Here is a 144,179-nt window from a genome sequence, read left to right as displayed (position 1 = left end):
TCCTGGGATTTTCAGAGCTCTTCAATCCTCAGGTTTGCAGACACGTCTGGCGAGGGGGGTCATACACTGCAAGATGTCTGGGCCGAGAACTCCACACCAATTACCTACATATACACTTTATACCCCCCCCCCCCCCCCCCCCAGTACTGTACAGGCTCCTGGACTGAAATGTCTTCCTCTGATTTTCCTGCACACTGAGATTCTCACAATGTGCATTAAGAGATAAAGCCCGTCTCCTTTCCTAGCTGGAGGATGCCCAGCATCTTCTAGCCCATGGGTGCTCAACCGGTGGCACTTCAGCTATTACAAGTGAAGCTGTTATAGCAGAACTACAAGTCCCATCATCTTTTGGGAATCATGTATGTAACTGCCAGTTACAAGCAAGTCCCATGAGGCAGCCTTGCAATGCCTCTTGGGACTTGTAGTTCCACAACAGCTGGAGGGCCACAGATTGAGCACCCATGATTACAAGCTCTTTCCTCCCCAGCCTAACTGTCCCTGGCCCCCACCCTTTTCATTCTTTGAATTTCAGGTCAGAATATCATGGAGGCTCAGCATCACATGCGGGTGTTACCCATGCAAATGCAGCCCACCTAGGAACACCCAAAGATAACAGCGCGCCTCACACCGGTCACAGCGCGCCTCACACCGGTCACAGCGCGCCTCACACCGGTCACAGCACACCTCTCACCGGTCACAGCGCACCTCACATAAATCACCTCTCAACGATCACAGCACACCTCACATAAATCACTTCTCACCGATCACAGCACACCTCTCACTGGTCACCAATCACAGCACGAAAAATATAGGCTGTGTGGGACTTTAAGTGAGACACCAGCAAGTAATGCCCAGCGTCTCCATCCTTGTATCAGAAAAACTGAAAGTTAAAAAGATTAAAAGAGGTGCATGGAAGCCAGCCAGCCCCCAGTTTGATGTACTTACCCTCCTGTCTGCCACCAACCAAGTAGACCTGTCTCTGATATAAATAAAGAACAGGGGTTTAGTTGACACGCATTTGCAAACGCATGTGTAAGCTGCAGGGCCACTACACGGCACCCTGTGTTACCTGCAGTCCTAACCAATCACAGCACAGCTCACATAAATCACATCACACCTCACATAAATCACCTCTCACTGATCACAGCACACCTCACATAAATCACCTCTCACCGATCACAGCACACCAATCACAGCACACCTCTCACCAATCACAGCACACCTCTCACTGGTTACCAGTCACCGCATACTGGTCACAGCACACCCATACCTGCCAACTGTCCTGTTTTTGCCGGGACAATCCCGGCAAATAGAAGCCTGTCCCCGGAAATTTATCTTGTCCCGGCCTGTTAATCGGGCTACCCGTTACCGTTTTTTTCCCCTTAACTCTAAACACCTCCCTCTGCTGGTCAATGGCAGAATTACGGCATTACACCAGTCTCTTCCTCCAGCCTCTAGAGGCCTCCACTCTGGAGACAGCACACAGGGATGAGTGGGAAATTGGAGGTTAGCGCAACCTCCAGCCTTCGCTCTAGCTGCGGGATGCCGGTGTTCAGTTGATGACGAGGGAGGAGGTGGAAGACAGCTGTATGGAGATATCAGATGGGAATAAGAGTAACAGGGCCTGAGGTGAGTGACACTGGGGTGGTGGGGATCATGGTGGCCTGCGTTATCTGAGGGGAGATGTTGGGTGTTGTTTTGTGCTGGGGAGGGGTATTAAAGAGCCACCCCAACACCCGCCCGAGATGTATTCCAGTCCTGTCTGCTCTCCATAGGATCGGCCAGTGTATGGTTCCATATTGTGATACACAATGTTGGTGCTTTCATCTAGAATAGGAGTGTACAGGTCATCACCAAGCAGTGCTATTTGTAATCCTCACCTCAGGAGCCTCCACAATGGTGCTGCTGCCTGATCTGTATTTCATGGTGTCACAGGAAGAGCTCCTACCTGACTCCATCACACATCCTGCCTGATCTGTATACATCCATATTCTTTATATTGTCACATTTGGAGTTTTTCTTTTTGTTTCTACAGACTCTGTCAGCAAGAGGACCAAAACAAACAAACGTGTACCCAAAAAACATAATTATATAGTATAATAAGGTTTTATCGTACTTATTTACACCTTGCACTTTATTTATATTTACAGTGGGTACGGAAAGTATTCAGACCCCCTTAAATTTTTCACTCTTTGTTATATTGCAGACATTTGCTAAAATCATTTAAGTTCATTCTTCTTCCTCATGAATGTACACATAGCACCCCATACTGACAGAAAAACACAGAATTGTTGACATTGTTGCAGATTTATTAAAAAAGAAAAACTGAAATATCACATGGTCCTAAGTATTCAGACCCTTTGCTCAGTATTTAGTAGAAGCCCCCTTTTGATCTAATACAGCCAGGAGTCTTTTTGGGAAAGATGCAACAAGTCTTTCACACCTGGATTTGGGGATCCTCTGCCATTCCTCCTTGCAGATCCTCTCCAGTTCTGTCAGGTTGGATGGTAAACGTTGGTGGACAGCCATTTTTAGGTCTCTCCAGAGATGCTCAATTGGGTTTAAGTCAGGGCTCTGGCTGGGCCATTCAAGAACAGTCACGGAGTTGTTGTGAAGCCACTCCTTTGTTATTTTAGCTGTGTGCTTAGGGTCATTGTCTTGTTGGAAGGTAAACCTTCGGCCCAGTCTGAGGTCCAGAGCACTCTGGAGAAGGTTTTTGTCCAGGATATCCCTGTACTTGGCCGCATTCATCTTTCCCATGATTGCAACCAGTCGTCCTGTCCCTGCAGCTGAAAAACACCCCTACAGCATGATGCTGCCACCACCATGCTTCACTGTTGGGACTGTATTGGACAGGTGATGAGCAGTGCCTGGTTTTCTCCACACATACCGCTTAGAATTAAGGCCAAAAAGTTCTATTTTGGTCTCATCAGACCAGAGAATCTTATTTCTCACCATCTTGGAGTCCTTCAGGTGTTTTTTTAGCAAACTCCATGTGGGCTTTCATGTGTCTTACACGGAGGAGAGGCTTCCGTCGGGCCACTCTGCCATAAAGCCCCGACTGGTGGAGGGCTGCAATGATGGTTGACTTTCTACAACTTTCTCCCATCTCCTGACTGCATCTCTGGAGCTCAGCCACAGTGATCTTTGGGTTCTTCTTTACCTCTCTCACCAAGGCTCTTCTCCCCCGATAGCTCAGTTTGGCCAGACGGCCAGCTCTAGGAAGGGTTCTGGTCGTCCCAAACGTCTTCCATTTGAGGATTATGGAGGCCAATTAGGAACCTTAAGTGCAGTAGAAATCTTTTTGTAACCTTGGCCAGATCTGTGCCTTGCCACAATTCTGTCTCTGAGCTCTTCAGGCAGTTCCTTTGACCTCATGATTCTCATTTGCTCTGACATGCATTGTGATCTGGAAGGTCTCATATAGACAGGTGTGTGGCTTTCCTAATCAAGTCCAATCAGTATAATCAAACACAGCTGGACTCAAATGAAGGTGTAGAACCATCACAAGGATGATCAGAAGAAATGGAAAGCACCTGAGTTAAATATATGAGTGTCACAGCAAAGGGTCTGAATACTTAGGACCATGTGATATTTCAGTTTTTCTTTTTTAATAAATCTGCAACAATGTCAACAATTCTGTGTTTTTCTGTCAGTATGGGGTGCTATGTGTACATTCATGGGGAAGAAGAATGAACTTAAATGATTTTAGCAAATGGCTGCAATATAACAAAGGGTGAAAAACTTAAGGGGGTCTGAATACTTTCCGTACCCACTGTACATATTCCATTTTTTCAATGGTCACACCTGAGCACATTTCACACTTAAGAATTGCAGGGAATTGTGATGAGAATTTTAAACTTTAGGCAGAAGTAGTGCAGCTGAATGGGAGAATTATTCCAACTCTGCTACTTTGGCCTTAGGTTTGAAATTCCCTTTTCATTTTCCTGTAATTCTCTCTTTATTGGGTAAACCCTATAATCTGATAAGTAGGCGGAGATTAATTATGTGGAGTGGGCAGAGCTTCACGGAAGTGGGTGTGGTAAGTAATTGATAGCTATGTTGAAAATGTTGGCAACTATGCAAACCTCACATAAATCACCTCTCAATGATCACAGCACACCTCACATAAATCATCTCTTGCCAATCACAGCACACCTCACACACAGTATCTCACAAGAGTGAGTACACCCCTCACATTTTTGTAAATATTCTATTATAGCTTTTCATGTGACAACACTGAAGAAATGACACTTTGCTATAATGTAAAGTAGTGAGTGTACAGCTTGTATAACAGTGTAAATTTGCTGTCCCTCAATATAGTTCAACACACAGCCATTAACCACTTAAGCCCCGGAAGATTTTACCCCCATTCCGACCAGGGGGTATTTTACGACTCGGCACTGCGTGACTTTAACTGACAATTGTGCGGTCATGCAATGTGGTACCCAAACGAAATTTACGTCCTTTTTTTCCCACAAACAGAGCTTTCTTTTGGTGGTATTTGATCACCTCTGCGCTTTTTATTTTTTGCGATATTAATAAAAAAAGAGCGAAAATTTTGCAAAAAAATGACATTTTCAACTTTGTCTTTTAAAAAATATCCAATATACTCAATTTATGTATTTTTTTTTGGCCAAAATATATTTAGCTACATGGACAATAAGGAGTGATATATATATGAAAATTAAAATCCTATAAATACACTCACCCTGCGCTAAAATAAATAAGAAGGCACAAGAATAAAATCAATAATACTGACTTGACGTCAAAGCAGCTGCTATAAAAGAAATGATCAACTGCAAAAAGGTGTCCGATAATATTAAGAGACAAAATAATATATTCAAACACTAGCAGCGCTAAATAAAAAAAGTGGTCCAGTGTCCAATGCTGGAATCTAGTGGTGGAATTCCTTGAAGGATCGTGATTCACCATCCTCTGGTGAGTTTTAAGAATAGGGGGGGAGCACAAAGTGGTGGTGGAAATCAGGTGCTACGGCCAGGACCCCGCACACCCTCCCTGGGATAAAGGATTGTGTCTAACTAACCTACCACATGACCTGGAAATACCCATTTAAGGACTTTGGATTTTATTCTTCAGTTTGTTTATTTAGCGCTGCTAGTGTTTGAATATATTATTTTGTCTCTTAATATTATCGGACACCTTTTTGCAATATTTAGCTACATGTCTTTGACAAAAAAAAATTCAATGAGCGTATTTTTATTGGTTTGCGCAAAAGTTATAGCGTCTACAAACTATGGTGTAAATACAGAAATTTACGCAGCTTTAATTTTTGACTGCCTATCTCATTTCATGAAGTGCTAAAATGGCAGGGCAGTACAAAACCCCCCCAAACTACCACTTTTTGGAAAGTAGACATCCTAAGGAATGTTCTGAGAGGCATGTTGAGCTCATTGAATATTTCATTTTTTTGTCACAGGTGTTTGAAAAATGACTAAAAATTTTTTTTTTTTTTTTTTTACACAAAGTTGTCATTGAAATGATATATTGCTCACACATGCCATGGGTATATGTGTAATTACACCCCAAAATATATTCTGCTGCTTCTCCTGAGTACAGGGATACCACATATGTGGGACTTTTTGGGAGCCTAGCTGTGTACGGGACCACAAAAACAAATCCCCACCATCAGAATTTCAAAGGGCGTACATTTTTCATTGCATTTTCTCACTACCTCTAACGGTTTAGGAGGCCCTGAAATGTCAAGATACCACAAAACCCCCCAAATGACCCCATTTTGGAAAGTAGACACCCCAAGCTGTTTGCTAAGAGGCATGGTGAGTCCATGGAATATTTTATATTTTACCACAAGTTTTGGGAATATTACTATTTTTTTTTTTTATTTTTTTTTTTTACACAACGTTGTCACTAAAAGATAAAATTCTCACACATGACATGGGTATATGTGGAATTACACCCCAAAATACATTCTGCCACTTCTCCTGAGTATGGGGATGCCCCATGTGTGAGACTTTTTGGGAGCCTAGCTGTGTACAGGACCGCGAAAACCAATCAACACTCCCAGGTTTTCTAATGGCGTAAATTGTGCATGTCACCTCTGCACTACCTGTCACAGTTTCGGAGGCCCTAAAATTCCAAGATAGCACAAACCCCCCCCAAATGACCCCATTTTGGAAAGTAGACACCCCAAGCTATTTGCTGAGAGGCATGGTGAGTCCATGGAATATTTTATATTCTGCCACAAGTTCCGGGAAATACATATATATATATATTTTTTTTTTTTTTTTTCACAAAGTTGTCAGTAAATGAAATATTGCTCACACATGCCATGGGTATATGTGAAATGACACCCCAAAATACATTCTGCTGCTTCTCCTGAGTACAGGGATACCCCATGTGTGAGACTTTTTTGCAGTCTAGCCGAGTACAGGTCCCCGAAAACCAGTCCCCGCTTTCAGGCTTTCCAAGGGCGTAAATTGTTGATTTCACTCCTGACTACCTATCACAGTTTCGGAGGCCCTAAAATTCCAAGATAGCACAAAACCCCCCCAAATGACCCCATTTTGGAAAGTAGACACCCCAAGCTATTTGCTGAGAGGCATGGTGAGTCCATGGAATATTTTATATTTTGCCACAAGTTCCGGGAAATATATATATATATATATATATTTTTTTTTTTTTCACAAAGTTGTCAGTAAATGAAATATTGCTCACACATGCCATGGGTATATGTGAAATGACACCCCAAAATACATTCTGCTGCTTCTCCTGAGTACAGGGATACCCCATGTGTGAGACTTTTTTGCAGTCTAGCCGAGTACAGGTCCCCGAAAACCAGTCCCCACTTTCAGGCTTTCCAAGGGCGTAAATTGTTGATTTCACTCCTGACTACCTATCACAGTTTCGGAGGCCCTAAAATTCCAAGATAGCACAAAACCCCCCCAAATGACCCCATTTTGGAAAGTAGACACCCCAAGCTATTTGCTGAGAGGCATGGTGAGTCCATGGAATATTTTATATTTTGCCACAAGTTCCGGGAAATATATATATATATATATTTTTTTTTTTTTTTTACACAAAGTTGTCAGTAAATGATATATTGCTCACACATGCCATGGGTATATGTGAACTGACACCCCAAAATACATTCTGCTGCTTCTCCTGAGTATAGGGATACCCCATGTGTGAGACTTTTTTGCAGTCTAGCCGAGTACAGGACCCCGAAAACCAATCATCGCCTTCAGGCTTTCCAAGGGCGTAAATTGTTGATTTCACTCCTGACTACCTATCACAGTTTTGGAGGCCATGAAATGCCAAGACAGCACAACCCCCCCCCAAATGACCCCTTTTCGGAAAGTAGACACCCTGAGCTATTTGCAGAGAGGCATGTTGAGTGTTTTGCAGATCTCACTTTTTGTCACAAAGTTTTGGAAATTGAAAAAAGAGGAAAAAAAATGCATTTTCCTGTTTTTTCTTCATTTTCCAAAAAAAATTAGAGCTGCAAAATACTCACCATGCCTCTCAGCAAATAGATTGGAGTGTCTACTTTGCAAAATGGGGTCATTTGGGGGGGGTTTGTGCAATCTTGGCTTTTTATGGACTTCAAAACTGTGATAGGTAGTAAGGAGTGAGATCAACAATTTACGCCCTTAGAAAGCCTAAAGGTGCGCATTGGTTTTCCGGGTCCTGTACGCGGCTAGACTGGCAAAAAGTCTCACACATGGGGTATCATTGTACTCAGGAGAAGCAGCAGAATGTATTTTGGGGTGTCATTTCACATATACCCATGGCCTGTGTGAGCAATATATCATTTACTGACAACTTTGTGTAAAAAAATAAAAAAAAATAAAAAAAATTTTTTTCCTCGAAACTTGTGGCAAAATATAAACTATTCCATGGACTCACCATACTTCTCAGCCAGTAGCTTGGAGTGTCTACTTTGCAAAATGGGGTCATTTGGGGGGGTTTTGTGCCATCTTGAAATTTCAGGGCCTCTGAAACTGTGACAGGTAGTCAGGGGTAAAATCAGCAATTTACGCCATTAGAAAACCTGAAGATGTGGATTGGTTTTCGGGGGCGCGTACACAGCTAGGCTCCCAAAAAGTCTCACACATGTGGTATCCCTGTACTCAGGAGAAGCAAAAGAATGTATTTTGGGGTGTCATTTCACATATTCCCATGGCATGCATGAGCAATATATCATTTAGTGACAACTTTCTGTAAAAAAACAACAAAAAAAAAAAAAATAATAATTTTCCCGAAACTTGTGGCAAAATATAAAATACTCCATGGACTCACCATGCCTCTCAGAAAAAAGCTTTGGGTGTCTACTTTTCAAAAAGGGGTCATTAGGGGGGTGTTTGAACAGTTCCGGCATTTTATACTCAATCTTATCCACACATCACCCACTCTTCTAACCACTTGAAAACCAAGCCTTTTCTGTGCCTTTTTGTTTACATGAAAAAATATTTTTTTTTTACTAGAAAATTACTTTGAACCCCCAAACATTATATATTTTTTTAAAGCAGAGGCCCTATAGAATAAAATGGTGGATGTTGCAAATTTTTTTGTCACACGGTATTTGCGCACAGATTTTCCAAACGCAATTTTTGCGAAAAAAATACATTTTTTTTTAATTTATTGCACAAATACACTATATAATTCCAATTTTTTTGGTAAAATTTAAAAGATGATCTTATGCCGAGTTCATAGACACCTAACATGACATGCTTTAAAAATTGCGCATGCCTGCGCAGCGACAAAAACGTATGTACATTTTTGAAAACCTTTAAAAGTCTCTACAGGTTACCACTTTAGACTTACAGAGGAGGTCTACTGCAAGAATTACTGCACTCGATCTGGCGATCGCGGCGATACCTCACATGCATGCTGCAATTGTGGTTTACATATGACACTAGACCACCGCTTGCGTGCGCCATTGCGCGCAAGCACCGGGGGTAAGGGGGGGGGCTCAATTTTTTTTTTTTTTTTTTCTTTTGCTTTTTTATGTTATTTTGACACCTTTCCTTTAATTTTTTTTTTTTTTTAAATCATTTTTATTGTTATCATAGTGAATTTAAATATCCCCTATGATAGCAATCTGTAGTGACAGGTACTCTTTTTAAAAAAAATTGGGGTCTTTTAGACTCTAGATCTCTCCTCTGACCTTAACGCATCTGACCACACCAAAATTGGTGTGATAAAATACTTTCCCAATTTCCCAATGGCCCTGTTTATTTCTGGCGAAACAGAAGTCATAAAATGCTCGTAGCCTCCGGCATCTTAGGCCATAGAGATGATTGGAGCCATTCTCATCTCCAATTAGCTCTATGGTTAGATAATTGAACCACCGGCTGCACTCTCGGGTTAACCGGTGGGACAGGAGAGCCAGAGAAAAACCATGGAAGGCTGCGGAAGGCGGCGGTGGGGGGGGGGGGAGGCCCCTCCCACTGCATGTAAAAGCAGTCTAGCGGCCAATTACCTGCTAGAATTGCTTTTACATGTAAGCCGACCGCTGGCTGTAAAAAACGATACCAAGATGATGCCTAAATCTGCAGGCATCATCCTGGTATAACCACTCAAAGTCCAGCAACGTACCAGTACATTGCTGGTCCTTGTTTGGCATATAGGTTTTTTTTTTTTTCATGCAGCCTGTGGGCTGAACGGAAAAAAAGAGAACCTATCAGAAATCAGCACAGGAATAATGCGTAGTATTACTCATCATTAACCGCCCAAACAACCACCCACTGAATTTAATGATGGGTATACACGACACTATCCACGTATACCAAAATAGGATTTTAACTGCAGTGCTGAAATCAGAAAATCACCACAGCTGCTATCAGCAAAGGTATCCATATATGCTGAGCGCAAACGCTGTTTGTGTCAGAATATATAAAATCAATGCGTGGTAGCCGACGAGGGACCTGCAAGAGAAACAGGTCACAAAAGAATGAAAAAACAAACAAAGGACATTGAAAAAAAGTATAGTAGGAAGGAGTAGAAGGACATATAAAATGACTGACAACAACAGTTTTTGGATTTTCATCATTAACCGCCCAAACAACCACCCACTGAATTTAATGATGGGTATACACGGCGCTATCCACGTATACCAAAATAGGATTTTAACTGCAGTGCTGAAATCAGAAAATCACCACAGCTGCTATCAGCAAAGGTATCCATATATGCTGAGCGCAAACGCTGTTTGTGTCAGAATATATAAAATCAATGCGTGGTAGCCGACGAGGGACCTGCAAGAGAAACAGGTCACAAAAGAATGAAAAAACAAACAAAGGACATTGAAAAAAAGTATAGTAGGAAGGAGTAGAAGGACATATAAAATGACTGACAACAACAGTTTTTGGATTTTCATCATTAACCGCCCAAACAACCACCCACTGAATTTAATGATGGGTATACACGGCGCTATCCACGTATACCAAAATAGGATTTTAACTGCAGTGCTGAAATCAGAAAATCACCACAGCTGCTATCAGCAAAGGTATCCATATATGCTGAGCGCAAACGCTGTTTGTGTCAGAATATATAAAATCAATGCGTGGTAGCCGACGAGGGACCTGCAAGAGAAACAGGTCACAAAAGAATGAAAAAACAAACAAAGGACATTGAAAAAAAGTATAGTAGGAAGGAGTAGAAGGACATATAAAATTACTGACACCACAACAGTTTTTGGATCCTTTTATTTTTCTTTCTAACTGTTCCTTTACTTCTTGATTTGGGAGGGACTGCGATCATCTGCGATCTTCTCTTCCAGCTTGGGTCTCTCAAAATGTCGATGGACATCCAACATCCTTCGAGACCCTGTGTTTATGTGCCCTACACTGTGTCGTGCTGTACCCTACGCTAATAATCCACTAGTGTATGGTAGCGCTCGAAACATTCCCCGATGCAGAGACCAGGTTGGTCAGGACATTTGGGACAATAATAACGGGTGTCACGCCTAAATCCGCGCTTGCTACAGACACGACATCTTCTTTGGGGCCATCTTTGGGTAGGGGTACTCGGGAGGACATGTGAAAAATGCCTCTCATGCAGCCGGCTCACTGCATCTGGAAGGGGAAGTTGGGCAGGCATGCCTCCTGGGTACAGGTAGGCAAGGATGATCTCTTCCTGGAATTCCCGGAAAGATCCAGTTCGTCCTGACGCCCTGTATAGGACAAAGGCGTTCAGCATAGCCAATTGGTATAGGTAAACAGACACTTTTTTGTACCAGCGTCTGGCTTTACGGGCAACTAAATACGGCGCCAAAAGCTGGTCGTTAAGGTCCACCCCTCCCATGTTAAGGTTATATTCGTGGACACAGAGGGGTTTCTCCACAACGCCAGTTGCCGTAGGAATTTGGATCGTCGTGTCTGGGTGAAGGGAGGACAGAACATAAACATCCCGTGTATCCTTCCACTTCACCGCAAGTAATTTGTCCGTTTTCAAGCAGGCTCTCGCCCCCCGACTAAGACGGGAATCTACAAGCCGTTGGGGGAAGCCCCGGCGATTAGGTCGCACGGTGCCACATGCGCCAATTTGTAAATCAAGAAGGTGACTAAATAGTGGCACGCTTGTATAAAAGTTGTCCACGTACAAATGGTACCCCTTTCCGGATAAGGGTGACACCAAGTCCCAAACGATCTTACCGCTGCTCCCTATGTAGTCTGGGCAGTTGGGGGGCTCCACACAGCTATCTTTTCCCTCATAGACCCGGAAACTAACTGTATAGCCTGTGGCCCTGTCACACAATTTATACAGTTTGACCCCGTACTTGGCACGCTTGCTGGGGAGGTACTGTTTCATAGCAAGGCGGCCAGTAAATTTAATCAGGGACTCGTCAACGCAGACAACTTGTTCGGGGGTAAACAAGGCTGCAAACCGCTGATTGAAGTGGTCTATGAGGGGCCGAATTTTGTGGAGCCGATCGTATGCAGGGTCTCCCCGAGGACGACAGAGTTCATTGTCGCTGAAATGCATAAATCGCAGAATTTGCTCGTATCTCGTCCTGGACATAGAGGCAGAGTACATGCGCATATGGTGAATTGGGCTAGTGGACCAATATAGCCGCAATTCACTCTGTTTAGTTATGCCCATGTGGAGGGAAAGGCCCAGAAAGATCTTAAATTCGGAAACCGTTATAGGTTTCCAGCCGAATTGTCTGGCAAGGTGTGAATTTGGGTTGGCGGCGATGAACTGTTGTGCATACAAATTTGATTGATCCACAATAGATCTGTAAAGATCTTCCGTGAAGAACAGCTCAAAAAAGTTCAGGGGCGTAAAACCAGCTGTCTCCACGTGGATTCCAGGTTGGGCGGTGAATGGGGGAAGTACTGGCGCTGTAGTATCGGTGGGTTGCCAATTAGGAAATGCCAGCGCATCAGGGAGGGCACTATGGGCTCTACGGGCCTGTCTTCGAATACGCGGTGGCTGCGGGCCACTACTTGTGCTAGCCACCGCACCAGCTTCAACTGCACTTAGGGGACTCGCCACGTCACCAGGTCTTACTGCAGTGCTGGTTGTACTAGGTCCAGGTTGTACTAGGCCGCTGGCGCTTGCCAGGTCGCCAGAAGGATGAGCGGCACTAGTACCCACACTCTGCTCCATACGAGCACCCTGCGATTCCTGCATCACAACAACTTCAGAATGGGGTCGGGTACGCCTGGGTCTAACAGGGACCCATCTGTCGTCGGAGCTATCTGTCAGGGAGCCGCTGCCGTCATCAGGTTCATATACTGACACTAATTCGGTCATTGTAGCTTCCCCTTCGCTATCAGATGACTCGGTCAGCATATAACTGAGAAGCTCTTCATCCCTGTACGAACGTTTGGTCATTTTGGCAACTAAATTTACTCGTACAGTGATGCGACTCACAGGTAATAAAAGCACCTGGTTGTCGAAGACTATTTCAAGCGCTACAAAAAAAACTGCTAATGCTAGCAGGGATCAGGCCTGACTCTGCTAACACAGCGGTTTTGTGTCTTGTGTTTTTTTGCAAGTGACAGTAATCTATTGATTACTACACTTGCCTGGGTGAAAGGGTTAAACGCAGGTGCTGGCCGGAATCAGTACTGATCGTGCAAACACCGCGTTTTGGGAACCCTAAACTATGGGGGCGCTAGTATAGTTCTGATCAGATCAGATATTGATCTGTTCAAACACTATACTAGAAATGGAAGTGTAGGTGCGTGCGTGCGTGCGTGCGTGTGTGGCAATCAAGGGGTTACTTCTAAACTATGCGCTGGGGATCTGGGGGGGGTGGCGGGGACCCTAAACCTCCTTTGGGAAAGAAACTAGCTAGCTAGCGCAACCTCAAGTCACAATGACACCAATACAAAATACAGTAAAAACAGTATATTATGTGTGTATTAGTGCTAATGTGACAGAGGGTGTAGGGGTTAACGGGATGTGATCAGGGGGGGATCAGGGGTTTAAATCTTTATTGGAAGGGACTGGCGGGTATCCTAAGGATAAAAGGAACGGTGGCAAGCGCTAAACCTGGTCACAAGTCACACTTATACGGGTATATAGAAAATGCTATATACTGTATACAGTGTGCGTTGTGGCAGGGGGTGTAGGGGTGATCAGGAGGGGATCAGGGGATTAAATCTTTATTGGGCGGGTGGGGGGGACCCTAAACCTGCTTGGGACACAAACTTAGTCGCCTGCGCTAATTCTGATCACAATGACACTAATACAAAAATACAAAAACACAGTATATTACGTTTGTATTAGTGCTGATGTGACAGAGGGTGTAGGGGTTAACTAGCGGTGATCAGGGGGGGATCAGGTGGGATCAGGGGCTTAAATCTTTATTAGGGGGGGGTGGCGGGTAATTCAAGTGGAAAAAGGGGGGTCGCAAGCGCTAGACCTGACCACAAATCACACTTATACGGGTATATAGCAAAATGCTATATACTGTATACGGTGTGTGTTATGGCAGGGGGTGTAGGGGTGATCAGGGGGGGGTCAGGGGCTTAAATCTTTATTGGGCGGGTGGCGGGGACCCTAAACCTTCTTGGGACAGAAACTTAGTCGCCTGCGCTAATTCTGATCACAATGACACTAATACAAAAATACAATAACACCGTATATTGCGTTTGTATTAGTGCTGATGTGACAGAGGGTGTAGGGGTTAACGGCGGTGATCAGGGGGGGTTCAGGGGGGATCAGTGGGTTAAATCTTTATTAGGGGGGGGTGGGGGGTAATTTGAGTGGAAAAGGGGGGGTCGCAAGGGCTACACCTGTTCACAAATCACACTTATACAGGTATATAGGTATATGCTATATGCTGTATATAGTGTGTGTTGTGTCAGGTGCTGTAGGGGTTAATTGGGGGGGCGATCGGGGGTGAAATGTGCCTATCTAACTGTGTGTGGGTGTGCTTGGTGCAGTACTCACAGTAAGATGTGCTCTCCTCTCACGCTGGATCCGAAAAGACCGTTGTGGGGGGAGGGCACATCTCCTCTAAGCCTGTGTTTACATTTCACAGGCTTAGAGGATGATCTGATTGGGCAGGACCGATCAACAGGTCCAGACCAAAAATGATTGGCCTGGACCTGATGACTGATCGGTTCTGAACCCAATCGAGTCATCATCGGCGGCGGGGACGCGCGGGAGCGCGCACAGGGCCGGCAAATTGTGCTGACGTAGGCCTACGTCAGTTTGCCTGGCCGGGGCTGAGTGCCGACGTAGATCGTCGTGCGCCGGTCGTAAAGTGGTTAATGTCTAAACCCCTGGCAACAAAAGTGAGTATACCCCTAAGTGACAATGTCCAAATTGGGCCCAAAGTGTCAATATTTTGTGTGGCCACCATTATTTTCCAGCACTGCCTTAACCCTCTTGGGCATGCAGTTCAGCAGAGCTTCACAGGTTGCCACTGGAGTCCTCGTCCACTCCTCCATGATGACATTTCCTTGCTGGTGGATGTTAGAGACCTTACACTCCTCCAACCTCCGTTTTAGGATGCCCCACAGATGCGCAATAGGGTTTAGGTCTGGAGACATGGTTGGCCAGTCCATCACCTCTACCCTCAGCTTCTTTAGCAACGCAGTGGTCGTCTTGGAGGTGTGTTTGGGGTCGTTATGTTGGAATACTGCCCTGCGGCCCAGTCTCCAAAGGGAAGGGATCATGCTCTGCTTCAGTATGTCACAGTACATGTTGGCATTCATGGTTCCCTCAATGAACTGTAGCTCCCCAGTGCTGGCAGCATTCATGCAGCCCCAGACCAAGACACTCCCACCACCATGCTTGACTGTAGGCAAGACACATTTGTCTTTGTACTCCTCACCTGGTTGCCGCAACACACGCTTGATACCATCTGAACCAAATAAGTTTATCTTGGTCTCATCAGACCACAGGACATGGTTCCAGTAATTCATGTCCTTAGTCTGCTTGTCTTCAGCAAACTGTTTGCAGGCTTTATTGTGCATCATCTTTAGAAGAGGCTTCCTTCTGGGACAACAGCCATGCATACCAATTTGATGCAGTGTGCGGCGTATGGTCTGAGCACTAACAGGCTGACTCTCCACCCCTTCAACCTCTGCACTTGCAGCAATGCTGGCAACACTCATAGATCTATTTCCCAAAGACAACCTCTGGATATGACGCTGAGCATGTGCACTCAACTTATTTGGCCGCAAGAAAAGGATTCCCCTAAGGGGTTAGGACTTTATAGGCACACATAGAATTCCAAAAGGATAAAAAAGTAGTACATTTTATTGATACATAAATTGCATACACGAAAATAACATGAGATAAATAAGCAAACAGTTTGCACATAAAAAACACAGCACAGATGGGAGGTTAGCAAAACAACAGCAAAAGAATACCCAATGCGTTTCGATGCGAATGTGTGCTTCTTCTTCAGGGGTAAAGAACTGTATGCTGCAGAGCTGATTCTGCAATAGGGTGATATAAAATCACATTAATGCCGATAATTTACAATATATATGATATAAACAGAATCTTGATAAGATTGAAAGACTCACATCATCCGTTATTGTGTTACATTCCCTGTTTGCTGAATATAAAAACAATGACCTTTTTCAAGAGAACTATCCGCAGGGCTCAAGAGGGAATGGCCAGTGTCAGTATTGCTATCTGCAATCGGGATGTGGCACCTTCCTTTGGGGCCTTGTTGAGGACTAACCCTTTGCTCCAGTAACCAGGTAGAAAATACAATTTCCCCGCTCAGTCCTCAACAATCCCCCTCTTGGAAAGTTTTTCTTTCCATTTTTCTAAAAATAACTTATATATGTATATAGCTTTACAAGCTTATATTTTTTTCATATCCATTCTTTTTGTCTTTTACAACTTTGAATTATAGCTGTAAGTGATATTCCGTACAATAACAACTGCATGTGCTAGGAATTACACACCGACCACTATGGCTGCATATATGGGAAAGGAATGGGACACTCTTGTGTCCAATTATTTAAAAGATTTTGGCAAAAAAGAGTTAATTGAGTCGAATCTGTCTGCCATGTTCTATATATTGTATAAGCTACTAGAAAATAAATCATCTTTTTTCTGGCATGTAAAATCCTTCCAGGATTATATTAAAGAAAACATCAACCCCTTCCACCACAGGATCCAGATTTGTCCTATGTTGGAGGATCTGGGCCACGATTTTAAAACCAAATGGAAACAAGCGCTAAACAAATGTTCCAAAACAATGATGCTACTATTAATTAAGGAATATAAAGTACGATCAGATAAAGTGGATACTGAAATCAATCAACTTTATGATAAAATTCAGGCATACAAATCCCACAGTTTATTCCTAGAAAAAGATATATAAGGTATATTGTAAATTATCTGTATTAATGTGATTTTATATCACCCTATTGCAGAATCAGCTCTGCAGCATACAGTTCTTTACCCCTGAAGAAGAAGCACATAATCGCTTCCAAACATGTTGGGTATACTTTTGCTGTTGTTTTGCTAACCTCGCATCTGTGCTGTGTTTTTTATGTGCAAACTTTTTGCTTATTTATCTCATGTTATTTTCGTGTATGCAATTTATGTATCAATAAAATTTACTACTTTTTTATCCTTTAGGAATTCTTTGGGGCCTATAAAGTCCCAACCCCTTAGGGGAATCCTTTTCTTGCTATCTGCAATCGGGATGTGGCACCTTCCTTTAGGGCCTTGTTGAGGACTAACCCTTTGCTCCAACTTCTTTGGTCGACCATGGCGTGGCCTGTTCTGAGTGTAACCTGTCCTGTTAAACCACTGTATGGTCTTTGCCACCGTGCTGCAGCTCAGTTTCAGGGTCTTGGCAATCTTCTTATAGCCTAGGCCATCTTTATGTAGAGCAGCAATTCTTTTTTTCAGATCCTTAGAGAGTTCTTTGCCATGAGGTGCCATGTTGAACTTCCAGTGACCAGTATGAGAGAGGGAGAGCGATAACACCAAATTTAATAAACCTGCTCCCCATTCACACCTGAGACCTTGTAGCACTAACGGGTCACATCAATCGTGGAGGGAAAACAGCTAATTGGGCATTTTCACTTAGGGGTGTACTCACTTTTGTTGCCACCGGTTTAGACATTAATGGCTGTGTGTTGAGTTATTTTGAGGGGACAGCAAATTTACACCGTTATTCAAGCTGTACACTCGCTACTTTACATTGTAGAAAGTGTAATCTCTTCAGTGTATGTGAGTACCTATTACTACCTGAGTGTCTGTGAGTAACTATTACTTCCTGAGTGTCTGTGAGTACCTATTACTACCTGAGTATCTGGGAGTACCTATTACTACCTGAGTGTTGTGAGTACCTATTACTACCTGAGTGTCTGGGAGTATCTTTTACTGAGTGTCTAGGAGTACCTATTACTACCTGAGTGTCTGGGAGTACCTATTACTACCCGAGTGTCTGGGAGTACCTATTACTACCCGAGTGTCTGGGAGTACCTATTACTACCTGAGTGTTGTGAGTACCTATTACTATCTGAGTATCTGTGAGTAACTATTACTACCTGAGTATCTGTGAGTAACTATTACTACCTGAGTGTCTGTGGGTACCTATTACTACCTGAGTGTCTGTGAGTACCTATTACTACCAGGGAGTACCTGTGAGTGCCTGCGGGTGTCTGTGAGTAACTGAGTGTCTGGGAGTACCTGTGAGTGTCTGGGAGTACCCGTGAGTGCCTGTGGGTGTCTGTGAGTGTATGGGAGTATCTGTGAGTACCTTAGTGTCTGGGAGTATCTGTGAGTACCTGAGTGTCTGGGAGTGTCATTGAGTGTAGCGGAGTACCAGAGGGTGAGAAAGTAGAGTTAGGAAGCTAGGAAACAGCCACACAGGACAGACTTAAATTACTGAATCCCCATTAGATTATTAGGTACAATGCTGGGCGGGTGTGGAGATGCGATTCGGTGTACATCTTGTGGTATGTATACGTTCCTCGATCATGCGATCGAGGGCGGATACAAATGCACAAAATGTAAGCACGTTGCTTCCCTGGAAGCTCAGGTTCTGAATCTAGGGAAGCAGCTGGCAACACTGAGACGAATGTCCATACCGAAGGAGAGCTGGGATCTTACCCGACAGGTGCAGGCCGTCGACAGGTGCAGGCCGTCGGCTACATCACATACAGGAATGCTACTGTAATGGAAATCACAACATGGGCTCAGGAATACTTCCAGAAAACATTGTCGGTGAACACAATCCACCGTGCCATTCGCTGTTGCCGGCTAAAACTCTATAGGCCAAAAAAGAAGCCATATCTAAACATGATCTAGAAGCACAGGCGTTTTCTCTGTGCCAAGGCTCATTTAAAATGGACTGTGGCAAAGTGGAAAACTGTTCTGTGGTCAGACGAATCAAAATTTGAAGTTCTTTTTGGAAAACTGGGATGCCATGTCATCCGGACTAAAGAGGACAAGGACAACCCAAGTTGTTATCAGCGCTCAGTTCAGAAGCCTGCATCTCTGATGGTATGGGGTTGCATGAGTGCGTATGGCATGGGCAGCTTACACATCTGGAAAGGCACCATCAATGCTGAAAGGTATATCCAAGTTCTAGAACAACATATGCTCCCATCCAGACGTCGTCTCTTGCAGGGAAGACCTTGCATTTTCCAACATGACAATGTCAGACCACGTACTGCATCAATTACAACATCATGGCTGCGTAGAAGAAGGATCTGGGTACTGAAATGGCCAGCCTGCAGTCCTGATCTTTCACCCATAGATAACATTTGGCGCATTATAAAGAGGAAGATGTGACAAAGAAGACCTAAGACAGTTGAGCAACTAGAAGTCTGTATTAGACAAGAATGGGACAACATTCATATTCCTAAACTTGAGCAACTTGTCTCCTCAGTCCCCAGACATTTGCAGACTGTTATAAAAAGAAGAGGGGAGACCACACAGTGGTAAACGTGGCCTTGACCCAACTTTTTTGAGATGTGTTGATGCCATGAAATTTAAAATCAACTTATTTTTCCCTTAAAAGTATACATTTTCTCAGTTTAAACATTTGCTATGTCATTCATGTTGTATTCTGAATAAAATATTGAAATTTGAAAATTCCACATCAGCGCATTCTGTTTTTATTCACAATTTGTACAGTGTCCCAACTTTTTTGGAATCAGGTTTGTATGTAACTATGTAGTGTTATCACATGAAAAGATGTAATAAAATATTTACAAAAATGTGAGGGGTGTACTCACTTTTGTAAAATACTGTGTGTGTATGTATGTATATATATATATATATATATATATATATATATATATATATACAGTGGGTACGGAAAGTATTCAGACCCCCTTAAATTTTTCACTCTTTGTTATATTGCAGCCATTTGCTAAAATCATTTAAGTTCATTCTTCTTCCTCATGAATGTACACACAGCTCCCCATACTGACAGAAAAACACAGAATTGTTGACATTGTTGCAGATTTATTAAAAAAGAAAAACTGAAATATCACATGGTCCTAAGTATTCAGACCCTTTGCTCAGTATTTAGTAGAAGCCCCCTTTTGATCTAATACAGCCAGGAGTCTTTTTGGGAAAGATGCAACAAGTCTTTCACACCAGGATTTGGGGATCCTCTGCCATTCCTCCTTGCAGATCCTCTCCAGTTCTGTCAGGTTGGATGGTAAACGTTGGTGGACAGCCATTTTTAGGTCTTTCCAGAGATGCTCAATTGGGTTTAAGTCAGGGCTCTGGCTGGGCCATTCAAGAACAGTCACAGAGTTGTTGTGAAGCCACTCCTTCGTTATTTTAGCTGTGTGCTTAGGGTCATTGTCTTGTTGGAAGGTAAACCTTCGGCCCAGTCTGAGGTCCAGAGCACTCTGGAGAAGGTTTTTGTCCAGGATATGCCTGTACTTGGCCGCATTCATCTTTCCCTCGATTTCAACCAGTCGTCCTGTCCCTGCAGCTGAAAAACACCCCCACAGCATGATGCTGCCACCACCATGCTTCACTGTTGGGAATGTATTTTACAGGTGATGAGCAGTGCCTGGTTTTCTCCACACATACCGCTTAGAATTAAGGCCAAAAAGTTCTATTTTGGTCTCATCAGACCAGAGAATCTTATTTCTCACCATCTTGGAGTGCTTCAGGTGTTTTTTAGCAAACTCCATGCGGGCTTTCATGTGTCTTACACTGAGGAGAGGCTTCCGTCGGGCCACTCTGCCATAAAGCCCCGACTGGTGGAGGGCTGCAGTGATGGTTGACTTTCTACAACTTTCTCCCATCTCCTGACTGCATCTCTGGAGCTCAGCCACAGTGATCTTTGGGTTCTTCTTTACCTCTCTCACCAAGGCTCTTCTCCCCCGATAACTCGGTTTGGCCGGACGGCCAGCTCTAGGAAGGGTTCTGGTTGTCCCAAACGTCTTCCATTTGAGGATTATGGAGGCCACTGTGCTCTTAGGAACCTAAAGTGCAGCAGAAATCTTTTTGTAACCTTGGCCAGATCTGTGCCTTGCCACAATTCTGTCTCTGAGCTCTTCAGGCAGTTCCTTTGACCTCATGATTCTCATTTGCTCTGACATGCATCGTGATCTGGACGGTCTTACATAGACAGGTGTGTGGCTTTCCTAATCAAGTCCAATCAGTATAATCAAACACAGCTGGACTCAAATGAAGGTGTAGAACCATCTCAAGGATGATCAGAAGAAATGGAAAGCACCTGAGTTAAATATATGAGTGTCACAGCAAAGGGTCTGAATACTTAGGACCATGTAATATTTCAGTTTTTCTTTTTTAATAAATCTGCAACAATGTCAACAATCCTGTGTTTTTCTGTCAGTATGGGGTGCTATGTGTACATTCATGAGGAAGAAGAATGAACCTAAATGATTTTAGAAAATGGCTGCAATATAACAAAGAGTGAAAAATTTAAGGGGGTCTGAATACTTTCCGTACCCACTGTATATATATATATACATATATATATATATATATATATATATATATATATATACATATACAGTCAGGTCCACAAATATTGGGACATCGACGCAATTCTAATCCTTTTGGCTCTATACACCACCACAATAGATTTGGAATGAAACAAACAAGATGTGCTTTAACTGTAGACTTTCAGCTTTAGTTTGAGGGTATTTACATCCAAATCAGGTGAACGGTGTAGGAATTACAACAGTTTGTATATTTGCCTCCCACTTTTTAAGGGACCAAAAGTACTGGGACAGATTAACAATCATAAATCAAACTTTCACTTTTTAATACTTGGTTGCAAATCCTTTGCAGTCAATTACAGCCTGAAGCCTGGAATGCATAGACATCACCAGACACTGGGTTTCATCCCTGGTGATGCTCTGCCAGGCCTCTACTGCAACTGTCTTCAGTTCCTGCTTGTTCTTGGGGCATTTTCCCTTCAGTTTTGTCTTCAGCAAGTGAAATGCATGCTCAATCGGATTCAGGTCAGGTGATTGACTTGGCCATTGCATAACATTCCACTTCTTTCCCTTAAAAAACTCTTTGGTTGCTTTCGCAGTATGCTTCGGGTCATTGTCCATCTGCACTGTGAAGCGCCGTCCAATGAGTTCTGAAGCATTTGGCTGAATATGAGCAGATAATATTCCACGAAACACTTCAGAATTCATCCTGCTGCTTTTGTCAGTAATCATCAATAATCAGTAATCATCAATAAATACAAGAGAACCAGTTCCATTGGCAGCCATACATGCCCACTTAATGACACTACCACCACCATGCTTCACTGATGAGGTGGTATGCTTTGGATCATGAGCAGTTCCTTTCCTTCTCCATACTCTTCTCTTCCCATCACTCTGGTACAAGTTGATCTTGGTCTCATCTGTCCATAGGATGTTGTTCCAGAACTGTGAAGGCTTTTTTAGATGTTGTTTGGCAAACTTTAATCTGGCTTTCCTGTTTTTGAGGCTCACCAATGGTTTACATCTTGTGGTGAACCCTCTGTATTCACTCTGGTGAAGTCTTCTCTTGATTGTTGACTTTGACACACATACACCTACCTCCTGGAGAGTGTTCTTGAACTGGCCAACTGTTGTGAAGGATGTTTTCTTCAACAGGGAAAGAATTCTTCGGTCATCTGCCAGTTGTTTTCCATGGTCTTCTGGGTCTTTTGGTGTTGCTGAGCTCACCGGTGCATTCTTTCTTTTTAAGGATGTTCCAAACAGTTGATTTGGCCACACCTAATGTTTTTGCTATCTCTCTGATGGGTTTGTTCTGTTTTTTCAGCCTAATGATGGCTTGCTTCACTGATAGTGACAGCTCTTTTGATCTCATATTAAGAGTTGACAGCAACAGATTCCAAATGCAAATAGCACACTTGAAATTAACTCTGTGACTTTTATCTGCTCCTTGTAAATGGGATAATGAGGGAATAACACACACCTGGCCATGGAACAGCTGAGCAGCCAATTGTCCCATTACTTTTAGTCCCTTAAAAAGTGGGAGGCACATATACAAACTGTTTTAATTCCTACACCTTTCATCTGATTTGGATGTAAATACCCTCAAATTAAAGCTGAAAGTCTGCAGTTAAAGCACTTGTTTGTTTCATTTTAAATCCATTGTGGGGGTGTATAGAGCCAAAAAGATTAGAATTGTGTTGATGTCCCAATATTTATGGACCTGACTGTATGTTTGGGGTCGTTGTTTTGCTGCATAAAAAATATTTGGGACCAGTCACACACCTCCCTGATGGTATGGCATAATGGATAAGTGTCTGACTTTATTTCTCAGCATTGAGGACCCTGTTGATCCTAACAAAATCCCAACTTCATTTGCAGAAATGCAGCCCCAAACTTGCAAGGAACCTCCACCACACTTCAGTTGCCCGCAGACACTCATTGTAGTGCTCTCCAGCCCTTCCCCCAACAAACTGCCTCCTGCTACAACCAAATATTTCACATTCTCACTCAACAGTCCAGAGAACCAACTGCCGTTTTTCTGCACCCCAGTTCCTATGTTTTACTGCATAGTTGAATCGCTTAGCTTTGTTTCCACGTCCTATGCAGGAAAACATAGAAACTGGGGTGCAGAAAAATGGCAGCAAATTTAGTTGGAGATTTGGTCAGGAAAAATGGTGTTCTCAATGCTGAGAAATACAGGGAGATACTTCTCCATCATGCCATGCCATATAGGGAGGGGTGTGATTGACCCCAAATTTATTTTGTAGCAGGACATTGACCCCAATTATACAGCCAATGTCATTAGGAACAATCTTCAATGTAAAGAAGAACAAGGAGTCTGCAAGTGATGGTTTGGCCCCCACAGAGCCCTGACCTCATCATCATGGAATTACATGAAGAGACAGAAGGATTTGAGGCAGCCGATATCTACAGAAGATCTTTGATTGGTTCTCCAAGATGTTTGGTTCAACCTACCTGCAGAGTCCCTTCAAAAACTGTGTGCAAGTATACCTAGAAGAATTTATGTTATTTTAAAGGCAAAGGGTGGTCACACCAAATATTGATTTGATTTGGATTTCTCTTCTGTTCATTGACTTTTAATTTTATTAACTGATAACAAATGAAGTATTAACACTTCTATTTCTTAGACCATTCTTCATTTACAGCATATTTTCACACCTGCCTAAAGCTTTTACATAGTATTGTATCTAGGAAGGGGACAGCCGTTTCATAACTTTTCGAGACAAGTAGCTGACACGCCTCCTCCCCCTTTGCATTCCTCTTGCCACCGCTTATCCCAGGAAAGTGCTTGGAGACGAAGAAACCGGCCATCTCCCTCCTGGCTATGTTGTTGGTTGGAGGGGGAGGCGCACAGTCCGACCTTATAGGTTTGGTTAGGAAGCACCTAGCCATGTGCTACAAAGTATCACATGTATTTTGTCCCGCGAGGGACCAAACAGGAAAAAAAAAAGTATATCTAAATTCAATCACTAAGATCCTATCTTTGCTTTAATATGTTAATATAATGTTGTTTTCTTTATTTTTGATTTAGCAACTTTCATTCAAATATCACCTGTTGATCCTGCCATGGAGGTCCTTTCTTTAGGCACTTCCTGTTAGGAGGTGACAACTCTCTCACAATTGTGCTCCTGCATTGTCACCCTATAACATGTGCCCTTGTTTGAGACTACGAGTGGCCATAAGAGAAAGGGGGGGGGGGAGGGGGAAAAAGAGAGAAAACCACACAAATAAGTGGGGTCTCTCACCCCCTCAAATATTTTGGGACTTTATAGGCAACTTGCAATTGCTGATCTCAGTGAGAAGAAATGTAACAGTCATTTAATAAAAAATATAATTTTAATTAGCACAGACATACAAAGATACAATAGTAGACATGTGTTCAGTAAGACATTACATACACATAAACCGTAGGACAAACTCCTACACAACTGGAACCCCAATGCCTCTGAAACCAAGGCGATTCATATAAATACATTGTAAGTCATGATGAATCATGATATATTAGTATAATAATAAAATGTAGGGTTCACTCGTGGTAGATATGGAATCGCGACGCTTTTCGCTTAGTCGCTTCCTCAGATGATTCCTAAAGAGCTAGAAAATACAGTGTATTAACTATACAATCTTTAATCCAAAATGTTTTGTTTCTACTATACAGTTTTTCATTTTCAATTAAATCAATCAGTTAAAACATTTCCTTAATGTGTACATTTCGATTTAATTATAACAATCATTGTATTTACTTTAAAATTTCATAAAAACATATATCAATATACATAGATGTGTAAATCATTATATTTCTCTTGTGGAGAAAAAAAAAAGGGGGGGGGGAGGGTTGTGGGGCTACTGAGAGTACCCCAACCTATTACCCAGGCCTTGAATAGGGCGGGAAAAGAAGTAAGCCGAGTACACCAACCCAGAAAAGTGAAATAATTCAAATATTCTGGGACCCAGGTGTACATATCTGAGATGCACATAATGGGAGATATAACATACAATAAAATACAATAAATCCATATCTAGTGAGACAGGGGTGTGTGTGTGTGTGCGCATATGTATGCACATACACACATACATAAACACATGAGAGGCAATAATCTAGGTATTCCACACATTGTCATCTTGTCCTAGGTATTAGGTAGGTGTCAGTACAGATGTTGTAGTTTATACATTGTATATTCGTCTATATTATAATAGATTATAAAAGATTATAATATATCTAAATCTATTTGAATTTTTCAAGATGTGTCCATATAAGAAAAACGATCAAAAATAGTCAAGCGATATTGAAGTTACTTACTTGTCTTAGAGACGATCAATTTAGGTTACCACATCAGTTAAAGTAAGGTGTCCAGTTTAAATGCACACGTGTCCTGCATGGCTCCACCAATCTGTCTTTTATTGAGCCCCCAGATAGATCAGTGATGATCCAAGAACTTAGTCATAGGACTCATCTACTTATTACAGAGGGGTTGGATTGTCCACGGCTCCCTTCACTGTATATAAGAGATATATATGTGATACAATCTATTCATGTATTATACAGAGGAATGTGTGGGGCGGACAGAGAGGGAGGATAGCGATTCATTATGCAGGCAATATAAGACAGAAGAAAAGGGGAGTACACCAAGGGAGCAACAGAGAAGACGCTCAGACCGAGAAGGAAAACCCACTCTGCAGTCCAAACAACTGACCTTTTAAACGAATGCCTAGAAATCATAGAGAGGAAGAAAAAGATCCCGGTCCTATGTGGAAAACCGTCAGCCTCTCATCGGGAAGCTCACCCCGTCTGACGGCTGTGGGGGATTTTAAACCTCCTTATATTAGAAGAAGATGGCCGAATACTACCATGCTCCGCCCCAACCACGCCAGGCTAATTGCATGGCGTGGGCGGATACGACCCTGCCGGCTTCATGGCCGCCAAAAACATGCCGCCAGAAGTCGCAGGGATGACGGGACGGGAGACTGGAGACGATCATGACGTCACTTCCGGATGGACCGGCTTCATAACAGGAAGTGCGCGGCGCCTAGTGATACATCAGCGCTGCAGATCGTCGAATAAGTCTCCCGTCCTGTCAGGATCCTCTAGGGAAGCTCCCCCTAGTGTATGTGATAAAACCTATACATGTGTGGTAATGTGTATAGGAATGAGCAGGGGAAATCAACAAGATCCCCCTAGTGTATATGATGAAAACTACACGTGTGTGGAAATGTGTATAGCCTGGCGTGGTTGGGGCGGAGCTTGGTAGTATTCGGCTATCTTCTAATATAAGGAGGTTTAAAATCCCCCACAGCCGTCAGACGGGGTGAGCTTCCCGATGAGAGGCTGACGGTTTTCCACATAGGACCGGGATCTTTTTCTTCCTCTCTATGATTTCTAGGCATTCGTTTAAAAGGTCAGTTGTTTGGACTGCAGAGTGGGTTTTCCTTCTCGGTCTGAGCGTCTTCTCTGTTGCTCCCTTGGTGTACTCCCCTTTTCTTCTGTCTTATATTGCCTGCATAATGAATCGCTATCCTCCCTCTCTGTCCGCCCCACACATTCCTCTGTATAATACATGAATAGATTGTATCACATATATATCTCTTATATACAGTGAAGGGAGCCGTGGACAATCCGACCCCTCTGTAATAAGTAGATGAGTCCTATGACTAAGTTCTTGGATCATCACTGATCTATCTGGGGGCTCAATAAAAGACAGATTGGTGGAGCCATGCAGGACACGTGTGCATTTAAACTGGACACCTTACTTTAACTGATGTGGTAACCTAAATTGATCGTCTCTAAGACAAGTAAGTAACTTCAATATCGCTTGACTATTTTTGATAGTTTTTCTTACATGGACACATCTTGAAAAAATTAAAATAGATTTAGATATATTATAATCAGGGAGTTTCCTTACTTGGGACATCTGAGGACTATAGACGAATATACAATGTATAAACTACAACATCTGTACTGACACCTACCTAATACCTAGGACAAGATGACAATGTGTGGAATACCTAGATTATTGCCTCTCATGTGTTTATGTATGTGTGTATGTGCATACATATGCGCACACACACACACCCCTGTCTCACTAGATATGGATTTATTGTATTTTATTGTATGTTATATCTCCCATTATGTGCATCTCAGATATGTACACCTGGGTCCCAGAATATTTGAATTATTTCACTTTTCTGGGTTGGTGTACTTGGCTTACTTCTTTTCCCGCCCTATTCAAGGCCTGGGTAATAGGTTGGGGTACTCTCAGTAGCCCCCAACAACCCTCCCCTCCCTCCCCCCCTTTTTTTTTTCTCCACAAGAGAAATATAATGATTTACACATCTATGTATATTGATATATGTCTTTATGAAATTTTAAAGTAAATACAATGATTGTTATAATTAAATCGTAATGTACACATTAAGGAAATGTTTTAACTAATTGAAAATGAAAAACTGTATAGTAGAAACAAAACATTTTGGATTAAAGATTGTATAGTTAATGCACTGTTTTTTCTAGCTCTTTAGGAATCGTCTGAGGAAGCGACTAAGCGAAACGCGTCGCGATTCCATATCTTCCACGAGTGAACCCTACATTTTATTATTATACCAATATATCATGATTCATCATGACTTATCATGTATTTATATGAATCGCCTTGGTTTCAGAGGCATTGGGGTTCCAGTGGTGTAGGAGTTTGTCCTACGGTTATGTGTATGTAATGTCTTACTGAACACATGTCTACTATTGTATCTTTGTATGTCTTTGCTAATTAAAATGATATTTTGTATTAATTGACTGTTACATTTCTTCTCACTGAGATCAGCAATTGCAAATTGCCTATAAAGTCCCAAAATATTTGAGGGGGTGAGAGACCCCACTTATTTGTGTGGTTTTCTCTCTTTTCCCCCCTCCTCCCTCCCCTTTCTCTCGTGCATAATAGGAATGCGGCAATAACATGCTATAGAGAGTGTGTGTCTCACTCACCTTTTAACTACGAGTGGCCATGCTGACACACATTATGTAAGCATGGTCAGCCTATGTCCCTATCAGTAAATCGGTCCAGAGTAGTAGCAGACACTGTTTCAGTTGCATGCAGAAAAAAAAATATATAAGGATGAAAAAAAGGAGAAAATAATATTTTATGGAAATTAAAAAAAAAAACATGGCAAATGTTTATGACACACAATGCTTTAGCAAATGAAATATTTTCTATTGAGGGTTTATATCTACTTTAAGCCACTTGGCATTTTAAAGGCGAGATAACTGTGCTTGTATTCCTGGTTGTGCATAGCTGATGAGCCCATTATAAGGAGGCCTGTTCTCCCTTTATGACTGGATTTATGTGATGAAGAATGATCATAGGAAATCACTATTAAGATAAATACGGTATAAATTTGACAAAAATGAGCGAATGCTTGTCACATTCATCAAACATATATTTATTTCATTATTAATAGACCCCTAGGTGTCCTTAGGTTGGCCTAATCTTCATTTCAGATATCTTGTAGGAATAATTATAGCCTTTTCCGGTGCTCCAGACGATACCGTCAGCGTAGGAGCTGGTAGGTCCCAGCAGGTAAAGCCCATTCAGGTTTGAATTGTGGCAGTTATTGTACCACCATCCTCCTTTATACAGGCTGACACATTTGGCTGCACTAACGTCATTGTCCTTTGTGGAGAACGGCATGTTTTCATGAGTACGCAGGGAGTCACCTAAAAAAAAAATAACATAAATTAAAGGTGTGGTACTATAAAAAAAATTACATACAGCTATAGTGGACACTGTGTACCATTTTCTTTGCAATCAGCTGTTGATTTTTACTGGCACAATTTTGGGTGCTAAGTCCCTGCTCCAGGAAACTGCTAATCTGTCTGCATTAGACTTAATTCACTAAGCTCTAATGATCATTATTTACAACACGGACTTTTATTCATTAATGGGAGTCAACGAACCATAGAAGTTACCCTAAAAATAGTAATTGCTATTTCTGTTTCAATATTTTTATTGAAGTATTTCACAAGAAAGAATACAAAAGTTTCGACAAAGAATGCATATCTCCCGCAATATAAATACAAAAATATCCAGTCATTTTTAAATGTAGCACCCTCCTAGTCAGGTGCTAGATAGAAGATATAGTTTTGGCATTTCCTGCTTAACAGGAAAGCAGCAGGAAAACCATTGTTGCTCTGTCTGCTTATCAGGGAGCAGGATTTCTAGTTTTGCCTATTACATGTGTCCATGTGTGATTCATTTGGTCTGAGGGAGTGTCCCCACTGCATCCAATAGGGGAGCCCATTGGACAGTGGAGGAAACCCAGCCAATGACACACAGGCTTTTGTGGCTGTCTCAGTGGGAGGGCACAACTGCAGTGCATCCAGGGATTGGTCATAAAAGCCAAGGGCACAAATGACAGGGCGTCTTTGGCGGGAAGCAGAGTTCCAGGAGGAGGGTGACGGCTGTCTTTCCTGTCAGCAAGGAAAGGTGGTCACAGGCAGTCTGCCTAGTGAATCAGTGGTGTGGCTGAACCCAGAGGTCCAGTGAAGCTGACTGAGGAGGTGAAAGCAGAGCAACTCTGGAAAAACAGTGTCTGTGAGTACAGGGAAGCTTGCCAAAGGGTCTGCCCAGGAAAGGGACCACTCCAGTGGCTAGAGTCAGTAGACAGGTGTTAGCACACAAAGGCAGTTAGAGTAAAGGGGGTACCAAGTATTTAAACCCTGAAGAGAATATTCAAATAGGAACAGTCAATTTATCTTCACTTCTGTGGCAAGGTGAACAGCGGCCTTGCCGCACACTACAGATAGATGTCCCTCACATTGTGCATAGTTCAAGTTGGAGTATCCCACTTATCCCTTCTCCCATCCCATCATAAAATAAAAACAACAAAAACCAAATCCCCTGGACTGTTTACTGACTGAGCCAAGAACCTAAAGTATTACAGATTTACAAGTCGTTGCTATGGGTAACCCAGGGGAACCCGCTTTAAGCAGCTCCCCAGGGAGTAGTGCTACATAAATATAAAAGAACATATAAAAGGGCGTTCCTAAATAAGAATCTTCACAGTCTGTATAGATTGTGCTGTCAGTATGGATTAACCCCAGAACTTGTTCAAAGCTCTAAGTAATGCTTTTAAAAGGCACATCTCTGGCTCATTGTACATTAACCTCCCTGGCGGTATGATTCTTTTGGATTTTAGGTACCATTATTTTGCATTTAATTCTTGTGAATGAGCAGCCCAAACCAACTGTTTACATTTATTTTATATATATATATAATGTATACAGTTGGTTTGGGCTGCTCATTCACAAGAATTACGTATATATATATATATATATATATATACATATATATATATATATATATATATACAGTGCCTTGCGAAAGTATTCGACCCCCTTGAACTTTTCGACCTTTTGCCAAATTTCAGGCTTCAAGCATAAAGATATAAAACTGTAATTTTTTGTGAAGAATCAACAACAAGTGGGACATAATCATGAAGTGGAACGAAATTTATTGGATATTTCAAACTTTTTTAACAAATAAAAAACTGAAAAATTGGCGTGCAAAATTGTTCAGCCCCCTTAAGTTAATACTTTGTAGCGCCCCCTTTTGCTGCGATTACAGCTGTAAGTCGCTTGGGGTATGTCTCTATCAGTTTTGCACATCGAGAGACTGAAATTTTTGCCCATTACTCCTTGCAAAACAGCTCGAGTTCAGTCAGGTTGGATGGAGAGCGTTTGTGAACAGCAGTTTTCAGTTCTTTCCACAGATTCTCGATTGGATTCAGGTCTGGACTTTGACTTGGCCATTCTAACACCTGGATATGTTTATTTGTGAACCATTCCATTGTAGATTTTGCTTTATGTTTTGGATCATTGTCTTGTTGGAAGACAAATCTCCATCCCAGTCTCAGGTCTTTTGCAGACTCCATCAGGTTTTCTTCCAGAATGGTTCTGTATTTGGCTCCATCCATCTTCCCATCAATTTTAACCATCTTCCCTGTCCCTGCTGAAGAAAAGCAGGCCCAAACCATGATGCTGCCACCACCATGTTTGACAGAGGGGATAGTGTGTTCAGGGTGATGAGCTGTGTTGTTTTTACGCCAAACATAACGTTTTGCATTGTTGCCATAAGCTGACCAGAGCACCTTCTTCCACATGTTTGGTGTCTCCCAGGTGGCTTGTGGCAAACTTTAAACGACACTTTTTATGGCTTTCTTCTTGCCACTCTTCCATAAAGGCCAGATTTGTGCAGTATACGACTGATTGTTGTCCTATGGACAGAGTCTCTCACCTCAGCTGTAGATCTCTGCAGTTCATCCAGAGTGATCATGGGCCTTTTGGCTGTAACTCTGATCAGTCTTCTCCTTGTATAAGCTGAAAGTTTAGAGGGACGGCCAGGTCTTCGTAGATTTGCAGTGCTCTGATACTCCTTCCATTGCAATATTATCGCTTGCACAGTGCTCCTTGGGATGTTTGGGAAATCTTTTTGTATCCAAATCCGGCTTTAAACTTCTCCACAATAGTATCTCGGACCTGCCTGGTGTGTTCCTTGTTCTTCATGATGCTCTCTGCGCTTTAAACGGACCTCTGAGACTATCACAGTGCAGGTGCATTTATACAGAGACTTGATTACACACAGGTGGATTCTATTTATCATCATTAGTCATTTAGGTCAACATTGGATCATTCAGAGATCCTCACTGAACTTCTGGAGAGACTTTGCTGCACTGAAAGTAAAGGGGCTGAATAATTTTGCATGCCCAATTTTTCCGTTTTTTATTTGTTAACAAAGTTTGAAATATCCAATAATTTTTTTCCACTTCATGATTGTATCCCACTTGTTGTTGATTCTTCACAAAAAAATTACAGTTTTATATCTTTATGTTTGAAGCCCGAAATGTGGCAAAAGGTCGCAAAGTTCAAGGGGGGCCGAATACTTTCGCAAGGCACTGTAGGTGCTAGTAAAAGTATAGTGGGTCTTGGCTGCCTAACAGCAGGGCCGTGATTTTCAGCAAGGCTGTCATATCTCCCAGGTGTGTCTGCTGAGAGGGGAGTCTCCCCACTGGCTCCATGAGAGGATTCTCATTGGACAGTGGAGGAAACCCAATCAGAGACACATTCAGGCCTTTAGCTACCCAGAAGGCAGATTCTGCCGCAGAGGATTCTGGGAGTGGGTATAAGTTTGAGGGGAACGCATGACGCAGCGTCTTTGGCTGGAAGCAGAGTCCCAGGAGGGAAAGTATGGCTGTCTCTCCTCCTGTCAGAAGAATCGGGTGTCTCGGGCGGCTGGTCTGAGAGCGCAGAGAGAGAGAGCTGAAATGAGTTGCAGAAGGGATCCAGTGTGCTGAGAACCAGCGGAGAAAGAGAGGTTCAGTTCCAGGAAAGCCTTCCAAGGTTGTGAGTACTGTGAATTGCCCCTGGGGGTCTGCCTAGCTGTGAGGGGACCACTCCGGTGAAGGTCCAAGGGATCCGGGAGCCAGCTAATAGTAGAGGGGGTGCCTAGTCAGAGGACCCTGAAGTATTAGAGGGGGGGGCCTAGTCAGAGGACCATGCAGTGTAAAGAGGGCGCCAGTGGTTGGGCCCTGAAGAGGTAAGTGTGCAGTGTACAGAGTAGAGAGTTGCAGCAGCACAAGCAGTTACAAAGAGCTACCTCAGTCAGTGGAGGGCTTTGAGCTAAACACAGTGTCAGGAGTCAGGCTGCTGAGAACGTTGAATGACGAAACGCATACGGCGTCGTCACGTCACTTCTGGTTCCGGACCCCATTGTAATGCATAGCGTTCCGGATACATGCTTTGCAGTGCTCTGATACTCCTTCCATTGCAATATTATCGCTTGCACAGTGCTCCTTGGGATGTTTGGGAAATCTTTTTGTATCCAAATCCGGCTTTAAACTTCTCCACAATAGTATCTCGGACCTGCCTGGTGTGTTCCTTGTTCTTCATGATGCTCTCTGCGCTTTAAACGGACCTCTGAGACTATCACAGTGCAGGTGCATTTATACAGAGACTTGATTACACACAGGTGGATTCTATTTATCATCATTAGTCATTTAGGTCAACATTGGATTATTCAGAGATCCTCACTGAACTTCTGGAGAGACTTTGCTGCACTGAAAGTAAAGGGGCTGAATAATTTTGCACGCCCAATTTTTCCGTTTTTTATTTGTTAACAAAGTTTGAAATATCCAATAATTTTTTTTTCCACTTCATGATTGTATCCCACTTGTTGTTGATTCTTCACAAAAAAATTACAGTTTTATATCTTTATGTTTGAAGCCCGAAATGTGGCAAAAGGTCGCAAAGTTCAAGGGGGCCGAATACTTTCGCAAGGCACTGTATATATACGTATATATATATATATATATATATATATATTTATATATATGTGTGTGTATATATATATATATATATATATATATATATATATATATATACATATATATATATATATATATATATATATATATATATATATATATATATATATATACACACATAAAAAGTACAGTAAAACTGCAGGAAAGGGTACTGGGGGGCAATGTAATGTGATTTTTTTTTTATTTTGAATAGTATCAGTGTGTTTGGTGTGTTTTACATTTGAATTTGACGTCGCCGGAGACGGAAGCCGGGGCTCGCAGACGATCGGGAGGAAGCTCCGCCGCCGCATACCGCCCACATTCTTCGCTGGATCCCGGAGAAAAGGTAAGTAAAACCTCTACCAGGATCCAGCGATCTTCTTAGCGCTACCCCGAGTGTGGCTCGGGGTTACCGCTTTTGGCTCTAAAATCTAACCCCGAGTCACGCTCGGGAATACCGCTAGGAAGGTTAAGGACAGAGCAGCTACATATTGCATTTCCAAGCTTAGGGTCAGCTAGTAAACCTTAAAGGAGTTGTAAAGGCAGAAGGTTCTTTATCCTAATGCATTCATTGCATTAAGATAAAAAGCCTTCTGTGTGCAGTAGCCCCCCCAGCACCCCTAATACTTACCTGAGCCCCATCTCTGTCCAGCGATGTCCCTCGGCTGTTTGGGACTCTCCCTCCAGATTGGCTGAGACACAGCAGTGGCGCCATTGGCTCCAGCTGCTGTCAATCAAAGTCAGTTAATCAATCAGAAGAGAAATGGCAGCTCTATGTCTGAATGGACACACAGAGCTGCAGCTCAGCTTAGGTGCCCCCATAGCAAGCTGCTTGCTATGGTGGCACTCGACAGGAGGGAGGGGCCAGGAACAGCGAAGAGGGACCCGAGATGAGGAAGATCCGGACTAGTCTGTGCAAAACCAAATGCACAGAGGAAGTAAGTATAACATGTTTGTTATTTAAAAAAAAAAAAAGACGAGACTTTACAATCACTTTAATGACTTGGAGATGTGCCTGGTAGCAAATGCATACATTCATGGAAGGGGACCTATAACCCCGCCAGGAAAAAGGAAACTGCACCCTTTGTCACCCAGAAATATGTCTTCATACATGCATTATAGCTTAAATCAAGAAATTTAATTGAGAATTTTTACAAATATAAATAATGAATATAATTAAACGCTACACGCAATGAAAGAGAACCTGTCCCCAACCTAAAATATTGCAGGTAAAAGCACAGAATATTAAATATTTCAAATACTTATGTGCAGTGTTTTCCCTTTCTAAAAATAATTTTTAATCACTTGCAATGTGCCTTTGAAAAAAATGACAATTCAGTTCCCTAGCATAGCCCAATCTCTCCTTGCATATCATAGCCCTCTCTTATTCTGGGAGTGTCAAATTACAGTCTGTGCTGGACCAGCTCCTTCACCACGCCCCCCTCCCTCCCTATATAACCTTTTAGTTGCTGTTGGGGAGAAGTGAATAGGGAATACTATAGAGTGTCACTTAAAAGTTTGCTGGGACTGTTGTTATCACAGTGGTACCAGTAGTCCGCTTTATATAGGCGGGTACGCTTGTCCACAATGAAGACTCTTGCTGTAATTTGTCAAGTTTCATTATTACTTATAGAAAATAGATAATTATATTTAAGAGGGGTTTTATACTTGCCACAGGAATTTTACTTCTGTTAATTAATCGCTGAGATTTACAAAACCTTGAAACACAGCACAGCCCTATCTAATGTTTTTTTTCTCTGTTGCAGTAAAGTAACACTAACAAGTCTTGTTTCTTCTCTTCCCCAGCAAGTAACCGGACAATGAAAGTAGAAGCACCAAACTGATTAGTTCATCTTTTTGTCCCTTTGCTCTGTCCTCCTATCAGCAAGCTTCTTGTTAGCGCATGAACACTAAAACACAACCGATTGGCTCCTTGTGCTGCTTCTTTCTCTGCCAGTCTGAGCTCTAATATGCAGTAAATTGCAAGTAAAATCCAGGCAATTGCACTGTTTGCATTAAATAATACTTTTTATTATGTACTGGTGACTACAGAGCCGCATTAATTTGTGTCTTTTATATCTGCAGAGAGATTGTGCTAGGCAGCCATTGCTGGACAAGGAATTCATGGACTGTTACCTTAGTCTGTCACTGGGTCCAGGCTTGTGCTAACATTTTAGAGGTCCAAATAGACTGCTCTTAGACATCCACTAGAAGACATATGTCAAACACTAGGCCCAGGGGCTGAATCCGGCCCCCCAGGCCATTTCATGTGCCCCTTGCACCCAGTTTTTCAGCTCTGTTTTGCTACATCCAACTCTCACCTACTGCTCCCCGCTCCCTCTTTTCACTTAAAGACACGGAAGCCTTCTTTATTTACAAGGGCAGCTTTTTCCTGAGTGGCTCACAGCTCTAATATATCCCTGCAGGTACTCACAGCAGGGCACAGCGGGGACAGATCATCAGAATCTGATCTAACTGACAGAATGATCTCCTTGTAAGGCGAAGCAGAGTTGCCTACACTGGTACTGGAGCCCCCTAAACAAGGAGGTACTAGAGCCGGTGTTCCGTGAAAAAACCATACCCGTGAGAAAACCATACCCTCGTCACTTCCGCTGCACCTACGGAGGGTATGGATTTCTCACGCTAGTTACACTTGCGGCGGTTACATTAAAACAGCTCCTCTGCAACATGGCTCATCTCCGCTCCTTCCCCTGTCACTTCCCTGCTCTCAGGTAATAAATATAAAAGCAGATCACGGAGCCGCGATCCCCGTCATTTACATCTCATACACCCGCCACCGCTTTTATATTTATTAGGCGAGATCAGGCAAGTCACAAGGATAGGAGAGGAGATTATTGATGTTGCAGCCAAACTGTTTTAATATTACCGCCACAAGTATAAAATTACACACAGTGCGGTGATAATTTCCTACCCTCCGAGCATGCACACTTTTCAAATTCTTTGCTGTTCAAATACGTATCCGGGGCTCTGGGCATGCGCACTGCTGCGCTGCTCAGCTGTTTGAGACAGGAAGTGACGAGGGTATGGAAATCTAACGAGGTATGGAATTCTAACGTTACACCGGCCCAGGTAGGAGAAGAAAGCAGAGTGCCAAGGAAACTTTAAGGGGGGGGATGCAGGGGATGAAGGCTGTGGAGGTGTGGAGGGAGATCCTGCACTCTGTATGTAGCACATTCCACAACCCTGCAGCGCACCCCTGAACTCTGCACTAGGTACACAGTAGGGCTGCTGAAAATAATCGCCGAATCGATGCATCGCAATGCAACCCTTCGCGATTCTGCATCGATTCGGGGTGGTTGAATAATCGATTACCTAATGACGTCACTTCCGGGGGCGGGGACAGAAGTGACATGGCGGCGCTGGCCGGGCTTGTGGGATACGGAGCTCCTCCTCGCGGCGCGGGAGAGGAGAGGAGGAGAGCGGAGGTATCAGTGCTCTCTCTGGCCCCGGGATACACACGGCACGCCCACTTAGCACGCTGCTGCCCGACCGCCCGCTCTGACAGCCCGGCCGCCCGAAGTCACGGCCTTCCCAGCTCGGTACACTTCTGGTAGCGGTGCAGTTCTCGGCAGACAGCCTGAGTTGACCGCAGGGGAGCGAGGAGGCCTTGCTTTCTGCCTGTACCGTGCACTGCACTAGTCCGAGCTCCAAATTCCCTACATGAGGCTCATCACCCAGGACCTGTCCGAGCCCTACTCCATACACCTACCTCTACTTCATCCACAACTGGCTGCAGCTCTGCTTCCTGGTAAGTCATGGTACTACAGGGCCCAGCATTCCTCCTTACCAGGGCCTGCTATAATACAACTAGGGGCACTACAGAGCCCAGCATTCCTCCTTACCAGGGCCTGTTATACTACAACTAGGGGGACTACTACAGACTCTGTAGTCCACGTAGTTGTTATATAACAGGCCCTGGTAAGGAGGAATGCTGGGCTCTGTAGTGCCCCTAGTTGTAGTACAGTAGGCCCTGGTAAGGAGGAATGCTGGGCTCTGTAGTCCCCCTAGTTGTAGTACAGTAGGCCCTGGTAACGAGGAATGCTGGGCTCTTTAGTCCCCCTAGTTGTAGTATAACAGGCCCTGGTAAGGAGGAATGCTGGGCTCTGTAGCTCTGTACAGAGCCAAGCATTCCTCCTTACCAGAGCCTGTTATACTACAACTAGGGGGACTACAGAGCCCAGCATTCCTCCTTACCAGAGCCTGCTATACTACAACTAGGGGGACTACAGAGCCCAGCATTCCTCCTTACCAGGGCCTACGTTACTACAACTAGCATCAGGTCACTCTTCTAACCTGTTGTGGCCTGCTCTAAAGGGGGATCTATGAGGGGACCTGCTCTACTAAAGGGGGATCTATGGGGGGACCTGCTCTACTAAAGGGGGATCTCTGGGGATGCTGGCCTGCTCTAAAGGGGGATCTATGGTGACCCTGCACTAAAGGGGATCTATTCCATAGATCTCCTTTAGAGCAGGGTCCCCATAGATCCCCCTTTAGAGCAGGGTCATCATAGATCCCCCTTTAGAAAAGGGTCCCCATAGTAATCGTGATGCATCGCGGAATCGAATCGTATCGAATCGCGACCCTAATAATCGTAATCGCATAGAATCGTGAGGTAAGTGAAGATGCGCAGCCCTAGTACACAGCCTAATCCTAAACTGTGCACTCGGTATGTAGCGTAATCCTGATCTCTGCACTCTGTACGTAGCTCACTTCTAAACTCTCCACTCGGTACGTAGCTCGTTCTTGAACTCTGCACTCTGTGCATAGTACACCCCTAAACTCTCCAATCTGTACATAGCGTAATACTTAACTCTGCACTCTGTACATAGCATAATACTGAACTCTGCACACTGTACATAGCATAATACTGAACTCTGCACTCTGTACATAGCGTAATACTGAACTCTGCACTCTGTACATAGCATAATACTGAACTCTGCACTCTGTACATAGCGTAATACTGAACTCTGCACTCTGTACATAGCATAATACTGAACTCTGCACTCTGTACATAGCGTAATACTGAACTCTGCACTCTGTACATAGCGTAATACTGAACTCTGCACTCTGTACATAGCATAATACTGAACTCTGCACTCTGTACATAGCATAATACTGAACTCTGCACTCTGTACATAGCGTAATACTGAACTCTGCACTCTGTACATAGCATAATACTGAACTCTGCACTCTGTACATAGCATAATACTGAACTCTGCACTCTGTACATAGCGTAATACTAAACTCTGCACTCTGTACATAGCGTAATACTGAACTCTGCACTCTGTACATAGCATAATACTGAACTCTGCACTCTGTACATAGCGTAATACTGAACTCTGCACTCTGTACATAATACTGAACTCTGCACTCTGTACATAGTGTAATCCTGAACTCTGCACTCTGTACATAGCGTAATACTAAACTCTGCACTCTGTACATAGCGTAATACTGAACTCTGCACTCTGTACATAGCGTAATACTGAACTCTGCACTCTGTACATAGCGTAATACTAAACTCTGCACTCTGTACATAGCGTAATACTGAACTCTGCACTCTGTACATAGCATAATACTGAACTCTGCACTCTGTACATAGCATAATACTGAACTCTGCACTCTGTACATAGTGTAATCCTGAACTCTGCACTCTGTACATAGTGTAATACTAAACTCTGAACACTGTATTTAGCGTAATCCTGAACTCTGTACATAGCGTAATCCTAAATTCTCCACTCGGTATGTAGTATAATCCTGAACTCTGCACTCTGTTCATAGGGTAATCATGAATTCTGCACTTTGTACATAGGGTAATCATGAACTCTGCACTTTGTACATAGCGTGATCATGAACTCTGCACTTTGTACATAGCGTGATCATGAACTCTGCACTTTGTACATAGTGGGATCATGAACTCTGCACTTTGTACATAGCGTAATCTTGAACTCTGCACTCTGTACATAGCGTAATCTTGAACTCTGCACTCTGTACATAGCATAATCCTGAACTCTGCACTCTGTACATAGCGTAATCCTGAACTCTTCATGCTGTAGGTAGTGCACTCCTAAACTCTCCACTCTGTACGTAGCGTAATCCTAAACTCTTCACTCTGTACATAGCGGACTCCAAAACTCTCCACTCGTTATGTAGCGTAATCCTGAACTCTTCACTCTGTACATAGCGCACTCCTGAACTCTCCACTCTGTATATAGCATAATTCTGAACTCTTAGAGCATCAACCGACCCCTTGGAGTGCAACCATACACCTGACTTGGCAGAATGAAATTGAGTATGACACCCCTGCACTAGAACAATAACAGCCAGTTATCAATCTCTTACCTGAATTGCCCTCAGTGAAAGCTCCAAGTAACAATTTATACTTCTCAGCCTCTCCCAGAACTTGGAAGGATGCATACTTGGCGAAATGCCTTGTGTTGTCAGGGGCATATAGATCAATACGCAATTCCCAGGTGCCTGTGAAAAGATCCGCCATTATGATGTATTCTGAAAAGCACTGACACCTTTCATCATATATATACTGAACAAAATTATAAATGCAACACTTGTTTTTGCCCCCATTTTTCATGAGTTTAACTCAAAAATCTAAGAAAACTGGGATTCATCCATGAAGAGAACACCTCTCCAAAGTGCCAGACGCCATCGAATGTGAGCATTTTCCCCACTCAAGACGGTTACGATGACTAACTGCAGTCAGCTCGAGACAGTTGTGCAGAAATTCTTGGATTATGCAAACTGAATGTTTTAGCAGCTGTCCGGTGGCAGGTCTCGGACGATCTTGGAGGTGAAGATGCTGTATGTGGAGGTCCTAGGCTGGTGTGGTTACACATGATCTGCAGGTGATGAGGCCGGTTGGATGTACTGCCAATTTCTGAACCACCTTTGGAGACGGCTTCTGGTAGAGAAATGAACATTCAATTCACGGGCAACAGCTCTGGTGGACATTCCTACAGTCAGCATGCCAATTGCACGCTCCCCCAAAACTTGCAACATCTGTGGCATTGTGCTGTGTGATAAAACTGCATATTTTAGAGTTGCCTTTTATTGTGGCCAGCCTAAGGCACACCTGTGCAATAATCATGCTGTCTAATCAGGATCTTGATATGCCACACCTGTGAGGTGGATGTATTATCTCGGCAAAGGAGAATTGCTCACTAACACAGATTTAGACAGATTTGTGAATATTTGAGAGAAATAGGCCTTTTGTGTACATAGAAAAAGTCTTAGATCTTTGAGTTCAGCTCATGAAAAATGAGGGCAAAAACAAAAGTGTTGTGTTTATAATTTTGATCAGTGTATGTTTCAGCTGATCAACAAGATGTAAAATCACAAAACTGGCCAACAAGGGGGTTATATTTTCAAATTAATGTTCATAGAGAAATCGTTCATCAGAACATTTTCTTTAACCAATTTTGTTTGAAAGCTCTTAAAATTTCCTTCAGACCTGCATTTGGAATGGAATCCTCAGGGTATTAAAAAGGTTAAATTTTCAGTGTATATGTATGATTTTTCTCGAATGGAAACCACATTCACAGTTAGAAATTCTTGACTAGGGGATTAAAGATGATTTGTCTCCATTCTGCTCTAACCATCACTCTCCTTCTTCATTATAAATAACCACATGACCACAGGTTGGAGTTAAATGGCCATAGCAGCCTTTTATTAACAAACTGTATACATAACAGGTAAATAACACTTTAAACCCAATTTTTTTATTGGAGCCTCAAGGTCCCGGTAGGCATCAAAGAAGAAGGTACCTGCGTCCGACTTAATTAGGCCTCCAGCCGCCACAGCACCGGCTCGGAGACAACCAGTCGCAGGTACCAACATACCAACTACTGGGAGCCGTACCTCAGATGGGTCCCTACCAAATATAAGTTTGCACCATCAGGGAGCTGTACCTCAGACGGGTCCCTACCAAGTATAAGTTTGCACCATCTGGGAGCCGTACCTCAGACGGGTCCCTACCAAGTATAAGTTTGCACTATACTAACCTACCAGGACCTTGTACCCCGCCACCACCACACAAACATGACACCATATGTTTGTACGGCCCCACAAACCTGCAGGGCTCTCTGAAAAACCAGCCTGCACGCCAACACCACTGCCTAATACCCACAATATCCCAGTAAAAACTCATCACCACATCAGTACCCCCACAATTCAACTTTCAACTCCCAATGTTGAACCACCCAGAAAACCTCCAGCCCGGACTACAAACCGGGACACCTCACATCGACCTAAACCTGAGCCACGGTAAGTCTCCCCATTGACCGCCCAAACCAGTGAGTAACAATGCCCATATCAGACCAAACAAATGTGAACCCTGGACAGCAAGTGCAAGGCGTAAGTCAAAATTTACTGTAAGAAACAAGCTTGAACCGAGATCTAAACCCCACACAACATCTCCCGGCATGTCCTGCCACACCAAGGGGCCCAATCCAATTGAGGATAACACTCGATCATGGCAACGACCCAACCCAACCAAAGCCAGGCGTCCCAATCAATAGCAGTGTATTCTCCCACTGGAATGCCCAGTCGCCTTCCGATATGTCGGGCGACTGAAACCCAGCACACCCTACTACACGTAGGAGTGCCCCGCTATAGATCCAGTAGGAAGCACCAGTAAGGAACCCCGACTTATCACCGCAAGGATGCATGAAAAGGAGAGACAAACAGTAAAACAAAACACACAAGCCAAACAAGGAAGAGACATAATCAAGTGAAACAAGAAACAAGTGAGGGCGAACAAACCCAGGAGAACCCCAAGACACCCTCAGCCGATGCCCTTAAACACACCCTAAGGTGCGCAAACCAAAAACAATAAACCATACAAGGTGTAATTGAGACAGCACCAAACGTCCTAATGAAGAAGAAGAGCGCCATATTCCACTACTAAGAGCAGGAAACAGCCCAAACCGTGCGGACAGAAGGAGCACTCACCCACCAACTACACTCAAAACCCCACCTCGTCAGTCTGTAAATGCAGAAACCAACACACTGACCAAGATGACACCGAACGTAACCACCCGGAAACTGTACGCCCTAAATCATGAAAACAAACCAGCTCACCAATCATACAAGCTCAAAGGAAGGCCAACACCAAGGCCCTCAGGAATACACCTCCCTAAGAAGATGAACAGACCAGGGAAAATGATCTTATTCAGGGAAATGAACAAATAAATAGAATGACACAGGCCTCGCCTAGAAGTCCCACAACCACCGGTAACCGGTCCCGCTTTGCCCAAAATTAAAATCCTTTTCCTGTCCCATCGACTCAACATCGGATTATCTTGGATAGGGTTGAGGGATTTGAGTGGGATAAACCAGAACTATCTCCAGGTAAAGGGCAGTAAACTGCTTTCTGGAAAGCTGAAGCAGAAGTCCTTGCAATAGCAAACTGTGGACTTGTAGTAGAAGCAGTGAAAAGCAAGCTTCATTCTTTGGAGCGCCAAAAGCAGAGTCCCTTCACAAAGAACTGGATAAAATAGGCTCTTCAGGACACTAGTCAATGTGCCCTTTGGTCAAACACACAGCTGACTATCTAGCACAAGAGGGGTGGCAGCAGACCAAAAGTCTCTAAGATCTCTCACAGCCTTCTGTACTCACAAAATGTTAAGGGACAGTTGGTTGCCTTCTTTCAACTTCCTTTCTCCTGTGATACCGGACTAGATCTTCAGCAGACAGCCCATCAGTCAGCTCTCTGTAGCTTCAGCATCCAGGCCCTTAGGTTGCCAACCTGAGGCCTCACGAACAGCAAGCACATGGCAATTTTGCCTTGGAGGGCAGCAAGCCCTGCATACTGGACTTTCCCTCTGCAGGCAAAGACCCAGAAGCTCTGTGTCTGTGAGTATTTATACAGAATCCCAGCAGCACCTATGTTCCAGAAAATTCTCCAGTTATCTGGAAAGCTGAGGAAACAGTCAAAACTAATAGAAGCTGAAACACTGAGCAGACCAAACTAATCACATGCAGCTGCACTGAATTACAGTGAGAACAATTACATTTACCTAACACAACAATTACAGCCATGTTGGTTACAGTGAGACAAGCTAAACTTACCCAGCAAAAAAAAATACAGCTCCACTGAACACAGTGAGCCAGGATTCTACATGTGTGTATATATATATATATATATATATATATATATATATATATACAGTGCCTTGCGAAAGTATTTGGCCCCCTTGAACTTTGTGACCTTTTGCCACATTTTGACACAACAAGTGGGACACAATCATGAAGTGGAACAAAATTTATTGGCTATTTCAAACTTTGTTAACAAATAAAAAACTGAAAAATTGGGCGTGCAAAATTATTCAGCCCCTTTACTTTCAGTGCAGCAAACTCTCTCCAGAAGTTCAGTGAGGATCTCTGAATGATCCAATGCTGACCTAAATGACTAATGATGATAAACAGAATCCACCTGTGTGTAATCAAGTCTCCGTATAAATGCACCTGCACTGTGATAGTCTCAGAGGTCAGTTTAAAGCGCAGAGAGCATCATGAAGAACAAGGAACACACCAGGCAGGTCCAAGATACTATTGTGGAGAAGTTTAAAGCCGGATTTGGATACAAAAAGATTTCCCAAGCTTTAAACATCCCAAGGAGCACTGTGCAAGCGATAATATTGAAATGGAAGGAGTATCAGACCACTGCAAATCTACAAAGACCTGGCCGTCCCTCTAAACTTTCAGCTCATACAAGGAGAAGACTGATCAGAGATGCAGCCAAGAGGCCCATGATCACTCTGGATGAACTGCAGATATCTACAGCTGAGGTGGGAGACTCTGTCCATAGGACAACAATCAGTCGTATACTGCACAAATCTGGCCTTTATGGAAGAGTGGCAAGAAGAAAGCCATTTCTGTAGTTTAAAGTTTGCCGCAAGCCACCTGGGAGACACACCAAACATGTGGAAGAAGGTGCTCTGGTCAGATGAAACCAAAAATCGAACTTTTTGGCAACAATGCAAAATGTTATGTTTGGCGTAAGAGCAACACAGCTCATCACCCTGAACACACCATCCTCACTGTCAAACATGGTGGTGGCAGCATCATAGTTTGGGCCTGCTTTTCTTCAGCAGGGACAGGGAAGATGGTTAAAATTGATGGGAACTGGCGGTGCCGGATCTGCGTTCTTATTATTTTGCTTCGCAGTTGGTTTTCCTACATTGGAGATATTTTCCGCAGGTGCCTAACGCAGCGGTTGAGGTGGAGGCGGCCCTGGCCTCCTCCTTTGAATCGCTGATTAATGTCCTATATCGGGGGGGGGCTCCTGGGCGGGACCTGGGGTCGGTGATGCGTTTGCCGGGGAAAATCTTTCGGCTTTGTGCCGCGCGGATCGGGGACGATTCTTTGGTGACTTCGCCGAATAGCCCTTTGTGGTTTAATCCGGCGCTGAAGGAGTTTGTCCGTATGCAAGATGGGGGTAGTTGGGCTAGATATGGTCTGAAGTACCTACATCAGCTCTTCTATCAGGGTAGGTTGGTGTCCTTCACACAGCTGAGGGAGACCTTTGGGATCCCCGGGACGTGGCGCTTCAGGTACTTACAACTTCAGCACGCGGTGCGGGTGCAGTTTGGGGGGGGGGTTGTGGTTTTGACTAACCCCTCGCTCGAAGCTCTGTTAATGGATCCGGAGCCGATGAAACGGATTTCCAGATACTACGGGGCGCTGTGTCCTGGGGGTTCTGGGGCAGTGGATAGGGCCAGGGCTAGGTGGGTGACCTTTATTCCTGACTTGACCGAGGAGCAGTGGGAGGAGGTATTGGAGAATTATTTGGGCACGGTTATTTCTTCGACCGACAAGATGATACAGCTGAGATATCTACACCAGACCTACTATACTCCGGTTCGTCTGTTCTCTATGCGTAAGAGGGATACTGATTTGTGCCACAAGTGTTCGGGAGATCGAGGCTCCTTTCTGCATATGGTCTGGGACTGCCCTAAGGTGCGACCACTGTGGTCTCAGGTTACGAAATTTATTGCGGATAGCTTTGGTCTCCCGAATATTTGTTCTCCCCTGGTGTGTTTACTGGGGGTCGTGGAGGTGGAGGGTCTAGATATGGCCACCAAGCTGTTTCTCCGCATTCTTTTTTTCTGCGTTAGGAAATTGATCGCCAGGAGTTGGATCTATACTGCGGAGTTGACTCTTGGGATGTGGATACGGGTGGTGAATGCCGACATTGTACTGTACAGGATGACTTATGAGGCTAGGGGGTCACCTAAGAAGTTTAGGAAGGTGTGGTACCGATGGGTGGACTCGGAGGCTACTTTAGTGGAACCGCAGGTTAATGGTTAGGATGGGTCTGGAGCGATATGGGGGGCGGATTGAGGCTTAGATCATTCCCCTGATGTGTGACTGTTGAGTGATTGGTGTGCTCTGCCACGGACCTGGTGGATTGGTATGGGGGGTTTCTCTGGGTTGTCACCTGTGGGGGGTTTGTTCAGATGGCCAGCTCGCCTGCTCCTCCTAAGGGAGTGTGGGTGGGGAGGCCTGGTTCTTGGTTCTGGGCTGAGGGGTGGGGGGTTCCGGGATGTTGTTTTTCTTTAAAAATGCAAAACTTGGGGTCCTACTGGGCGCATGGTTAGTGCGAGCTGATCGGCGGCTGTCTGAGGGGTTTTTGCCTTTTTTACTGTATACCATATGTGTTATGGAACATTTTTTGTTTCTGGATGTTTACCCCTTGGAGGCTGTTGTGCTATGCTGGTTATGTAATGTTTCTGTTGCACTGTGTGCCTAAGTTGGACTTCAATAAAAATCTTTTTCAAAAAAAAAAAAAAATTGATGGGAAGATGGATGGAGCCAAATACAGGACCATTCTGGAAGAAAACCTGATGGAGTCTGCAAAAGACCTGAGACTGGGACGGAGATTTGTCTTCCAACAAGACAATGATCCAAAACATAAAGCAAAATCTACAATGGAATGGTTCACAAATAAACATATCCAGGTGTTAGAATGGCCAAGTCAAAGTCCAGACCTAAATCCAATCGAGAATCTGTGGAAAGAACTGAAAACTGCTGTTCACAAACGCTCTCCATCCATCCTCACTGAGCTCGAGCTGTTTTGCAAGGAGGAATGGGCAAAAAGTTCAGTCTCTCGATGTACAAAACTGAAATACCCCAAGCGACTTACAGCTGTAATCGCAGCAAAAGGTGGCGCTACAAAGTATTAACTTAAGGGGGCTGAATAATTTTGCACGCCCAATTTTTCAGTTTTTTATTTGTTAACAAAGTTTGAAATATCCAATAAATTTTGTTCCACTTCATGATTGTGTCCCACTAGTTGTTGATTCTTCACAAAAAATTACAGTTTTATATCTTTATGTTTGAAGCCTGAAATGTGGCAAAAGGTCGAAAGGTTCAAGGGGGCCAAATACTTTCGCAATGCACTGTATACACATGTATGTGTAGCAGGATTTCCAGGCATTGGGCCTGATGTGGGTCTGCCATTGTTACTGGTGACACCTTCAGCCTATTTAAGCTGACTACCCAAGTGTGAGATTGGAGACAATGACCATTCTGGCATCTTTGGTTTGTTTGTTTTATTTGATATAGAGGATGGGAGAAGGGAATGAGTGGGATACTCCTCTGGCTCAACTAGGTACAAATGGGACACTTTGCAGAAAAATGCCGTTCAGCGCTGTCTTGACGCCGGCTGGATTCCGACCAATGCTTGCTGGCGCTTGAAAAACACTGTCTTGCTGAACTGTACTTGAACTTGACTTTTGACACTCTGGTTAGCTCAAAAAGTCCTGTATACAGCTCCCTCCAGTCCTTCCTGACTGAGGTAGCTCTCTGTAACTGCTTGTACTGCTGCACCTCTCAACACTGTACACTGCACGCTGTACACTTAACACTTCAGGGCTCAACCGCTGGCGCCCCCTTTGCTCTTCAGGGTCCTCTCACTAGGCACCCCCTCTACACTTAAGGGTCCTCTCACTAGGCACCCCCTCTACACCTTAGGCTCCTCTTACTAGGCACCCTCTTTACACTTCAGGGTCCTCTCACTAGGCACCCTCTTTGCACTTCAGGGTCAACACTGGCACCCCCTTGACCGCTAGCTAGCTCCTGGATCCCTTGGACCTTCACCGGAGTGGTCCTCTCTCTATAGGCAGACCCCCAGGGGCAGTTTGCAGTACTCACAAACTGGGAATGCTTTCCTGAAAGTGGACCCCCTCTGCTCCGCTGGTCCCAGGCACACCGGGTCCTCTCTGCAGCTCAGCTCTCTGTCCCCTCAGGCAAGCCGCCTGGGACACCCAATCCTGCTGACAGGAGGAGAGACAGCCATACTCTCCCTCCTGGGACTCTGCTTCCCGCCAAAGACGCTGCGTCATGCGCTCCCCTCAAACTTATACCCACTCCCAGAATCCTGTGCTGCAGAATCTGCCTTTCTGGGGTAGATATAGACCCATTGATTGGGTTTCCTCCACTGCCAAATGAGAGCCCTCTCAAGGAGCACAGTGGGGAGACTCCCCAGTCTCAATAGCCACACCTGGGAGACATGACAGCCCAGCTGAAATCATGGCCCTGCTGTTAGGCAGCTAAGGCCCACTATACTTTGCCTAACACCTACCTTGTAGGGTGCTACATATATATATATATATATATATATATATATATATATATACACAGTGTGTGTATAAATATATATATTGTAAGGGGTTAGTTTGGTACCGGGTGTGGGTGACCCCTTGGGGGGGGGAGGTTCGTTACACAGAGAGACAGCCGAGGAGTGGTTGAAAACAACAGTCTATGGTTTATTCTTCCAATTTGCTGCTAACAAGTGCAAGCATCCAAACAGCATAAATCAAGCAAACATAAAATAAACCCTGGCCACTTGGGGCGTCTGCCTTCACAAACACAGGAACCTACCTATGGTATCTGTCCCAACCTACTGCTGGGCAGACACTGCTGGTCATACAGCAGAAAAACCAATAGTCTATTTGTTTTCTTTTTCACACAGAAAAAGTCAAGACCACCTAACCTTCAGAAGTCTCTCAGCTCACTGCTCTCCTTAACGCACACAGCCTCAGGATGCAGCAATCAGTAGTCATCATCTGGATAACTTATAGAGGCCCTAATTGCCTCATTCTGAATAACTGAAGCTTTCCAACGTCCTTAAACCTTTCTGGCTACCTCTGCAGCCGACACCCGATAGTAATTGGTGAATTGTCTAAACAAGGCAGAAATGTATCTCCCATCTGTGACAACACCCACAGATTTACCTGACTTCCTGTCACAATGTATATATTTATATGTATATATATATATATATATATATATACCAAACCTGGCCGATGCCCCTGACAGCTGGAAATCTCCCCTTGTTCCAGGGACCCATGCTGAGTGAATTTACCTCACTTTGAAGATAATTTCTCTCACATCGTGTTGTAGCTAAGGGACAGGATGTGAAGAGAAATCTCCCCAATGGGACACAGATGGCAAAACAAAATCTGACCGGAGTTATAACGCTCCCAAAATGAAAAACATATTTACCCTTCAGTTCTTCTTTAAAACCAGCTTCAGCACAAATCTCATGTTTTTAAGCAGTGCCAGACATCCCTGGCTAAGAGCTCAGGAGAGAAATATAATGGCCATTTTTGTTAGAACTATGGCTTTTGAATGTCTCTAGCAGAAGTTCCTCCACCCCTCTTCATAGCATAAGTATGCAAATACTGACTTGCTGAACATTCAGCTTGAGGTACCAGCTCATATATACCAAAACTTAAGGGAAGTTTGTACTTGCTTATTGAGTCAACCTCTAGTGTCTATGGGTATCTAAATAAATGGGCTTTGATAGGATGGGATGGGATGGAGAGGAAATTAAGGTTCTCATATGGCAGTGTTTTTTTACCTGATGAGGTCAGCATGTGAAGATTGTCGTTTCCCAGCCAGAACTCGGTCAGGCGACTCCCGAAACCATTTTTGTAGAAATTCCAATCACGGAAAAAATCAATAGACCCATCATAACGTCTCTGGAAGACCTACACATAAAAAAAGTTATCACTGCAACCAGATGGTTGGGCTTATGTGTCTCACTTAAGGATACCATTGCCTATTCCATTGCACTGTATACTGATCTTTCTGTTTAACAGACTCTATAATTTTCTAGAAGGCCTCATTATTATGATGAGCATAACCTAAAGACAGACTATGCTCCTCCCTTTGACCTACAATAAAATATTGTAGGCCAAAGCTGCTTATTTAAAGAAAACCCTGGTGTGTGCTAATCACTGGATGTTCTTCAGTTTCCCTATGACCTTTGTTCCTGTGTTTCTGCTTATGCTGACTGATCTCCCATTACTGACCTGAATAGTTCCTGACCTTGCTCTGTGAAATTTGGATACCGACCTTAGCTTGCCTCTGACTACTGTCTGCCTGTTTCCCTGGTACTGACCTCAACCTGCTACTAGACCTCGCTCTCCCCGTTTCCCTTGTACTGACTTCAGCCTGTTACTGGACCTTGCTCTACCCGTTTCCCTTGTACTGACCTCAATGTGGACTAAATGTTGATCATTATCCAATAGTTTTAGGACCAATCTCACCTTTATGATTCTTTTGGCTTTCTGAACCATAGCCTTTATGAACAGAACATGTTTAATGTGCCTTTTATAAATTCAGTTGGGTCAGTTAAGTTAACCTAAAAACATGCTCAGTTGCTGAAGTCTGAGGAAAAGTTTGAGAACATCTGTCAGGGACTACCAAGAGGCTGAAAAATTAGCTCCTTTCCAGGCACACATTCAAAGTAACTTGCAAGTCTCCTGATGGAGAACTTTAACTTAGGTAGTTATGTTCTCTTCCCTGGAATAATCTTAACTACTTGAAAACCAAGAGTTTTCTGGCACTTTTTGTTTACATGTTTAAACCAGTATTTTTGCTAGAAAATTACTCATAACCCCCAAACATTATATTATTTTTTTTTAGCAGACACCCTAGGGAAACAAATGGCGAATTATGCTTGCGCAGTGGTTTTTCAAACGCAATTTAAAAAACAAATACATTTTAATGAATTAAAAAAAAAAAAAACACAATATATACTCCAATGTTATTGTAAAATATGAGAGATGATGTAGGCTAAGTAAATAGATAACATGTCACGCTTTAAAATTGTGCACGCTCATGGAATGGCAACAAACTATGGTACTTATTAGTAATGAGCCGAACACCCCCTGTTCGGTTCGCACCAGAACATCTCGAACAGGGGAAATGTCCTAGCGAAAATGCGAACTCCATTAAAGTCTATGCGACACAAACATGAAAAATCAAAAGTCCTCATTTTAAAGGCTTAAATGCAAGTTATTGGCGCAAAAAGTGTATGGGTACTGCCCTGGGGGACAGGAGCAGTGATTGTAATAATGCTTAAAGTGAAACAATAAAAAAATGAAAAATTCCTTTAAATATCTTGCCTGGGGGGCCCCCTTAATGTGCCTGTAAAGTGGCGCATTTGTGCGATATTTGTGGCCTGCTGCAGCAATACTGACATTTCTAAAGGAAAAAATGTAATTTAAACTTGTTCGCGACTGCAATGTATTGTCGGCTCCCGGCAAGACTGATACAAAAAAAAAAAAAAAAAAAAACGGTGTGGGGTTCCCCCCAAAATCCATACCAGACCCCTCAGGTCTGGTATAGGTTTTAAGGGGATCCCTGCGCCAAAATTTTTTAAACAAATGGTGTGGGGTTCCCCATAAAATCCATACCAGACATTTATCTGAGCACACAGCATGGCTGGCCAGGACGGGGGTGGGGGTGAGTGAGTGCCCCCCCTCCTGAACCATATGCCCTCAACATGGGGGGTGAGGGCTCTGCCCCCCCACCCCAAAGCACCTTGCCCTCATGTTGATGGGTACAGGGGTCTCTTCCCGACAACCGTGGGCTGTGGTTGTGGGGGTCTGCGGGGGGAGGCTTATCGGAATCTGGATGCCCCCTTTAACAAGGGGACCCACAGATCCCGGCCCCCACCCCTATGTGAATGGATATCGGGTACATCCTACCCCTACCCATTCACCAAAAAAGTGTACATAAAAAAATAAAGACAAAAGTCAGTTTTGGAAAAGTCCTTTATTAAAAAATAAAAAAATTGTGTCCCCCGATGATCAGTCGCCCGCCCACCTGAGCTGTTTTGATTTTGACAGCTCTTTTATGGGGACCTGACGTCACAAGCCGCCCCCCGATGATCAGTCGCCCGCCCACCCGAGCTGTTTTATATTTTGACAGCTCTTTTATAGGGACCTGACGTCACAAGCCGCCTCACAATGCACTGCTCAGGTGCAGTGAATAAATTACATGACGTCAGTTTTTAATAAAGGGCTTTTCCAAAACTGGCTTTGATGTACCCGATATCCATTCACATAGGTGTGGGGGCCGGGATCTGGGGGCCCCCTTGTTAAAGAGGGCTTCCAGATTCTGATAAGCCTCCCCCCGCCGACCCCCACAACCACAGCCCAAGATTGTTGGGAAGAGACCCCTGTCCCCATCAACATGGGGGTAAGGTGCTTTGGGGTTGGGGGCAGAGCCCCTCTGCCCCACACCACCCACCCCCCCATGTTAAGGGCATGTGGCCTGGTATGGTTCAGGATGTGTGCTCGGAACAGGGTCTGGTATGGACTTTAGGGGGAACCCCAAGCCATTTTTTTTTATTTTGGCGCAGGGTTCCCCTTAAAATCCATACTAGACCCGAGGGGCCTGGTATGGACTGGGGGGGACCCCATGTAAAGGAAACAAGGATGACATGTCCTCTTTATGGAGAGACCTACTTTACCTTTAAAAGCAATAAATTCCCCCAAAAATATTTTTTTTGATCTTTTGCTTTAAAAAAAAAAATAAATAAAAGTTTACTTTCAGCCAAGGCCATAGAGGTGATCAAGGATGATCTAGTCTTTTATCGCTTCTGTGACCAACTGGCTTTCAAAATCAGATAATTTCTCAGGTGAACCGGTGGAAATAGTAAGCCAGAGAAACACTGGCGAGCTGCGGGAGGGGGAGGGGGAGGGACCTTCCGCCGCTTTTGAAAGCGTTCCAGTGGCTCATGAGCCACTTGGACCACTTTCATGAGAAAGAGCCAGCGGCTGGCTGAAGAAAAAATACTGGGGTTATGGCTGATATCTTCAGCCATAATCGTGGTAAACCACTTGCAAACAGCAATGTAATATATACATATTGCGGTCGCCAAGGATTAAACAGGAACTAAAAGGGATTGTAAAGTCTCGTATTTTATATATATAAAAATAATAAACATGTTATACTTACCTGCTCCGTTGCAGTGGATTTGCACAGAGCAGCCCAGATTCTCCTCTTCTCGGGTCACTCTTCTGTGATTCTGGCCCCTCCCTACTGTTCGGTGCCCCCCAAAGCAAGCAGCTTGCTATGGGGGCACCCGAGCTGAGTCACAGCTCCCTGTGTCCATTACGACACGGAGTCCCAACCTGGCACCACCCCCTTTCTCCCCTGATTTGCTAGCTGACTTTGATTGACAGCAGTGGGAGCCAGTAGCGCTGCTGTGTCTCAGCCAATCAGGAAGGAGAATCTTGGTTGACTGAAACACTCATGGACATCGCTGGACAGAGAGGGACCTCAGATGTTAGGGGAGCTGAGGGGAGCTGCTGCACACAGAAGGCTTTTTATTTTAATGGATAGAATGCAACTCCTTTAATGCTGGAAACTATTCCAAACAAAAAGACAGACATGGACAAAAGACCAGTCACCAGTATTGCCTGCTGTCCCTCTGCAGCTGATCTTTCCCCTATTACTGGCATAGCATGCTTTGTTCTGCACTGTGTCTCTATATGGAAGTGGCCATCTTGGTAGAGGCAGGGCTTTGCTTCCTCATGTCAGAGCCTCCCGCAAAGAGAACAGTGAGCAGCACAGCAATGACATCACTAAATCTTACTCCAGGTCCTGTGAGACTAGGAATCAGAAGCAGCAGTTCCTTAGATCTCACACCATAAATATACTCAGGCATGCCTAGGCACACTCACATACCAGGAAGTGCACTGCTATTTTAAAAGAGGAATTGCAGACAATATGTACATTTCTAATTGTTCCCTATAACATAGTAAATGTTTACACTACTGACAGGACCACTTATGTATACCTCCCATCGGCTTGAAATTCAGCTCCAAGTGAAGGGCCTCCTAGGGAGCGCGTCCTGCTACATGTACCCACCAATATATAAAACCCAGACTGCATAAAAAAAATAAAAAAGTGAAGATTTGGTAACGATCTATTGAACTGAGACTGCACGCTGACAGCGATAACCGTGCTAATAATCAGATACAGGCTTCAGCTTAGTCCCCTTTTATCGACCACAAACCCTGACGTGTTTCACCCGGCTAGGGCTTAGGCAAAGAGTTGTACCACTAAGACCAAACCCTAGACAGGTGAAACACATCAGGGTTTTTGGTCGATAAACGGGGACTAAACTGAAGCCGGTATCTCATTCATTAGCGTAGTTTTCGCTGTCAGCGTGCAGTCTCAGTTCGATAGATCATTACCAAATCTTCACTTTTTTATTTTAGTTCAACTTTAACATTTGAAGGGTAATTCCATTTTCGTGGGTAAAAAAATAGTAAATAAAGAAAAAATAATATAGTGTATACAATTGCGACACAAATCATATTGTAATTGAATGTTATTAAAAAATTACCTTTTTCTTTTCAATCTGCAGCTCTGTATTTTTCTGAAAATTCAATGCAATATGGCTACCTGGAGTTATTCTGTACACAGAATGTGTGTACAGAACACCCCCCAGAAACATAATTTCCTGCTTGTGTGATTGCCTCACTGATTTCCCAGAAGTCTGCCTAAGATACAAGTCAGATTTCTGGCATCCCCTGCAACAAAAATGTCATTTTTGGTGAGATACTCCCAATAGAATGCAGGCCCAGCAGATTTCCTCATTTGTGCCCTGCAGGTGCACAGTTGATTGATAATTATGAAACCACTCCCATTAGACTCACTTTCCCACATGGGCACAGATGAACACAGAGGGATTTCTTCAGAATATCAAAAGGTAGGAATCTGCAACAAAGGTTGTTATACTGAAAATTTATATACAAAGTATATTCCACGCGCCAAGGACTATGTTTTAAAATTATTAAATATAAAATAGACTCAAATAGTTTTCAAATGAATAAAATAAATTACTATAGCAGCCGCTATATATAGGGAAGATGATTAAAAATGTATATGATCTCAAAAGGAGATCAAATATAGCGCTTGCTTAAAACTCTGATTTTTGAATAAATAATTCTAAAGCATCAGATAACCATGGAAATCCTCTCATTAGTGTTATAAATCAGTGCAAGGTGTGCAAAACAGTGCAGATAAATACGAGATATATAAATACAAGTTCATACAATGTGTAAAGGTATAAAAAAATATATATATATATGATGGAAGACCTCTCTAAAAAATATATATAAATATAGTAACAATGAATAATTCATTAATATTGTGTAATTAAACTATAATTTATGAAAATACAATTACAAATAAATTGTCCCAATTGTAAAGGTGACTTCTGTGCAAAACTCAAAACAAACTTTATATTAAATATATAATCATATAAAAGTCCATTCCGTATAAAGTGGCTACTGTGCTTCAAATTAATCCACAAATATTAAAGTGACTCCTGTGCTGGTGAATATTGTCCTTAGTAGCAGATGTATTCTCAATTTCAAGATATGAACGGTTTAACCATCAGGCAAAATTCCTATGTAAATGAGTGAATTAAATCACTTACCAGAAAGAATGGGTTCTGTATGCCGTATGGCACCAGAACCTTTCAGGCTTGTAAGAGCCCTCTGGGCTTGGTGAATGTTACCCCTCCGATTGATCCTCCGGGGTCCTGGAATGCCTGGGATACCTCTCTGCTGACTTCTGTTTGTTTATTTCCTTCTTGACCGATGTTCTTCTTTTTATTGTTTTATTGTGTTGGCTCAACATCGCGTTCAGAGTTAAACTTCTAGAACTTTCCTTTTCAATCTGCAGCTGTTGTAATTTTCTGAAAATGCATCAAGAAGGAAATAAACAAACAAAAATAATATCAGAAGTCAGCAGAGAGGTATCCCAGGCATTCCAGGACCCCGGAGGATCAATCGGAGGGGTAACATTCACCAAGCCCAGAGGGCTCTTACAAGCTTGAAAGATTCTGGTGCCATACGGCATACAGAACCCATTCTTTCTGGTAAGTGATTTAATTCACTCATTTATATAGGAATTTTGCCTGATGGTTAAACCGTTCATATCTTGAAATTGAGAATACATCTGCTACTAAGGACAATATTCACCAGCACAGAAGTCACTTTAATATTTGTGGATTAATTTGAAGCACAGTAGCCACTTTATACGGAATGGACTTTTATATGATTATATATTTAATATAAAGTTTGTTTTGAGTTTTGCACAGAAGTCACCTTTACAATTGGGACAATTTATTTGTTTATTTTTTCATAAATTATAGTTTAATTACACAATATTAATAAATTATTCATGGTTACTATATTTATATAATTTTTTAGAGAGGTCTTCCATCATATATATATATTTTTTTTTTATACCTTTACACATTGTATGAACTTGTATTTATATATCTCGTATTTATCTGCACTGTTTTGCACACCTTGCACTGATTTATAACACTAATGAGAGGATTTCCATGGTTATCTGATGCTTTAGAATTATTTATTCAAAAATCAGAGTTTTAAGCAAGCGCTATATTTGATCTCCTTTTGAGATCATATACATTTTTAAAGGTTGTTATAATCCTTGTAATGTATATTGCCCAGATCACCCAGAGGGGAATGTTTTTTTTCTCAACAAAAGTGGACTTATGCTTTAAGAATTACATCTTTTTTTTTTTGTTTGTTTCTTTATGTACATTGATGCTCCATCTTCTGATTACTTACAATCCAGCCTCCTCCATCAGTATCCATATCACACAACACTTTCATGGGCTTCTGGCCATCTGGATTTATGGTGTACCAGTCACTTAGTATTTCACCCTGCTGCAGGATTTCCTTGCAGTTTTTGGCATCTGAGAGGTTGGAAAAAATAATATTTATTCTGAGATGTACTGATCACCCATTCCATATAAGTGAATAAGATAATATCCTAAAAAAAAAGGCCTAAAGACTGCGATTACAGATCATTGGGCCTTGATATGGGAACACAAGCAGCATTCAAAGCTCCAATGAGGCCAAATAAAATGACCAAACCTACTTCTCTAAAAGTGTAGATATAGAATCCTATGTGCTACCACTTAATATAAGAAATAGGAAGCTGCTGCTCACAACCTAAAACAGAACTCCACCCAAATAGGGAAGCTCCGCTTGTATGCACCCTCCCCCCCCCCCCCCCAATGCCACATTTGACACTTTTTAGGGGGGAAGCGGGTACTTGGTGCTCCTGAACCATATCAGGCCACATGCCCTCAACATGGGGGGGCTCTGTTGATATTGATGGGGACAAGGGCCTCTTCCCGACATCCCTGGGCTGTGGTTGTGGGGGTCTGCGGGCACGGGGCTTATCAGAATCTGTAAGCCCCCTTTAACAAGCGTTTTTTTTTCTGTTTCTTTTTTCGGGTCTGTCGGTGTGGCAGGCGTCGTTATTGACAATGGATATACATCAGGGGACATTGTTTTTTTGTTTAATTTTTTTAACCACTTGCCTACAGTGCACTTTCACCCCCTTTCTGCCCAGCCTCAGCTTTCAGCGCTCTCACACTTTGAATGAAAATGCAACACCGTACCCATAAAAAAATTGTGTCCTTTTTTTAAACAAATAGAGCTTTCTTTTGATGGTATTTAATCACTTCTGGGTTTTTTATTTTTTGTGCTATAAATAAAAAAAGACTGAAAATATTGTGAAAAAACACATTTTTCTTTGTTTCTGTCATAAAATTTTGCAAATTAGTCTGTTACTGTTACTTATCTTTGGTAAAAATAACCAAAATAAGTGGGTCTTTGTTATTTGGTCTTCGTGAAAGATATAGAGTCCGCAAGCTATGGCGCTAATCATTGAAAATCATTGAAAATTGATCACACTTGATCACACCTGATGTACTGAAGGCCTATCTCATTTCTTGAGACACTAAAAAGTCAGGAAAGTACAAATACCCCCCAAATTACCCCTTTTTGGAAAGTAGACATTCCAAGGTATTTATTAAGGGGCATGATGAGTTTTTTGAAGTTGTAATTTTTTCCCCACAATTCTTTGCAAAATTATTATTTTTTTTTTTACAAATTGTCGTATTAACAGGTTATTTCTCTCACAAAGCATATGTATACTTGCAACTAAAACACATTCTACTACTCCTCCTGAGTATGTCGATACCACATGTGTGAGACTTTTTCACAGCCTAGCCACATACAGAGGCCATCGTTGCAATATTTTTTATCACACCATATTTGCGCAGCAGTCTTCCAAATGCAATTTTTTTTAAAAAAATTAACTTTTTTTGAATTAAAAACTAAGAAAACAGTAAATTTAGCCCAATTTTTTTCCATGTGAAAGATAATGTTACGCTAGTAATTACGTCATGTTAGTAATTAGATACCCAACATGTCATGCTTCAAAATTGCGCACACTCGCGGAATGGCGCCAAACATTGGTACTTAAAAATCCCTATAGGCAACATTTCAAAAATGTCTACAGGTTACCAGCTTAGAGTTACAGAGGAGGTATAGGGCTCAAATTATTGCTCTTGCTCTAACAATCGCGGCGATACCTCACATGTGTGGTTTGAAAACCGTTTACATATGTGGGCGGGACTTGCGTATGCCTTCGCTTCTGCGCGCGAGCTAACGGGGACGGGGCACTTTAATTTTTTTAAAGTTTTAAAAAAATGTAAACATCCCTTGTAATAGAAATAGGCATGACAGGTCCTCTTTATTGTGAGATCTGCGGTCAAAAAGACCTCACACCTCATAACTACACTGAAAAAGAAAAAAAACAAAAAATAGCCGAAAAAGAAAAAAAAAACAAAAAAAACGGCCCTTTCAACCGGTTGCTAGGCAATGACGTTTGACGTAGCTCCGGTCCTCCAAAACTATAGAGTCGAGTGAGGGCCATCTCGACTTCCTGTCTCTGAGGATCCGAGACCGGATAGTTTTCCCTGCTGCCGGCGGGTCCGGTAAGCTGGGAAAACGTCTGGGACGCGGCGGGAGGGGGGGGGGCACCTCTTCCCCTGAAACGTAAGGGTGATTCCACGGCGAATCCGCCACTGGGACCACACTTATCTGAAAGCTGGCCGCCCTCCGTTTAAAAAAATACCGGGGTTATGGCAGCTATCTGCTGCCATAACCCCAGTATTTAGCTTTAAATGGCCGATGTATATAGTCGTTAGGCGGTCAGTAAGTGGTTGCATGTATATAGCAAAAATTGCAACCCAAAATACATTCTGCTACTCCTTCTATGGCAATACCACACGTGTGAGTCTTTTACATAGCCTGACCACATACAGAGGCCCAACATTCAAGTACCACCATCAGGCATTCTGAGAACATAAAATACACATCTAATTTCCTGACAACCTATCATTTTGAAGGCCCCTCATATTTCTAACACATAGCATGTACATACCAAGAATTACACTACAAAATACATTCTATAAAGGAAAGTGTAAAAAAAGTATTACCTGTGGTTTTAGTAGTGCAGTTGTCCACAGAGGAGAGCATTAGTCCAGGCAGCAGGCAGGGACATGCTTAGCGACTACAATAGCAATTTTCCAGGCAGCAGGCAGGAATATAGTCTATAGTCAATACTGGGATATTGTCAGCAGAGCCACAGCATTTGTCCAAAGGAATTTTCCAGGCAGAGACATGGTCAGCACAGCCATAATATTGGTCCCGGTACACTGCAGACAATCATTGTACCGCTCTCCAGCCCTTCATTAACATACTGCCTCTTGCTACAGCTAAAATCATGCAGCAGGCAGAGGCATGATGGTAGTAAGTCAGCTGAGATCAGGTAAGACCTGGGGACAGGGGTAGAGGCTTCTCCCACCCAAATCTCTTTGAAGCCTTCAGACCCTAATCCGGAATTTATGAAACCCGGAGAGAACCAAAAAATTGTTTTTCTCCATCCGGAAAAACAACTCTGGAGCCCCTCACATATGTGAGACCCCTGTGTACTACAGTAGCAGGGTAGCAGATCAGTTCAAGCGGTAGGCAGTAGCATAGGCGGTAAAACAGGCCAGGGTCAGTTCACATGCAAGCAATCCAAGCGGCAGGCAGAAGCGTAATCGGTAAAACAGGCCAGGGTCAGTTCACGTGAAAGCAGTCCAAAAGGTAGGCAGAGGCATAGTGGAAAAACAGGCCAGGGTCAGTTTATGTGGAAGGCAGTGGCATGGTTATATGAGGAAAATGGTCAGCACAGATGAGAAATTATTAAAATATGGGCTAGTAATGTATGGATGTATGATAACATCTAAAGCACTCTCCAATGCACAGGCCAGGTTGAGAGGGACAGTCCGGACAATGGTAGCTGGTATCTTTATGAAATCCCCTTTTGTTGCATACACGGCATCTTTTTTGGCGTCTTCGGCCTGCTTCAGACGGTGGAATGTGGTCTGGGAAGTGGCGCTCATGAAGTTGGCTAACAGCGTCAGAGCGAAGGTTTTCTGGGGGGGTCCTTGTTGGTAGATGAGGGTCGGGACAGTTTCTTCAATGAATTTTAGGAAGGAGATTTATTCACCAAAGATTGTGGGAAGCCCTTCCTGTTCTTCCTGGTGGTTCTGCAGGCCAGGGTTTTTTCAAGGTAGAGATGTTTGAAAAGGGGCAGGCTGGTATAATAATTATCCAGGTATATGTGGTAACCTTTCCTCAGCAGTGGGTATGCCAGGTCACATACAACCTTTCCGTTTGTGCCCATGTAGGCCGGGCTATCAGGGGGATCGAGCTGGGAATCTCTTCCTTCGTATATGCGGAACGTATACAGATATCCCGTGGCTCTTTCGCACAGTTTATATAATTTGACCCCATATTTGGACCTTTTGCTAGGAATATATTGCTTTATTCCTAGCAGGCATGTGAAGTGTAGCAGGGACTCATTCACCCATACGTTTTAATAAGGGACGTAAAGTTCTGCAAAACTTTGGGAAAAAAAATTTATAAGGGGGCGAATTTTATATAACTTGTCAAAATTTGGATGATTTTGGGGGGGCACTGGCTGTTGTCATGTTGTCATTGAAATAAAGGAAGCGCATAATAATTTAATACCTGGACCTGGACATTAGGGAAGAATATATGGGCATACGGTGTATGGGGTGGGTGGACCAATAGGCATGTCCTTCATTTTTTTTGGAACCCCCATGTTTATCGTGAGGCCCCAAAACATTTTGAACTCCTCCAAGTCAAATCTCTCCACTCAAACTGATGGGAATAGGATGATTGGGGGTTGTTTACAATAAACTGCTGGGCATAGAGATTAGTTTGGTCCACGATGAATTGCAAAAAATTGTTGGGCAAAAATAAATGGAGAAAATCAATTAATGCTAAATTCTCGGTATTGGCCTGCACACCTGGCTGTGCGGTGAAAGGGGGAATACTTGCTGATCCCGAGTTGGAGGGCAGCCATCTTGGGTTGGCAAGAGCATCTGGGAGGTGGGTAGTGACCCTGGCTCTCGGGGGATGTGACACCCCAGTGCTGGTAGTAGGGGGATTTGAAATTGGGAGTGATACCGCAGTGCTGGTGCTGGACCTGGGCATTCGCTCCTGGGGTGTATCGCTGGTGGCAGTGCTGGTACTGGGCCTGGGCATAGGATCCTGGGGTCTACTGCTGGTGGCAGTGCTGGTACTGGGCCTGGGCATAGGATCCTGGGGTGTATCCCTTGTGGCTGCCTGGTTTCCAGAGCGCCGTGCCCTTTTAGGAGGGATCCATTCTTCCTCCGAGTCCATCTTCAATCCGCTACTATTAGCGATTTCAAATTCCGAAATGGATCCGGTGCTCTCATCAGTCATGGAGAGGACCTGAAGGGCCTCCTCGCTGCTGTACATCCTTTTTGACATGCTGGCTGTGATGGGTTGTGTGAAAGGAGACGGTTGACTGCAGGTGATCACTGATGGGTGGCAGGTGACTGATAGGTGGCAGGTGACGGTCACTGATGGGGTGACAGATGACGATGACTGATGGGTTGACAGATGACGATGACCGATGGGTTGACAGGTGACGATGACTGATGCGGTGACAGGTGATGATGACTGATGGGGTGACAGCTGACGATGACTGATGGGGTGACAGCTGACGATGACTGATGGGGTGACAGGTGACGATGATTGATGGGGTGAAAGATGACGATGATTGATGGGGTGACAGATGACGATCACTGATGGGGTGACAGGTGACGATGATTGATGGGGTGACAAGTGACGATGATTGATGGGGTGACAGATGACGATGACTGATGGGGTGACAGGTGATGGATGGGGTGACAGGTGACAGGCGATGGTCACCGATGGGTGACAGGTGCACCGCTGGCGACAGGTGCACTTTATGGGTGGCATTTTCTGGGCACTGATGAGGTGACTGTTGGGTGACAGGTGCAATTGGGGGGGGGGCTGATGACTGTATGAGGACAGGTCTTTTTTTGTGCTTTTACACTCACAAGACACAGATCAGTAACTCTGTAAACTCTGGAAACAGTGTGTGAGGGGAGAAGAGCTAATAACAGTGAGTTACTGCTCTGTATTTACATTTGTGAATGGCTGTGAATGGATTCACAGCCGATCACGTGGTAAACAGCCACTGTCATTAGCTGTTTACCACTGTCAGTGACTAGCTGTGTTCCTAGGGAACACAGGGCCACCAACATGACCGTGCAGCACGCTCCCGATCGCGCATGAGCGGTCTTCTTCTGGGCTGTACTATTGTGATCGGCTGTGTGATTAGATCACAGCCGATCACGTGGGAAACAGCCATGCCCATTGGCTGTTTCCCCCCCTGGCGGTGACGCGCTGTCTTAGGGACACGCCGCCACCGACAGTGCAGGGTGGCACGCACACAATCGCGCGCCTGCCCTGCCTGAATGGGCCGCCGTTATATGACGTCAGCCCAGAACAATGGCCGCACCGCTCCGCCGTCATTTGACGGTGGGCGGGCGGCAAGTGGTTAAAGGAATTGTCAAAAACTGGCTCATGTCTTTATTTATTTTTGACACTTTTTTTGGTGAATGGGTAGGGGTACAATGTACCCCATGCTCATTCACATGGGGGGCAGGATTTGGTCGCTCTTCTGAACCCCCTTTTTTGTCCTGCCAGGCTGCATGCTCAAATATGGGTCTGGTGTTGATTTTGGCGATGCACTTATAGACACAATCGTCAAAATAAGCTGGATAAGAGAAACCCATAACCACACCGGACGGATGTCCCGGGGTAAAATTAGTGGCTTCAGCCACCGTAACTGGGGCCACCCCATACAAATTCCAGCAAGTAGTCTGCAAAGCCCCTGCTTAAATTTTTGGCCTGCCTAACCGCGTGGTACTCTGACCTATGGACCGCTGGCCCCCCTGCTGTCCCAAGGGGACCCAGAAAGGCCCCCACCCCATAGCAGGCCCACTGAGGGTGACAAGGGGACAGCCCAACAACCCCCCCCATGAGAACAGGCAGGCAAGCCAGCTCAATGCCACCCTAGGGAGGGGGAAGGGGGGGAACCCACCTCAGGGGGTACCCCTGCCCCACCACGTATCCAGGAGAGGAGGGGGCCCTTACTTACCGATCCAGTGAAGCAAGCGGGTAACACTCCCAAGACAGAAACCTCCTCCCCACCGAAGTGTGGGTGCTGTCGGCCAAAAGAAACACTGCAACTCAGGCCGAGACCCGGAGACATGTAACTCGCGGCCAGCCCTTGTCCATTGGGGCTATGTTGCCGCAGACCTAGCGCGGAGCTACAGTCTGCACAGGCTCGCTGGCCAGGCTCAGGGGACCACTGGAACTTCAATAGTCCAGCCTGTCGCTCAGCCTGGCAGTTGCTAGAAGATCTTCGCAGGAAAAAAACGGGGTCCAAAAACAAAAAACACAAAAAAAACAGACAAAAATGCCAGGACCTAGGGCCCAACAGGGAGACTAGGTCCTACTCCAAAGAACTGAGTATCTCTAAGCAGACAGGAGGATTATGCTAGCTGAGGACAGCCCACAGGGCGTAGCCAAGCTTTTGTGTTGTCTGCCTAGTCCTAATCCTTTAGAGGGCAGCATAACCCTATGGTGAAGAATATGGAGCTGTGTCTGTCAATGAACGGAAAAGAAACACACTTGTGCCACATTTCATATTTATTACAGCAAGATCATTTATAAATGTAGCACCCTCCTAGGTAGGTTGCTAGGATGTGCATAGTTTAGTGTAATGTGGTCTCCTGCTTAATAGGAGACTGTTAGGTAAAACATAGCAGCTTTCCTGCCTAACAGGAAAATTGCATTATTTAGCAAGGGAATCCTGTGTGTTTCACAGTGCTGCTGCTTCTGTATTGGCTCCTCTGTATCCACACAACCTTGGAAGGGTCTGGATGAACAGGTGTGACCCGTGCAGATCAGCAGCATGAATATGGATGCCGCCCCAGCCAATAGCAGGCATTAGAGCCCCTATGAATGCTGGGAATGGTATTTATATAGTGAGCATTCAGTGAGTGTCTAAACCTGGAGTGGAGAATCCAGCTGCGGAGATGGTGCTGTGCACTCCTCAGCACCTCCTGCCATGTGGGTGGGAGGCCTGGGGCTGACATTCCGACCAGAGTGTTCTGAAGAGCTGACTGAAGGGGAAGCCTTCCCTTGGAGATCTATCTGGGATCACTGGAGGGTTCTAATGGAGAAATGGAAGGAGGCTGCAATTTGGTCCACAGGCCTTGTGAGCACAGACTTTAAAAGATCTTGGGGTCTGGTTCTTTGGCTTCCCCCCCCCCCCTATTGCTAGGAGATTCAGCTACTGGTTCAAGCATAAAGGGGATACTGGCTAGTATCCTGAAGAGCAACCATCCATTATTCCTCCAAAGGACTTGCTCAAGTGTGTACGGTGTATCATACAGTTATTCCACAGTTCACAGCGCCGGAGGATTTGGCTGCTTATTGACCGGGCCACTTTTTTCAACTTGGCACTGCGTGAATTTACTGACAATTGCGCGGTCATGCAATGCTGTACCCAAACAAAATGTATGTCCTTTTTCCCCCCACAAACAGAGCTTTCTTTTGGTGGTATTTGATCACCTCTGCGCTTTTTATTTTTTGCGATATTAATAAAAAAGCGAAAATTTGGTGAAAAATTTACATTTTCTACTTTGACAGTTAAAAAATATCCAATATATTCAATTTTTGTCATATATTTAGGCCAAAATGTATTAAGCTACTGTAAGATTCTGGTACCTTCGGTACCCTTCCAGCCCATTTCTTCCGCATATAGCTACCTGTCCCTTTAATTCTCATGACGTCATCACTAGGCGCCGCTCTGAGCGGCTATTTCAATCGCCGGCTTTCACTCACAAGGTGTTCGTGCAAACCGCTTGTTATACAGCCTTGTCTGACGCTGCCGAAGCCTCCAGCTATTTCCCCAGTATCTGGATAGACCGGAGTCTCGCTACTTGATCCTGTATCTCGCTACTGGTCCTGTATCTCGCTACCTGATCCATATCTTATTACCGGACCCCTCATCTCTCTAAACCAACTAGTGATAAGTACCCCACAGGGGATTCCTTCCTATCAACTTACACTATCTACTCTTGCATACTAAAGACTGTTGCTATCTATGCATTATTATTTCTATCATCTGCACTGTTACATAGATTGCTAGCTCTTGAGTCTACTACCATCTATATCCTTGCACTGAGTTAGCAATTCCTGTACACTTCATCTGCTGTCCCCTACCACCTGTTATTTGTACATGATTGCTAACCTATCTGCATACTATCTATCACCATCTGCTAACACTCCTGAACATTACTATTGAGTGCCTATCATTGCTATCACTACTCACGCCTGTCCTTTCAGCACATCACCTCTATACTATCGTATACAACCTATCACTCCAGGAACATCTTATCTGAGTGTCTGTATATTTGCATGCTGAGGCAGGCTGGGCCACAGTGATGAGTCTGGAGAGTTGGATATGGTGATTCAACACATCTCTACACGACTACTGAGTGGAAATTCTGCAGCTGCAAATCCAGTTCACTAAACAAACGCCGGAGCGTTACAGATTGCACGAACCAGAAAAAAAAATGGATTCAGCAGAATTAGCCACTCATGTGTTACAACTAACACAAAAAGTAGATGCATTAATCCTTTCCCTTGCCGAAGTGAAAAATGAAAATCAGACTTTGAGACAGCAGATAGCCCGTGTTTCACAGCTCACTGCTGCTCAACCTCGTGAGCCTAAAATAAACCCTCCTCTAGTGTTTACAGGTGATCGGAAAAAAAATAGTGAATTTAAAAATGCATGTCAATTGCTTTTTAATTTAAAACCTCGTACTTACACTACAGACCAAATTAAAGTCTGCACCACTATTTCATACTTGTCGGGTGATCCACGGGCTTGGGCAGACTCTCACTTTGAGAAAAATGACCCTCTTCTTAACTCCTATCCTTTATTCTTAGCAGAACTCGCTAGCTTATATGAAGACCCAAATAGGCAGAGTACTGCTGACAGCCAATTGAGGGCTTTAAAACAAGGAAGGAGACCTGTTGAAGACTTCGTAGCAGAGTTCAAAAGATGGACCCTTGATTCAGGGTGGAATGGTGCATCTTTGCGAACCCAGTTCAGACTCGGGTTATCAGAAGCCGTTAAAGACGAGCTCGCCCGAGCGGATTTACCTGGCACTTTGGATGCCTTAATACAACTCAGCATCAATATTGACAGGCGACTGCGAGAAAGAAAGGCTGAGAAAATGGGAGTACCATTATCCAATCCTTCTCGGGTTTCGCCCGTTGACCCTACTCCTATGGAGGTAGGAACCATACGCCCACCATTATCGTCTACTGAACGAGCCAGGAGAAGATCTGAAAATCTCTGCATGTACTGCGCCTCCCCGAATCATTTGATAAGCGTCTGTCCCCTTGTCCGCAAAAAAGAGGGTGAGTGTTCACATGTCTTGCTCGGGGGATTAACAACTTTTTTTTTTTCTAATCCCTATCTTTTTATTCATTTGACCTTACAGTGGGACCACAATAGGATCACCACCAAGGCTATGATCGACACAGGATCTTGTGGGAACTACATTGACACTAGTTTTGTTGCTTTAAATGAAATACCTATTATTTCAAAATCTAAACCTGTCTCTGTTAGTTTTATTAACGGTATTCCGTTATCTTCTGGTCCAATTACCAATCAGACACAAGCACTCCTTGCTACTGCTAACGAGTCTCATGCTGAGACCACCACTTTTGATGTATTACCTTCACCACATTTTCCCATTATTTTGGGACTTTCCTGGTTACACATACATCAACCAATCATTGATTGGAAAACACGGACTCTAACCTTCCCCTCTCACTACTGCGAGAACACGTGTAACCTCCAATCATATAAAAAAATCCTGTCCATGGTGTCAGATGAAATTTCACCACCACCATGTTATCAGGATCTATCAGAAGTCTTCCTTGAGAAAAATGCTCAAGTATTGCCTCCCCATAGGGACTACGATTGTTCTATTGATCTACTCTATAATAGTAAACTACCTTTCGGTCATGTTTATCCTCTGTCTCAGGATGAACTTTCTCATCTCAAGGAATACTTGGATGAGAATTTAGCGAAAGGGTTCATTAGACCCTCTACTTCTACCACAGCTGCAGGACTTTTCTTTGTCCGCAATAAGGATTTAAGTCTCAGGCCTATTATTGACTATAGGCAATTAAATACCATTACGATAAAGGATCGCTATCCTTTACCTCTCATTCCCGAACTCATTGAACAAGTGCGCGGAGCTACCTACTTTTCAAAATTGGACCTAAAAGGGGCATACAACCTCATCCGAATCTGTAATGGGGATGAGTGGAAGACGGCATTCAGAACCAGATACGGATTATTCGAATATCTAGTGATGCCTTTTGGGTTGTGTAATGCTCCCGCAGCATTTCAGCGATTCATAAATTACATCTTCAGAGACTTACTTGATGTTTGTGTTGTGGTATATCTGGATGATATACTCATTTATTCTCAGTCCTTGTCCGAACATGTAAGACATGTAAGACTTGTGCTATCCAGATTACTCGCACACAATTTATACGTAAAATTGAAAAAATGCCTATTTCATAAGGAAGAAGTACTATTCCTAGGATACATCATATGTAAGAACGGTATCAAGATGGATATGAGCAAGATATCGTGTATACTGGATTGGCCTGTACCAACAACTCGTAAGGCATTACAACGATTCCTTGGATTTTCAAACTTCTATAGGAAGTTCATCAAGAACTTCTCTTCTATTGTGAGACCGCCCACACAACTTACAAGTGTAAAGAAACCATTCAAATGGTCTGAAGAAGCAAATAAAGCTTTCCGCTTGTTAAAATCAAGCTTCACTTCTGCTCCCATACTACGCCATCCAGACCCATCCCTCCAATACATCCTGGAGGTAGATGCGTCAAATATGGCTGTAGGAGCAGTTCTTTCCCAACGACCAACGAATACTTCACCACTCCACCCAGTTGCTTTTTTCTCTAAATCACTAAGTAGCCCAGAGGTGAATTACCCAGTGGGTGAAAAAGAGTTGCTTGCCATAAAACTGGCACTAGAAAATTGGCGACATTTACTTGAAGGTACTCGATTTCCAATACTCATATATACAGATCATAAGAATCTCCAATACCTTCAGACCAACAAGACTCTTTCCCACCGGCAGGTACGTTGGTCATTATTCTTCCTAAGATTCAACTTCCTAGTGACCTACACGCCTGCAGACAAAAACAAAAAAGCGGATGCGCTATCACGGCTAACCGAAGATAACTGCGCCGAAATCCCTTCACTTTCTATAATACCCCATGACCGTATTATTGGTGTTTTTCGTTCCTTGAAGGAAGAGATTCTGCACAGTATAGGACTGGATTCACCACCACCACAACTAAGTGCTGATGCAGAAGGCTTCCTCTACTTTAACGACAAACTCTACATACCTCCTGGTATGCGTACCAAGATCTTGGAATTATTACATGACGTACCTATGGCAGGACATATGGGTATGACTAAGACATTCAATTTGCTCACCAGGCAATTTTGGTGGCCTGATATGAAGACGTCTGTACAAAAATTTGTTTCCTCATGTGACATCTGTGCAAGGTCCAAAATTGACACTACAAAACCTTCTGGTTTACTTTGCAGTCTACCAATACCCAAAGTTCCATGGGAAGTTGTGTCCTTAGACTTTATAGTAGAATTACCACCTTCCAAAGGATTTACTACCATTCTAGTGTCAGTGGACCATCTGACAAAGATGGCACATTTAATTTCTATTCGCAGACTACCTTCATCTAAGGAAACAGCGGAATTACTAGTGAAACATGTGTTCAAGCTACATAGAATTCCAAAGACTCATTTATCTGACCGAGGTTCACAGTTCATCTCCAAGTTTTGGCAAGCTCTATGTCATATACTACGAATTGAGCGAAAACTTACTTCTCCCTACCACCCTCAGACCAATGGACAAACTGAAAGAGTCAACCAGTGCATTGAACAATATTTGCGTTGCTACACCTCATACCTACAGGATGATTGGGTGGACCTCCTCCCTCTGGCAGAATTTGCTTACAATAACGCAACCCACAGTACTACTAAGCAAAGTCCATTCTACCTAAACTATGGGTTTCATCCCACACTTCTTCCACCACGCATCCTGCCATCAAGTAACCCAGTAGCCTCTGACTATCTTACCCAAATAAAAGACTCTCTGGGTTTACTTAACACCACCATCTCACATGCTCATAGCCAACAAAAAAGGTACTACGACCTCCATAGAAGACCTTCTCCTCAATATGCTATTGGGGATCTCGTTTGGCTATCTACGAAAAACTTAAGGTTAAAGATCCCCAGTAAAAAGCTTGGGCCTTTGTTTCTAGGACCTTTCCCAATTGAGAAGCTCATTGGGAGAGCTGCAGTTCAACTCACCTTACCGGCAGATCTTAAAATACACCCCATCTTTCACGTGTCGCTACTGAAACCACATGTTCCCAACCAAGGAATAAGACCTACCATCTCGCCTCCACCTCCAGTACAAGTTGAGGGCGGAGAAGAATTTGAGATTAAGGAGATTTTGGATTCTCGTATCCACAGAGGGAAACTCCAATATCTCATAAGATGGAAAAACTATGGACCCCAAGACGACACCTGGTTGGATATTTCTGACGTTCACGCTCCCAGGCTTATACGAAGGTTCCACTCCAAATACCCGGAGAGACCAGTGCTATAGGCCTTCCGGAGCCGGCCTTAAGGGGGGGGGGGGTACTGTAAGATTCTGGTACCTTCGGTACCCTTCCAGCCCATTTCTTCCGCATATAGCTACCTGTCCCTTTAATTCTCATGACGTCATCACTAGGCACCGCTCTGAGCGGCTATTTCAATCGCCGGCTTTCACTCACAAGGTGTTCGTGCAAACCGCTTGTTATACAGCCTTGTCTGACGCTGCCGAAGCCTCCAGCTATTTCCCCAGTATCTGGATAGACCGGAGTCTCGCTACTTGATCCTGTATCTCGCTACTGGTCCTGTATCTCGCTACCTGATCCATATCTTATTACCGGACCCCTCATCTCTCTAAACCAACTAGTGATAAGTACCCCACAGGGGATTCCTTCCTATCAACTTACACTATCTACTCTTGCATACTAAAGACGGTTGCTATCTATGCATTACTATTTCTATCATCTGCACTGTTACATAGATTGCTAGCTCTTGAGTCTACTGCCATCTATATCCTTGCACTGAGTTAGCAATTCCTGTACACTTCATCTGCTGTCCCCTACCACCTGTTATTTGTACATGATTGCTAACCTATCTGCATACTATCTATCACCATCTGCTAACACTCCTGAACATTACTATTGAGTGCCTATCATTGCTATCACTACTCACGCCTGTCCTTTCAGCACATCACCTCTATACTATCGTATACAACCTATCACTCCAGGAACATCTTATCTGAGTGTCTGTATATTTTTTATGCTGAGGCAGGCTGGGCCACAGCGATGAGTCTGGAGAGTTGGATATGGTGATTCAACACATCTCTACACGACTACTGAGTGGAAATTCTGCAGCTGCAAATCCAGTTCACTAAACAAACGCCGGAGCGTTACAGCTACATGTCTTTGACAAAAAAATTATCAATGAGCGTATTTTTAACCACTTTAAGACCGTAAGATTTTACCCCCCTTCCTGACCAGGCCATATTTTGCGATTCGGCACTGCGTTATTTTAACGGACAGTTGCGTGGTCGTGCGACGCTGTACCCAAATGAGATTCACGTCCTTTTTTTTCCCCCACAAATAGAGCTTTCTTTTGGTGGTATTTGATCACATGTGCAATATTTAATTTTTGAAAAAAAGAGCGACAATTTTGTAAAAAAACAATATTTTTTACATTCTGATATATAACATTCCCAAAATAAATTTACAAATCAAAATTTTTTAACATTTTAGGCCAATTTGTTTTCTGCTACATATTATTGGTAAAATAAAAATAGTAATAAGCGTATTTTGATTGGTTTGCGCAAAAGTTACTAACTACGGGAAAGATTTGTCATTTTTATTGTTTTTTTTCTGCTATTTTTTGCGGGACTGTGACATTGCGGCGCACAGATCGGACCCCTGAGTGACATTTTTGACACTTTTGGGGAGGCCAGTGATATTACTACAGTAATCAGTGCTAAAAATATGCACTGTTACTGTAATAATGACACTGGCAGGGAAGGGGTTAACACTGTTGGTGATCAAGGGGTTAAATGCGTACCTCATGCTTACTGACGTGTGTGGGGGGGAGGGGGTTCTGTGACAGAGACAGAGATCACAGGTTCAGCTATGCTGAATCCTATGATCTGTCCTCGTCTGTCACAGAGAAGATCCGCCTGCTTTGTTTGCATAAGCAGGCGGATTTTCTCACTCTTTCCCCGACGATCGGGGAAGAAAGATGGTGATCGCCGTCTCTACTCCTACAGCCCGACTCCCGCTGTGTCTAAACACATTCTAGACAGGCAGGAATACAGCGACATAGGTCTACGTCGCTGGACCCAGGGCTGCCACTGTGCTGCAGTAGCAGCAACGTGAGCAGTCTTAAAGCAGCTGTCCTCGTTGTATCTAGTTGAATCTCAGAGTATCCCAAGATGGTGATCGCCGTCTCTACTCCTCCAGCCCGACTCCCGCTGTGTCTAAACACATTCTAGACAGGCAGGAATACAGCGACATAGGTCTACGTCGCTGGACCCAGGGCTGCCACTGTGCTGCAGTAGCAGCAACGTGAGCAGTCTTAAAGCAGCTGTCCTCGTTGTATCTAGTTGAATCTCAGAGTATCCCACTACACCCCTTTCCTATCCAAGTTCTCCAATAAAACAACAAAAATCCCTAGACTGGGAGTGCAACACCTGGGACTGTTATGTTTGCTATATTCAGAAATTATGGCATGTGTCATTTCAAAGCACACAAAGTTCTTCCAGGGAGTTCTGGGATTTGTGTGCTATTGGAGAAAATCTCCATGTACTTTTGGTGAAGCTGGACTACATTACCCAAGTACTTTGATATAAGGAGGGGCCATTTAGAAGAAAAAGGTTGCGCATAGGAAGGGGAGAGAAGGGGAAGTGCTGGAGAGAACTGGACATGGGAGAGGAGGCTGACTTGGTGCTGCAGAGAGGGAAAAACAAACTGAGTGGCATAGAGCTGTGTCAGTGTGCTGGTCTGCTCTAGAGCCTTTCGTCATGCGTGCAGCAGAGGAGACAAGCACCAGGCGCCAGGTCGGAGCCTGCAGAGGACACTCAGAGCTATTGAACTGAAGGTTACTGCCAAACTGCTGATCAACAGAAGTGGGTGGGAACGCACCATATCTTTTGCTGAACTGTCTGCCTGTTCACCCGCACTATAGATAATTCAGAGTCCAGGGAAGTATCCCTTCTTATACAGACTTGTTCTTGATAGAGGCTATACTGTTGGACACAAAGGACATGTGGTGAATCTACAAACCCAATTCCAAAAAAGTTGGGACACTGTACAAATTGTGAGTAAAAAAGGAATGGACTGATTTACAAATCTCATAAACTTCTATTTTATTCACAATATAATATAGATAACATATCAAATGTTGAAAGTGAGACATTTTGAAATATCATGCCAAATATTGGCTCATTTTGAGAGCTACACATTCCAAAAAAGTTGGGACAGGTAGCAATAAGAGGCCGGAAAAGTTAAATGTACATATAAGGAACAGCTGGAGGACCAATTTGCAACTTATTAGGTCAATTGACAACATGATTGGGTATAAAAAGAGCCTCTCAGAGTGGCAGTGTCTCTCAGAAGTCAAGATGGGCAGAGGATAACCAATTCCCCCAATGCTGCGGCGGAAAACAGTGGAGAAATATCAGAAAGGAGTTTCTCAGAGAAAAATTGCAAAGAGTTTGAAGTTATCATTATCTACAGTGCATAATATCATCCAAAGATTTAGAGAATCTGGAACAATCTCTGTGCGTAAGGGTCAAGGCCTGAAAATGCACTGGATACCCATGATCTTCGGGCCCTTAGACGGCACTGCATCACGTACAGGAATGCTACTGTAATGGAAATCACAACATGGGCTCAGGAATACTTCCAGAAAACATTGTCAGGGAACACAATTCATTGTGCCATTCGCCATTGCCGGCTAAAACTCTATAGGCCAAAAAAGAAGCCATATGTAAACATGATCCAGAAGCGGAAGTGTTTACTCTGGTCCAAGGCTCATTTAAAATGGACTGTGGCAAAGTGGAAAACTGTTCTGTGGTCAGACGAATCAAAATTTTAAGTTTTTTTTTTTAAAACTGGGACGCCATGTCATCCAGACTAAAGAGGACAAGGACAAACCAAGTTGTTATCAACGCTCAGCATTCTGTTTTTATTCACAATTTGTACCGTTTCCCAACTTTTTTGGAATCGGGTTTGTAGAGAGAGAGGAACTCAGTGAAAACTCCCTCTATAAGCAAGACTATTACCATTTGGGATACAATAATTTAGAGACTCCAGTAGTGCTTGATGAATAGGAGCCAGATTATCGTCACCAGTGCTTGTCTTACTGCTAAAGAACTGTTGATTCCATGTTACCAGTTTCAGTTTAGATTACAAAATAGCTACTGTACTTAAAATGGAGTTCCACTCAAAAGTGGAACTTCCGCTTTAAGTGCTTCTGACCCCCTGACATGCATCATTTGGCAAGGCATTTTTTTTTGGGGGGGGGGGAGCGGGTACCTAGATTTGACAGGTACTCGCTCCCACTTTGGTTTAGGCCGCCTAGGTGCCTCGAGCGGAAGTTCTCCTCTTCCCCTCCCTCCCTGCAATCTTCTGGGACACGTCACAGGTCCCAAAGAATGCCTGTCCTCTAAGCTCTGAAAAGTTAAAATCAATTTTCTATTTGTGCCCAATAATTGGACGAAAAACGAACGAACGGACCAAATGACAGATTTTTGGCCAGTGTATGGCCAGCATTAGTTTCAATATTATATCTCTGCCTATGTTCTCAGCGCGGGCCTTTTCCATTTCCAGAGCTGGGGATGAGGTCCTGTCTTATACCACTCTCAGGTTTACTAGAATTACAATTTAAGTCAATTGCTTACACCATAGGTTACTGCTTAAAGCAGACCTTCAGTCAGACCTTCAGTCAATTTTCCATCATTCCATCTATTAAATCTTATACAGCCCACTTCCTCTTTCTTGTCTGGTAATTAGCCTAGGCAAATGACATCGTGCACAGCTCTCTCTCTCTCACTCTTGTGAGAGTTTGCCAGCCAGGGGAGTGGGGGGCAGGAGAGTGGAGGAGGGATGAGTCACAAGAGAGCCAAGGAGAACTGCAGAGCTGGATGAGGGTAGAGATAGGAGGAGACTGCAGAGATCCATGTGTATTCATCAAGAGAGGAGAAATGGGCAGGCAAGCAGTGGTGTAAGTGTGTCTGTCTGTGTATATGTGTCTGCATATACACTGCTTAAATAATTAAAGGAAAACTTTGAAAACACATCAGATCTCAATGGGGAAAAATCTCATGCTGGATATCTACATTGATATGGACTGGGGAAATTGAAATGAAAGGATGCCACATCGTTTGATGGAAATTAAAATTATCAACCTACAGAGGGCTGAATTCAAAGACACCCCAAAAATCAAAGAGAAAAAATGATGCAGCAGGCTAGTCCATTTTGTTGAAATTTCATTGCAGCAACTCAAGATGGTACTCAGTAGTTTGTATGGCCCCCACATGCTTGTATGCATGCCTGACAATGTCGGGGCTTGCTCCTAATGAGACGACGGATGGTGTCTTGGGGTATTTTCTTTCCAGATCTGGACCAGGGCATCACTGAGCTCCTGAACAGAATGAGGTGCAACCTGGTGTTGTCAGATGGATCGAAATTTAATGTCCTAGCAGAGATGTTCTATTGGATTTAGGTAAGGAGAGCATGGGGGCTATTCAATGGAATCAATTCCTTCATAGGAACTGGCTGCATACTCTCACCACACGAGGCAGGGTATTGTCGTGCACCAGGAGGAACCCAGGACCCACCCACTGCACCAGCGTAGGGTCTGACAATGGGTATAAGGATTTTATCTCGATACTTAATGGCAGTCAAGGTGTCATTGTCTAGCCTGTAGAAGTTTGTGTGTTCCTTCATGTATATGCCCCCCCCCCCCAGACCATCACTGACCCACCACCAAACCGGTCATGCTGAACAATGTTCCAGGGAGCGTTCTCCATGGCTTCTCCAGACCATTTCATGTCTGTCACATGTGCTCAGGGTGAACCTGCTCTCATCTGTGAAAAGCAAAGGGCGCCAGTGGCAGACCTGCCAATTCTGGTTTTCAATGGAAAATGCCAATCGAGCTCCAAATGCTTGGGCAGTGAGCACAGGGCACGCGAGAGGGCGTTGAGCCCTCAGGCCATCCTCATAAAGTCTGTTTCTGATTTGTTTAGTTTGGTCAGAGACATTCACACCAGTGGCCTGCTGGAGGTCATTTTGTAGGGCTCTGGCAGTGCTCATCCTTTTCCTCCTTGAACAAAGGAGCAGATACCGGTCCTGCTGAGTTAAGGCATTGTCTAGCTCTCCTATTGAGACTGTGCTGGGAGACACAGCAAATCTTCTGGTAATGGCACGTATTGAGGTGCCATCCTGGAGGAGCTGGACTGCCTGTGCAACCCCTATAAGGTCCAGGTATCACCTCATGCTACCAATAGTGACACTGACCCTATTCAAATGCAAAACTAGTGAAAAACAGTCATTAAAGATGAGTAGGGTAAAAAAAGTTTCAGTGGCCTCCACCTGCAAAAACCGTTCCTGCTTTGGTAGTTGTCTCATTGTTGCTCATCTAATGCACCTGTTGCTAATTCCATTAACTCCAAAGCAGCTGAAACTGATTAACAACCCCCTCTGCTACTTAACTGACCACATCAATATCCCAGGAGTTGAATTGACTTGTTGCTATACTCTGATTAAAAAGTGTTCCTTTATTTGTTTGAGCTGTGTATATGTGTGTGTCTATATATGTGTGTGTGTGCCTATGTGCCTGTGTGTGTGTGTGTGTGTGTGTTTAAACAGGCAGCAGCTTCAGCTGCCCACAGTTAAAATGGCTGCAGGGAGGGAGAAATTTCTGCAGCATAATTGGCAATTACAAAATCACAGTACTATATATATAAAATAATATGCAAAGTGGTTGGAGGGAAGCTTCAGAATGGCAAATTATGTGAGCAGACTGCAGTTCCTCTTTAAGTAAATTCTGTTCATGTTATGCTCATCACAATGTAATGTCAAATTGTATGAAACCTTTGCTTTCTTTATAAAAATGTTGCTTGTTTCACAAAATCACATTGTCTGCTCAGAGTCAGTAGCAGTGTGTGTGTGCTTGGTGGTGTCAGCGAACGAAGGGGAAAAACTCAGTTGGGGCCTCAAGAGTAGAAGTTGGAACTATGGAAGACCAGGTAAAAACCAGCAACTCCTGCAGGGGTAGTGCTACATAAAAGATCAGAGAAATATAAATACAACATAAAAAAGGGGGGAAAGACAGAAATAAATAAGATTTGTGATAAGTGTGAAAGAATCAAACCAAACTACTTAAATCCAATCCAGTGTAAAGAATATTTTTCCTTCACTCACCTAATTTAGCTTCTAAGTAAGGGAAAACAACTACTGCAGGGTCCCGGGTGCCGCAGAATAAGGGCCTAAGAGCAACAGGCTGGGCACCAGGGCTTATAATATTTTATTTAGGTTATGTCTTCTTTTTTTAATAAGGTGTGTTGCACAAATTCCTTCTTTTACCATTGCACTCTTGATTTCCTAGCAAATATTCAGTGATCCCGACATCTCCTGTAGCATACTACTGACCACGCAAGACAGATCCATGCCAGCGTGGTCAGTTTGATCCTTACTGCTTGTTGATCTGTGCAGTCGGGCGACGTGCCTGTAGTCCCATAGTCAGTTTTGCAGCACAGGAAACTACTGATATCACTCTACTTTCACCCTCGGGCAATACAGGCACGGCCCTTCACTCTGTAACAGTACCACTGGATTAAAAACAACAAAAAATGTAGAGAAACAATTTATTTCTAAAAAGGCTTTATATTTCCCATTAGGAGGCTTTTCGGATGTAAAACTTTTCTTTCTCTAACTTCACAGATAGGCTAAACGAATGGCAGAAGTATTACTTTCCCATTAAAAAGGTTGAACTTACCATACAAAGAAGGTAATCCATGGTCCCCTCTGTCTCCTGTGGTGAGAAATGCAGAATTTTGACTGTTAGTTGTAAAAAAGGAGAGCTGATCTGTGCTGGATTTACTGGAATATACTGGACATTCTGCATATTTATTACTTCCTTAGTCACCTGGAACATGTATGCAAATTTGGAAAGAAAGAGAAAGGACAGAAATTCTGATTTACAAACTAGTGTATGGTAGCGGTGACTACTACAGTGATTCCCAGCTTCTAGTGCAGGCATCACTAAATGGCGGACCACAGCCCGGATCCGGATCCATTCACTTTCTCATCTGGTCTGCAGTGGTCATGCCATTTGTTCTTCCCCCAGCTATCACCGCTGTCACCCTCACAGAGCCGACAGCAGAAGGCAGGACAATTTTGGAAGGAGGGTGGGATCTGGTTAACAAGCAGGTGATTGGTTGCTAGGATGCAGGGTGGTCCTAGCAACCAATCACCACCTTCTGTGCCTTCTGCTAAGGGCTGAGGACATACAGTAAGTTTGAAGGGGGTAATGTGGGGGGCAGGGGGCTGCATAATGTAATGAGGGGCGGGGGGGTTGAGGGCACTAACGTTGGGGGGTTGAGTATTGTAATGCGGGAGGTTGAGGAAAGTAATGTGGAGGGCTGAGAACAGTAGTGAAGGAGAATGGGCTGGCTGAGGGCACTAATGTTGGGGGGGTGAGTATTGTAATGTGGAGGGTTGAGAAAATTCATGTGGGGGGCTGAGAACAGTAGTGTGGGGGGACTGAGGACAGTAATGTGGGGGGTAGGGGCTGAGGACAGTAATGTAGGGAGGAGGCTGAGGACAGTAATATTGGGGGGGGGGGGTTAAGAAAAGTAATGTGGGGGTGAGAACAGTAATATGGGAGGGGGCTAAGGACAGTACTGTAAGAGGGGGTTGATGTCAAGGGGGTATGAGAACAAGGGGCTGGGACAATAATGCGGGGGGGGGGAGGTCTGGGGACTGTAATTTAGGAGGCTGAGCACCGTAATGTGCGGGGGGGGGCTAAGTACTGTAATGAGAGGGGGGCTGAGGATAATGTAGGGGCTGGGGTCTGTAATATGGGGGTTGAGGACTGTAATCTGCAGGGATTGAGGACAGTAATGTGGGGGGGGGGGTGAGGACAGTACTGTTGGAAGGGGTTATGGTCAAGGGGGTATGAAAACACTATTGTGAAAGGGGTGGAGGGGGTGGCCATGTAAAGGGAAGAGAGCTTTGGTGCGCAGTGGGGACTGCGGACACTGTTGTAAGGATGGGATTGTGATATGGGCCTCAGTTTAGATCTGTACATGCTCATTTGTGTACGCACGCCACAGACAGGTCAGCCTATTCATTTTAATGGGCTGCACTACCTGTGAGAAATGTGGGGAAAGAGGTCCCTGACCCTTTGATTTTAAATCGCGCACCACCGAGCTGCATAGTGCTTTGGGACCATGCTGTTTGGTGCACACGAAAATGTGCCTCAGGTGACAGATGTGTGAGGGTGGTATTAAAAATGAATGGCACCCCTGTGCATGTGCTAAAGTGCGGTGTGTTCCTCTGCAGGTCCAGAACGTAGAAACATAGAATGTGTCGGCAGATAAGAACCATTTGGCCCATCTAGTCTGCCCAATATATCTGAATCCTATGAATAGTCCCTGGCCCTATCTTATATGAAGGATAGCCTTATGCCTATCCCATGCATGCTTAAACTCCTTCACTGTATTTGCAGCTACCACTTCTGCAGGAAGGTTATTCCATGCATCCACTACTCTCTCAGTAAAGTAATACTTCCTCATATTACTTTTAAACCTTTGCCCCTCTAATTTAAAACTGTGTCCTCTTGTGGTAGTTTTTCTTCTTTTAAATATGCTCTCCTCCTTTACCGAGTTGATTCCCTTTATGTATTTAAAAGTTTCTATCATATCCCCTCTGTCTCTTCTTTCTTCCAAGCTATACATGTTAAGGTCCTTTAACCTTTCCTGGTAAGTTTTTTCCTGCAATCCATGTAACGTGTGCAATTTTGCATGCATTCTCAAGCTGGAAAGATGCCTAAGAGAAGTGGGGGGCTGTGATGTGAAGGATCTGAGTCATCGCAGAAAATATGTGATTCGGACCTCTGCTGGAAGAAAATTTTACTAACCGGCCCCTTATGAATTTGATTTCAATACCCCTGTTCTAGAGGGATCCCACAGGTATGGTATACTGACTTAGATTAGTTTAAGCTTCATCAATGTAACTATGTAAAAAATTCCATACCTGGATTTCATCTTTAAAGTACAACTGTCACACTGTACAAGTATCTAAAATATCACTCGAAATCAGTTGCCGGAGGAGCTACCATTGCTTTCCTGAAGCTTAGTAAACATACACATAGGCACTTGGGAGTGTTGACTTTTGACATTTAGGGCTAATTTAGTGACCTTGTAGGGTTGAAGAAAAATCCAAAAGAAATGCCCTTGCAATAGAAGAGTATTTACCTTTCCTGCTCTGCAGTCATTGTCTCCCACCTCGTCCCAGTGCTGCAGTTTCTGTAAAGCTGGCCATACATGGATTGAACTTTGGCTGGTTCAGCAAGAACTGGCCCGATTTCGACCCATCTTTCGCATTTGAGAGGAGTAGATCTAGTAATTGACTCCTCCCAAACGGGACTGTTGGTATATTTTCAATTGGCTGCAGCTCGGATCAGTGCATTCCCACTGTAAGAATACAATAGCGTAGCAGGGAGGATTCCCCCATACACCTCAAATGTGTGAATGGGGAAATCCATTTAGTTTCTTAGGTCAGCTGGCTGGCTTCCCCGCTGACAGCTGAATACAAAAAGAAGAAAAAATAAATAATATTGCTGGCAATGTAAAAAAGTAACAAAAAAAAAAAAAAACATTGTGGGGGACCCTCCTAATCCACACCAGGCCTTTGGGGTCTGGTATGAATTTTAAGGAGAACCCCATGCCAAAATTAACAAAAATAAAAATGATGTGGTGTCCCCCCCCAAAAAAATCCATATTCCAATAAGCCCCCTGCTCGTAGACCCCCACAACCACAGCCCAGGTTTGTCGAGAAGAGGCCCTTGTTCCCCCCCAAAGCACCTTCCCATGTTGACGGCATGTGGCCTGGTATGGTTCAGGAGGGGGGATCTCACTCGTCCCCCCTTTCCTGCCCTGCTGGGCTGCATGCTCGGCTAAGGGTCTAGTATAGATTTTGGGGGGACCCCACGCCATTTTTTTTTTTTAAATTTTGGCGCGGGGTTCCTGTAAAATTCACACCATTTCTTTTAACATTATTGTATTGCCAGCAATGGGATTATATTTCTGTCAATTTAAATGTCATTTTTTTTTTCTTTATAAATGACAGTTTTGCTGCAGCAGGTTCTATACATGGTAAAGATGCGCCACTTTACAGGTAGACTAAGGAGACCGCCCAGGCACTATATTTAAAGGAATTTTTCATTTTTTGTTGCACTTCAAGTATGATTAAAATCACTGCTCCTGTAAAAATGATCTTTTTTAAAAAAAATGTTTTCATTGATACATGTCCCACAGGGCAGTGCCCAGGCCCCCATACCCTTTTTATGTCAATAGCTTGCATATAAGCCTTTAAAATGGGCACTTTTGATTTTTCTAATTCGGGTCCCATAGACTTCAATCGGGTTCGGGTTATGGGTCTGACCTTTTGCCATGTTCAAGAGTTCTGGCGCAAACCGAGCCAGAGGGTGTTCAGCCCAACTCTAGACACTATGGCCTGTTAAACTGCTCCGAAGTATGTAAAATTTAAGAACAATTTAAAATATGGACTACCGTCTTACCTTTTTCACCTTTCTCTCCCCTAGAGCCATTATCACCTAAAATAAACATTAAAAAAACTCTCAGCATTGTAGCATAATATAAATAATTGTATTTACTGTACTGTGCAAAAGTTTTAGGCAGATGTGAAGAAATGCTGTAAAGTAAGAATGTGTTAAAAATATATTTCCTGACAGACTCCATGGCAGCCTACGTGTGGGTTAGTCCCGCCTCCTCCTACCTCATAGCACCCTACTCCTATAAATTTTGCTCTGCCCCAGAGACCATGTTCCTTTTTTATCCTCCTCCTGTTGGATTACTATTAAGTCTTACCTCATGAAGATTTTCGGTCTAATGCTGGTGGTCTACACGGATAATTCCAGGCAGCGTTCCTGAAAGTCTAGTACGCCCTAGCTACTAGCGGGGTAGGACACGGGTGTGTAACATCATGCAAAGGAAAAGCATAAAGTCTGGCCTCTGGCAGGCAAGCTGAATTCGGCCAATTGTCCTGGCTACTAGCAGGAGGCCCATTAATACTCCCTGAAAGCATGTGCTGGAGGTTACCTGTGTCCCAGGTCTGACCGTGGTTCTGCGGGCGTGCTGGTAACGTACAACAGCCGTTTTGTATTATTTTGTCTTTCTCCCTGGAGTCTAGCGCGGCTGGGGTGTGTGCTTGGAACACTTGTGAGTTCCATCTTGCGGCCCCTGGCTCTTCCTGTGTCCCAGCGCGGCTTCCGGGATCACCGCTGTGTGGCTGGGACAGCGCAGGCACAGTAGAGAGACTAGCGGTGTTCGCACATGCGTATGAGTGCCATTGGTCACGGGGGGCAGAGACGTCTTCATCAGGCGGTAGATTTAAAAGGCTGTCAGAGCAGCTTGCATTGAGAATGTACTGCGGGCATGTGCAGTGGATTCCCTGTGTCTGGCTGTTCTCTGCATGGTGGTAAGTTCCTCATCTTTGCAGTATGACTCTGTGTAGTGATATGTGTAGGTAGCCTTTACTTTACACACTGTGTCTATTGCAGTCTTCCCGTAAGAGCAGTATGTATAAATGCACCGCCCCCAGTGGCCAACCCTTACTTTACAGGTAAGAGTGGCTTTCTTTACCTCTCCCTGTATGGTTTGGGTGTTGGGGCAGTCAGGGTAATCCTTCTCTTTCTCTTAGTCCTTCTAGGTCTAATAGACTACCTAAAGTACGCAAAGACAAGGCCCTTCCCAGGTCGCAACGTCATCACACCTTTTCGGGCTCTAGTCACCACAGGTCCTCCTCCAGGCGTCACAGAGAAGGCTCTAGAGCTGCGTCAGTACACCGACACTCTGACGAAAGATCCTGCTGGGGATGTATGTGTCCCTGACAACAAGTCGCTATGCGATCCCTGTTTCGCTCAAGCCTCAAAAGAAAGGGGGGGGGGGTGATAACCAGCAGGTGGAAAACCTGGTTAGACAGGTGGTCCAGGAATCATTGCAAAGCTTGGAAGCTGACCGCACCCGTAGCCCCTCTGCTGGCCTGGCAGACATCCCTGTTAGGGATAGTCCTTGTGCTCCCTGTCCTTCCTGGCACAGGTTTTGATTTAACCTTGGTTCCCTCTCTGGTTAAGGCAGTCAAGGAAGCATTGAAGTGGGAGTAGCCAGTGGAGTCCCCATCTAAACAGAAAAAGTACTTCAAGCACCTTAAGAAAGAGCGCCATAATTTCCCCTTTCTGGGTGAGCTGGGCGAAATTATCTCGGATGAATGGGGCTGTGCAGAGAGGAAAAATTCTCTGATATCTAAAATCACCAGGATGTACCCTTTCAAAAGTGACAATGTGAAACACCTAGAGTCAGCGTCAGTGGACGCTGCCCTCATGAGATTAGTGAGGCACGTCACTCTTCCACTTGAAGACACAGTGTCTTTTAAAGATGGGCTTGAAAGAAGGATTGACACTGACCTTAAGAAGATCTATTTGTCTGCTGGAATGGCATGTAAGCCAACCCTAGCCATTGCGACCCTATCCAAGGCCATGGAGGCCTGGACGGAAGAAGTGGATTCGGAACTAAGGTCCATTTCAGAAGAAGTGGTCAGGTCTTCAGCAGTCAAAGATCTCAGGCTGGCGGCTTCTTTTCTGGGGGAGGCCTCTCTCGACATACGTCTGGTGGCTCGGGTCATGCTCTCTTCTGTGACGGCTAAGCAGGCGCTGTGGCTTTGCCCCCGGCTAGCTGATCCTGCTTCCAAGCAGGCTTGGTGCCGTATCCCATTTAAGGGATCTTCCTTGTTTGGAAATAAACTGGAGAGTGCTATTTCTCGGGCCACGGGTGGTAAGGCGGGGTTCCTTCCTCAGGATCGCCGTTTGCTGGGGCAGAGAAGAGTACAGTCCAGGCAATCTTCGGATCAGGCAAAGAATGCTTGCATTTACAGACCTGGTCGTGAATTTCTGAAAACATGGAGGAAAAATCCGTCTTAAAATCAAAAGGCATCCAAAGGGGCCTCTTCCAGTGGCCGGGAAGCGCCTAAGTCCTTTTGATATTGGGCCTGCCCAGACGGATCAAGTTGGTGCTCGCCTTCTTCGGTTCCGGCATGTCGGCCTCGATAAAAGATTATTGGGTCGTCAGGACAATCTCCTTAGGCCACACTTGGACATTCTGCAGTCCTCCCATCTTCAGGTTCGCCCCCACATCTCTTCCATGTTCAGAAGAAAAAAAACAAATTCTTCTGGCCTACGTAAATGCTCTGGTGGTTCAGGGCGCAGTGGTTCCAGTGCCGATCGACAAAAAGTTTCAGGGCCTCTATTCTCCACTCTTCTTAGTCATGAAGAAGAATGGCTCTTGGAGACCGGCAATAGACCTCACCCATCTGAACACCTTTATAAAAAAAGAGAAGTTCAAAATGGAGACGCTATTTACAATCCGCCAGGCAGTTCAGCCAGGAGATTGGCTTGTGTCGGTAGACCTGAAAGACAGCAGAGTTCCAGAAATACGTGTGTTTTGCTGTAGATCAAACCCATCTCCAGTTTACATGTCTCCCATTCGGGCTTACAACATCTCCTCAAGTATTTTCAAAACACTTATTGGCCGTGGTAGCCCCAATCAGGACCAAGGGAATTCGTCTTCACCACTATCTCGACGATTTTCTCCTTCTGTTGCAAGATCAAGAGCAACTCCTGATACACAGAGGCCAGGTCACTGCGACTCTTCTCGAGTTTGGCTGGCTACTAAACTTGGAGAAAAGCCATCTAGAGCCCACACAGGCACTTATCTTTCTCGGGGCACAATTCAATACGGTCGAGGGCACCATCTCCTTGTCGAGGGCACCATCTCTAGAAAATATCTCGATCATCAGGGGCAGGGTACATTTGGCCATGTCATCATCCCATCTCCGGGCCTCACAGTGTCTCAAGATAATGGTGGCTGCTGCACCTATAGTGAAATGGGCTCAATCTAGAATACGTCCTTTTCAAACAGGTTTTCTCCAACAGTGGAGACCAGGCAACATGGATCATCTCATTCAGATATCTCTGGTGATGCAGGGGAGTCTTCTGTGGTGGTTACAGAAGAAAAATCTGCTCAATTGCCACTCCATCTTTCCATCTCTTGGGTCACAATAACCACGGATGTCAGCAACACAGGTTGGGCTCTCACTGCCTATCAGAGATAGACCAGGGCAGATGGAACTCTCGGTCACACAGAGAGGTCTCGAATATCCTGGAACTCCGGGCAGCCTTCCAGGCTCTCCAAGCGTTTCATCCCTGTACGGTCGGAACTTCTGTCCTCTTGAGACTGGACAGCACAACGGCAGTGTCATATATAAAATGGCAAGGGGGAACTCGCAGTCGGTCTTTATAGAAAGAGGTCGAGCCAATAATGATCTGGGCTCAGAAGTACTTGTCCAACCTTACTGCGGACTATCTGCCAGGGACGCAGAATTTTCAGGTGGACTTTCTCTCAAGAGTCTCCATGGACAACAGCGAATGGAGTCTTTATGCCGATGTGTTCCAGTGGCTTAAATCTCTGGGGTTCCTTCCGGAGGTGGATCTGTTTGCTTCCCCATGCAACTTCAAGTTGGAGAAGTACTACACGAGGTTCCGATGCCCACAAGCCTTCGGGGTGGATGCCCTGACGGAGCAGTGGAGGTTTCACAGGGCTTATGCCTTTCCACCAGTTCCAGTCCTACTTCGGTCCCTTACGAGATTCAGGGTGGAAGAATTGGAGGTCCTTGTGGTGGCCCCATACTGGCCGAACAGGCCATGGTTCCTGATGTTACTACAGCTCAGTGTTCAGGAGCCAATCTCACTGCCCTCCAGGCCCGGATCTCCTATCTCAGGGAACATTGCTGCACCCTTGCTGGGCCCATCTGCACCTGATGGCCTGGTTTTTGAAAGGGAAAGGTTGGAGGCACTAGGATGTCCTAGTGGAGCCATCTCCACACTTTTGAAAGCTAGAAGAGCGGGTACAAACAGAGTCTATGAGAGGATCTGGGCGAAGTTCATGGCTCACATCGCTGAGAATATGGATGCGTGTGGCACTCCAAAAGTTCAGCATTTCCTAAGCTTTCTGCAGTCTGGCCTGGATCTACCCTTATCGGTTAGTTCTCTTCGAGTCCAAGTATCAGCTATCCCGGCCTTTACAGGGGTATCCTCGGCGAAGCATCCTCTGGTCCGGCAATTCTTTAGAGGGGCCTCTCTAGGCTCAGACCACAAGGGAAGCCAAGAATCCCCAAATGGTATCTTCCACTCGTTCTAGATTTTCTTGCAGACTTCAGAAGAGAACACTCGGATCAGCTCTCCATCAAAGAGTTGTCTCTCCTAGTGTCATGGTCTTACCTTCTTGCTGTTCTCCTTCGTTTGACATGTGCTGGCGGCCATCTTGGTTTCTGGGTTTCTTGTAGCCTCCCACCCTGCGGCTCCTCCTTCCCACTGGGAGGAGCTGGATACCTAGCTCATATATATAGGAGGTCTGTGGCTTCAGTTCCCTGCTTGGTCCTCCTGTGTTCACATGCTACTAAGACTGCTGCTACTTCTGGTTCCTGTTCCTGGCTTCGTCTGACTACCCTGCTGGTTCCTGATCCTGGCTTCGTCTGACTACCCTGCTGGTTCCTGATCCTGGCTTCGTCTGACTACCCTGCTGGTTCCTGCCCCTGGCTTCGCAAAGACTCTGCATCGGTTTCGCCATCCGTTTGGACTTTTGCTTTATAGCTTGTTTTTCAATAAAGCTTTCTTATTTTCACTTATCTGTTGTTGTACGTCTGGTTCATGGTTCCGTGACATTAGGACCAAGCCATGAATTCTGACGGTACAGGGCCATCCTCGCTACCCACGCTGGTTGCCAGACTTGATCAGCAGGATCACCTGTTGGGTCGGTTCGCCGTGGCGTTGCAAACCCTGCTTGAACGCACGGTACCACAGGCCACAAATTCTGACGGTGCAGGGCCATCCTCACTACCCACGCTGGTTGCCAGACTTGATCAGCAGGATCACCTGTTGGGTCAGTTCGCCGTGGCGTTGCAAACCCCGCTTGAACGCACGGTTCATTTCGCTCCCGTTGCCGATGGGTCGGTTGTCGCTCCTGGGTCCGCTCCTACTGCCGCTCCGGTTGTTGCGCCAGAGTCTACCCCGACACCTGTTGTTGCGCCTGCGGTGTTTCGGGGTATGTCCGGTTCTGCCCCCCTTCCACAGCGCTTTGGGGGAGAGACAGCTCAGTGCCGAGGTTTCCTTAACCAGGTGGGCATTTATTTCGAGTTGCTGCCACATGCCTTTCCTACTGAGAGATCAAAGGTGGGCTTCTTAATCTTGCTGCTCTCGGACAAGGCCTTGGCCTGGGCCAGCCCTTTATGGGAGAACAACAATCCGGTGGTTGCCGAGTTTTCCGGTTTTGTTGCTTCTCTTCGGAAGGTATTCGATGTGCCGGCTCGTGCTGCCTCTGCTGCGAAGCTCCTTATGTCCATCAGACAGGGTTCACGATCCGTAGCTGAATACGCCATTGAGTTTCAGACCCTGGCAGCAGAGGTGGGCTGGAATAATGAGGCTCTGGTCGCTGCTTTCTCTCATGGTCTCTCGGATGCCTTGAAGGATGAGGTTGCAGCTAAGGACCTACCAGTGGAGCTCGAGTCTCTTATTTCTTTCCTGATTTTGATTGACACCAGACTCAGGGAGAGACCTTCCTTTAAGGAGAGTCTGCGGAGGCCTCCTAACAGATTGGCGCCTACCTTTGTTGTCCCACCCGTGCCTCCCTCTCCTCCCACGCCTCCTGGGGATGACTTGTCTGGGGGTGAACCCATGCAGCTGGGGTTTGCTCGCCTGTCCGAGGGGGAGAGGGTACTCTGGAGACGCGAGGGCCGATGCATGTACTGTGGTCTCGGTGGGCATTTTCGGTTGGCATGTCCGAACCGTCCAGGGAAACGCTCGCACCTGAGATCCTGTCGGGGGCAGATCTTGGGTGGAGTCTCCTTGTCCCCGGTTTCCCGTGTTGACAAACCACTGATCACTGTTGTCCTTTCCTGGGTCGGGGGCTCGGTGACGACCCAGGCGTTGGTGGACTCTGGTGCTGGTGGTTTGTTCATTGATAGTGTGTTCGCTGCCGCCAATTCCATTCCTCTGCAGGCTCGAGGTTCTCCTCTGGCTCTTGAGGCGATAGATGGCAGACCCCTTCTGCTGCCACACGTGACTCATGAGACCCTTCCAGTGGGGTTAGCCATTGGTGCCGTCCACAGAGAGTCGGTCTGCTTCCAGGTTATTTCGTCTCCACACTACTCGGTGGTCTTGGGGTACCCCTGGCTCCAGAAGCATAATCCGATTTTCGATTGGAGATCGGCCGAGATCCTCTCGTGGTCACCGCAGTGTGGGGCTAGTTGCATCCATGGGCCTGTCAAGTTGCTGTGTACTTCCTCGGACTCTCTGTTGCCCCCTGAATACGAGGAGTACCGGGATGTATTCGATAAGGTGCGCGCGGTTGCCCTACCTCCGCACCGCCCATACGATTGTGCCATCGAGTTACAATCTGGTGCCGTTCCTCCTCGTGGCAAAGTCTATCCACTGTCGGTAGCGGAGAATGAGGCCATGGAGGAGTACGTGAGGGAGGCGCTTTCACGTGGACACATTCGCAAATCCTCGTCCCCGGCAGGGGCTGGATTTTTCTTTGTGAAAAAGAAGGGCGGTGAGTTGAGGCCTTGCATCGATTACAGGGGTCTCAATCGCATCACGATCAAGAACGCTTACCCGATACCCTTGATTTCCGAGCTGTTCGATCGCCTTAAAGGGGCCACGGTCTTTACCAAACTCGACCTGAGGGCGGCATATAACCTCGTAAGGATCAAGGCGGGCGATGAGTGGAAGACCGCGTTTAACACCAGGACCGGTCATTATGAATCCTTGGTTATGCCCTTTGGGCTGTGCAATGCGCCCGCAGTCTTTCAGGAATTCATCAACGATGTTTTCCGTGACCTGTTGCAGCAGTGTGTGGTGGTCTACCTGGATGACATCTTGGTATATTCTGAGTCCATGGAGACCCACATTCTGGATGTCAAACGAGTGTTGCAACGGTTACGAGAGAACAAGCTGTTCGGTAAGCTTGAGAAATGCGAATTTCACCGATCCCAGGTAACTTTCTTAGGTTACATCATTTCCGCTGAGGGGTTCTCCATGGATCCTGAGAAGGTTTCGGCTGTCTTACAGTGGCCCCAGCCCAGTGGTCTTCGCTCCCTGCAGCGCTTTTTGGGCTTCGCCAATTATTATCGGAAGTTCATCAGGGACTTTTCCATGCTAGCCAAGCCTCTCACGGATCTGACCAGGAAGGGCAGTAATTCCCAGGTCTGGCCGCCCGAGGCCATCCGAGCTTTTGAGGCTCTAAAGTCCGCCTTTGTGTCGGCTCCGATTCTGTCGCATCCCAACCCTGGGTTGCCCTTTGTCCTCGAGGTGGACGCGTCTGAGACGGGAGTAGGCGCCCTTCTGTCTCAGCGTAGAACACCAGAGGGTCCTCTGCTTCCTTGTGGGTTTTACTCCCGGAAACTGTCTTCCGCGGAGTGCAACTACCAGATTGGTGACAGGGAGTTATTGGCCATCGTGCAGGCTCTTAAAGAATGGAGGCACTTGCTCGAGGGTTCGGTGGTTCCGGTCCTCATCCTGACGGACCACAAGAATCTGACCTACCTCTCTGAGGCCAAGAGATTGACACCACGTCAGGCCAGATGGGCTCTGTTCTTGTCACGTTTTAATTACGTGGTCTCCTACCTACCCGGTTCCAAGAACATCAGGGCTGATGCCTTATCACGGCAGTACTCCGACCTGTCCAGGGAGGAGTCGATTCCGACTTCGGTCATACCTCCGAATCAGATCCTGGCTGCCATTCGCACCAGCCTGACCTCTCCCCTGGGTGAGCAGATTTTGGCGGCTCAATCTGGTGCTCCCTCTGGGAGACCCAACGGCAGATGTTTTGTGCCTGAGGAGTTGCGCACTCGGTTGTTGCGAACCTACCATAACTCCAAGACCGTGGGGCATCCTGGAAAGAATCAGCTGTCCTGGGCTGTTTCACGTCTGTTCTGGTGGCCTTCCCTACGTTCCGACATCGCCGCATATGTAGCGGCATGCTCCGTTTGTGCCCAGAGTAAGTCCCCTCGGCACCTTCCGTTGGGCCTTCTGCAACCCTTAGCCACCGGGGAGCGCCCATGGTCACACCTGGGGATGGATTTCATTGTGGACCTCCCTGCATCCCGAGGCCATACGGTCATTCTCATGATTGTGGATCGGTTTTCCAAAATGTGTCACTGTGTTCCTCTCAAGAAGTTACCCTCTGCACAGGAGTTGGCCACGATTTTTGCCAGGGAGGTCTTCCGGTTGCACGGTTTGCCCAAGGAGATTGTGTCGGATCGGGGGAGTCAGTTTGTGTCCAGGTTCTGGCGCGCCTTTTGCTCCCAGTTGGGGATTCATCTCTCCTTCTCCTCGGCCTACCACCCTCAGTCCAATGGGGCCGCAGAACGTTCCAATCAGGCCTTGGAGCAATTCCTTCGTTGCTATGTCTCCGATCACCAAGACAATTGGGTTGACCTCCTGCCTTGGGCTGAGTTTGCCAGGAACACGGCGGTGAACTCTTCCTCTGGGACGTCTCCCTTCATGGCCAACTATGGGTTCCAACCTGCCGTGTTACCGGAGGTATTCTCTCCCCAGGATATTCCGGCTGTGGAGGATCACCTTTCCGTCCTACGTGCTTCGTGGGTACAGATCCAGAAGTCCCTTGAGGTCTCTGCGCAGCGCCAGAGACTCCAGGCTGATCGCAGACGAGCGCCTGCTCCTTCCTACCAGGCCGGAGACCGTGTATGGTTGTCCACCCGCAACCTCAACCTTCGAGTGCCCACTCCCAAGCTGGCGCCTCGCTTTGTTGGTCCCTTCCGAGTGCTTCGCAGGGTAAACCCGGTAGCCTATGCCCTTGCGCTTCCTCCTGGCATGCGGATCTCCAACGTGTTTCATGTCTCCCTGTTGAAGCCTCTGGTGTGTAATCGTTTCACTTCCTCGGTTCCTCGGCCTCGTCCGGTCCGAGTGGGCAATCGTGAGGAGTATGAGGTGAGCAATATCCTGGACTCACGCCTGGTCCGCGGTCGGGTGCAGTTTTTGGTTCATTGGCGTGGTTATGGTCCAGAGGAGCGTTCCTGGGTTCCCTCCGCAGATGTCCATGCTCCTGCCTTGCTCCGAGCCTTCCACGCACGCTTCCCTCAGAAACCGTTCTTTACTCCGCGGAGGAGGGGCCCTTGAGGGGAAGGTACTGTCATGGTCTTACCTTCTTGCTGTTCTCCTTCGTTTGACATGTGCTGGCGGCCATCTTGGTTTCTGGGTTTCTTGTAGCCTCCCACCCTGCGGCTCCTCCTTCCCACTGGGAGGAGCTGGATACCTAGCTCATATATATAGGAGGTCTGTGGCTTCAGTTCCCTGCTTGGTCCTCCTGTGTTCACATGCTACTAAGACTGCTGCTACTTCTGGTTCCTGTTCCTGGCTTCGTCTGACTACCCTGCTGGTTCCTGATCCTGGCTTCGTCTGACTACCCTGCTGGTTCCTGATCCTGGCTTCGTCTGACTACCCTGCTGGTTCCTGCCCCTGGCTTCGCAAAGACTCTGCATCGGTTTCACCATCCGTTTGGACTTTTGCTTTATAGCTTGTTTTTCAATAAAGCTTTCTTATTTTCACTTATCTGTTGTTGTACGTCTGGTTCATGGTTCCGTGACACCTAGTAGCATTTCTGGTGGCAATCACCTCGGCAAAGAGGGTCTCTGATTTGAGTGCTCTGGGATGCAAGGAACCTTTCTTGACGTTCTTTCTGGATCGGGTGGTTCTAATTCCTATGTTGGATTCACATCCCAAGGTCTCCTCTATCTTCCATGAGAATCAGGAAATTGTTTTACCAACATTCAAATCCTCTGATTCTGCTGCTCATCCCCTGGACGTCAGGCAAATTTTGAGACTGTATCTGGAAGCCACATCTTATTTTCGTCATTCAGATTATCTGTTTGTCCTTCTCTATGGAAGAACAAGGGCTTGCGTGCTTCATCTAGGACAATTGAAGCATTGGATTGTCCAGACCATTCAATGGACTTATAGAGCTATGGGCTTGGCTCACCCGGAAGCGGTGACTGTGAATTCTACTAGAGGAGTGTCGACGTCTTGGACAGCTTCCCGTCATCTGGCTCCTGAAGTGATATGCAAGGCAGCTTCATGGTCTTCAATCCATACTTTCATGGCTCGTTATTGTATCGAGCCAGCTTCTTTATCATCTGTTAACTTTGGTTTGTGGATACTATCTGTTTATGGTGCAAATTAAATTTATTTTTGAACATCAGTTTGCCCACCCTGGTGTGTTTGGCTAGTTATTTCCCACACATAGGCTGCCATGGAGTCTGTCAGGAAAACGGAAAATTTCCTATTAAATACTTACCGTAATTTTCCTTTCCTGATGGACTCCATGGCAGCCGGAGTCCCCTCCCATCTGCTGGAGTAGGCTATTTATGGAACATGGTCTCTGTGGCAGAGCAAAATTTATGGGAGTAGGGTCCTATGAGGTAGGAAGAGGCGGGACTAACCCACACGTAGGCTGCCATGGAGTGCATCAGGAAAGGAAAATTACGGTAAGTATTTGATAGGAAATTTTCTGTTATTTTAATTGTTTATTTTTATTAGTTTACAAAATGCAAAGCAGAGTGGATTTGATTTAAAACAAGTCAATTTAAATCATAAGTTTTAAAGAGCAACTGTCATCTCTGTCCCGCAGCGGCTCCTCCTCTGTCCCGCTGTTGACTCACCGACAATTCCATTCACTTTAATGGGACGATTGGTGATGCAGCAATGACACAACAAGGTGAGGGACGTGGTGGCAGCAGGTGAGTGGATGCCCGCTAACAGGCACTGCTATGATGGATCTGAAATGACAGGTGCTCTTTAAATGTAGCACTCATTCGTGCTGGTAGTTAGTGTGAAATTGTGTGAATGCATCAATGCAGTGAATGTTATCTCAGATTAAAGAGCTTGGATACATTAAATGAGTTTACCAAAAATGTAAATATTGCAGAATATACAGCCTCATGCTACATACAGTATTTCACAAAGGTGAGTACACCCCTCACATTTTTGTAAATATTTTATTATACCTTTTCATGTGACAACACTGAAGAAATTAAACTTTGCTACAATGTAAAGTAGTGGGTGTACAGCTTGTATAACAGTGTACATTTGCTGTCCCCTCAAAATAACTCAACACACAGACATTAATGTCTAAGCCACTGGCAACAAAAGTGAGTACACCCCTAAGTCAAAAGGTCCAAATTGGGCCCAAAGTGTCAATATTTTCCAGCACTGCCTTAACCCTCTTGGGCATGGAGTTCACCAGAGCTTCACAGGTTGCCACTGGAGTCCTCTTCCACTCCTCCATAACGACATTACGGAGCTGGCGGATGTTAGAGACCTTGCGCTTCTCTACCTTATGTTTGAGGATGCCCCACAGATGCTCAATAGGGTTTAGGTTTGGAGACATGCTCAGCCAGTCCATCACCTTTACCCTCCGCTTCTTTAGCAAGGCAGTGGTTGTCTTGGAGGTGTGTTTGGGGTCGTTATAAAGTTGGAAAACTGCCCTGCAGCCCAGTCTCCAAAGGGAGGGGATCATTCTCTGCTTCAGTATGTCACAGTACATGTTGGCATTCATGGTTCCCTCAATGAACTGTAGCTCCCCAGTGCTGGCAGCAGTCATGCAGCCCCAGACCCCAACACTACCACAACCATGCTTGACTGTAGGCAAGACACAACTGTAGGCAAGACACACTTGTCTTTGTACTCCTCACCTGGTTGCCACCACACACGCTTGACACCATCTGAACCAAATAAGTTAATCTTGGTCTCATCAGACCACAGGACATGGTTCTAGTAATCCATGTCTTTAGTCTGCTTGTCTTCAGCAAACTGTTTGCGGGCTTTCTTGTGCATCATCTTTAGATGATGCCTCCTTCTGGAATGACAGCAATGCAGACCAATTTGATGCAGTGTGCGGCGTATGGTCTGAGCACTGATAGGACTGACCCCCCCACCCCTTCAACCTCTGCAGCAATGCTGGCAGCACTCATACGTTTATTTCCCAAAGACAACCTCTAGATATGATGCTGAGAACGTGCACTCAACTTCTTTGGTGGACCATGGTGAGGCCTGTTCTGAATGGAACCTGTCCTGTAAAACCACTGTATGGTCTTGGTCCCCATGCTGCAGCTCAGTTTCCGGGTCTTGGCAATCTACTTATAGCCTAGGCCATTTTATGTAGAGCAACAATTCTTTTTTTCAGATCCTCAGAGAGTTCTTTGCCATGAGGTGCCATGTTGAACTTCCAGTGACCAGTATGAGAGAGTGATAACACCAAATTTAACACACCTGCTCCCCATTCACACCTGAGACCTTGTAACACTAACGAGTCCCATGACACACCGGGGAGGGAAAATGGCTAATTGGGCCCAATTTGGACATTGTCACTTAGGGGGTGTACTCACTTTTGTTGCCAGCGGTTTAGACATTAATGGCTGTGTGTTGAATTATTTTGAGGGGACAGCAAATTTACACTGTTATACAAGCTGTACACTCACTACTTTACATTGTAGCAAAGTGTCATTTCTTCAGTGTCGTCACATGAAAAGATATAATAAAATATTTACAAAAATGTGAGGGGTGTACTCACTTTTGTGAGATTATGTTACTAAATTTCATGCTGAATAAACTAAATTATTAATGTATCTTAAATAGAAAACTGTCTTTAGATGAATTTTTACTCCAAAAGCATTTTATTAAAATATATTTGATTAAAATAAAATAAAAAAGTTTAAATTTGAAAAAAATCTGTGATTTTTATCCAACCTGATGCAAAGTGAGCGAACAGATGGAACGCCATTGGAAGCTACTACAGAGTGGGGAAGCAGTTCTGGGACTAAAAAACTCAGATAGACAGAGCCACTGCCGGGATGCTGTCTTTGCCATGCTGCCCGCCAGAGTCACCCTAAGCAACCTAAACGAGTTGACCCCTGATCGGAGGGGCAACTAACAGTGTTACCGGGACTCGTGAGCGGGGCTTGCGGCCTCTACTTGCTGCCACTGCTAGGGATTAAAACCACTAGGAGCTACTTAACCGCTTGCCGACTGCCGCAAGTAGATATACTGCGGCGGTCAGCCCCTCACAGGCAAAGTGACGTATATATACGTCATTAGCCTGTGAGGCTCTGGGGAGCGAGCGTGCGCCCCCGGAGGCGCGTTCCCGCTCCCACGCGGTCACGGACCCCCCCGCGCGTGTGACCGGCGGATCCGATGTCCGCCGGTCACTCTGCGATCGTCGGGGGAGAGGGAGAAAGGCAGGCAGCTTGTGTAAACAAGCTGCCTGTCATTCTCCCCTGTGTAGAAACACTGATCATACGGTTCTACTATGTAGGACCGTTGATCAGTGTTCCTACAGCTCAAGCCACAGCCAATCACAGTTAGAATCACGCCCCTAGGGACACACACAGCCCCTCCCTCTCAAATAAAGTTAACCCCTTCACTGCCAGTGTAATTTTACAGTAACAGTGCATATATATATATAGCACTGATTACTGTAGAAATGTCACTGGTAACCCCAAAAGTGTCAAAAATGTCAGTCAAGGGTCCAATCTGTCCGCCCCAATGTCGCAGTACCCAAAAAAATTTTTTTTTTTTTTACCAAACATATGTAGCATAAAACAAATTGGCTGAAAATGTTAAAAAATTTTGATTTTTACTTTTTTTTTTTGGGGAATTTCATATAAAAAATGTGAAAAATATTGTTATTTTTGCAATATTGACGCTCTTTTTTTGTTTATAGCGCGTGATCAAAAAATCGCACAGGTGATCAAATACCACCAAAAGAAAGCTCTGTTTGTGGGAAAAAAAGGACGTCAAATTCGTTTAGGTACAGCGTCGCACTTGTCCGATAATATTACGTAGTGCCGAATCGCAAAATACCCCCTGGTCTTTTAGCAGCCAAATCCTCCGGGGCTTGAGTGGTTAACCAGTGACCCCATAGCTCTAATACTGCCTGCAGGCCTTACTGAAGGCTGCAACACGCACCAACGAGCTCCAACGAAACATAGGACTAAGGACTGCCCCTAGTTGTAATCACCTTAAAGCTCTATCTGCTGTCCAGTTAAGGCAGGATCCAGCCCCCGTCTATTAATTTGAGTGCACTCAGAACCAGTATAGAGCCGCTATCATTCTGAACGCATTTAGAGTTATTATACATTGCTTTTTATCTAATGATATAGAAGTGTGCTGTTCTTTTTGTAGCAAGGTTTCCAGGCCTATGGCCTGATGTGGGTCTGCCAATAGTACCGGTAATCTCCCCAGCCCATGTGAGCTGCGACCCTGGGTATGATAACTGAAGCATCGACAACTCCGGCATCTTTGTTTGTGGTTTTTATTGGAATTAAGGGGATGGGAGAAGGGAATGAGTGGGATACTCCTTAAGGCTTAACTAATTACAATTGGGACTTTTACTTCTGAAATTCCCGTTGGCGCTTCCTCGACGCCAGCCGGCGCCAGCCAACGCTTACTAACACTGTGAATGTTCTGTAAAACAGAAGAAGTGCTGAATCCTTGACTTATAGTCCAGAAGATCCAAGACTGAGAACTGTAGAACTCCAGACACTGTTGTACTGTGAAAGTCACTGAATACTTTCCCCCGCCTGGCACAGCTTGAGGTAGTATATAGTAGAATTCTGTGTAGCTGTCACTTTAACTGGCACGCTCTGTACAATTCAGGGCGCAAACTGCAGGTGCCCCCTTTAACTCTTCAGGGTGCACTGACTATGTACCCCCTCTGTAGCTTCAGGGTCCTCAACCTAGGTACCCCCTTTACAGCTAGCTAACACTGGATCCCAGAACCTCTTACGGAGTGGTCCCCCCTAACTTCAGGCAGACCCCCAAGGGCAATCTTCAGTACTCACGACTTGTGTAGGCTTTCCTGGGACTGGACCCCTCTCTCTCTCCGCAGGCTGTCGGCACACCGGATCCCCTCAGCTCAACTCAGCACTCTCTGGACACTCAGACGACACCCCGAGAATCCACCTTCCTCAGACAGGAGGAGAGATAGCCGCACTCTCCTTCCTGGGACTCTGCTCCTGCCAAAGACATCGTGCCACGCACTTCCCCCCAAACTTATACCCACTCCCAGAATCCCTTGCAGCATAATCTGCCTTCTGGGGTAGTTACAAGCTGGGATGTGTCCCCTGATTGGGTTTCCCACACTGCCCTATGAGAAGCCTCTCGCAGGAGCCAGTGGGGACACTTCTCCCCTCAGCAGGCTCATCTGGAAGCCCTGACATCCTATCTAAACAAATCACAGCCCTGCTGTTAGGCAGACAAGGCTCACAATACATTTACCTAGCACCTACCTGTAGGGTGCTACATCCCCCCCCTTTTCTACTTGGGTATAGTTCTTTTACCCGGTTTAGCACTCTGTGTCTGAATTTGCCTGATCTGTTGTTGAATTCTGTTGAAATTGCCATTTATGCATTTTTTTTTTTTATTTATTTATTTATTTTTACTAAATAGCAATCAGCGATTTTTAGCGGAACCGTGACATTGCGGTGGAAAAATCTGACACCTAATTGACACTTGGGAATGACATTATTACAGTAATCAGTGCTAAAAATATGCACTCGCTGTACTAATGACACTGGCAGGGAAGGGGTTAACACCTGGGGCAATCAAAGGGTTAAGTGACCTCCTTAGGGGGTGCTTTCCAACTGTGTGGGGGATGGACTCACTAGATTAACACAGAGATCCATGTTCCTGCTGACATCCCTGACAGAGCGGCTGTCGCCTTGTTTACATCGGCAGACCGCCGTTCTACCTCTCTGGGGAGTAATCACGGGTGGCTGCTGGACATCGCATCCGCTGGACCCACTGATTGGCTTCCCCTGTGGCCAATCAGCGTGCGTGCCCTTGCTGGCTATTGCATGAAACAATGTACAGGTACGTTGTTACGGGCAATAGAGCCGACCTGCCGCAGTATATATACTGTGGCTGGTTGGCAAGTGGTTAAGCAAGTTATCCCTAACCTGGTGTGGTTTTTTTTCTACTAGCAATATCTCACAGCTAGGTGAAGAGTATTTTACATTTGTGGTATTACTTGAGCTCGCAGAAGGTATGTCAGAGGGGCTGGGATTGTTCTTGGTCTTGGAGTCAAGGCGTGGAACAAGGAACCCAAAATTACCATGCGGCTCCTTCAGGCTCCTTAACATACACGTCCCTGTTAAAGAAGTTGTAAAGTCAGAAGGATTTTTATCTTACTGCATTCTTTGCATTAGGATAAAAAACCTTCTGTATGTAGCAGCCCCCCCAGCACCCCCTAATACCTGAGGTCCTTCTTTGTCCAGCGATGTCCACGAGTCCTTTGGTCGTCATGGACTCTCCCTCCTGATTGGATGGGACCCAGCCGTGGCATCATTGGCTCCCGCGGCTGTCAATCAGGAGAAAGATGGGAAACACTGAGCTGCAGCTCGGCTCGGGTGCCCCCATAGCAGCTGCTTGCTGTGGGGGCAGTCGATAGGAGGGAGGTGCCAGGAGCAGCAACAAGGGACCCAGGAAGAGAAGGGTCTGGGCTGCTCTGTGCAAAACCAACTGCACAAAGCAGCTAAGTGAAACATATTTGGTATTTTAAAAAATAAAAAATAAACAAGACTTTACAATCACTTTAAATAGATATCAAGAAATGATGAATGCTGACTGGTAGTCATTGGTTACTGCTCAATGGACATAGTTTGACTATATATATTAAGAATCATGTGTTGAAAATTTGTCTCAGGTAATGAAAAGTGGGAAATAAAGGAAAGAGCTGATGTAGAAACTGCAGAACAGGAGGCAGACAGCAGACAAAGAATGTAGATGGATAACTGAATTTTACAAACCTTTTCCACCTGGAGCACCTGACTTTCCTCCAATCCCCTGACTTCCTTTTTCTCCTAAATAATAACAGAACATATAGACCATGTTATTCAAAAATGATCACTCTGCGGGTACATGACCCCATACACAACAAACTGCGATAACCATTTATTTTTCTTTTAACACATTAACTTCAGAGACAGCATGTTTGCTTGCTGCCTATTACAGTGTACATCCCACCAACTTTCGGATTGCCATTGTAATGAGATTATCAGTGGTATTCACATAATCTGTCAGTGGTCATAAATATGTATGGTAGATTGGTGTATAGGGATAAGCTTGGGTTCAGTCTGAACCTGGAAGCTAACTGTCATTGCTGGGCCAATAAGCAGCTGCACATATACACAAGGGCAGGGATGCTCATTAAATTATTGACCTAGTATGGCCATGTACACATATTAGATTAGTGATGTCAGTAGCCTCCCCTACCACTTGTGTATATGATCCGCTGCTGTCCCAGCAATGACCGATAACTTCTGACTTTGACTGAAACCAAGCTCCTCATAAGTGATGTAACAGCTGTAGAATATAACCACAACACACAGAGGAGACCAGGCATTCGACATACTTAGAAGTGTTAGATGCACAAGATTCTTCAGCAAGCAGTATCATTTCAAAACAGTGAAGCCTGGACATGCAACAGGACAGGTAGGTATAATACTATATTAATATAATTTGGGGCAGGAGCTTTAGTGCTGACGTCTTGCCACTGTGCAATTCCAGGTAGCCAGCGGCTGCCATGTGTGTGATTTTTATTTGTGTTTTATGCTTTTTTTCATAAATTGGAACAATAAGCTTACTACAGTATGGAAAATCCACCATGGTGTCACGTAGCTGGTGGAAGAACCTGATACGATGAGGAAGACCTCTGTTACACCTCTGACTTGGGTCCCCTGATAGAGTAGACAGGTAGTACAGGAGTGCAGAGTGGCACAAGTGCCTATTGGTCTTGCTAGCAGCCGGGCTGGACGGACTCTCAGGATCAAGCAGGGGGAGACTGTCAGTGGACAGCAGCAGAGCAGGAGTGCTGTATTGACACCAATGAGCAGGAGACAGGAGCAGGCTGAGGTTGTCACTAGAGCAGTAATGCTGGATGGACACCAGTGAACCATAGGCAGGGGCTCCCAGCAGCAGTAGAGGCAGGAGCAGAGTGAGATGAACCGGGTCATACAAAGGCAGACGGATCAGGTGCAGATGCATAGGCAGAAGTGTGGTTTAAGGCAAGGCGGAACCAATGCAGGCAGAGTTCAGGAGAAGTCAAGAAAATCCAAGTCAGTAACAGTAGTCAGATGCAGAGTAACAGGTTGCAGGTATGCACAAGAACTCCGTAGACAACACAGCACTGAAGAATAGCACAGGCTCAGTTTAAATAGCCTGCTTGGTACCAATGCGAGCAACAGATGCGCGCACGTAAGCAGCAGACGTTCACGCATATACACTAACATGTGCATGTCCACGTGCACGAGCACTTGCACAATTTCTATAAGCATGATCATGAATACGAATTAGCCTGTGCCTATGCAAAGGAAGCTGTCTAGAAGAGCCATTCTGTCTGCTGGAATGTCCTTCCTGTTTGCCCGGGTCTTCCAGTGATTAATCCACAACCAGACACAGAGTGTTTTCCACAGCCAGGTGCACGCACTCTTCCGCTCGTTATCTCCAATGTCCAGTCACATATCCAAAGGGATATGTTTTGATGTTTTATTTGGAGAACTTGGAGCAGAGAAGGGAATTGATAGGATACTCCAAATGAACCATTCACAGGTGAGGATAACTTTCTCAATACAATTGTGTAGCAGATTATCAGTAGGACCATACAGCAGCTGTACAGAATGAACAAGTCCCTTTGTAGCAGAAGGAACTCAGTGAACTTTGCCTCTTCAAGACACTAGCCAGTGTCCCCTTTAGCTTGCACCCAGCAGCTGACTTCTAGCACCAGAAGGGGGATTTAGCAGCACAAGTCCCAGGGATCCCCTGTGGGGGTCTGTACTCACAAAGTTCCTGTAGCACCAGCCATGAACATCCTCCCTCAGTCAGCTCTTAGAAGAACCATGGGTTTCAGCTTTAGTGCTTCAGGCCCTCAGTTCGCCCACCTGAGGCCGCATGGCAGCCTGTGCCTGAGGAGAGGCAGCAGGCCCCCTCACCACCTGGACCTCTCTCTATAGAGGAAGACCCAGAGCCTATGTGCTCATCAAATATAAATAGTTACCCAGCATGCATTGGGGCACATCCCCTTCTAATTGACCAGGGCTATATGGAAATCCATGCTCTCATCTGCAAGGTTTCCTCCCACTGTCCGGTACATTCCCATAGCCCTGGAACCAGACCAGTGTAAAACTTCTCAAGACAGCATGAGCAGCACAAGAGCACAGTGAGCAGACTCAGCTAAACATTCACAGCCTCTGTTAAGCAAAAAACAGATACATTTACCTACTGTCCCTCTGTTAGGCAGAGAAACCAAAAACTATATACACTCACTCTAGCACCTACCTAGGAGGGCGCTACAGTTGAATCAGATTAATTTTCTTCACTTCTATACGCATTTGGACCATATTATGTACTGCTTTTTTGGATTATGTTTATCAGTTAACAGTAATACTTATTATTGTCACAGTAATAATAATTTGATTCAGTAATTATCACAGTTATTTTGGTGCTACACTATTTATGTGTTCTTAAGATTTGCTATATTACCTTTGTGTCAGCTGCCTTAAATATTATTGATTTAGCACAGCGTAGACTTTGTCTCTTGTTTAGGTATTAAAAAGCCTTCTTTTTCAGTAACCATTTTTTAAAACAATTTCCCTTGGATGATGAAGGGGTTACTTTAATTTGGATTTTACCATTCTTTATACCAGGCATGTAAAATTCAGGACTGAATTGAATGAGATATGACGTTTTTTCCTCCCACTGACCAGCATTTTACAAATCCCTGACCGCTGTATTTGTAAGTGGTGTTGTGCATTACATAGTCATGACCAAAGTATTGTATTATTTTAATAGCTGCTGTTCCCAATGTAGTCCTGAATTAAAGTGAACTTTTGCCCAGATCATGCATACTAATGTATTTACTTAGTCTGAGCAAGGGGTAAAAGCTCTTGAAAACAAGTTGTTATTTAGCTCTGTATCTATAAGCATTGTGGAGAAAATGTATTTTTTAAATTCACAACAGAGGCAGTTGATAAAAACTGAAGATATCCTAGATTATGATAAATGAAAAGGAGAAGAATGGGAAACATTTTGGAATGTCTGGGACTCATGGATAATAACTCTGAGAACTGTGGGACACTGTAGGTACCTAAATCAATGGAACAAGCACACCCAGCCTACTTGGAACTTGAACACCATCCTTGAATCTAGACTACATTCCTATATTGAAAATCAGACACATTTACTGCTATTCAAACAGTAAAAGCACTCCAGAGCACACATCCCAAATATCAGATGTAATAGGTGATGGTGGGAACAAAACCAAGATTGACGAATTAATTGTAGGAATAAGAATTTCTGAATCAATGACCCACAGTATCAAATAATAAATTAAGTCCATTGGTCATGGTTGCCCTGGCACTAATCAATGATAGCTGATCTACAGGAACAGAAGTCCAATGCTGCTGGGTGGCCAGAGGGGCAGACCAGGAGACATACAAAACATAAAAAAGAGAAGAGACCCACGCAAGGGATTTCATGTAGTAATCTAAAATCATGTACAGTATGTTTATTGTAATTAAAATATATATAATGCACTTACAAACACAACAGGAGGTATGGCTTTACAAGATCTAGGGAGTGGATGGACCACACATGTGTAGCTGGAGGATCAAGTGGTCGGGAAGCCTCGTTGGGCTGAAGCAGAGAGGAAGCACTGCAAAAGCCGGGACTACCGGGCTCCACAGAGGGAGATGCTACTTGTCAGTGAAATCCTGCCCACCTGGAAGAGATCCTTGTAGAGTAGTTTTGGGAATGGGGGCTTGTTGCTAAGGGTTTTTCTCTTTTTTCCCAGGAATAAGAAAGAGGAAATCCCTCAGAAATACTTCCCCTATTCCTGACACTACTGCACGAGCATAGGCATGCACACAAGGGGTGCCATTTGTGTCTGGGCACACGAGGAATGCCAGTTGTGTCTGGGCACACCCTAATCTGGGGGATCGGCAACCCGTCTATCGTGGGCAGATGATGGGTAGACAGTGATCCTTCCTTGCTGACCCCTGGAACCTGGACAGAAGGGGGCAGCATTTACTGGAACCAATCAGTTTTTTCCTCCTGCAGCAGCTGAAAGTAAGCTTCTCCTCCTCTCCCTCCTTCTGGAATTCAGATGCCACAAGATAAAAATACAGAGGATCGGTACCAGTATGTGCCATCCCCGTCTCCCTTCCTGTCCCTGTACCTCTTCTGTCTGCTGCCCGGGCCAACCTGTGTGCTCCCCTGGTTCCCCCTCACCCGTAGGACTTTTGGCTTCCCCTCCTGTTCTGCCAACTGCTGTGGGAATTATTTCAGGATGGAGAGCGAGTAAGGGATAGGTAATAAATGAAATTTATCAGCCCCTTCATTTTATGAATGAACACAATGATGAACTTAAACTGGAGAATGCAAAGTCTGGTGCAGCTTTGCATAGAAACCAATAGGTTTTCAAATTTTATTGCAAAGCCTAAAGGGGACCTTCACCACAAGCCAAAAACAGTATTCAATACATTTTTAATATTCAAAGCAAACTCCCCTATCCATCTATCCATGCTTTATTTTGTTGAGAAACGACTTTTAAAAACACCCCCCTAGCATTTCTGGCTGTGACCATCTTGAATAATGCCCCATACACACGTGCAGATTATCTGCAGACTTTTGTCTGCAGACTTACCAAAACCATATAATATGAGGTCAAACCTAAACACTTTCAATTTGTATGCAATCCGGCAGGCCCTTGCACTACATAGAAAAGGTAAGTCTGCAGACAAAAGTCTGCAGATAATCTGCACGTGTGTATGGGGCATAAGAGCAGATGATTCATGTAGAATTTATTTTCTGGAATCCATCTGTCCTTAGCTCAAGCATGTATACAGGAGAGTGTGCCTAGCAGAGAAAACCCCTCCTTCTCTCCTCTCCTCCCCTTCTAAAGACTCCTGGGATGTATGACATTATTTGCCTAGGCAATGAACCAGGAAGCAACTGAAGAAATGTAAAAAAAATGTTTAAAACAAGTAAATATGATATATTTTCCTATCTATTTACTAATGCTAGCAGCATGATGATTACAAATAATCAATGTTGATTGGGAGTTCCACTTTGAACAAGTTGAAGTTAAAAGCTGATTGGCAACCATGCACAGCTGCACCAGATTCTGAGTGCTCCAGTTTTAGTAAATCTCCCCCAGTGAGTGATCAGTACCGATCACTTACTGTGTTCATTCAGTACTGAGGCATAGTAAACCATGTTTATTATTCTTCAGTTTGTGAATGAACAGGGAGCTGTTTAGCACAAAGAGCTTCCCATTCCTTCACTGTTCATCTGAGACTACAGAGAAAGGGACTGGGTAATGTCTGTCCTCAGTCCCTTTCTATGTCTCAAAATAGACTTCTGATATTTCACGAAAGCTGTGTGTTTCTTAACACACGTATATCCTTTTAAAACACACAATTAGTGAGGGAAAAACAAAATATCAATATGTGAACAACCCGTGAAAATATACTAGTAAAGTGAGTCCATATTCCCATATGTCTATATGAGAAACAATTCCAAAAAATGTCCAAAAAACATCAACAAGCAGGTATCCAGTGAAATGTGCTCCTATTTCAGAAAGTCCGTGCCAATCTGTGACTCTCATGCAATGTGGCTGTGTTTCACACCCCAAAGTGAATCCACTTAACAGACAATGTGGATCCCTTGGCAATACTGCATAGGGGTCTAACGAGCTTTGGCTGGTAAGTATGGGGATAATGCTTCCTGTATTCTCCTATTGACCATCACTCAAAATGGAAGACAGAAAGAGTCCGATAGTGTAATGCGTTCTGGCTTTATTCATTATATAATAAGTACAATATATCAGATGAATATTCGCATATCATAATAATGATGGGGACCCTGGAGGCTTTTACAATCCGTAACGATATACAGCACAGCGGCGTGCGTACCACTTCACTTCCGCGTGCGTTCCACTAAACCAGAAGTGATGTTGCTAAAGAGCCGGAATCCACGTCAACGCTTTTCGTCCCTCCCAGAGGGCATTCTCACAGACGTCTGCCAGAGTCTGTGAGAACGCCCACTAGGAGGGGAAAAACGCGTCGACATCACTTGCAGTTTAGTGGAACACACGTGGAAGTGAAGTGGTACGCACGCCACTGTGCTGTATATCGTTACAGATTGTAAAATAATTGGCATCTCCCTCTGTGCAGCCCTGCGGTCCTGGCTCCTGCAGTGCTTTCACTCCGATTCAGCTCGACAAGGCTTCCGATCCTCCAGTTACACGTGTGTGGTCCATCCACTCCTCCCTAGGTCTTCTAAAGCCATACCTCCTGATGTGTTTGTGAGTGCATTATATGTGTTTTATTAAAATATAATATACAGTACACGATTTTAGCTTACTACACTGTATTCTTTGCACGGATCTGTCTTCTTTTTTCAAAAAAATTCACTATTACTTCAGATCTAAGGTACAGGACAATGATACTGTATGACTCACAAACAGCTGTCTCAATCTCTTCACTCCAGCCTACTTGGCCTTCACCCAATGCAATAATAGGCTGGTACACATTTTTGGAATGTATTTCTTGTTTATAATCTTGTGTCACCAGAAATGTGCTATCCTGTTTCCTACTCAAGCTGTATTTTCAACATTGGCAATTGGCAATATAGATCTTTACTTGAAACCTAAAAAAAATATTTCAACAGAAACAACATTGTTGAGGTTACAAAATGCTTTAGCAACCTAAATGTCAGTTAGGGATTATATCTACTTTAGGTCTAATGACCAAGGATTTTATTGTTCTGCTACTGACGTCTGTTTGTAATGCAGTTTTGAAGGATGTGGAATGAAGGAACTGAATTTGGAAACTGGATGGTATGGAGCAATTTAGCAACTCTAGCTATGCATTGCATTTCTCCATGTATGCCACCATACAAGTCCATGTTATTGAATGCATCCTTAACTGACCTGAAATATATCTGATATGCTTCTGAATCTGAACTGTTCATTTAATTAGGAAGCCCTTCATAGCTATAAGGAAAGGGGGGGGGGGTGTAAAAGGGATCAGAGGGAGGTTGGGTGGTACTGAGAGAAAGAGGGGAGCCCTGGGGCCAAGTTGGTCCTTCCATGCTCTGTGTACTTACAGTTCTCACAGATGTGCTTCTTTTGCTGGTGCCCACCTGCGACAGCTTTTCCACCTTCCCATCTCTGCTCATGTGATATGGAAGACAGGGCATATATTTTTTGGTAGCATCCCTCCAAGCCCTAATAAATACTATATATATATATATATATATATATATATATATATATATATATATATATATATACTATATTGCCAAAAGTATTGGGACACACATGAACTTTAATGGCATCCCAGTCTTATAATGGCTCTAATATTGAGTTGGTCCACCCTTTGCTGCTATAACAGCTTCAACTCCTCTGGGAGGCTGTCCACAAGGGTTAGGAGTGTCTATGGGAATGTTTGACCATTCTTCCAGAAGCGCATTTGTGAGGTCAGGCACTGATGTTGGAGAGAAGGCCTGGCTCACAGTCTGCACTCTAATTCATCCCAAATATGTTCTATTGGGTTGAGGTCAGGATTCTGTGCAGTCCAGTCAAGTTCCTCCACCCCAAACTCGATCATCATCGTAATGGGCCCTGCTTTGTGCACTGGTACGCAGTCACGTTTGAACAGGAATGAGTCATCCCCAAACTGTTCTCACAAAGGCGGAGCATAAAATTGTCCAAAATGTCTTGGTATACTGATGCCTTGAGAGCTCCCTTCACTGCAACTAAGGGACCAAGCCCAACCGCTGAAAAACAACCCCACACCATTATCCCCTCTCCACCAAACTTCACACTTGGAACAGTGCAGTCAGACAAGTACCGTTCTCCTGGCAAGGACCATTCTACCGTCCTCCTTAGTTCCAGTGATTGAAACTTTAAAGCTATCTGCATACCAAGACATTTTGGAAAGCGTTCCCTTCACTGGAACTAAGGGGCCTAGCCCAACCCCTGAAAAACAACCCCACAACAAAATCCCCCCCTTCACCAAATGATTTGGACCTCACAAATGCGCTTCTAGAAGAATGGTCAAATATTCCCATAGACACAATCCTAAAACGTGTGGAAGCCTTCCCAGAAAAGTTGAAGCTGCTATATCTGCAAAGGGTGGGCCAACTTAATATTGAACCCTACAGACTAAGACTGGGATGCCATTAAAGTTCATGTGTGTGCAAAGACAGGCGTCCCACTACCTTTGGTAATATAGTGTGTGTGTGTATATATATATATATATTGTAGCAGGGTGCTGGTAAAACAGCTCCAAATGGCTGTGGAAGTGGATGATGGGATGTATGTTCCTCCACGGTTTCTTAGATTTTTCAATCTAAGGTAAAATCAGCAAAGACATTATGGTAAAGAGTGCTAGTCTTTACCCTTTATTAGTAAGGTCTGTTCCGGGGCTGGTTTTACTGGGAATCTGATAGTGCTCTGGGTGGGACAGATTCCCAATTCCGTGGACCCCAGTTTGTTGGTCTCTGGCTAGGCCTTGATTAAGGCAGCTGGACCTGGATCTCAGAGAGAGTGTGGATGTCTCCATTAGAGGATGCAAATGGGAGCATTGCTGCTTGTCTCTGAAACCTGGGATATTATCGTTTGTTCCAGAAAGGACACTTACCTGAACAAGGACTTTAAAAGGACTACAAACACAGTAAGGCTCAGTTGAGTGGAAGTTTATTTAGTTTGTTTGGCCAGGAGCCAGTTTCTTTTGTTATGAACTTTTGAGAGTGCATTAAACCTGACATATTCTAAAGAAACTGTGAGCGTGTCCCTGCCTTGAGTCTGATCCCCCCTACAATATATATAGGGAGAGAGAGGAGAAAGCTTTGGGGTGTACATCTTTTTGCAATAGGCTGAACAAACCTGTGTCCATAAGGATGTCTTCCAGGCGGGCAGGCATTCACTGATAATTGGCATCTCCCTGTGGTCCTGGCTTCTGAAGTGTTTACACTCCGATTCAGCTTGACAAGGCTTCCTGATCCTCCAGTTACACGTGTGTGGTCCATCAACTCCTTAGGTCTTGCAAAAAGCCATACCTCCTGATGTGCTTGTGAGTGCATTATATATTTTTTATTACTATAAACATATATGATTTTAGCTTACTACGCTGTATTCTTTGCACGGATCTGTCTTTTTTTATATAAAATTCACTGCTACTTCAGATCTAAGGTACAGGACAATGATACTGTATGACACCCAAGGAGCAGTCTCAATTTCTTCACCCCAGCCTACTTGGCCTCCACCCATTGCAATAATAGGCTGGTACACATTTTTGGAATGTATTTCTTGTTTATAATCTTGTGACCAGAAATGTGCTGTCCTGTTTCCTGCTCAACCTGTATTTTTAATATTGGTAATTGCCAATATAGATCTTTACTTGAAACCTAATAAAAAATATTGCAATAGAAGCAACATTGTTGTGGATACACAAAACTTTAGCAACCTAAATGTCAGTTAGGGATTATATCTACTTTAGGGCTAATGCACAATAATTTTAATTTTCTGCTACTGACGTCTGTTTGTAATGCAGTTTTGAAGGATGTGGAATGAAGAAACTGAATTTGGAAACGGGATGGTATGGAGCAATTTGCACACTTGTGTTCACTCTAGCTATGCATTGCATTTCTCCATGTATTCCACCATACAAGTAAATGTTATTGAATGCATCCTTAACTGACCTGAAATATATCTGATTTGCTTCTGCATTTGAATTGTTCATTTAACCACTTGACGACCGCCGCACGACTATTTACTGCGGCGGTCAGCTCCTCACAGGCAAAGCGACGTAATACTACGTCGCTAGCCTGTGAGGCTTCTAGGGAGCGAGCCCGCGCCGCCGGAGGCGCGCTCCCGCGTGGTCACGGAACCCCCCCCCCCCCGTGCGTGTGCCCGCCGGACCCGATCGTCCGTTATACCGGAAGAAAGTCAGGCGGCTAATGTAAACAAAGCCGCCTGTCATTCTTTCCTGTGTAAGAATGGAGATCAGACGGTTCTACTATATAGGACCGTTGATCTCTGTTCTTACACTAGTAGACATGTCCAATCACAGTTAGAAGCACGCCCCTAGGACACACTTAACCCCTCCTGCTCCAATACAGTTAACTCCTTCACTGCCAGTGTCATTTTTACAGTAACAGTGCATATGTATAGCACTGATTACTGTAGTAATGTCACTGGTAACCCCAAAAGTGTCAAATGTCAGTCAAGGGCCTGATCTGTCCGCCGCAATGTCGCAGTCCCGCAAAAAAAAAATCGCAGATCGCCGCCATTACTTGTTTAAAAAAAAAAAAAAAAAAACAACAAAAATGACAAATCTTTCCCTTTTTGTTAGTAAACGCGATAACTTTTGCGCAAACCAATCAAAATACGCTTTTTGCATTTTTTTTTTTTTTTTTAACCAAACATATGTTGTAGCATAAAACAAATTGGCCGAAAATGTTAATAAATTTTGATTTTTACATTTTTTTTTTTTGGGGGAACTTCATATAAAAAAAAATGTGAAAAATATTGTTATTTTTGCAAAATTGATGCTCTTTTTTTGTTTATAGCGCATGATCAAAAATCGCACAGGTGATAAAATACCACCAAAAGAAAGCTCTGTTTGTGGGAAAAAAAGGACGTCAATTTTAGTTTAGGTACAGCGTCGCGCGGCCGCGCAATTGTCCGTTAAAGTCACGCAGTGCCGAATCGCAAAATAGGCCCTGGTCAGGAAGGGGGTATGGAAACCCATTCCACTAGGGTCTCTACGCACTGTTGTTGTGCTAATCTGAAGGCCACACAAAATTTGGAGGTCTGTAGCTATTGACTCTGCAGACAGTTTTCGACTTCTGCGCACTGTGAGCTTAAGCATGCGCTGACCCCTCTCTGTCATTTTATGTGGCCTACCACTTTGTGGCTGGGTGGCTGTTGTTCCCAGTTGCTTCCACTTTGTTGTAATACCACTAACAGTTGACCATGGAATATTTAGTATCAAGGAAATATTTTTTGACTTATTGCACAGGTGGCAACCTATCACGGTACCATGCTTGATTTCTCTGAGCTCCTGAGTGTGACCCATTATTTTCCAAATGGATGCATGCCTAGGCACCCACACCTGTGGCCATGGGGGTGATTGGAACACCAGAATCCAATGATTTGGGGGGGGGGGTGTCCAAATACTTTTGGCAATATAGTGTGTGTCTAATAAATATATATATATATATATATATATATATACACACAGTATCTCACAAAAGTGAGTACACCCCTCACATTTTTGTAAATATTATATTCTATCTTTTCATGTGACAACACTGAAGAAATGACACTTTGCTACAATGTAAAATAGTGAGTGTACAGCTTGTATAACAGTGTAAATTTGCTGTCCCCTCAAAATAATTCAACACACAGCCATTAATGTCTAAACCGCTAGCAACAAAAGTGAGTACACCCCTAATTCAAAATGTCCAAATTGGGCCCAAAGTGTCAATATTTTGTGTGGCCACCATTATTTTCCAGCAGTGCCTTAACCCTCTTTGGCAGTGGTGTATTTAGGTTTTGTGCTGCCCTAGGCCAAACTAAACTCATGCACCCACCCAATTTAACTATGATCCACCCCTTCCTGTTTAAGAACCGCCCTGTCATCTGTAAACCACACCCCTTCCTCTTTAGGCACCACCTCTTCCTCTCTGTACATTTAGTGCCGGTTCACACTAGGGCGACCTGGTCGCCTCACAGGTCGCCTCCCATAGGGAAGCTGCGGACCCGTTCTAATAGGAGCGACGCAAGTCGCTCCGACCTAGAAAAAGGGTCCGGAGCTTCTTTGGGGCGACCCGGAGGCGACCGCCATAGACTTCAATGTTATGAAGTCCGTGGCGGCCGCTCCGAGGTCGCCACCCGAAGTAGCGTCGCTGCAATGTGAACCGGCGCTAAAAGTGGGTACAAAGTGCCTACTTGTATATTTTGTGGTTTTGAATGGGTACATAAGTTCACAGGAACGCTCCTGGGGGCGAGCGCATGCTCCTGGGGGCCCCCGCTAGGCAGCGAGGATGCCGCCTGTGATCCTCCTATTTAGGAACACAAGTCTCTGTGTTCATTTCACAATCCCCTCCCCCCCCCCCATACAGTTAGCACCCCCTAGGCTCACACTTAACCCTTTGATCAACCCTGGGTTAACCCCTTCCCTGCCAGTATCATTATTACAGTAAAAGTACATATTTGTAGCATTGATTACTGTAGTAATGTCACTGGTCCCCCCAAAAGTGTTTAAAAATTTCAGTTAATGTCTGATCTGTCCACCGCAATGTAGCAGTCCCGCTAAAAATAGCAGGTCGCCGCCATTACTAGTAAAAAAATAAATAAATAAAAATGACATACATTTTTCCTCTAGTTTGTAGATGCAATACTTTTGCGCAAAACAATCAAAATACACTTATTGGGATTTTTTTTTTTTTTTTTTACCAAAGATATGTAGCAGAATACAAATTGGCCTAAAATGATTAAAAAATTTGATTTGAAATTTTTTTTCCAAATTGTCACTCTTTTCTGTTTATAGCGCAAAAAATAAAAACTACAGAGGTGATCAAATACCAAAAAAAGGACATCAATTTATTTGGGTACAGCGTCGCACGACCAGGTAATTGTAAGTTAAAAGTAATGCAGTGCCAAATCGCAAAAAATGGCCTGGTCATTAACCACTTCACGACCGCTTACATTATATTTACTGCAGCAGGCTGGCTCGTACAGGCAAAACAATATAGATCTACGTCGCTCGCCTGGGAGGAGCTAGGGGGCAAGCGCGCGCCACCGGCGGCGCGCTCCGGCCCCCAATCGCCAGCGTGGAAGCCGATGCTTGTGTCAGACGGCTCTGATTGCCGCCTGACACCCACGATCGTTCCCCGCAGAGAGAGAAGGATGGTCGGCTTTTGTAAACACAGCCGACCGTCCTCCCTGAAATGATCAGAGGTCATGTGATCCTTCTATATAGGATCACATGTCTCTGTGGTCATCTCAGAAGCCACGCCCCCCCAAAGTTAGAATCGCTCCCCTAGGGTCACATTTAACTCCTTTGGTCACCTATACTGTTAACCCCTTCCCTGCCAGTGTCATTATTACAGTAACGGTGCATATTTTTAGCACCGATTACTGTAGTAATGTCACTGGTACCCCCAAAAGTGTCAAATGTCAGTTAGGGGTCCGATCTGTCCGCCGTAATGTCGCAGTCCCGCTAAAAATGTCAGATCGCCGCCATTACTAGAAAAAAAATAAATAAATAAAAATGACATCAATCTTTCCCGTAGTTAGTAGACGCGATAACGTTTGCACAAACCAATCAAAATACGCTTATTGCGATTTTTCTTTTGTAGCAGAAAACAAATTGGCCTAAAATGTTAAAAAAATTTGATTTTAAATTTTTTTTTTTCTTGGGTATGATATATAGCAGAAAGTAAAAAAAAAATATTGTTTTTTTCCAAATTGTCACTTTTTTTTTTTTTTTCTTTTTATAGAGCAAAAAATAAAAACCAGAGGTGATCAAATACCACCAAAACGGAAAATTTATATAAAATACTTACCGTAATTTTCCTTTCCTGATGGACTCCATGGCAGCATACGTTTGGGTAGTCCCGCCTCCACTCCTACCCTATAGGACCCCACTCCCATAAATCCTTGCTCCCTTTCAGCATTCGTGTTCTGTAACTAGCCTACTCAGGAACTGGGAGGGGACTCCTGCTGCCATGGAGTCCATCAGGAAAGGAAAATTACGGTAAGTATTTGATATAAATTTTCCGTTTTCCTGACAGACTCCATGGCAGCATACGTTTGGGAAATAACTCGCCAAAACACAATTGGGTGGGCAGATGCTGATAAATTTAATTAACACCTGCAACAGATAACACTTGAGTACCAAAACCAACAGAAGAAAGAGCCGCCGGCTCAACACAATAATGTGACATAAATGTGTGAATGGACGACCAAGACGCTGCTCTGCAGACCACATCCGGAGCGACATGTCTTGAAGCTGCCCATGAAGTAGCGACACCACGAGTAGAATGCGCAGTCACCGCTTTAGGAGGAACCAAGCCCTTCTCTCTATAAGCCCACTGAATCGTCTCTACTATCCAGGAGGCAATTGATCTTGAAGAGGCACGCATACCTTTGTTCTTCCCAGCAGGGCCGCTGATAGAAATCATGGGGCCCCGTACAGCCTACCTGACGGGGCCCCCTTCAGTCCCACCCTCAACCCCGCCCCTGGCCCCTCCCAAGACCCCGCCTTGAAGAAAAGTGCAGGAACAGGCTGGATGAAGTACAAGTATGCAATCCAGCCTGCTGTGCTAACCTGCTGCAGTAAATTGACTGAGGGTGGGCGGCAAGCAGTTCGGGGGAAAAGGTTGGGGGTGGGTCCACATGACAGGACTGATCAGATACGCCTGTCCGTTCTACAGGTGGACCTAATCTGACCCTCTATACTTGTGTCCATTTAAACCCACCTACCTCCAATCCGATCCGCTTAACAAAATGGAAAGGAATCTGTTCCCCTTCGTCTAGCCGCTAGCGGATCAAATTGGGGGGGGCAGTCGGGTGTAAACGAACATCTGTTTTTTTACACCAGCCATCCTTAGAGCAGAGTGGGCTGTGTCCATGTCCACTATACATAAGCTGAGTGGTCACAGACCTGTCATCTGCCCACTCCGATCAGTGGACAGATCCCCCTCTGAACAAACAGATTCCACTCTGTGTGAAAGCCTTGATAACAAACATCAACACAGGGAGCTAAGATCATCAGAATTTTAACACACAGGCAGCAGTCAGCAGGTGCTCTATCATGGCTGGCACTCTCAAAATGATATAAAGTTGTTATAGTCTCTCATATATATTACAGTGCACTGTACATTTCTATAATGTCACCATCCATATTACCATCTACAACACACGGGCAGCAGTCAGCAGAGGTTCTCTGTCACAGTGTGTCACATAGCATGGCTGGCACTGTTGCAGTGTCACAGGACATGGCTGTTGGGTGCTGACCTTGTTAACTTATGACCAATGAGTTAACAAAATCAGCACCCAACAGCCATTCTATGTGACACACTGCAACAGTGCCAGCCATGCTATGTGACACACTGTGACAGAGAACCTCTGGTGACTGCTGCCCGTGTGTTGTAGATGGTAATATGGATGGTGACATTATAGAAATGTACAGTGCACTGTAGTATATATGAGAGACTATGCCAACTTTATATCATTTTGAGAGTGCACAATACTCCTACCAAGCTCCATCATATGGGAGTTAATGCAGACCCTGTTTGTTATAGATGTCAAAGGGGCAGAGGTGACCTCATCCATCAACTCAAATTGCCACAACACACTTCACACTAGTGTGAACCATGCCTAAGTGCTGGACAAATACCCTACTAAAACAGCCTGGTAAAAAAATCTGTATCCTCTTCCTGCTGAAATTATATGCATCTTTAACAGGGGGAACTCTCATTTAGAAAACATTGCATGCTTACAGGCTGTGTACACATAATGCTGGAGGTTTGCAGTGAGTTGGGACAGTAGACTTTGCTGAAAATAAAGTTCAGCGACAAGCAGATCTTGAAGCCCTCTAATCCCCCATAAGATCTATCTGCTCTTATCAGACATAAAGCTGACAATGTAAGGGTTCACATTGTCACCCAATAGTAATGTTTTCCCCTCTGCAGACCCCATATCAGCTTCCCCTTACAATTCTATGCAGCCACCCCCCATCCCCTTCACATTAGGCATCTGCACTACAAAACAGGAAAACAGACCTTGTAAACTTTAGTGCAAGCTCTGCATTCTCTGCTACACACAGGGAGGGGGCGTGGCTGAGCCGGGGACATGACAGCAGACAGCCCACAAGATAAGGAACACAAAAGGACAGTACGTGAAATCAAAGGGCTGCTCCTCTGCACTCCAGCATCACTTGTCATTTATAGGCTGCAGATGGGGGTGGTAGGAGAAATTCTGGAGGTGTTGAAGCACCCACCTGGTGCTGCTCCTGCCTGCTCCCAATTGTCCCCCTTCAGGCATGCTGCCTGTCAGTGACTGTGTCACTTGCCTGTGCACCGCCACACCCACCTCTGGGATCGCCGATCTGCTCCCTCTCAGCCAACTCACAGAAGCTTCTCCCTCACTCCACGGCACCTGCTGACAGTGCTGAGGGAGCGGAGGTACAAAGAATCACTCCGCCAGGGAGGGCATAGCATAGGCAGTAGGCGGGCGGATGGCAGACCGGATCTATAATGTGCAGCAACTGCACTTCATGTACCTACGCCCGAAAATGAAAAAAAAGTGCCTGCTCTGCTCCAGCCTCCTGCGACCCTCATTTGACCTGATGGGGCCCAGGGAAACTTAATTTAACCCTGGATAGTAAGTAGAAGCAGGAGTGTGAGCTATGGAAATCAATGTATTATTATAGGCAGGAATGAACCATAAAGCTGCCCGGGCCCCCCCTGTCTTGCTGATGAAGCCGGGCCCGGTACAACAGGGCTGGTTGTACTGCCCTATCAGCGGCCCTGCTTCCCAGACAACAAGACAAATAGATAATCCGTCTTCCGGAAAGATGCTGTAGCTTCCAAGTACTGTTTGAGAGTGTTGCCCACATCCAGAGGATGGACTTCCGGAGGTTCGGCCGACGAATTGAAAGTAGGGAGAACAATTTCCTGGTTCTCATGAAAAACCGACGTGACTTTAGGCCTTGCTCCCAGCATTGGAATGAGGACAACTCTGTCCGGGAAAAAAGTCAGAAAGGGTTCCTTACTTCCTAGACTTTGGATCTCTGACACCCTTTTTGCAGATGTGATGGCCACCAGAAAGACCGTCTTGAGGGTGAGAGGTTTCATAGATATAGAATCTTCAAGACTTGAGCCAACTGAGGATAAGAAATCCAGGACCAAAGGCATGTCCCACTTGGGGAATCTCAACTTCTTCTGTGGCCTTAGCCTTACTGCCCCTTTGAAAAATTGCCTGATCAAAGGATGTGCAGCCCAGGAAATGCCTGTGAAGGCGGACATGGCTGATACTTGGACTCGCAAAGCGCTCACTGAAAGAGGCAACTCCAATCCCGACTGAAGAAAAGAAAGGATATCTTGCACGGACGGAGATGACCAGGACTTTCCTTTGGACTCTAGGAAAGAAGTAAACCTAGCCCAAATCCTTTCATAGGTCTTATTCGTGCTTTGTCTTCTAGCACTCAAAAGCGTTGGTATGGCTACTTCCGGACATCCTAACGCTTCCAGCCTTCCCCTTTCAAAAACCAGACCCGAAGGTGCAGACGGGCTGGGCATGGGTGAAGGATGGAGCCCTGGGACAGCAGATCCGTCCTGAGAGGAAGAGGGACTGGGTCGCGGTAGCTCAGTTGAAACAGTAGGGGAAACCACGGTCTGTTGGGCCAGAACGGGATTACTGCAACCACTTTGACTAATTCCATCTGTACTCTCCGCAGGAATTGAAAGATGACTGGTACTGGGGGAAAGGCATAGGCCTTGTGAAACCTCCAGCAATCTGTCAGGGCATCCACCCCGAATGCTCTGGGATCTCTGTCCCTCGAGTAAAACTTCTGCAACTTCCTGTTGTTGAAGGAGGCAAATAGATCCACCTCTGGGATGAACTCCAAGGACAGGATCCAGCTGAAGACATCCTCGTGGAGAGACCACTCGTTGTTGCTGAGTTGTGTTCTCGAGAGGAAATCTGCTTGAGTGTTCTGAGCCCCTGGTATGTAAACTGCCGACAGATTGACCAGGTTTTCCTGAGCCCAGGTCATTATTGGCTCTACTTCCCGAAGCAGGGATGCACTGCGAGTTCCACCTTGTTTCCTCACATAGGCTACTGCAGTCGTGTTGTCTAACCTCAGCATGACTGAGGTGCCCCGAATGAGGTGGCTGAAGGCTAGTAGCACTTGAAAGGCCGCTCGTAGTTCCAAGATGTTGGACACTGTCTGGCGAGACCGAAAGTCCCATTTCCCTTGTGCCATCTCTGTTCCGCAATGACCGCCCCATCCGGTGTTGCTGGCGTCTGATGTCACTATCACCCAAGATATGGGGGTTATGGAGTGACAATTGCTCAAATTCTTCAGCTGTAGCCACCACGGAAGCCAACTCTTCATTGTTGTGGTTATCACAATTCGTTGGGAATTGCTGACTCCGTTCCACTGCTGAAGGAAACCCCTCTGAAAAGGTCTCATCCTCCAGAGAGCCCACTTCACCATAGGGGCTGCCGACACCATGGTGCCAATTACCCTTAGGCATTGTTTTGCTGTGAGACGGGATGCTGACAAAGCTAGAGACACTCTGTCCCTGATTACCGGAATCTTTTCTTCTGGCAGAGAGATGGTACTGTTCTTGGTGTTGAACAGCGCACCCAAAAAGACCAGGGACTGAGTGGGAATCAGATGGCTCTTCTCCCTGTTCAGGATCCAGCCAAACCTCTCTAGAGACGAGATGACCAGAGCTAGATGTTCCAGGATGACAGACTTGTCTTGGGCCAGAAGAAGGAGGTCGTCCAGGTAGTGATAAAGACGGACCTCTCTCAGTCTTATCAAGGCTACCACCGCTAATAAGACCTTCGAAAAGGTACGAGGCGACGTGGAAAGCCCGAAGGGGAGACATACAAATTGTAGATGACGCTGGCCGACCGAGAATCTCAGATATCGTTGAAACTCTGTTGACACTGGTACGTGGAAGTATGCATCCTTCAGGTCTACCGAGACCATCCAATCTCCTGGTTGAACGGCTTGCTGAATGGAGAATAGAGTCTCCATCTTGAATTTTTCGCCTTTGATGAAGCGATTCAGATGCGTCAGATCTATCACTGGTCTCCAGGCGCCGCTCTTCTTGCGCACCATGAACAGAGGAGAGTACACTCCGAGTCTTCTTTCGGACTCTGGCACTGGAACCACTGCTCCTTGAGTGACTAGCGAGTCTACGTAGGACAAGAGAATCTCTCTTTTGTCGCCTGACCGAGGAAGGGAGGTAAGAAAAAATCTGTCTCCGGGAATACTGGTGAAGGTCCAAGAATGACCTGCAGAGACCGTGTTGACGACCCAAGTATCCCGGATTGAGGCCGCCCAGACCTGCCGAAAGTGAAGGAGACGACCTCCCACCCGACCGGCCTGAGCGGGCCCAATCTCAAAAGGACTTTGTCGTGTCTCTATCCCCAGACGTATTGGTCTTGGGGCCTTTCCGAAAGGAAGACTGCCTGGATTTCCAGTTTCTTCCAAACTCCCTCCCTGGCCTATAACTGCGTGCCTCCCTGGCACGATCAGAATTTTGTCTTCTAAGAGGTGGCCTTTTTTGACCCAGAAGACGCCTATCCTGGGGGAGAAAGCCCGACTTACCGCCAGTAGCCTTGGAAATGGCGCTATCTAACTTATTCCCAAAGAGGGACGAACCCTCAAAGGGAATACGGCACCACACCTGCTTAGAAGCAGGATCAGCCAACCAAGGGCGCAACCAAAGTGCACGCTTCGCCGTAACGGATGATAGCATTCCCCGGGCTAACAGGCGAATAACATCAATAGACGCCTCCCCCAGAAAAGCTGAGGCCAGTTTCAACTCCTGGATAGGAGAATTCTTAGCTGCATCCTCGGAGAAGCTTCTGAGGGAATCATCCACGTTGTCCACCCACACTTCCATGGCTTTGGACAGAGAAGCCAGGGCCAAAACCGGTTTACAGGCAGCACCCACCGAAAGATAGACACGCTTCAAATCCGTGTCGATTTTCCTGTCAAGCGGGTCTTTGAAGGAAACAGTATCCTCAAGAGGTAAAGTTACATGCTTCACTAGTCTCATGACAGCCGCATCTACCAGAGGAGGAGTTTCCAGATGTCTGACTTCCTCTTCCTTGAATGGATAGAGCTTGGCCAATTTTGAGATCATAGAATTCTTTTTCTCCACCTTACTCCATTCTTCCGTTATAATTTCTCCTAATTCAGGAATAAACGGGAAATTCAGCCGCTCCTTGCTCAGCTGTTTAAAGAGTTTCCTCTGCTTTGGAGCCGAGACTACTGGATCTTCCCAGTTCAAAGTTTCTCTGACGGCCTTTACTAAAGGTGGAACCAAATTGAAAGAGAATCCTAAACTTGGTTCATCCTGATCCGAATCGCTATCAGACTCGAATACCGAGGGATGGCTAGGCTCAGAGGATTCAAGGGCTCTTCCGCTAGTGGTCTCTCTAACTGGAGATACAGATGGCTCTGGCGCTGGGGATTGCCGTCTATTGAAATCAGCCAGGGAGTCCTTGACTATGCGTTTGACCATGGACTCAAGATGTTGGTCAGAGCTTCCCCTTTCACCCGCTGCCCGGGAATAACAGGAGTCGCACAGCGATCTACCATCCAGTAGACGGATACCACAGCCCCAGCACTTAGTCTCGCTGGATTGGCGTGAAGACCTGGGAGGTGACCGGTCTTTACTACGGTATCTGGACTTAGATGAAGAGCCGTGTCTGGAGGAAGAACGGTGATGCTGGGGGTTAGCATGGTGGTCTTCCCGCGTGCCCTTAGGCTGTTCTGACCTAGAGGAGGAGCTGCAAAGGAAACACATAAGCAATAAAGTAATGCGGACCCCCATCCGTACGTCCCGCTCCCCCCCTTCAATGCAGCCCTACACTTACCTAAGAGAGGGCTGGTCACAGGGGAGCGGTGACGCATCCATAGGGAAGCAGCAATGACCACTAGAAAAGGCAATACAGTGCTTAGAATAGGTACAGCAAGCAGTAATGTATTAGGAGAAAGCCCCCAAGAAGGAGACCCACATACCTTGTGAAAGAAGTGCCAGCTCTTGGGACCGCCGTATACTACAGTCAGTTCCACCGCCTGTGGAACTGACAGCCGTTTAAATTCGGCGCCGGCCATGACGTCACGGCCGCGGCGTACCGCGCATGCGCGAGTATCGGCAATCGCCGCTACTGCGCATGCGCGAGCCAAGCCTCGTTCTCGGTCAGCCGGCGCGCATGCGCAGAGCGACCGAGGACGCCGAAGATGGAACGCAGAGCGTTCCACTGCGTCCACAGAGCCTCCCGGACCACCAGGAAGAGTATGGACGCAACGGAGAGCCGCACACTGGACCACCATGGAACGCTAGACCACCAGGTACATAAAAGAACAATAGGGAAAGGAAAAACACACTTACCCTTCCCACTAGACACCAGGGACACATTTAGAGCCAGACACCAGGACATCCAATCCAGCGTTGGGGCAATACAATGAGGCCCCCTACCGCAGCTGGGTCATCGGCCATGCCTTAATTAGCCTGCTTTGCCAGGCATTTTCTCGGCTCCTCTTCAACTTGCCCATCCCATACCCCGCAGCAGCAAGGGCTTATTGGGAAACCAGGTCCTGCCGACTCTCAATGACCCTGCGTCATTTAAAACGACCATACTTGTAGGAATTCGGCACCAAACAGGTGCATGGAGGAGGACAAAAAAAGAACACGAATGCTGAAAGGGAGCAAGGATTTATGGGAGTGGGGTCCTATAGGGTAGGAGTGGAGGCGGGACTACCCAAACGTATGCTGCCATGGAGTCTTTCAGGAAAAGAAAGCTCTGTTTGTGGGGAAAAAAAGGACATAAACTGCATAATTGTCAGTTAAAGTAATGCAGTGCCGAAACATAAAAAATGGCCTGGTAATTATGGGGGTAAAACCTTCCGGTCCAGAAGTGGTTAACATCAACTCTATAAATTTACCCAAATCATGTAATAACATTGGTAAATAGCAGCACTAAAAAGCTAATATAAAATGCAAAAAAAAAGTCTTATTTTTCTTTCAATGGTGTTAAACAATGCTCTAACAGTATCCACTGATCCAGTGCATAATATAGATGGAAGATGTGAGTAGCAGTAACACTTGGCAAAAGTGGAAAGACAGTTCAGTCCATTAGAGAGTGCATGTGTTTTAAATCTCTCAATCCATCTTCCTTTGTAGTGGAAAAACTGTACCCAAATTCACACTGGTCAAACAATCTTCATAACACACAAAGCGAGGCACACGTGTCACTGCTTCCCCATCACATGTACACTCACCAAATGAGTTTTCCTCACACTCGCATGCTCTCAAATGTATAGAGCAAAAGCTTACATTTTCTCTGTCCTCTTGCCTTGTGGAGTGACCCTCTGCACCCCTGCAGCCTCTTGTCCATCTCCTCCTGTGGGCAGGCTGGGGAGTGTAGTCTCTGCACCCAGGGATTGATATGGGGCCGCTGGTGATAGAGACTACATGTCCCACGATGCTTTGCAGCTGCTGGAGTCCTGACAGATCATGGGCTTCCTCCCCCTGCCAATGACGAAGAAGGGGACAGAGCAGGCAGCTGCTCTCACACAATGCAGTGTGAAGAGGGAGAGGAGCTAACAGGCTCGCTCTCACTCAGAGTCTGTAAGTGGATTAGTGAGAGGCTGTGAGGGCAACCAGCGGGGCTGCGGGTGACAGAGCACCCCCCCCCCCCACCTGAGGGCCACTTGAGCTGAATGCTGATAAGTGCCACTGTGTAGCAAGCTGCCGGGGACTGTATTAGTGCGGGAGGCAGACACTGGAGCCGGGACTCAGAAGACAGATGGGATTTTTTTTCATGCGGGGAGGGTTGGGGGGGGGGGGGTGAAAATTTCGCCCTAGGCCAAAATACAGCACTGCTCTGCGGCATGGAGTTCACCAGAACTTCACAGGTTGCTGACATCACTGAGCTGGTGGACGTTAAAGACCTTGCTCTCCTCCACCTTCCATTTGAGGATGCCCCACAGATGCTGAATAGGGTTTAGGTCTGAAGACATGCTTGGCCAGTCCATCACCTTTACCCTCAGCTTCTTTAGCAAAGCAATGGTCATCTTGGAGATGTGTTTGGGGTCGTTATCATATTAGAATACTGCCCTGTGGCCCAGTCCCTGAAGGGAGGGGATCATGCTCTGCTTCAGTATGTCACAGTACATGTTGGCATTCATGGTTCCCTCAATGAAATGTATCTCCCCAGTGCCGGCAGCCCCAGACCATGACACTCCCACCACCATGCTTGACTGCAGGCAAGACACACTTGTCTTTGTACTCCTCACCTGGTTGCCGCCACACACGCTTGACACCATCTGAACCAAACAAGTTTATCTTGAACTCATTAGACCACAGAACATGGTTGCAGTAATACATGTCCTTAGTCTGCTTGTCTTTAGGAAACTACAGGCTTTCTTGTGCATCATCTTTAGAAGAGGCTTCTTTCTGGGATGACAGCCATGCAGACCAATTTGATGCAGTGTGCGGCGTATGGTCTGATCACTGACAGGATGACCCCCCACCCCTTCAACCTCTGCAGCAATGCTGGCAGCACTTATACTGTACATCTATTTCCCAAAGACAACCCCTGGACTTGACGCTGAGCACATGCACTCAACTTCTTTATGTAGAGCAACAATTCTTTTTTTTTTTTTCAGATCTTCAGGGAGTTCTTTGCCATGAGGTGCCATGTTAATCTTCCAGTGACCAGTATGCGAGAGTGAGAGCGATAACACCAAATTTAACACAGCTGCTACCCATTCACACCTGAGACCTTGTAACACTAACAAGTCACAAATTGTGAGGGGAGTGCTATATATATGTGCAAATGTTTTAGGCAAGTATGAAGAAATGCTGTAAAGTAAGAATGCTTTCAAATTTTTTTTTATTTGTTTATTTTTATTAATTTACAAAATGCAAAGTGAGCAAACAGAAGAAAAATCAAAATCAAACAATATTTGTTGTGACCACCGATTACCTTCAAAACAGCATCAATTCTTCTAGGTACACTTGCACACAGTTTTTTCGGCTGCCTCAAATCCTTCTGTCTCTTTATTTATTCACAGACTGTCAAGGTCCTACTTTGCCTTCCTGTTGGCAGCCATCTTGGACATGTGCAGACTGCTGTCTCTTATAAGCTCTGTTTGCATCATCACTTGCCTGCTGCCTGGGCGTTGCTCAGTGATGTTGCACACCTGACTATATACATCACCTGAGGGCTTGCAGTCCTTGCCCTTGTGTTTGTGCTCCAAGGTGCATCACTGCTAGCAGTTTTCTGTTCTCTGTGTTCCTCTGTGCATGACCTGGCTTGGCTGACGACTTTCCTGGCTCTCAATTCTGTATCGGCAGACCACCCCGCATTGGCAGATGATCCGGCATCGGAAAAATTCCCGCTACTGGACTTGACTTAGATGACTACCCGCTTCTAGACTTGATCACGGCTTGGATGGCTACCCACTTCTGGACTTGACCCTGGCTGTTCCTGATTTCGCTCCTCAATCTTTTTGTGTCTGGTTTTCTGGCACCCTGACAGTACACAAGGGACATGAATCCCGACAGGTGCTACTATGCTCCCCATGCTGGTTACAAGGCTCGATCAACAAGATCACCTTTTGGGTCACTTTGCTCAGGTGTTGAAGACGTTGCTTGAACGCACAGCACACCTTGCTCCTGGTGCTGCTAGGCCGGAGGTTGCTCCTGTTGCCGCTTCTGCCCCTGCAGCTGGAGTCGCTTATACCAGAGGGATGACTGGTTCAGTCCCCCTCCCGCAGCACTATGGGGGGGGATCTGAGTCAGTGTCATGGATTCCTAAGCCAAGTGGGCATTTATTTTGAGATGGTTCCTCAGTTCCTCTGAGAGGTCCAAGGTGGGCTTCTTAATCTCGTTGCTCTCGGACAAGTCATTGGCTTGGACAAATCCCTTATTGGAGAACCATAATGCTGCGATACTCGATTACCCGAGTTTTGTTGCCTCCTTTCGTAGGGTATTCAATGTTCCTGCTCGCTCTACCTCTGCTGCTAAACTCCTCCTGTCCATTCAAACCGTTGCCGAGTATGCCGTCGAATTTCGTACCCTGGCAGCAGAGGTGGGCTGTTTTCTCTCATGGTCTCTCTGACGCATTGAAGGAGGGGTGTCAAGGCCAAGGATCTCCCTGACGAGCTCGAAGCTCTCATATCTTTCCTGATTTTGGTCGATAATAGGCTCAGGGAGAGACCATTGTTTAAGGAGCGCCTGCGGAGGCCTCCTACCAGATTGGTACCTACGTTTTCTTCCCCATCCATTGCTCCCACGCCTCCTGGGGATGGTGCATCTGGCTGTGAACCCATGCAGCTGGGGTTCACTCACCTTTCTGAGGGTGAGGGGGCCTTTAGGGGGAGGGAGGGCCGGTGCCTGTATTGCGGCCTTGGTGGGCATTTCCTGAAATCTTGTCCTACCCGTCCGGGTAACACTCGCACCTAAGGTCCTGTCAGAGGCAGATCTTGGGTGGAATTTCCTTGTCCCTGGTTTTCCGTAAAGATATTCCACTAATCACAGTTGTCCTCTCCTGGGCAGCAGGTTCCATGGTTACTCAGGCGTTGGTAGACTCAGGTGCTGGCGGTTACTTTATTGACAGTGCGTTTGTTCCTGCGAATTCCCTAACCTTGCAGCCTCGTGTTTCTCCACTAGTTATCAAGGCGATTGATGGTAGACCCCTGTAACCGCCACAGATTACACACGAGACATGTTTTCCGGTAGACATGGCGATAGGTGCAGTTCACAGGGAGTCAACCTGTTTCAAGGTTATATCATCCCCACACTACTCTTTTGTTTTGGGGTACCCTTGGCCCGCCTCATTGGTGGCTATGGGGGGGTGGGGTTTTCCACCCGGCAGAGGCGCCGATTGGCGGCCTTCTGGGGCGTAACTGTGGCGCAGAGCACTGCGCTACACCACCCCCCTTTTGTGATGTCTTGGATCATGAATGGTCCAGCCTGGACCAATCATGATTCAGGACATCCCTGTTGACCTCGTTGGGGGTGGTGCCGGTGCGTGCATCAGTCACTCACCGTCACCACCCGGTCAGCTTCCCGCCGCCGAAGAGGAGTCGAGAAGAAGCCGGCGCCGCTCACCTTCCCGCCGCAGAAGAGAGGGAGAAGCGCCGCTCCCCTTCCCGCCGCTGAACTAAGAAGAGGAGAGGCCGAGACGCCGCTCACCTTCCCGCCGGTTCCCGCAGAATGAAGAGGACTGAGTCGGAGAGAGGAGAAGCCGCCGTGACTCACAGGGCTCCAGCCTCCAGGTAAGTGCACTGCTCTGTCGGGCACGCACGCTAAACTCTGCATTGGGGACATACACAGATCAATGCATTGATGGGGGCACGCACGCTAAACTCTGCATTGGGGACATACACTGATCAATGCATTGATGGGGGCACGCACGCTAAACTCTGCATTGGGGACATACACTGATCAATGCATTGATGGGGGCACGCATGCTAAACTCTGCATTGGGGACATGGTCACTGTTCAATGCATTGAATGGGGGCATGTACGCTGGTCACTGCATTGGGGGCATGTAAGCTGGTCACTGCATTGGGGGCATGTACGCTGGTCACTGCATTGGGGGCATGTACGCTGGTCACTGCATTGAAAGGGGCATGTACGCTGGTCACTGCATTAAAGGGGGGGCCTGTACTGTGGGGTTTGTGCTAGGGGGGCCTGTATTGTGGGGTTTGTGCCACTCTGTCAGTGTATCCCATAATAGGGCCCCTGCTCCCTATTATAGGATATACTAGTACTGAGAGACCCCTTAATGTGTGATATATTGGGAGAATTTGTTCACGCAAGCAAAATGCAGGGGACAAAATGGGTGGGGTCTATAAGGAGTGGGGCTTCTGAGAAATGGGAGGGGTCAAAATAGAAGGGCGGGGTCTTGTGCCCCCATCTTAAAACTTCACCAGCCGCCACTGACTCCAAGAAGCCGTCTCCAGCTGAATGCAATTACGAGATTAGAGACAGAGAGCTCTTGGCCATTATCCTGGCTCTCAAGGAGTGGAGACACTTGCTTGAGGTTTCTGTGGTTCCAGTTCTCATTCTCTTATCATAAGAATCTGATGCATCTCTCGGAGGCCATGAGGATCACACCCCATCAGGCCAGATGGGCCTTATTCTTGTCTCTTTTTAACTAAGTGGTCTTCTATTTGCCCAGCTCCAAGAATGTTAAAGCCGATGCCTTGTCTCGCCAGTCTTCTGAGTTGTCCAGGGAGGACTCTGGTCATACCTTCAGAACATATTCTGGCTGCCATCCATGCCAACTTAACCTCTCCTCTTGGGAAACAGATCTTGGCTGCCCAACCTGATGCTCCTACAGAGAGACCTGCTGGAAAATGTTTTGTACCTGAGGGGTTGCACATCAGACCATTGCACACGTAAAACAATTCCAAGACTGCCAGTCATTCTGGTAAGAACCAGTTGTCATGGGCTATTTACCGTCAGTTCTGGTGGCCATCTCTCCGCACTGATGTTGCTGCGTATGTGGCTGCTTGATCAGTCTGTGCCCAGAACAAATCTCCCCAGCACCTTCCCTTGGGCCTACTGCATCCCATTCCCAATGGGGAACGTCCCTGGTCTCACCTGGCCATGGATTTTATTGTGGAACTTCCCGCGTCTCAAGGTTACACGGTTATCCTCATGGTTGTCGACCGGCTCTCCAAAATGTGCCACTGTGTTCCGTTTAAGCTCAGGAGCTTGCCTCTGTGTTTGCCAGGGAGGTTTTCTGCTTACACGGGTTGCCAAAGGACATTGTCTTGGACCGTGGGAGCCAGTTAGTCTCCAGGTTCTGGTGCACCTTTTGCTCCCAGTTGGGGATTCGACTCTCCTTCTCCTTGGCATACCATCTGCAGTCCAATGATGCCGCTGAGCATTCCAACCAGGCTCTGGAGCAATTTCTCCGCTGCTATATCTCTGACCATCAAGACAATTGGGTTGATCTGCTACCCTGGGCAGGGTTTGCCAGGAACTCTGCCATCAACTCGTCTTCCGGAATGTCTCTATGGCCAATTATGGGTTTGTGTTGCCTGAGTCATTCTCGCCACAGGACATCCCGGTTGTGGAGGATTAGTGATGGGCCGAAACCCCCCCCCCCCGGTTCGGTTCGCACCAGAACACCGCAATCAGAGGAAAAGTTTGTTCGAACAAACGAACCCCATTGAAGTCTATGAGACTCGAACATTGAAAATCAAACGGCCTCATTTTGAAGGCCTTAGTGCAAGTTATTGCCCAAAAAAAGTGTATGGGGGTCCGGGTACTGACCTGGGGAACATGTAGCAATGAAGAGAAATTTTAAAAACAACCTTTTTTAAATGAGCAGTGATTTACTGATTTTAATGAGGCTTAAAGTGAAACTATAAAAATTCTTTCAAATATCGTGCCTGGGGGGTACCCTGAATGTTCCTGTAAAGTAGTGCATCTCTACGATGTATGTAGCCTGCTGCAGCAATACTGAAATTTCTAAAGCAAAAAATGTCATATACAAATATACATACAAATTTCAAATTGCATGTACTTCATGTACGTCATACAGGTGCAGAAAAATTAAGCCTTGGTTGTTGGTGGTTCCTGAACACCGCAACCCCTTGCAGGTACTCTTGCTGGGCACAGGAATGAGACCTGCTGGTAATTGCATACAAATTTGAAATCGCATGTACTTGTCAGTTGTCATAGAGGTATAGAAAAATTGGGCCTTGGGTGTTGGTGGAGCCTGAACACCACAACCGCTCGCAGTTACTCTTGCTGGGCGCAGGAACGGGCCCTGCTGGTAAAAATTCCATACCAATTTGAAATTGGCAAAGATCAAGTGTTGTATGTGTTCTTATCAGTGATCTGGGGGGGGGGGGGGGCACTGTGCTGTCATCTGACCTGGCCAATGTAGGGTGGTGGCTATGCAAACTGGCTGGAGTGATGGGGACCTGGAAGGTTAGTATCGGCAGGAACTGAAATTGGGCCTTGGTTGTTGGTGGTGCCTCAACACAGCAACCCCTCGCAGTTACTTTTGCTGGGGGCAGGAATGGGACCTGCTGGTAAGAATTCCATACAAATTTGAAATCGCATGTACTTATCATACAGGTGCCAAAAATTGGGCCTTTACTGTTGGTGGTGCCAGAGCACTGTAACCAAGACCTCGCAATTACTCTTGCTGGGCGCAGGAACGGGACCTGCTGGTAAGAATTCCATACACATTTTAAATTGCATATATTGTACAGGCGCCAAAAATTGGGCCTTTGCTGTTTGGTGGTGCTTGAGCACCGCAACCCCTCACAGTTACTCTTGCTGGGCGCAGGAACGGTACCTGCTGGTAAGAATTCCATACAAATTTGAAATAGCATGTACTTGTCATACAGGTGCAAAAATATTGGGCCTTTCGTGTTGGTGGTGCCTGAACACCCTAACCCCTCACAGTTACTCTTGCTGGGCGCTGGGCACAGGGATAGGGCCTGATGTTAAAAAATATGTATGACATTTAAATTGTATGCACCTGCCATACAAGTGCAGAAAAATTAGGCCTTGGGGGTTGGTGGTGACCTAAACCAAAAACATAGCTGGAAGCTAGCAGAATCAAGGTAGAGGAATAGGATAGGCAGCATATGCAGTCTTCAAGGGATGGCAGACCCCTAGCAAATTCAATCAGTTACATCAGCATCAGGGGCTTGATAGCTCTTGTTGATCCAGGACTGGTTCATTTTGATAAAAGTCAGCTGGTCAACAGTCTGTGGACAGACGCACTCTTTTGTCCCTCACATAACCTCCAGCAGCACTGAACATCCGTTCGGAAAGTACGCTGGAAGCAGGACAGGCCAATAGCTCCATTGCATATTGAGCACGTTCTGGCCAGTGGTCCATCCTCAAGACTCAGTAACCCAGTGGATGCTGTTAGGAATGCTCCCTGTGTACACTGAAGTGTCTGCCACCTAAAGGTGAACCTAGTGCAGACTAATTGCAGTTATTGGCAACAAGTTGCCTTATTTAAACTCGTAAACAAAAAAATGCAGTGTAAGATAGGCCCTTACCCCTGTTAAGGATTAATGAAAAACATTGGGATAGAAAAAGGCGGGGCTTTGCGGGCCAGTGGGAGTAGAAGGATCAGAACCAAAACCAATTGTAAAATCAAAAAAACATTTTATTGTAGCAAGTAAAAAGCAAGCATGGGTGACCATGCATGTATGATAGCAACAAGATAACATGCAAAAATGGTTAAAATCAATTCGAACATCACTGTTTATATAGAAACATATCCCAAAAGGGATTAGAGCGAACAACAAAGCCTGTGTAGGTGGATGATGGGTCTCAAGCTGAATTCGGTCACGGTAGGTCCCCAGCAAGCCGACGCGTTTCGCTTAAGGCTTCCTCAGGGCCTGAGAGACCATAACAGACCGATGTTTCCTTTTTGAACAGTGACTTGTGTTAGGCGGCAGGGCTATAGCGATGCATAGGCAGTTCGGAAGATAATACCTCCGTGTTCACCACATATACTTTATATAGGTATCAGAAAGAAATTCCTTGCATAAAATCCGACATATTAGGTCCCAGCTGTGTCATCAAGGTCAAAGCTGCTAGATATGGCTCCACTTAAGCATCTTGGGGTATAATCACCCCTCAGCAAATGGGTATCCTCTTCCTGGTTTGTTCATTCATATGTGCGTTCACCCCCAGATCCAATCAATCTAGTGTTTATATTGTCACAAATTAAACCAGGCTCAAGGGGCTCTTTTTTCTGTGCAGTTTGTGGGAGGGATATCCCCAAACTTGTCCTACAAGATAGCAGAATTGACCTCTCCTCAGACCAAGAAATACTTCAGGCAGGTAAATAAGGCCTATATGCACGGCTATCCAATTATATGGACCCGCAGTCCTGGGCTATCCAAGCCCTCTGTGTGGTCATATGCTCGCCGTCCTCAGCAGCATTGTGTCTTTGCTGTCTTGTGTACAGCTTTACCTGTACATCTGATCCTGAACCTGCTGTTTCCTGTTGACTTCCTGATCGACCTCCTGGCTTGTCCACTACTTCGTCTGGTTGCTGCCCACCCTGTCCTTGGCTTGTTCCTGTGACCACTCTCCTGCCTTATCCTTGTCGGCTTATCTGCTTCCGGTTCTGGACTTGTTCACCTCCTGGGGACCGCGACCTGGTGTTCAGCACACAGCAAAATCCATTATCACCATCAGAGGCTCTGGTGAAGACCTGCTGTCACTTAGACTCCACACCTCGGGCTAGCCCATGTCTACCACCAGTGTGACCCGTCCGTGTTCCTGTTTTACCGGATCCCACGAGGCTACCTCTGCACGTCAGGCTCAGCCACCAGCACAGTTACAGATGCTCAGTTGGAAATGTCTCCAAGTCTGCTCTTGCACCTAGATAATCATGCACCATATGATGGAGACACTGCCAATGGTTCCTTAAACCTAACAGCCCTGGGTGCTGCTGAGGACAAAAGAACTGTTTAAAAGGCATCGGTCAGCCGGCCGCCTTCTCCACCGGCTGAACAATGCCTCCGAAACACGTCCAGAGAATGTTGACCTCCAAGTGTCTGGAAAGGGGGTACACAATTTTTTTTTTTTTTTTTTTAAGGCCTCCTCAAGATGTTTCATCCTCTGCTCCCTCTGCGAAGGCAGGATGAGCTCTGCAACTTTACCCTTGTAACGTGGATCAAGAAGGGTTAGGGTTACCAACCAGTAATTATCCCTTTCCTTGATAGCACGAATCCTCTGGTCCTTTCGCAGGCTTTGCAGAATCAAGGAGCCCATGCAACGTAAGTTGGAGGAGGCATGAGTCCTCTGGGTCACTAAGGGTGACATTGTCAGGAGCAACCTCTCCCCAACCACGTACAACTCCAGGGGTTTCTGAGGAATCAAAACCATCTCTTGAAGACTGCTATATGCTATCCTCTACATCCATGCTGCCGAAATCCTCCTCCTGTGTGTTTTGTGGCCCTGCAGGAATATCTGCATAAAGGGGGCCTTGTGAGGAAAGGAAGTCCTCCTCTTCCTCCCGCTGTTCTGTCTCAAGTGCCCTATCCATGATTCCACGCAGCATGTGCTCCAGCAGGTAGACTAGAGGGATAGTGTCACTGATGCATGCATCATCCCGGCTCACCATCCTTTTGGCCTCATCAAATAGTGACAGGACAGTGCATGCATCCTTGATTAAAAGCCACTAGCGTGGCAAAAAAAAAAGCCAAGCTCCTCTGACCCTGTCCTTGTGCCATACTCACACAAGTACTCATTGATGGCCCTTTGCTGCGTGTGCAGCCGCTGCAGCATTGCCAACGATGAGTTCCACCTGGTGGGCATGTCACAAATGAGGTGGTTGGTGGGCAGGTTGAATTCCCGTTGAATGTCAGATAAGCGAGCACTGGCATTGTACGAACGGCTGAAATGGCCACAGACTTTTCTGGCCTGCCTCAGGGGATCTTGGAAGCAAATGTATCTGCTCAAGAAATGCTGCACTACCAGATTCAGAACATGTGCCAAGCCTGGAACATGTGTCAAGTGTCCCTGTCAGAGAGTGGAGAGAAGGTTGGTGCCATTGTTGCATACAACCATTCCTGGCTCAAGCTATCATGGTGTCAACCATCTCTGAGCCTGCCCCTGCAGAGCTGACAGAATCTCTGTACTGGTGTGACTCCTATCCCCTAGACAGACCAACTGAAGCACGGCATGGCATCTTTTAGTCTGACTGCTTGTGCAGCCCTTTGAACGCTTAGGGAGCACTGCTGCTTCAGAGGACAATTGAGTAGTCAATAATGTGCACCCTTCTGCTGACTGCTCTGTCCGAGGCCAAAACACTACCTTCCACATGACGGTAGATAGCTAGAATGGCCTTGCGCAAAAAGAAATGCCTTTTTGGGACCTGCCACTGGGGTGCAGCACATTCCACAAATTCTCAAAAGGGAGCAGAGTCTAACAGATGAAAAGGCAGCAACTGTAATGCTAGCAATTTGGCCAAGCTAGCATTAAGACGCTGAGCATGTGGATGGCTGGGACAGTATTTCTTTTTACGGTTTAGCAACTGGGGTAGTGAAATTTGCCTGCTGCTCAAATGAAGCGGTGGTGTACTGCTAGCAGATTGGGTGCAAGTCTCTGTGGCACTCATTGCTATACCATCCCTCTCAATGCTGGTATTTGAGAAGGCATTAGGTATAGTAGGGTTAGAGATCACAGATGAGGAGCAAGGTGAGGTGTGCTTGTTTTGATCTGGTGGCTCTTTCAGGTGCTGTTGCCAACAGACTGCATGGCAGGTCATCATTTGCCTTGTCAAGCATGTGGTGCCCAAGCAGCTGGTGTTCTGGCCACGCTTGATCCGCTTCAAACGGATGTTGCAAACAGCAACGCTGAGGTCTACTACAAGTGCTGAATAAAGCCCACACTAATGAACTTTTGGGAGTCTGCGGGGAGTTTGTAGCACCATGCACCTGTGGAGCTCTGTGCTGTGACACAATAGGTTGGCTACTCCAATGGTGGCCTCTGGAGCACATCCTGCCTCGTTGGAGTTGTACCTTCTCCTCCTCCCCCTCCTCGATCTTGTCAGGCACCCAAGTACAGTCAGTGACCTCATCATCCCCTCCCTCCTCGTCACTGGAGCAAACTTGGCAGTATGCTTCAGCTGTGGCAACATGACTGCTGGTTTCTTGTCCGTCATTGTCACCTCCTCTCTATAGGCTCACGTTATTCCCTTCATCAACCTGCGAACCAACATCACAGCTTTCAAATTGCTGCGCATCCTGCAGCAGCATGTCACTGACACTATGATCGAATAGTTCAGGTGACTCCTCCTTGCATGATGGTGGGGCGACAGAAGTACCTGTGAAGGAGCTTGTGGAACGGGCCGCTTTGGCAGCTGCGGTGGAAGTCAAACTACTGTGAGCGTGGGTGTCAGAGGATGAGGACGGCTTATTTATCAACTCCACATGTGGCTGAATAACACGGGCAGCACCGGAAATAAAGGACAGGAGTGCTCTGCCTGCAGAGGATGCACCATGTCGACTGTGACCACCACTTTTCACAGGGGGGGAGGGGGAGAGGGAGAATATTTTAAAGCACTACAGGATTTGTTGGCTCTATATAAATGCAAATAATATTAATGCATATTTTAAAGGGAAGGGGATGTTAAATTAAAAATATAAATTTGCTACTTTTAAATAAATATAATATTGAATACACTTGCCATATGTTCTAAGTGAGGGGTCAGAAACTGGTGGCATGTGAGGCATATAAGTGGAGTTGTAAGTAATCAGCACCCTTATAGACAGTATAAGGTAGGCAGAGGACAGAGATCAACCGCCCAAGGACTGTGATCAGCAGGCTACATGGGACTCACCCTCCTTCCTCTCCCCGCGGTCCACAGTGAAAATAAAGCCCTGTTTGCCCTCTCCAGGGCCCAGCACACCTCACCCAGAATCTCCATGATGAGGAGCTCTATGCTGGTCTTGGTGTCCTGGCTCTTCTCCTTCAGATCCTCTACTGGAGTCACAGAAGCTGCCATGAACACCTGACACCGCCAGGCCACCTGGTCCTCCTATGACACAGAGGCTGCCATCTCTGCCCGCTATAGCTGAGAGAATCCCGCCGTCAGTCTAGCCAACACCGCTGCCGCCAGCAGGACCAAGGAGCTGGCTCTGCACCCCATGAACATATCCTACATAACAGCCCACATACGTACTCACTGATGCAAGTGTCCTCCTTGCGGGAAATGCAGACCAGCCCCCGTAAACTGCATGGGCGGGATCCTGAATTCATCATGATTTGACTGCTCTGGCTCTCTGTAATTTGCGTGGGCTCGCACAGCACAATTTAAGCGGCCCGCTCTCAGTGATTTCCGGCTCAGCGTGACCCACTCAAACGCAGCTCGCGACCCACCAGTGGGTCCTGACCCACAGTTTGGGAACTCCTGATATAGGGTATACGCAAGTGACCGATAAAGTACTTAACCTCCCTGGCGATAATCCTGAGTGTGGCTCGGGGGTAACTTTCAGTACCAAAAGCGGTAACCCCGAGCCACACTCGGGATTACCCCAGAATGTTACTCACCTTCCCTGCGATCTCCCACCATCCTCCCCAGCGTCCTCACACTCTCTTCCCGCTATGTGCACAGCCTATTGCCGGCACTTGCCTTCCGGTTCCCTTCCCTGCGAGCGTTGCAACACAAGGGGGTGGAACCGGCGGCAAATTGTGTGTGTAAATACACAAATTAAATGATCTAAAGCTGTGATCCTAACGGATCACACTGTATCATGCCATTTCACCACAGGATTGCACCTGGTGACTTTTCCAGTGCCCTGCCTGTGCTTTTCCAGTGCTTTGTGCCTGGAAAATTTTGAACAACCATGGCGTCCAAAAAGCATTCTTTTTTGCGCAAAAGCGCTTTTAGACAAACTGGAAAACAGCGAAACTGAGTTACTTGAAGAACTGAGCAATAGCGATTTGTGGGAAAATTCGTCATCAGGTACGGAAAGTGACGACAGCGACGATTCTGATGTCTCTTTCTGGCACATAGCTTGTGGAATTTGGGAAGTATATCAAATGATTCTTCAGAATTTCCAACGGAAATGTAATCGATAGAGATATATAGATAGATGTGATGGATATACAGTATACGCAAGTGACCGATAAAATACGCAATGATCTGATATGATGTAATCAATAGCCACATCATTAGCCATATATAGAGATGGAGATAGATAGATAGAGATCTATGTATGGTATATGATGTATGGTATGCACTACTGAATATACTTCACTATCTGATCTCTGCACAAATCTCTCTCCCTCCCTACACTTGTGCAATTGGGTCCTTCTTCAATTGCAATACCAGTTACATTATTTAATCACATGCGCTATTTTTAAAATGCAATATGTAGGCAGGACCACAAGACGGCTTAGGGACCGGTTCCAGCAACACATTTATAGCATAGAAAAAAATGTGTCCACCAATGTGGCCAGACATTTCAATGGGTGCCACAATGGGGACAAAACAGCCATGCGGGTTCAAGTCATTAAAAAGGTCAGGATACCTAGGCGAGGGGGCGATGCTTTTTGATCCCTTTGCCGTAAGGAAGTATTTTGGATCTTCCATTTGCAGAGTCGCATCCCGCTCGGACTTAACTTTGAGTGGGTTGTTAGCCATTTTTATGAGTAAATTTAGTGGTTTCCTTTCCCCCACTATTTTGGGCTCCAGGTACTTCTTTTAGATCTGATAACCTATCCAGTCATGTGTTGTGGTAGTCCCTCTCCTCCTATATCTATGATCATGCTGGTGTTCCGATAGCCACATACATTTCTGTATGGGCACATTTCCACAAAAAACCTTTTTGTGTATATTTTATATTATGATTTCATTTTCCTTTTTGGTTGGATTATATGTGTCCGTATGGTTAATATGTTGGGGATAGTTTCCTTGTAATGTATACATGGATGCATAAGTTCATGTATCCTTCTGTGGTGATAGTACACCATATGGAAGACAATGATTTTATGTGCCTATTTTTGTATAGTTTGAAGTGTATTCAGGTGTGTGCGGGTGTATACCAGCATACAGGTGCATACACATACTATACAAAGGTTCTTATATTTGTTATAGTTATTTTTCTTCTCTGTTTGTTACGTTGTATATATCTACACTTTTTCCAATGATTGGTACCTGCCCACACTGCCAAAAGTACCAATACATGGTTTAACGATCATGGTATAACTGTGCCTTATTGGCCAGGAAACTCGCCTGACCTAAACTCCACAGAGAATCTGTGGGGTATTGTCAGGAGGAAGATGAGGGACACCAGACCCAACAATGCAGATGAGCTGAAGGCCGCTGTCAAAGCAACCTGGGCTTCCATAACACCTCAGCAATGCCACAGGCTGATCGCCTCCATGCCACGCTGCATTAATACAGTAATTCAGGCAAAAGGAGCTCCGACCAAGTATTCAGTGCATACTATACTGTACATGGACATATTTTTTAGTAAGCCAACATTTCTGTATTTGAAATATTTTTTCTTTTTATTGGTCTTATGTAATATTTTAATTTTCTGAGATACTGAATTTTGGGATTTCACTAGCTGTAAGCCATATTTATCAAAATTAAAAGAAAAAAATGCTTGAAATATATCGCTCTGTGTGCAACACATCTATATAAAATATGAGTTTCAATTTTTGAATTAAATTACTGAAATCAACTTTTTGATATTCTAGTTTTGAGGTGTGTGTGTGTGTGTGTGTGTGTGTGTGTGTATGTGTGTATGTGTGTATGTATATATATATATAATATCTCATAGATGCACCTTTTTCATTAATTTGCATTCTACTTGCCTTTCAAACCAGTGGCTCCGTCTTCTCCTTTTTGCCCGGGAGATCCAGGATAACCAGGACATCCTCTGAGAATGGTCAGTTTATCTGAGTCTCCAAGTCCTATGACCTTTACATCTGCAAACAGAAGTGGGGACAGCACACACTATTAACAGGGTTACTCTGTAAATAAAGTGAAAATTCAACCATTCAGCAAGGAAGAAACACCAGTGGAAAGGGGTACACATGTCCCTGATCCCCAATAGATCGGTTATTCCTAGATCCTCCTAGAGATTGCAGGGGCAATTGGGCTGCTTGGAGTTTATTTTTACTCCGAAGAACTGTGGGCGACCTGGTAGCTTTTGAGTGAGTCTAATAGATTATCTGGTTGAGAGGAGTCCACAAGAATTAGATTCTTCTGCTAATACTGTTTACTTTTACCACATTCAATGTATAGTTAGGTGAATCTACTTTACTTTATTTCAACCAAAACTGATATTTCACATCTGAATTGACTTTGGTGGGCTGAATCACCTACTACCTTCTAGTGAGAATGCCTTACTAATAATCTCCCATCTATGTGGTCCCACAATGGATTCTCGCATCTCGTATCACACTACCCAGTTCTTTTTTTATTTTTTTCAAAACTCCTATACATAATAAGAGAAGCCCCCATCCAGTTTAATGTCTGTTAACAGGATAATTTTGCAATAACCCATCAACAAAACTGGTAAATAGTCGGTATTTTATCCCTGTGCTGACAAGATCCCCTTAATGTTACTCCATATCATGCCTTTACACCATGGGTGTCCAACCTTTTGGCTTCTCTGGGCCACATTGAATGTAGAGAAATTTTCTCGGGCCGCATATAAAATATATACTATGGTTAAGGTATATAAGTAATAAAACACTGCTGCGCCCTTCCCGTAGCACTAATTTAACACAACTAGTGGATGATCCCCTCCGAGGCAGCCTCTGCCTACAGTTAAACAGACAATGACTCACTGCTCAAGGTGGTGCAATTGCCTGATGACTCACACAGGTGCATGCCCCGGCTCGCCTCCGTGAAAACTTGATAAAAGAAAAGGAATTGGCAGCACTTCAGGTTGAGTCAAAATCCAGATTTATTGACTGGACATCCAAATATGACAATCGTGACAAGGTAGACGCGTTTCACACACTGACTGTGTGCTTAACCATTACAAAGAAAAATGGATATACCATCTCAATATATACACACACAAAAATCCAATCATCAATTAAAAAACAGGTGATACAAATAAGGGGTAAACCGTTCTCCTAATTACCGAGGACACTGATAGACCCATAAAACATCTATGTGAAACCAGTGAAAAATCAAATGTGAATGCTGTGACACAATTGTGTATGAAAAAATATATAAATGCAAAAAATCTGATAAAATCTAATAAAATCTAAATATGTATAAACTATATGTGAAAATTAATTGTATTGTATTGTGATTAAAGATATGGATAAAATTACCATTGTTTAATATGTGTCAATTATAAAATGAGAATAAAAGTGCAAAAAAATGCACAAAAAATATACAAAAATACAAGGAATAGTGACTAGATATAGATATAGATATATCTGTACAATTCGATTATGTGAATATAAAACTATGAAATAGTTTGTTGTTAAATTTTCAATTTTAAAAATGTTTTTTTTGTCAAATATATAAATCTATTCGTGCATATTAGTTGTATGGGTCAGAAGAAAATTGATCGTATAACATACACAGACCAAACGATATATGTACAATAAAAACAATTTCGAACAATATGGTTTTTAGAACAAAATAAACACATATGATCCTGTGTGTGTGTGTGTGTGTGTGTGTGTGTGTATGTGTGTATATATATATATATATATATATATATATATATATATATATATATATATTCAACCGGTCACCCATAAAAACAATTACAATCATATTGGGGTAACCGGAGAGAGAGAGATAGTTTGAGGAGATCAAGGCTACATACATCAGATTATAACACTAGATACTGAACAAGATGGGGGATCCATACATGGTAAGATCTAATTGTAGAGAATCCATAATTGGAAGGATATATGGAAGGATAGGGGATCCATACATGGTAAGATCTAATTGTAGAGAATCAATAATTGGAAGGATATATGGAGGGATAAGGGATCCATACATGGTAAGATATAATTGTAAAGAATCCATAATTGGAAGGATAAGGGATCCACACATGGTAAGATCTAATTGTAGAGAATCCATAATTGGAAGGATATATGGAGGGATATAGGCCTGGAAGATGAACAACTACACAGAGTATATTTAATATTATGCAGGATGATGGCCAAACATTTAAGCTCATTGTCCTCGGTAATTAGGAAAATGGTTTTACCCCTTATTTGTATCACCTGTTTTTTAATTGATGATTGGATTTTTGTGTGTGCGCAGTAGCGTCGCCCCCTATGTGAACGGGGCCTAAAAGTATGCAAAATCTCTGAGCACCCCAGTCAAAAATGTAAAAAAAATGAATGTCACTTATTGGGAAAACTGATGCTGGGATAATGCACATAACCACCTTTATGAAAATAACATCACATCAGAAACCTCCCCTATACATCAGAGTCCCCCCCCCCCCCCCATAAAGTCAGAGATGCCCTCATCACGTTAGAGGTCCTTCTACAAGTCAAAGTCCTCCCAACACATTGAAGTTCCCCCTAAAGATCAGGGGAACCCCCCCATCACCACAGTCAGAGGCCCTAAATCACACTGGAGACTCTCTCCTATACATGATAGCCCCCACCACCACAGAGCCCCCATCCTCCCTGGATCACAGTAGGGCTGCAACTAACAATTATTTTCATAATCGATTAGTTGGCCAATTTATTGTTTCGATTAATCGACTAATCAGATAAAAACCTCAAAAATAATATAAAACAAAAAAGTTGGTGTATAATTTAGTTAATATTCTTGAATATCTATATGCAGTGGTAAATATAAATACCCAGCTATATAGTTGGATATTTAATCCACTCTGAGACAGATATATGTATTAGAGGTTTAAATGTGGTACTTATCAGACTCGGGAGATCAATCAATATTTTTAAAAGACCGAAAACACTGTTTTTTTTTCAAATTTTCAGACCGGATTGGTATATAATATTGATGACACACTCCCTTATTAATAGGCAGGTAGCTTGTTACAAGCTCCCTGCACCTGCTGTCATTTATGCTGACCATACACAAACTACTTTTTTTTTTTTTTAGAAAACCTTTTAAAAACTTCATCCGATTTTTTTTTTTAAATCCATTAGTGGGGTCTATTCAGTGTTCCATGTCAACCACAGTGACAGGAAAATTTGAAGGAGCAGAATAGAAAACTTCTCGATCAAACAAATCTTCAAATAGTGTATGTGGTTTTTGCTCAGAAGTTATATTAATTTTAAAATGTAATGTTTAAAGCAAGTGGAATTTTCAAACGACACTGGTCCATTCAACGAATATACAAATAATTTTTGTACAAATATAGATGCTAATATTTTTGTCCAAAAATCCAATGCATTTATGTGCAGCAGAAGACCTTTTAGTAGTAGCAGCATGCTTTTTTTTTTTTTTTTTTTTTTATTTATCACCTGTCATGATGGGGTTAAAAAAAAACTAGCCCTTTATAGTAAAAAAAAGCAGATATCAGTACTGTAATAATTATAATTTCTACAGTGAAACAGTGAAAGTATTATATCTTTTATCATGTGTATGGGTTTAAAAAAAAAATATGCCTAGAAATCGGATATGCCAGATATTTTAACAGAGTCAGACATGAAGCTATATGAAGGGTGGAGGGGGGAAAATAACATTTTTATATTAAAGTAGTACTAAAAGCTGAGACTTTTTTTTTCATGGATATAATAATTTAAATATAATGCACAATACTAGTAAACGTTTACTTTCTAATGTATTGTAATGCCTCCATCACCTCTAGTCTATCGGCCTCCACCTTCTCTGGGTTCAGATGTTCATCTCCCCTGCACAGAGCCCTTAAAGTGATTGTAAATGTTGGATTTTTTCTTCTTAACAACAATCTTGTCATACTTATCCTCTCTGCGGTGACGGTGCGTGACTGACGCACGCACCGGCACCGCCCCCATTGCGACGTCAGCGGGGTCAGCAATCGTATGTCCTGGATGATGATTGGTCCAGGCTGGAGACTGGACCAATCACAGCCAGGATATCACAAAAGTGGGGGTGTCCTAGCGCTATGACCTGCGCCCAGGTTATGTCCCAGAAGGCAGCCAATCGGCGCCTCTGCTGGGTCGTAAACCCCACCCCCCCATAGCCACCACATAGGCTGGCGAACGCGATTTTTTTTTTTTTTTTTTTAAACTTTATTCTTTTTGTAATCATTTTTTTTTTTCTTTCCCTTTTTTTAGGGGGGGGGGGGGCAGCGCCCTGGCGCCCCCTATGCACAGGCCGCCACTGCCTCTGTGTAATGATTAAATGATATTGCACAGAGCAGCACTGATTCTCCTCTTCTGCCCCCCCCCCTCCCCCATGTCACTTCTGGCTCCTCCTGCCTTCAAAGTGCCCCTATAGGAAGCAGAAAAGTATAGTACTGTATAGAGTGTCCCTATAGCAAGGTAAAAATCACTTGGTTCCTTCTCTTGCCCAGGACTACATTTCCCATGAGGCATTGCTCCTCACACATTCACAGGTTTTCTGCCATCTACCATACATGTATGGAGGGTGTACTGAGCTGTATGTGCGTTATACTATATTTTCTGATATGTAAACAAATAATGCATTCTGTATGCAGGACAACTAATCGGCTGACCGATTAATCGATTACGAAAATAGTTGACTATTTTCATAATCGATTCGTTTCAGCCCTAGATCACAGAGCTCTCTAATCCAGCTCTGAACCAGGGTGAACTTGGTCTCGTGCTTGTGGCACCCCAGGAAAATTTTTAGAAACGCTGACCTAGCGATACACTTTAACGTTCTAACACTTTTTTCACTCTTATATTTTATATGTGATTTATTAATTTTACTGGTGTAATATGTGCAATTATAGTTGGTGCAGAAATTTGTGTGCTAAGATTTCTCATGTAGAGACTCCCATACCAAACACAACCAAAGCTAAACCATTAGCATGTTTCCCAGGCAGGTCACCAATGTTAGTCTATATATCACTCGGACCAGTTTAAGCAATGCCTTTATAAACAGTATGTAGCTAGTTATAAGAAAATACATTATAAAGATGAGGAAACCAGCCCAGCATTGTATATAGAGGACTTACCTGGACAGGTATCATCAGCACTACAGACAAAGGCCACTGCCCAAAGCACTATGAGTGATCGTACCCACATGATTAACAAAATTTCTTCTTCCTCCCCAGACTCCGAACTGCTCTGAGAGCAAACTGAGCAACTGAGGGGAACTCCATTGCAACTCCTCCTATTTACATTCCTCCACCCCTTGTAACACAGAGGGACTGATTTGTGAAACGATTGGAAATGAAAACGAGAAAGACATTACATTTTTTTCCCCATAGCAGCCTATCAGAAATATTTAAAACCTTATTTTATAACATTAAATTATACCTTAACCCAAAAACAAAAATATAACTGAGGCTTGTCAGTCCCTATGTGTGGTGGCTGCATTTGTTTTCATGGATTAGAACTTTTTAGCAAGCACATAGCATGTTCCTTGCACTGCAGCACATTTGATGCGCTGCTTTCCTCTCTTCCAGTCTGAGCTTTGCTGTACACTCACTGCAAGAGGCTAAAACCGAGTCATATTTAGATACTTTACCAACTTAATAATGTATTAATAAATATAGGACAGCATTATTTTGTGTGTGGGTTTTTTTTTTTTTTTTTTTTTTTTACCAGCCTAGAGTTCGACTTTAACCACTTTACCACCGGAGGATTTTGCTGTCTTCCGTCCAGGCCACTTTTTGCGATTCGGCGCTGTGCGACTTTAACTGACAATTGCGCGGTCGTGCGACGCCGTACCCAAACGAAATTTACGTCCTTTTTTTCCCACAAACAGAGCTTTCTTTTGGTGGTATTTGATCACCTGTGCGATTTTTACTTTTTGCGCTATAAACAAAAAAAGAGCGTTTATTTTGAAAAAATAACAATATTTTTCACATTTTTTTTATATGAAATTCCCCCCAAAAAAATGTAAAAATCAAATTTTTTTTAAATTTTTGGCCAATTTGTTTTCTGCTACCTATGTTTAGTAAAAAAAATCGCAATAAGCGTATTTTGATTGATTTGCGCAAAAGTTATTGCGTTTACTAACTAAGGGAAAGATTTCTGTCATTTTTGGTGTTTTTTTTTTAACGTGTAATGGCGGTGATCTGCGATTTTTTTTTTTGCGTGACTGCGACATTGCGGCGGACAGATCGGACCCTTGACTGACATTTTTGACACTTTTGGGGGTACCAGTGACATTTCTACAGTAATCAGTGCTATATATATGCACTGTTACTTTAAAAATGACACTGGCAGGGAAGGGGTTAATTTTATTGGAGAGGGAGGGGTTAATGTATGCCTGGTGCTTACTGACGTGTGAGGGGGGAGGTGACTGTGTGACAGAAGGACAGATCGGATGTCCAGCTATGCTGAACACTCCGATCTGTCAGTCCCTGTCACTATGGAGATCCGCCCGCTGTGTTTACACACAGCGGGCGGATCTCCAGACTCGATCCCCGACGATCGGGGCAGAGCAGCGGCAATCGCCGCTGCTCCTCCGCTGGCCCGACTCCCGCTGTGAATGAACACAGCGGGAGCGAGCCTCCGGCGGCGCGCGAGCGCCGCCCACAAGGGGCGGAGTCCAGCGACGTAGGTCTACGTCGCTGGACGGGATCGCGGCACTTTGCCGCAGTAGCCTCCATGTGAGCGGAGGCAAAGTGGTTAAGTGACATTTTCTTGAAGGCAGGGACTGATGTTATTGTAGAGTGTGTAAAGAATTGTGTAAACTGGCAGCACTATATAAAATACCTGTAATAATAAGCCAATCCAAGCTAAGTGTTTTATTGCTGTTTGCTAAATAATCTTTCAGCAACAAGGCCTAGACCAGGCATGTCCAACCTGCGGCCCGGAACTGCAGGCAATGCGGCCCACTGCCCCCAGACAATTCTTTATTTTTTTTTTGCTGGGGAGGAAGGAAGTTTAGTCAGGGGCATGGCCACGGCGGCTTCCAACTAAGTGTAGGCAGAGGCTGCCTCGGAGGGGATCATCCACTAGTTGTGTTAAATTCGTGCTGGGGGGGGGGGGGTGCAGCAGCTCAGGAAGGAAGGGCGCAGCGCCGTTTTATTACGTATATACCTAAACTATAGTATATATTTTATATGCGGCCCGAGAAAATTTCTCTACACTCAATGTGGCCCAGAGAAGCCAAAAGGTTGGACACCCATGGCCTAGACAAAGGGTGGGCAGGAATGGCAGCAGCCCTGGGTGCAGTGAAGCATTGGGGCAAAGAATAGATGCAGGGTGGTACACCCATTCTACAGCATGTATTAAAAGAGGGGTGCAGTTCTGGATCCCTGCACTGGATGACCTTATCTCCGTACTGTTGAGAAGTATACTATATTTAGAGATAGTAATACTTTTGGGAGACAGGTCTTAACATATCTGGCTGGCGAATGGAAAATTTGTATTAGTGTAACCCCCTCCTAGTGTAGGAGGCTGGGCAAATCAAGTTTTTGGCTCCTTCTGTAGTCAAGCGAACAGTGATTATTTGTTCTGGTCTGTTCAGTTTCACAGGCTGAGAGTTTGACTGCTTCTGGAAGAAGCTTCTATAATATGGAGCTGGTTAGTCAAATGACTAGCCTTAGAGCGGTAGTAAACTCAGATGTTTCAACCCTAATTTTCATATAATGCAATGTATAAAGTTATTGTGAATCAAAGCGCCGCCATGGCAAAGCATATTGAATGCTTCATACTTAAATAAACATTCTTCTTCTGAAAGCTCCTTTTTAGTTGCAGCCGTTGCCATAGTGACTGCTGTCTTCTGCTGCATCTAACAACATTCTAACTTTAATAAAA

General features: G+C 45.0%; 1 protein-coding gene across 1 annotated transcript; it reads right to left on the bottom strand.

Moving 5' to 3' along the window:
- Positions 1 to 28,735: 28,735 nt before the first annotated feature.
- LOC309560833 (ficolin-2-like) lies at positions 28,736 to 141,544 on the bottom strand. The gene is made up of 9 exons (XM_082264517.1): positions 141,422 to 141,544; positions 136,149 to 136,262; positions 98,792 to 98,845; positions 81,420 to 81,455; positions 77,613 to 77,648; positions 56,675 to 56,802; positions 49,624 to 49,753; positions 40,086 to 40,220; positions 28,736 to 29,082 (listed from the first exon to the last, which is right to left on the bottom strand). The coding sequence occupies exons 1-9, from the start codon at positions 141,489 to 141,491 to the stop codon at positions 28,841 to 28,843; spliced, it is 945 nt and encodes a 314-aa protein (XP_082120643.1). The 5' UTR covers positions 141,492 to 141,544; the 3' UTR covers positions 28,736 to 28,840.
- Positions 141,545 to 144,179: the final 2,635 nt, after the last annotated feature.

The sequence above is a fragment of the Pelophylax lessonae genome, assembly GCF_965119305.1.
Source record: "Pelophylax lessonae genome assembly, chromosome: 7".
Lineage (NCBI taxonomy): Eukaryota > Metazoa > Chordata > Amphibia > Anura > Ranidae > Pelophylax > Pelophylax lessonae.
Note: the sequence above shows the minus strand (reverse complement) of the source record. Positions and strands in the feature narration are given on the sequence as shown.

Coding starts and splice junctions, on each gene's coding strand:
- LOC309560833 (XM_082264517.1), bottom strand. CDS start 141,491: ATGTGGGTACGATCACTCATAGTGCTTTGGGCAGTGGCCTTTGTCTGT. Junction 136,263..141,421: donor TGCTGATGATACCTGTCCAG/GTAAGTCCTCTA, acceptor TTCTGTTTGCAG/ATGTAAAGGTCATAGGACTT. Junction 81,456..98,791: donor AGGTGCTCCAGGTGGAAAAG/GTTTGTAAAATT, acceptor TGTTTATTTTAG/GTGATAATGGCTCTAGGGGA.